Source organism: Triplophysa dalaica, chromosome 22, assembly GCF_015846415.1.
Source record: "Triplophysa dalaica isolate WHDGS20190420 chromosome 22, ASM1584641v1, whole genome shotgun sequence".
Taxonomy (NCBI): Eukaryota; Metazoa; Chordata; class Actinopteri; order Cypriniformes; family Nemacheilidae; genus Triplophysa; species Triplophysa dalaica.
The window spans coordinates 2,996,873-3,117,967 of NC_079563.1; the positions used below are offsets into that span (position 1 = coordinate 2,996,873).

Sequence of the window (121,095 nt, forward strand, 5' to 3'; positions counted from 1 at the left end):
TTTCCTATACTGTAGTCAGTTTTAAATGGATATTTAATGCTTTTTTTCCTCTTTAGTTTTTATACAAAAATAATACCATGGCATGTGTCATTCAAATAGCTTCATGAAATTAACTTATTTTATATTAAAAACTCAATACACAGTATGGTTCAGTAAAGCACTGTTATATATCCATTTTTTCTAATCCCCGAAACTCAAACCATTATTTGATGACTTAAGATGGTGCTAATCAATAGCACGATTTATGTTTGTATGTGGCAAGCTAGAAATTTGCGTGCATTTGATACGCAGGTGTAATTTACACACACTATCTTAACCAATATTGTTTTGCTCCTGTATGACATATCGCTTAATTGCTCCCTGAACTCTTTTTAAGTTAATTTGGATAAAAATGCTAAATGCTGCTAAATTACTTAATGTTAATGTATCATATGCACGTAAAAAGTAATGAATACATATAAATATCAAGCCAAATACAAACATAAACTTGTACTCTAGATAGACAGTGCAAGGAGATCGGGTAGAATATAAAAATAATTAAATTAATATTTTAAATGTATGACTCCATTGATTCCAGGCCACCTAGAATTGTCCCCGTGCTCCATGTCCTTTCCAGGGCTGACAGTGGTGAGCTAAGCTGCCAGTACAAAGTCAATATTTTTTTTCTTGATGATGCATAAGAAGCTATCTATGAGAACAACTAAATTCACTTTATCGAGCAGATGAGTGGACTATGTGGCAAACATATAAAGAGTATCTGCATTTCTTGATTTGATCTACGTCAGAACCGACTTACACCACCTGCTGGTGAAGCAGTCAGGCAGCAGGAATCATGCATTTGTAGAATCGGCGCTTTATTGCTTTTCCTGGGATTCCTGGATGTGAAACTTAGAATTTCAAGCCGAATTTGAACCCCTGAATTTGTGGAAGCGAATTTTTAAATCGAAATAATATGGACTGAAAATTATCTGTCGAATATTAAAGGTTGAATTAAAAAACAAGTTGAATTTTTTTAATGAAATTTAAAAGGTGAATTTTGATTTTTTAATTTTTAGACAGTGATACCGAGTGTGAAATGTTTCAATTTGAAATATTCACAGCTTAAATGTACAACCATATTGAATTGCAGAACCTTAAAATGCTAGGACTGTTAATACAATGCATTTTTTTTCAGTTAGTGCTATTCAACACGTCTCTTTGCTTCAAACACATTTGTCACTATTTTACTTCCATAAAATTGAATGCTACCGGATGCCTATGGGTTGGTGAACTAGCGGACTTCCACTTCAAAATCCGCTACCGGCCAGGGAGGGAGAATGTAGATGCAGACTCATTGTCTAGAATGCCGTTGGACATGGAGGCTGTGATGAAGGTATATACAGAGGAGCTTCCATCACATTGTATCGGAGCGATGATACAAGCAGTTGAAATTCAGGATGAGCTGGGTCCCACCATGGCTGTCAGATGTGGTGATGAAATGGCATGGAGACAAACAGATGAAGTATCACCAGAGTCATTGTCAAAAGAGGAGATTCGACAGGCACGGAGTGACGATAGGGAGATCAAAGGGATCATTGAACACTTACAGTCTGGGTCCAGGCCAGGGTCAAAACAGTGGCGGCCAGTCAACCCAAAGTTCAGAAGCTTCCTCTGGGACTGGACAAGTTACAGTTAGACGAACATGGCATACTCTACCGTAAGACATCACAGCGGCCTCAGCTTGTGTTACCGGCCAAGTTTAGGCACATCGTCCTAAGGGAACTGCAGGACAAGATGGGCCATCAAGGACTGGATCGGACTACAAGCCTTATCAGGGACCGTTTTTTCTGGCCACAGATGCAGAGGGATGTTGAGGAATATGTCCTGAAGACGTGTCCATGCATCAAGCAGAACAAACCATGTCTAGAGACACAAGCACCATTAAAGAACATCAAGACAACTTACCCATTTGAGCTAGTATCGATTGACTTTCTCCACCTGGACAAGTGCAAGGGATGTTATAAGTATATCCTTGTTGTTATTGACCATTTTACTAGATTTGTACAAGCCTATGTAATCACTTGCAAATCAGGCAAAACGGTGGCTGACCGACTGTTCAACGATTTTGCCCTGAAATTCGGATTCCCTTCAAGGATCCACTACGACCAAGGTGGGGAATTTGAGAACCTGTTGTTTGACCAGCTAAGGAATTACAGTGGTATCTTAGCGTCAAGAACAACTCCTTACCATCCACAAGGAAATGGCCAGGTGGAAAGGTTCAATCGAACAATACTGCAGATGCTCAAGACGCTGACGGAGAGAGAGAAATCCAATTGGAAGACGTCACTTAACAAACTAGTCTTCGCATACAACGGTACCAAATGTGATGTTACGGGTTTCTCGCCGTTCAGTCGCTCCCCAAGGCTCCCTGTTGATGCGTTATTTGGACTTGACTAGGACCGTGGTTCTATCAGTCAGCGAGAGTATGTAAAACCCTGGACTAAGGGGATGCAAGAAGCTTATGAAATTGCTCAAGAACATGCAAACAAGTCTGCCGAAAGGAACAAGCGAAACTATGACCAAAAAGAAAGATCTGTTGACCTGTACCCTGGAAGCCGAATCTTTGTGAAAAACCTCACTCGCGAGGGGGTCCTGGAAAACGAAGGAACTACTGGGAGGACGAAGTTCATGTTGTAGTTCGCAAAGCCATGGAAGACGCCTCTATTTACGAGGTGAAACCTGAGCAGGGGAAGGGAAGATCTACAGTTTAACACAGAAACCTACTTCTACCCTGCGATTACTTACCATCAGCCACTGCAGAGAAAAATAAATCCACATACAGTCAACATAGGAAAAAGAGTGGTGAACTGGGAAGGATAAGCAGAGAGTATGTGCAGGAGACCAGCAGTGAAAGTGACGAAGATGAATACAGCTTCAGAGTGGAACTCCAACAAATGGACCAAAGGACAAATAGACAACGTGAGACAAAGAGGGACATGTTATCAGAGTCAGACTTACCTGAATCATCAGTATGTATTCATGGGCAAGCATGTGAACCACATCCCCAGCCAACCCAAGTCGAATTGGAAACCGAGTCTAGAGAAAAGAGACAAATAGACATACTAGAAGCCGGGCAGGGAGCTCAGGAAAACGGATCAACTGCTGGGTCAAAAGAACTGGAGTTAATTAAGAGAGGAGCACCTGTAACACAAGAACAGAGAGACATGCACTTAGGGGAACAAGATAGTTTCAGGTTAATAACGAGGGCCAGACGTCCTTCAAAAACGTTCACGTACGACACCTTTGGGACACCAGTATGTCGCAATGTGCAGAACATGAGTGGTGACTATAATCAGGACTTTAGAGTTCCTATCACTTGGGCAACAATGCCACTTTCTTACCACCAAGCCCCAGGTTTTTCCTATTAACTGTGCACTGCCATATCTTTAACTTGATCAGCTAGTTTGATTATACTTCCAAGTGCCTTTGAGGAGAAAATTCCTTTCATATTTCAGAAAAACATATTCCTTTCTAATATGTATACTGAGAGCCTGGAAACATATATGAACAGTAGAAGAACGATAGTGATGTAAACAGCAAAGCAGAAGCTGCTGTTGGATTTAGGGAACAAGGACTGTTTTAGGGCTCTGAAGCTTCAAATGGACTGTTGTTGTTGAACTTAAAGACTCATCAATAGGGCATTTGCCAATTGATATGTCCTTTTGTTGTCCTTTCCTGACAATAATTCAGCCAAATAGACTGTTGTGGCTGGACTTTTAGACGCTTGTCAATATATGGCATTTGCCAATTCATTGATATGGACTGAAAAAAAAGAAGAAGAGGACCATTGGTCTCAGTACCATTGTGAATGGAAAAAAAGTACAAAATGTATTCGGAATCCAAGTAATTGCTTATTGACACTACTAATTAGTATTGCATAATTATCTATGGAAATGGAGACTGTTGAATGTGTTTATTGGCTCATAAGTGTTTACATGTCGGGACCACATCTTAATAGGAGGAGAGTGTAATATGCTGAATTAGATTTACTATTAACTAGATTTATTTATGTGTTTGCATAAGGTTTAATGAAGTAATCAGTTTAATTAATTATTAAATATTCATGTTGATAACGAAGTTGAAATGTTATGTTTTGCATTAATTAAAACGTTAGTAAATTAGTATGAGGTTAAAAAATAACTGTTAATATCTTTGGGATGGGTGCATCTGATTGGTCGCGTGTGTGTTTTGTGTGTGTGCGTTTGCTCATAGCTGGGGAGTTATCGCGAGAGGCTTCATTCGCATTAAAAAAACCTGAATGAGAACCATCGCGTCTGACTGTTTATTAACAAACGTGCTCCCTTACAGGTATATGAAACGTACATTTGCACACATTCGAATATAAGTGTTTCTAAATGTATTTTTACTAGGTATTGTGTTGTATTATTGCGTGAAGTGTGATAGTGGCTGAGTACAATGTAAAGTTGTAGAGTTATCGGCTGGGGAGCACGCGGTTCGCGCGCAAATCGTTCATGTGTGTCTGTAGTGCGATTAAATGTATACAGCCGAGTTTGTTCTATAAACTGTATGATTTGAATTGTGTGTGTTTTGCATGATAGTTGGGCTCGTGAATATAAAGAGTGTGGATGTTTTGGTGTGGGATGTGCACTACTTTGAGTGTATACTCATTTATTCACTGTGAACTTGGGGGGGGGGGGGGCATGTTTAAAGGGGAAGTACATTAGGAGAGCCCAGGCATTTATTGTGTATACCATTATATAAATAAGAGAGTTCATGCATTTTTGTAGTTAATAATTGTCATTTATTGCCACAAATGATTCGCAGTAAAAAACCTGAATGAGAAGCATCGCGTCTGACTGTTCATTAACAAACGTGCTCCCTTACAGGAGTACTACATTAAAACCATAACAAAAATGTCACATGTTGACATTGATGCGAGTGCGTAATGTTCAGGTTGTTTGCTATATCTCAGGGTTCTAACGAGTGCTGAAAATCCTGAAAAATGAATTTTTAATGCAGCGTTTTCAAGGTTTAGAAAAATGCTTGGACTCGGGATTAAGGGCTTGAAGGTGCTTGAAATTTTTAATTGCTTAATTTCTTATCAAATCAGTATGTGAACTTCACTTTTTAGATAAAGTAACTGAAAAGTTCTTATTGCATTTGCCGTTCGCGTTAAAAACATTCAACTCGAGCTTCGCTTGACGCTCTGATTCTGCGCAAGTGGCGGGCGGGTATATGATACAAAAACGGATACAAAACCCTCTAAAAGCTCCGTCAAAAATAGATTATGATGCCAAGTGAATGGTATTCACACATCCTTGCTCTTGAAAATTCCGCCATGTAAATAGCAAATCCACCATGCCACGAGCGCACCTGGCTCTTAAAGTAGGTATGATGACATCGTAACCACTCGCGGCGAACATTCTGACTCAAAAATGTGTTCCAACCCGCGTGGTACTAAAATGTGTGTGTCATTCCATATATCTTCTCCTGGCCGCCTGGTGGGAGTATGTTTTTCCAGAATACGACGATAACTACATCGAGTGCAAGCCCCTGAAGCGTTGGACACTTCGGGATTTCAGCCCTAATGTGATTTCAGGTCACCGCGGCTTTCAGAAAATTTGCGTTGCGTTCAACCGGTCGGTGGGCTTCATCTAAGCTTTGGACACTAATGAAAGGTAGTTGGACCTAAATACATAGGTCTTATCTTGTTACTTACGAAATTCCATCGAAATCCATCGAGGAGAAAGTATTTAACTAAATCGCGGAAATTGTGAAGTCACATTTGTGGCGGGTAGATTAGCGAATGTAATGCAGGCGCCGTTCTAAAAAAAACATCGTCGGTATTCAACTCATTCTGACTGTGTTTTTCTTGAAATTTCTCTCAATTAGTCATGCTATGTAGTTTAATATGCACATCATATGTGTTGTATGAATATGAATTAGCAATTAATTTTGATGTGTATTGTTTTTTTTCTCTTGTATTCTCAAAATAAATGTTTATGAATATGAATGAACGCTTATTAATTTTATTTGTTTTGAGTGAGGTACCATGGGTCTGATGCCCATTCCAGCTAAAACAGTATATTTTCATGATTTCATTCGAAAGAACTAACAAAATCCTACCTTCTATTCAAATTTCATGCAACTATCTGATAAAATAAGGAAGTTACAAGCAAAAATGTGTGAATAATAAGCATTTTCGGTCACACGACTTCTATCTGAGTTAATATTAATTATTTTACTATATTCCTCGGTACTATAAACATCATAACTTTCGCAATCCTCAACTGATTTTCACAATTCAGGTGTCGTCGGAAAGGGAAATTTCAGCTCTGTCTAATCATGTGATCCATTTTGAGATTAGGGGTGTTTGAAAATTTTGTCATCATACCTATTTAAAGGGGATGAGACATGAGAGTTAGATTGGTTTAATGCACATTTTGCCCAAAAAACACCCATGAGTCATTAAGATAATTGGTACATTCCTTTTAGATCATGTGCCTCTCGCTGACTGTTTTCTGTCCTTTAAACTAGCAAAAGTGGATTTAGACACACCTGAAGTGCACTTGCACCCTATGATTTAGAAGATGCACATAGAATTACATAACGTCCATGGATCATTAAAATAGACCCCCTCGTTTTCAGACCAACACCCCAAGGGGCGGAAATGCATTTTCTAGTTAAACGTTACGTGAAAATGATAACTGTGAAAGACTGAAACTATCAAAAACACTTGTAATATTCAGCCCCTGCAAGCTTTTGCAAATGGTAGTCAATTTTTATGTAAAATGTAGGCCTATTTAATTTACCATACAGTCAAGAATTTAAGAAGAATTTTTAGCACAAAATCATCACTTTTTGTGATGATGTATGTATACTGGAAAAGCATGAAAACCGATTGAAATATACTGGGAAAGTGTTTTGTAATAGGTGTAAGAACTCCGTATATGGCTGACAAATGTACTATTTTCTAACCAAAAGGTAGCGCTGAACAACTAACACAGTTCAAACTGTGCCATGAATAACGTTCAAAATATTCAGATGCGGTTTAAATATGCAAGTAAACTTTAATCTGCTTGTTTTGTGTATCTATCTGAAAGAGTGGCGTTGTGGTTGTTTGTACTGCACATGTGATGCAAGTCGTGGACCTTTCAGCGCATTCACCTGAACTGCATCAGTCTGCAATTCAAACGGGATGTTTTGCCCTTCGGAAGGGGACGCCATAAAAAACGTCACTCGAAATAAACATATGATGTTTTTATTGCCTCTTTTTGACAAATACATTTTAAACGGATACATTAAAAGATTCAATAGCGTTCCCCCCCCCCAAGGGGTAAATAATTAATAGTTATTTGTTACATTTATAGCTATATGTAAATATACTTATAGCTGCAAGGGTGAATCTCCTTAACTGCCACATGTTCAGCATCCACCTGGTTACACATTTCATTGAAATTAGTCTATAGCCCTGGAACATGACTCTTTTGGAATGTGTTTTTGACAGAACTTCAATTTCCTTACAGCTTCATCCAACAGTTTGTAAAGGAGATATATTTATAAATCCTATATTTTTAAGGTGCAACCTACAAATGCCAGTTCTGCAGCAAAGTGGGAGAGAGTGCATATATTTGTATGCAAAGCCACGAGAAGACAGCTGTTAAGCATGGAAGTATTTGTCAGTTTAAAATGTTGAGATGCAAATTCTACACTAGTTATCTTAAGCATTTTATTCCAATGTTAATTTTTGTACAGTTTTGATGTTGAACATTGCCAAACGAATTAAGTATATTTCACAAACTTATGTTTGCCTGTATTTACTGTACGCCTGGGATGTTGTCATGGAAGCTCCATTTGATTTCACGATTTTATAAATTCAATGCTCACACACTCTCAAAAAAAAGGTACACTTTTCAATAAATGTACCTTTAATGGTACAAGAAAGACCTCTGATACCGTTCGGTATCTTTTAAGGTACAATTTAAATTAAGGTACATATTTGTTCTCAAATTAAGGGTACAGCAACCTTTATTGATAAATAACTAATTTTATTAACGCAAGCAAATGACATACGACATGGACATTTTTTAAAATAAGTTTTGAGTTATTCCCTTATAAAAATATGATGCAACATTTGTTTTTACTCAATTGACTTAAAAGTTAGTAATAATGTCAGTTGTTTTAGTTTTATATTTTATCTCAGCACATTTTAAGTACGGCGGCACATACTGTTGATTTGAATAGTTTTACATGAATGTCTATTGAGGTGCAGTTCTGGTTTAAAGTACGCTGTCTTCACGTGATATCAGAATTCAGTTAAAACCTACATAACACGAGATCATTAAAATTACATTTCATACTGTGTAAAATTTATATTTTAGTAAGGTATTAGTACATTTCTATACTTATTAAATGTCTTTTGAGATCTGGATTTCCGAGCTGCTCTGGTTTTACTTCCTGTGATATTTCAGGAGAAAGTGGACAATTATTTCAAAATTGGAATCGGACGGGTATTGCCATGTTTCCTATACATTTACAAAAAATGTGGTTAGTAAATTTATGAAAGATTGCTAGAATGACTTAATGGGTAATTGCAATAATGTGCCATCTCTTTACTGGTAAGACAGCATTCACACATCCTTACTAAAAACCAGTGAACTCCGTGATGTCAATCATTAATTATTATTATGAGTTTTTGCCTATTTAAATTTACTTCAGACTTTTCTTAAACTGATTTTTTTTTCTTGTTGTTCAGGATGAACCAGCTAGACCATATCCCACTTGACAGATTTTTGGAACGTATGACTGGAAACAGGTCTTCATTGAGAAGAGAATCTTCAGCACTGTGAAAATGGAGGGATCTGAAAATTTGCCAAGCAGTTGGGGTCGAGGATGGAGTTCTTCCTGCTTTTTGTGCGTATTTTGTGCACAACAGGAATACCCTGCTCTTTCTCCAGAGGCACGTGTTGGAGGTAACGACACTTGGTGACAAGGCATTGCCAACTGCTGTTGTCAGGATTATTCATCTTTTGTCCTAGACTCCGAGCATGCCACGGCCCTATGCTTGTCCAAAGTCTTAACATCGACATTTTACTGCAGTAAAACTAATTAAACGTATAGGCTTGAATCATGCCAATTAGCCAAATTTTTCTATCTGCTGCAGACTTGATGAGTGTCAGCGTTTCTTTTGCAAAAACGAGTCTGTTTTGCATACAGAGGAAGTTCCAATATTCTTTCAGGTTAACTATGTTTTCAACATAGACACATTGTTGATACTGTGTGGAAAACTGTTGCTTCCACATTTGTTTGATTCTCATTTACATTTCAAGTGTTTCGTATGACAAGGACTGGTTTTGTATGATGCTAGGAGATGAACTGGACTACTAATGATGTTTTGTATGTAGGACCTAGATATTTGTAGTCACTTAACAGGTTTATATAGAATTGTTACAATTTTTTTTGGATGTTTTTGCGTTATACATTGCATTTGTTTGTATTAGGAATAATTTATGCTTTAAAATGTTACTGTTACAATTGTGGTATAGTTCAGGCAGTAATGACAATTGTGTCATCATTCACTTACCCTCAAGTTGATCCAAACCAGTATACATTTCTTTGTTCTGCTGTACTCAAAGGAAGGTATTTGAAAGAATGTCAGTAACCAAACAGATCTCGCCCACAGTGATAGTATTTTTTTCTGCTATATAGTCCATGGGGGTCGAGACCTGTTTGGTTATTAACATTCTTCCAAATATCTTACTTTGAGTATAGCAGAACAGTTTTTGACAAGTATTATATTGTTGATGGGAAATTGTATTTTACATTATATATACATTTTAGTAAAATAGTTTGCATCCAAAAGAGAAATGTTTTTCAAAGTGATTTAATTTTTTTACATTTTATTGTAAAGTAGATTCTACTGTAAGCTAAATAACAGTGTTGGTTCAAACACCTATGTATTTGATGGAATGTATCTACATTTATTTATATTAAAATGATGGCTTCTCAGTTTAGTTGTTTAATGTGTGTCATTAAAAAGATAAATGACCTGTACTAGTGCTTAAAGGAACACATTTGCCATAGTTAAGGTACAAAATTGCTTGTCACTGGGGAGGTACCTTCAAGGCCAATATTTGTACCTTTGTTGCAGGTACAATATTATACCATCAAGGTTCAAAATACAAAAGGTACATTTTGGTCAGGAGTTCGGTGAAGCCATGGAGAAAGACTATCGGTCGGCCTCGAAGAGATTCTGGCAAATCGGTCGGCCTCGAAGAGATTCTGGCAAACCGTCCGGCGCCTCAGGAGGGGGAAGCAGTGCCCTACCAACGCTGTTTACAGTGGAGGGGGGCAGCTGTTGACCTCGCCTGGGGATATCATCGGGCGGTGGAAGGAATACTTCGAGGATCTCCTCAATCCCGACGTCACGTCTTCCATTGAGGAAGCAGAGGCCGAGGGCTCGTAGGCGGACTCGCCCATCACCCGGGATGAAGTCACGAAACTCCTCGGTGGCAGGGCACCGGGGATGGATGAGATACGCCCTGAGTACCTCAAGTCTCTGGATGTTGTTGGGCTGTCTTGGCTGACACGCCTCTGCAGCATCGCGTGGCGGTCGGGGACAGTGCCCTTGGACTGGCCGACCGGGGTGGTGGTCCCTCTTTTTAAGAAGGGGGTGCTCCAACTATCGGGGATCACACTTCTCAGCCTCCCCGGGAAAGTTTATGCCAGGGTACTGGAGAGGAGAATCCTGCCGATGGTAGAACCCCGGATTCAGGAGGAACAGTGTGGTTTCCGTCCCGGTCGTGGAACACTGGACCAGCTCTATACCCTCTCCAGGGTGCTGGAGGATTCATGGGAGTTTGCCCAACCAATCCACATGTGTTTTGTGGATTTGGAGAAGGCATTCGACTGTGTCCCTCCCGGGATCTTGTGGAGGGTGCTCCGGGAATATGGGATTCGGGACCCTTTGCTAAGGGCCATCCAGTCCCTGTACGAACGGAGCAGGAGCTTGGTTCGCATTGCCGGCAGTAAGTCAGACTTGTTCCCGGTGCATGTTGGACTCCGGCAGGGCTGCCCTTTGTCGCCGGTTCTGTTCATAATTTTTATGGACAGATTTTATAGGCGCAACCAGGGGCCGGAGGGCGTCGGGTTTGGGGACCACACGATTTCATCTCTGCTCTTTGCGGATGATGTCATCGTGCTGGCCCCATCAGACCAGGACCTCCAGCATGCACTAGGACGGTTTGCAGCCGAGTGTGAAGCGGCTGGGATGAGAATCAGCACCTCCAAATCTGAGGCCATGGTTCTCAGTCGGAAAAGGGTGGCTTGCTCAATTCAGGTAGGTGGAGAGTTCCTGCCTCAAGTGGAGGAGTTCAAGTATCTGGGGGTCTTGTTCACGAGTGAGGGAAGGATGGAACCCTACTCTCACCTATGGTCATGAGCTGTGGGTCATGACCGAAAGGACAAGATCCCGGATACAGGCGGCCGAAATGAGCTTTCTCCGCAGGGTGGCCGGGCGATCCCTTAGAGATAGGGTGAGAAGCTCTGTCACTCGGGAGGAGCTCAGAGTAGATCCGCTGCTCCTCCACATCGAGAGGGGCCAGCTGAGGTGGCTTGGGCATCTTTTCCGGACGCCCCCAGGACGCCTTCCCGGGAAGGTGTTACGGGCATGTCCCACCGGGAGAAGACCCTGGTGAAGACCTAGGACACGCTGGAGGGACTATGTCTCCCGGCTGGCCTGGGAACGCCTCGGTGTCCCCCCGGAAGAGCTGGAGGAAGTGTCTAGGGAGAGGGAAGTCTGGGCATCCCTGCTTAGACTGCTGCCCCCGCGACCCGGCCCCGGATAAGCAGCAGCAGAAGAAGATGGATGGATGGATGGACATTTTGGTCACTCATGGTACAAATCATGTCCTTAAAGGTACAAACTGGAATGGTACAAATTTGTTTCTCTATATTAAGGTACTGTGAGAATCTGGATTTCGTCCTGTCCTCTACAAATATTGCATCTGTGTTTAATACAAAGTTCATATATCATATGTATTCATTCATATTCATTCCTATTAATATTAGCTTCTATTCATATAACATGTGCCTTACTTTCTTGTTGTTTTACCTCGTTGAAAGTTGTATCGTATCTTATGCTGTCTTATGTTGATATATGCATCTGTTGTTCTCCATCTCAAGGTTCCTAATGATATCTAGGGACAATTGTTTTGTTATTGTAATATTAAATATGTGATCATATCTGATTGTTCAGGAGGAATAAGACTAAACAGAAAGTCTGGTGATTTTCCACCCTGGTGGTTTTATATGACACCTCCTGTTTCAAGCATATAAATATAAGTCCTTAATACAATAAACTTTGGACTCTGATTGAACAAGCACTTGTGTCTGTGTCAAACTTTGTCTCCAGGCCTGAAACTCTGTGTTTTCCGTCAACTAGACTCTTCAACCGTAGAATATTGTTTAGACAAGGGGACGTAAGAAGTTTACATTCTTACAGATTGGGGGCTCGTCTGCGAAAGAGGGAAGCCTCTTCTTCTCTCTTAGAACCAAAGAGAACAAAGACCTGTGGGGCGCACTGACGATCAGTCACAGACCTACATTTAAAAGGGGTAAGTGTTTTTTCTATACAGTTCTTTATGACTTACAGAAATCTAACGCTTACCCTGTAGGATTCTTGTGTGTTTAAATTCATGTTAGTGGGAGTTGATTCTCCCATTGTTGTAACAGTGAGGCTGGAGACAGTAATTAACAAAATAATTATTAACGAATATGAATAGTTTCAATTCATGTTAGTGGGATTTCACTTCCCATTGTTGTGACAGCGAGGCTGGCGACAGTAATTAATAAAATAATTATTAACGCACGAATATGAAAGGTCATATTGATCACACTGTAATTTGGGATCGAAGTGTTAGCTTTGAGGAGGTTTTGTTACTCATGAAAAAATAAGTCTGTTTAATGGTTATTCTAAAAGATAACATTCTTACAGTTAAAATTGAAAATATTATTGATATAACTGCTACTGCATGTATTGAAATATTGTTGTCAGAAAAAGACAGTGAATTTAATATCCACCTCTGATCACAATATAATACATGCAGCATTGTTGAAACTGTTGGTCGTGCCGTACTGTACTGTTTTATCACTGCCGGGTTTGAAAGTGTTAGGGAAATTCTGTTTCAAGGCCACTGCCGGGCGAAACGCCAGGGGCATTTATGTACAGAAATAATCAAGGATTTTATATAGATCCATATGTTCGCAATCTCGCAGGATGGTCGGAGGGAATTAAACCGAAAAATTGATATTCCCTATCCGAGGGAAGGGTCCTTTACTGATGAGTGTATGTTATTTGCAAAGGGAAAATCATTGGCATGTCACATGAAGGCTGGGGAGACCCAATATGGGATTATCCATACATGAATAAAGCTTATGCAGTATGGAAAGACATGAAAAAGGTTTGGGACCAGGGTCCGGAAAAAACAAAAATTGTTGCGTATGCAAAACAAAACCGTTGGCCATTAGAAAAGCAGCCGGGATACACTGCCCCTTGCCAAACACAGACTTCTCCCTCTGCACCATCACTGTCGTTAAAACCAAAAGAGATGAAACCGGAAAAATTAATTGATAAACCTAATGTAACTACAAACCCTCAAAATTCAATGGTTTGGGTACGCACTGGAAACACGCTAAATGATAGACCGTTAAGAAAAGTTTGCCTTCCCCACAATTATCAATTGAAAATGATAATATCACAAACAGCGATACGTGGCCAAACCCACATGCATTGTTTGGGAAACTTTTACTGATGTTGAAATATTTTTTTAGACAGATAAGAGTGTTTCTTGATAAATTTCTAGGGAGTCAACAGGTCTTATCTTTTGAAACAGGCAGCAAGAGCTGCTCAATTTTTTGTGCGTTTTAAGAAATCATGGATTGAAGATTCTATATTGCCATTAAATAATGACATAAAGCCTTTTTTAGCACTCTGTTAAATAACATGAATCATAAACAAGCGCAATTGATCAGAATAACGACTTCAAACTTGCATGATATGACTTTAGAGAATGCCATGTTTATAGGCTATCCAGGAAAAGGGGAACACTGAACAAAAGTCTGAAAATCCTTGCCAAAGGAAGAAGTCTGAGTTTAAATGCTATCACTGCGGAAGGAGGGGCCATTACAAACGAGAGTGCAGACAGTTGCACAAGTTTCGCACACACACACTACAGAGCAGACATGGGAACACGGGTGCTTCATATCCTACTGAGTGGCATTCAAATCAAGCATAGGGACACCACAGAGTGATGTCTGTTCAGTTTTATGTATGATGACCCTAATATTCTCGAATAATGGGGAGGATCTGCCTTATTTTTTCCATATGATAAATGGGCAGCCTCAAACCTTTCTGCTTGATACAGGCGCAGATGCTTCGTCTATGACTTCTAACAGTAATGAGGGTCCCATAACTAATCAAATTATTCACTCTGTGGGAATTTCCGGAACTGACATTGCTTGTACTGTAACACCTCCTTTACAGGTTGCAGCCAATGGTCTAAAACCATTTTTCCACAAATTCACAATTATTCCAGTTTACAGGCATCCGTGGATCCTCTGCCTACAAGTAGACTGATAGACGGCTCAAGGGCAATCTGTTTCCGGTGGCAGCGTGCCTACAGGAGTGGACACCATGATTAACCCTTTGTTATGGTCTCAGTTCAGGGATGAAACTGGTTTCATTGACATGGAACCTTATAGGGCTAAACTTAAAACAAACAAACCTGTCTTCATTAAACAATACCTTTTGTCTAAAGATAAGGAAAAAGGCATTCAACATTTGATTGAAAATTTTGTCAAGCAGGGTGTCCTCGAACAAACACACTCACCATATAAGACACCAATTAATCCTGTTATGAAAGCTGATGGGAAAACTTGGAGATTAACTCAAGATTTAAGAGCAGTTAACCAGTTAATCATACCACTCGCACAAATTGTGCCTGATGTTTTGACTGTTATGAATTCAGTGCCACATTCGCACAAGTATTTCACAGTTATTGATTTGTGTGCAGCCTTTTTCTCTGTACCTGTACACCCAGATACTCAGCCTTTGTTAGCATTTACATTTAAGGGGCAGCAATATTCGTGGAAATGCCTTGCACAGGGCTATGTAGACTCACCTATCTTTTCTGCAGCAGTGCACAGAACTTTGGCCAAAATGACTGATCTGCCTTCATCAGTTTGTGTTCTTCAGTTTGCAGATGACATCCTCGTGTCAGGGGAGACGGAGGTGGACTGTGAAAAAACATCTATAATTGTTTGCAATGTACTGGCTGAAACAGGTTTTAAAGCCTCGAAAGAAAAACTGCAATGGGTCCAAACTAAGGTTACCTATTTGGGACATGTGCTGATGCAGGGTCTCAGAGCAATATCCACAGATAGGGTCCAGCTGATCAGAAAGGATAAGTCCCCACGAACAGTGCAGCAGCTACAAAGCTTTCTGGGACTAATTAACTATTGTAGACAGTGGATACCTGACTGCGCGATTTACGATAGGCACCCGAGGGGTCTGATAGATCACAAAGCTCTGCCAAACACAGCATTGGAGTGGACTGCGGAAGCTGATGAACATTTCAATGCTTTGAAAGCAGCCATCACGACAGCACCAGCATTGGGCCTGCCGGACTACACCAAGCCTTTTCACTTGCATGTTAGGGAGACAGTGGGTGCAGCTCTAGGGGTCCTGTTGCAACTTCACGGCTCAACATATAGGCCAGTTGCATATCTGTCTAAGAAGTTAGATAACATAGTCACAGGTATGCCAGCATGTCTTCGTGCTGTGGCTGCAGCTGCTCTGATTGTACAGATGGCTGAGAAAACTGTGCTGTCACACCCTTTAATATTATATGCATCCCATCAGGTAGGTGTAATTTTACACAACATGCAAACACAACACATGACAGCGCAACGACGCTCAGGTTACGAGGCTACTCTGCTGGCAACGAAAAATCTTAGCATTCAAACTACAGCAAACATTAATCCTGCTTTGCTGGGTATTTTGGGTATGGTAGACATGGCAGATTTAATGTTGGACATGATTGCATCTTTGAACTGACCACCTCTTACTCTTCTAGGTTCGATCTGTTGGATACGCCCCTAGAGGGGGAGAACACATTTATGTTGATGGGTCTTGTTCAAAGCCCTCTGACGGTGTCTACCTCTGTGGCTATGCTGTGATTTCCGAGTCAGGAGAGGTAAAAGAAGCTTTTGCTCTAGATTACAATTCGGCTCAAGCAGCGGAGTTGATAGCATTAATACGGGCCTGTGAGCTGATGACAGGAAAGAGAGTAACAATTTACACAGACTAAGTATGCGTGGAGTGTTCTTCACCATTATGCCAAAATGTGGGAAGCAAGACGTTTTAAAACTGCTGGTGGAAAGCCAATAGCACATGCAAATCTGATAGGACAGTTAACTGAAGCAGTTCAGCTTCCGCTCGAAGTGGCCATAGTAAGGGTCAAGGGTCACGCTTCGGGGGAGGATAAACAGACTATAGGCAACAGAAGGGCTGATGAAGCCGCAAGGCAGCAGCCCAAACTCAGATTAAATCAACATTTCATCCAAAGGATGAAACACATGTAGCAATGACAGTGCACATAACGAATGTACCTGACATTGATATCAAATTCCTGCAAAGTCAAACAACACAGGGAGACTTAGAGCATTGGAGCAAAAGTGATTGCACTCCTGACAAAGAAGGGATTATTAGAGATGAACAGGGTAGGATAGCACTACCAAAATTAGGGTTAATTATACTAATTAGACACTACCATGGGTTATCTCACACAGGTTGTGCAAAAGTAGTTCAAGCAATTAATTAATTGTATTATATAGCCGATGTTCATAAAACAGCAAATCTTGTTTTGGATGCATGCTTAGCGTGTGCTCAGCCGCACAAATTAGCTAAGCACGATGCATTGACACATCCGGAAGCTCCTTTTCAACATTTACAAATTGATTTTACGCACATGCCGCCAATAGGTAACTTGAAGTATCTTTTGGTTATTGTTGATCGATTCTCAAAGTGGCCTGAAGCATTTCCATGCCCAAGGGAAGATGCTAAAACAGTGGTAAAAATCTTGACGAAGGAGATTGTGCCCAGGTGGGGAGTACCGGCCAGATTGGAATCAGACAACGGGACGGGTTTTACGTCAAAGGTAACACAGCTCTTAGCAAAAGCGTTGTCTATTGATTGGCATTTTAATATTCCTTATCATCCGCAAAGTGCAGCAGTCGTGGAGAGGTACAATCGAACACTGAAAACACGACTAACAAAAGCTGTACTTGAAACAGGAAGAAAGTGGGTTGATTTATAGTCGTGGCACAAATAAGAATGACTCCATCTTCCACGACAAAATTGTAACCGTTTGAGGTACTAATGGGTAGACCTTTCCCGACCCCGTGGGTCAAAGGCCGGTCTGGTATTTCTTCTCTAGGTGATCTTCAGGTGATCTAGGAGGACTATGTGACTTCCCTAGTCGAAAAGTTAAATTCTATATGTGCTGATGTTTCTTTGTGCCTTGCTCTTCCCTCAGAGCAGCCTACTCATAACTTTTTTCCAGGACAAGTCTTTTTGAGGAATCTGAAGCCAACAAAGGTTGGAGAACCAAAGTACCACGGACCAGCGACTGTGATTGCCGTAACACGGACAGGAGTTCTGACGTACTACCAGCCACAGTGGATACACGATTCCAGACTGAAGTTGTGTTCTTCAGGAGAGCAGGCAAGCTCCAATTTAACATAGAATCTCAACAGGGGATTCACCTTACTACACCTCAGGGTGTAGAAAGCGCTGACTAAGCTGAGGAAAGAACTACCTTTCGTGAGGTGGGGGCCACCCAAAGCAAGAAGATAGGAGGCCCATTAAGCCAACAGCTTCTTCAACCGTAGAATATTGTTTAGACAAGGGGACGTAAGAAGTTTACATTCTTACAGGTACCAATGTGTACCATTAAAAGGTACTGCCCCAGTGACAATGGTTTGTACCTTCTTTGTTACAAAAATGTTTCCGAGAGTGTAGATATGGTTAAAATATGTGCAGTTTGGTTTTTGATTTGGTCCAGCCAAGAAAGGGCCTCCTTTGTAGTCCTTCCTGAGATGTATTTGCTTTTTACCTTTAGTTTTGGGGGAGATTTATTTTATGTACTTATGAGGTTTTAAGTTGCTCGTTTGCTTGATATAAATGCGTGGGCCTGTTAAAGTAAAAAAATTCTGTCATTTATTCACCCTCTTGTCATTTCAAACCTGTATTTTTGGATGAACTATCCCTTTAAGCCCTTTCAGAGTCAGAATTAATTTGCAATTTAAACAGTAAATTCTTCTTTAGCATGATATGCCTTCTTTAAGGAGGTGGTGGTGCACAATGTTGGTGGAGAATCTTGAGATTTAATGGTACCGGTTTATATAGAGGAAAAATTCAAGATATTATTAGCACTTATCTAGGGCAGCAAGATTTGGATTTATTTTATGTACTACTACAGCCATGGCCAGAGGTTTGCCCACTTTACAAAGCAGGGAATACTGATGGCCAGGGGATATCTGGACCCAATTTTCCGCATCCCTAAGAAAAGGAAATATAAGGTCACCAGGGTAAGAATTATGGCTAAATTTAGGACCAAAATTTGGACCAAAGAAGTAAGTGTCATTTTTGTGCTTGACCTGTACTAAGCTGTTAAGTCATATGGATCTTACTCCCTTGATGTAAAGGAACATTTCCTCTCAAACCCACTCAATAAGAAGCCATGTGGAGACGAGTCTTCTTCAGAGGGACTTTCCAGGCATGTATCTACATTTGATTTCCTTCATTTTTTTAGATATGAATCACCTCTATGAGCTGTAGGTTAAACTCACTCACCGGTTCACAGCTTTCCACTTCTTAAATACTGCATCTTAATCAAGAAAAAATAACAACTGCATATACTCTATTTGCAGGACACCGATGTAAAGGCTACTAAACATGCAAAGTAAGTGTTCACTTCTGACACTGTTTGCTGTTCCAAGGTAATGATGATTGAGACCTGATATTGAGCTTACTGATTTTGTAGTTACTCATGTTCTCAGCTGCCTGAGAAAAAGTTAGCAGAAATGTTTGTTTTTTATTCCGATGCCCAATTACAGGTAATTGCTTGCGGTCATTCATTAGAAAATAACTTTAAATGGTTGAAAGTTATACAACATCTTGGAGAAGTTGATTGTCCTAGTTTAAGTTTGCATTTGTTATTTGGCAATTAAATACAAAAATTAAACATTTTTGCTTGCATGCATGTATAAACTTGGATCTTTACGTAACCAGGTGCAGCAGCCAACCATCGTAAAAGACAAACTGGGACCGGGTGCGGAGTCACAGAGACCTGTTCCGTGTTGAGGTGACAAACTTGCCTTTTTGGGCATGAAGAGTGATTACCAACAAAAAGCACCCAGGAAGGACCTCGGAGGTCAATTCTCACCAGATGTTACGACCTTCCTATGACTCGTACCCGTCTAGGATTTTTAGGAGGGGAACATATGTAACCACCTCCGACACACATCAACATGTAACACGGAGTGAAGTGAGAAAACACGAGGGAGCACTGAATAAAGTGAATAGGAGTTTAATAAATATAATGAAAATATATAACAAAACCCAACCAAAGGAATGAAAGGGGAAAAACGGATTATGCCAAACAAACAAAAGTAATAAGCAAAGAAAGTTATCTAACACATTTAAAAATTAAACATTTCTTAAACTAAAAAGAAAAGATCAAAGGAAAAGACTTTGTGACGTCGTAACTAAACTATACTATACCAACTAAAAAACAAATACAGCGGGTGGCACAAATCCCTAACTAGTGTTTTAATACAACAAATTTACTACGTGTACAATGTACGTCACGTGACATCTTACCTATCCCCTTCTCCTTTGTTGACCGCAACATTCACAAGTCAAAAGGGTTTGGACACAGCCAAAGCAAGGAACGATGAACACACATGAGAACAACGCAATAAAACATACAAGCAGTTTTCTCTCCCTAAACAAGCAAAGGTTCTCAATACAAAGCTCTCTACCAAAGGTTCTCCCTCAAACTGGCAGCAGCACGGTCTTTAAGTATACGCTTCACCAGGTGTCACTCATCATGCTGAAGCCGCTCCCGCCTCCCAAGGCGCGGCCACTCATCTCATTAGTCTTAACTGACAAGCAAGATAGCCAATCAGCAACAACCTAAGAAAGTAAAAGTAAGAGAAACAGGCTGGATGGAAAAACAATACAACACACACAATACTATAAACGTCCTTATGGACGTAACAGCGGAGAAGGATGAATTTGTTTGTTTCACTTTCAAAAAGACATGGAAACACTTTTGTCTTACTGTGTTGATGAACATGGCCTAAAAGTCAATGCAATGTTCAACAATGTTAATAATTTCACACTTCAAATGAAGTAGTATATGACTGAGGTAGTGAATGAGTGAATGACTGAGGTAATAAAGTAGTGTATACACGATTTAACGTTCAAAAACGCTGTATTTTCCATGCATGTTTGTATCTCCTCTTTGCCCCCCTCTCTGATACACACAGATTTTTTACAAGGCTCATCACTCTTAAAGCGACGTGTGCTGTGATTGGCCAGTTAACCAGTGCGTAGTAAATGGTTGAATTATGCAAGCGTCTGACAGAAATGTAAGCCTCTTACCATATATGGAACATCAGGTTTCAAAGCAATTGTACTGACAGGTACGCCAACCTTACCTGCGAATACATTTTGGCATCTTAGTCAAATCATACCACGAACTAACGTAGATTTGTGGGGGTGTGGTTAAACGAGGCGTTTCAGACAAGTCTGGGTGAGCATTCGCTTTTAGATAGAATGCATCTTGTGTTCCGACACTTTCATTTTTGCAATTTTACGTGTCTAATACATACATGGGCAACTTATAACACACCAAAGACACAGATTAACATGTATTGGCATCATATGACCCCTTTAACAGATTTTATTAAAAATTATACCAATCTCTGTTTAAAAATTAAATAATGATGCTGGTATATTCTCATGTCATTTTTCTTCCCCCTCATAAGTCTCCAAATTTCAGCTGAAAATTGTGATTTTTGCCTCCTACTACAAATAAGTGGATTTCTCAGATGCTATTCATTGGTGGCATTTAATACTTTTGCTTTCATCACTACTGATGTTGGTCTTACTTCTATACAAATATTTACAAGAAAAAGAATTAGGTGTGAACACTTGGTTGCTATTGTAGCATCTAAACTATGTTAAATAACACTGTGATGTTATTCAATGACATTTGGAAGGTGTCCGCAAGTATCATTAACAAAGAAACCGATCAAATCACCTGTAGGCGACCAATGGATGAAGAGGCAGGAAGTGAGTGGGACCAAACTTAATGTAGCATCCATTTGTGGGCAGACAAGATAAAGGCCTTCTGGTGTCCAGCTAACACAGCTCACCAAGTATGATCTGCAAAACATTCAGCCATATTAGTAGGTGCAAACTTCCCTATTTGTTTGGCCTGTGGACGAATTGTGAATAATGTGTAGATAAACCCTTTATAGTTGAGACTTTAAAACACTTACCTCACATACTTGGCTGAAAAATTGATCACCTTTAAGCCAAATCCTCCTAACAGACTAGAACCTGTGACAAACATCTGGGTGGTGACGAACAACACCTGAGTTACATGTCAAACCACACAAATATCTTCACATACAGCATGTTCATGATGTGGTGAAAATAATGTACTGTACATGAAATATAGTGACTGTACCAATATTGCCAGTAAATGACCATCTGGTCTTCACCTGCTACGTGAAGGCAAAAGCTGATTGAAGAAGTAAGACTTGAAAACCTTTTCATTTGCTTTACTTTATCATCTTACGAAAGATAATGATCAACTGTTCTTCGGTACTGAAGAAAAACACACTTAAGCACACGTCGCCAACAGCCAATAAAAGACCACATTACAGGGATAGTTAAGCTCAAAAATGGAAAATGGAAAAATGGCTCAACTTATTGTCATTTTAAACCTGTACGACTTTCTTCCTTCTGCAGAAAACAAACAAAGATATTTATAGGAAAGGGCGGCAGTCATTGACTTTCACTGGTTTTGTGTCCTTACAATGGAAGTCAATGTGACCCGCCATTGTTCTGTTACCAGCATTCTTCAAAATATTGTCTTTTGTGTTATGCGAAAGAAAGAAAGTCATATAGGTTTGAAATGACAAAAGGATGATTAAGTGATGACAGAATTTCAGTTTTGAGTGTTCTATTAGCACAAAACATAAGTGAGATCCCTTAAGAAAATTTACAATGAATTTTACTACAGTGGCTAAAGTTAAATGTGGGATTTGTAATAAAACCTTTGTCACTTCACATTTACTTTATCTCACAACAGGAAACCTATTAACAAAAAACTATCACAATACCAATGGTAATCAGGCCAAAGGAAATGGTTACTATACTTTTTTCTATTAAAGCGTGCTTAACACAAGGCATTTCTTCTAATATCATATTGATCTTGAGTACCTATAGAGTAATGTATACTTTGTATCTTCGAAGAGTATTTAGTTTGATCACATTTATAAACGATAAAGGGGGGAGGGGTTGGCTGAACTAAAGCTTTACGCAAGCACGTGCGCACCCATTGTCAACAAAACACAGACATCAGTTTCACTCACTGCATGTGGTTCATGTCTGAACGCGCTCTTATAAATTTTTTGCACTGCTAAACCTCTGTCTTATGTTGCTTTCTCGTCTTTGACGAAGCAAACTCTAAAAGACATTTCACAAACAATCCCCTCAGTTGCTTTTCTCTGTGTTATGTTCGTTTGATAATGAGAAGATCAATCTTCTTTCCTGTCTGACTAAACTTTTATTTTTCCCACATGAGTAGGCAGGTTTGGGTGACGCAGTGTTGGGGAGTAGCTAAGACCTAACTTACTTCATTTCATTTTTCAGTAGCTTGACGTTATTTTTGAAACAGTGTAGCTTTTGCAGTGGTTAATTACTTTAAGAAGCGGCGTAATGCGCCCAAAAACTACATATCATTCTGCCTATATACCAAATCTAAGTAGTATCAAAGAAGCTAGCTAGTTTTTATAGTATGATAAATGGCATAACAAAGTAAAACACACTGAGAAGACATCAGAAGGACAAAAGAGAGGAGCTAGATGAGCGGGATAAGGTAATAAAGAAAAAGGCTTCTGACAAATATGATGTACTTATTTGAGATGTATCGGTTTTGATTCATTGTATTCATTGTATTGATTTGAGTAAAATTGGGACATATCTTAAATGTATGTTAAAGCTGTTTGTTCTACTGTATAATTCTTTTTTCTTTGTTCAGGTCTAAAACAGGACTTAAACAGTGTTTCTCTCTCCCTTATCTTAAATGTGTGCTTTAAACGTTTTGCTTATGGTCAATGTTTTTTATGTACAGCTGCTTTGTAACAATGAATTCGTAAAAAGCGTAATATAAATAAAGTTGACTTGACTTAACTTTAATAAAAAAGTCTTGAATTAGATTTTACAAAGTGTGCTGCAACTCCGCGCTTACTGTATATATATATTGGCTTTTGTTTAAAAATCAGAACTTATGTCAATTTTCTTAACCAATTAACAACAATCTGATTTGATGGGAGGACAGGTATGGTCAAACTTTTCTTTATGTTAAAAAAATGGCTTCCTTAAAATCTTGGATTTAGATCTCAACAGTCGGTTATTGGGCTCTAACCTTGATCTCTTTTAGAAAAATACAGAAAATATACATTAATTTAAAATTAGTTGGTGTGGTATACTAAAAGAACATGTCAGCCGCTAACATGGAAATATTCTGATTGGAATATCCAGCATGCAAGGAACTTGTTTTATTTCAAATGAATGGCAACAAGAACAAAAGACGTGATGATTAAATGGCCAAAGGAGGGAAAATTGAAAAAGCATTAAATGAGCAATGAAAATGTAGATGAAAAACGATAGATGAAAAAAAAATAGCAACCAAAAGGAAAAAAATACACTTGGAAACTTGAAAATATAAGTTATAAATATTACATTTTTGGGAAAATAGCAACAAAGAGGAGTTTTGGAACCATGTGGTTCATGCAGAGGAACTATATTAAAGAATGTGGGCCTGGATAGATACCACTTTTTGAGGCTCTATTTTCTTAAACAATTTTCTGTTCCGGTCTACTGTTGTAAGGCTAGGCCTTCAACATAGAATCTTAATTTATCGGTTTATTGATATCTGTCCAGGTCTGATAAACCATTTATCTGTTCAATTACTATCCAAATTAAGGCCCTCTTAGTAATAAAACATTACTGCATAAACGTAGTTCATACGAAGCGGAATCCTTTAATTCTTTTTAATCTTTTTATTCTTAAATTTGGAAGAGCACTGTGAAAATTCTTACCACCCTAAGCCTCTCTTTGATAAACAACACAAATTAAGTAAATAAGCAAAGGTGTATACCTCTGTTAGGTGGATTGGCTTGGCCTTTCTTTGCCTCTCTAAACCACGTCACCTTATGATCAGCTTTGACTTCACTCGCTGAATTTATTAACCAACCATATGGGACAATTTGTGTCACATGTCACACAAACAATGTTTTTCCCTATGCATCACAATCCCCTATTAACAGGATGAGTTGCAAACTTAAATGTTAGTCTGTACTTGTTTATACTCTATATAAATTACTACATATAGGATAGTTGAATGTTTCAGATACCTTTATTTGCTAAAAAATGCTTATATGTAATAAGCATTTTCCCCAAGTTATCATCCAAATTATGTTTCTGTTAGTCATTTGTTCTGTTGTGTGAGGGTTATGTTTTAGGCAATATAAAATGTATGTCATGAACATTATATCAATGTAAAATAAACCTAAGCAAGCCACTTAGACTTTTTCTTAATTGATTCTGTTTATGGCATTTTAAGAAATTATAGTAAGCAATCAATGTCAAAGCCATAAATGTGTTCTTAAGGAAAGCATTAATGGATTATTTTATCAGGTCAGGACTGAGTGGCTTATTGTATATTATGGTGTATTTCTATGGAAACTGATTCTGGTGTAGACAGTAATAGACAGTATTTAGAGTGAGTGACAACAATGAAGAACATTGTGGAAAACTATAGAAAGTATTGTTAAAATATTACGTTGTTTAAATAAGTCAAGTAAGTGGCATTCAAACGTAGTGGCAATGTGGCTCTGCAGAATGAATGTTCCCACCACTTACTACCTTGGGTGCTGCTTACTCACTTCTCCTGAAAAGGTTAAATCTACTCAGATGTAGATGGCACTATTTCTCCTTTTCCCTTATCATAACTGTTTTAAATTTAAATCCACTTGGCAAGGATATGCACAGAAAATTTCAGTTGGGCTTTAGACCACATCGTAGCACTGAAACTGAGCTTGTTAAAATTACAAACGACCCGCTTATAGCATCAGTGGCTGCCCGAAACTTCGGTGGAACGGCGACCTTTGCTGCCGCGCCCCTGGGTCGAGTTGGGGTGGCTTTCGTCCAAGCGGGCTCGGGGGGGTTGCCGCCGTCCGCCAGAGGCCGGAGCCTGCCTCCGTCCCCCGAGGGGGAGGAGCAGGGGGCAGGGAACCCGCCCCGACTCCCAGATAAAGGAGGAGCCAGCGCCGGCCGCCAGGGGGCAGACGGTCGAGCCGTCCACCGAAGTCCCAGAGCCACCACAAGGCACCGCGAAGGAGAGTAGCCTACTCCGGCTGGTTGAGGAACGAGCGGCAGCATGTCGGGGAACCGGACTATAATTTTTTTTTCCTCTCTCCCCTCTCTCTTTCCGGTCGCTCCGAGGGCTCCCGTCTCCGTTGTCTCGTCTCGTCGCTGCATACCCCCCGCCCCGCCCCCCCCCGAGGGAGGGGGAGGGTGCTTGCACAGTCGCGGGGGTACCCCCGGCCTGTGAGGGGTGATGGGGGTATGTAGTGGAGTAGGCGGGGTGAGACCGTGGTTCGAGTCCGGTGAGTAATTGTGAATTAGCGCTAGCTGTGCGCACACCGGGCTCGAATCACGTAGGAGACTGGGAGCATATAAAAGGAACGAGCGACCGGACCGTCGGAGAGAGAGGACCGGGCCCGAACTTGTGTTATGTTTGTATTTATATTTATGTTAATGTTTTGTTCGCAGGCGGTCGTCCGTGAGGGGCCGCCGGCTGTTATATTTCTGTTATTAAATGTTTGAATGTTTGCCGGTTCCAGCCTCCTTCCTTCCATTTTATGGAGATTTGTTACATGGTTTTTGTATCAAAACTCGAGACTCCAGAATAATTCTTCAGAACACGCAAAGAAAATTCACAACATTGGCTGAAGGTATTTAACGCTCACAGTAATCCTCATATAACCCTCGCTGCTCGCCTCAGCGGACAGCAGGAATGGGGCCACTGCTGTCATGGAACGGGAAGCAGACGAGGTGGTGGCTGAGTTCCGTGGGAACATAGCCGCCCATGACGCAACGTTTGAATCATTAATCGTCCGCAGTGCAGTCAGAACATATCCACAATGGCTGCCCCAGCGTGCTGGTAACCCAACACTTGAGGCAGCCATTGTGTCCATCCCCCCTCCTCGATGAGTGTATTGCTCTCATGAGAACAGCGGGACATGCCACGCTGGAGAAATTTGCTCTTTTATAGAGAAAAAACTTAAACACTTCTGGAACTGCCGAGATGCCCAGGTTAAGTTGCCGCAGGAACGGACGTTGTAAGATTCCAGCAGTAATTCGGCGTAGAGTTTGAAGTCTTAAAAGTCGATCATGTGTGAAGGCTCCAAAGAACAAAAGGTGCACCTAACTGGCCACTTCGGTGCACATCAGTTTTAAGAAATTATTTATGACTTTTGACATTTTCCTGTTTTTATATTTCTTGTTCTTAAAAAAATGGAGGATGGAGGTGGAGAACATCAAGAGACTAAAAGATAACAAGATATGTCATTGAATAATTTTTGCTAAATATGATCTGATCTGCAACACTGAATGATATTCTAGCACCAAGCAAAGACAGTGGAACATTGCTCCATTACATTTATTGTTTAGTGACATTATTGAAAACCTTTAAACTTTTTTACATCCATGAACGACAAGTAAAAAAATTTAAATGTATATAAAAAGGGGGCAAATAAGAAAATCATAAAACACACAAATTTCTGTATTTCCATTGAAAATTAACAGACTATATGGTTGCTTTTCAGAAATTCAGTTTCTTGGCTGTCTTTGTTTAATTCCAGCAAATTCCAACCGCAGGATATTTGTAGGACAAATACTCAATCTACTTCTGACCCACATGCATCTGGGCTTTTCTCAGGAACCGGTTCCTCTGTTTTACCTTTAAATGCAAAAGAGAAACAATGTTATAATTGGTATTAAACCTGACAAACATTATTAAATGTTTAATATCACCCATGTGTATTTTTCCAGTAATGCTACAAAAGACAGACCCCCTTTCAACCAGTATAGATTACTAGTATCTAAAAATAATATAATTAGAATTTCATACTGAGTAACCATTTCAACAATATCATGTAAAGCTTGAAAACAGTCATTTTTTATTCTATTCCATTTATACATATAGACATCGTACTATGCAGAATGTTTTCCTCTCTTCTGTCTTCTGTCTTTCCGGCTGCTTCATTTCTGAATGTCTCAGGTCCTGCTGATTTGTTATCTTCAGCTTTAAAAATGGATGTAAACCGATTCCACATCCCACTGATCACATTTTCACTGTCTAGTCTATAAGAGGGAATTGAAAGAAACATTATTAATAAACACGAAAACTATGCATTCTTCAGCAGAAAGAGTAATGTCCACCCACCTTAGGGTACAGCCTGATCCATTTAGCATTTCAGAGAGCTTCTTCTTTGAGTCTCCTATATTATTGTTACTTAGATCAAGTTCCTTTAAACTGAACACTGCATTCATCTTAACCAAAGAGCCAACATCTGTAATGTTACATTTATTTAGACTAGAAAGAGAGAGACACAGAGCAGATTATAGAAATCTGATTATTTCAAATCTTCATTATTTGTATTATTGTATTTTAAAGTTACTCACCCCAGCTTCTCCAGTTTGCATTTTGAATCATTTAGTAGATAACACAATTGCTCCAGTCCTTTGTTTTTTACATCATTGCCACTGAGATACAGCTCTCTCAGGTATGAAGGGTTTGAACACAGAGCTGATGCCAGCATGAAACACTGTTTCTCTGTAATACTGCATCCACACAGCCTGCAGACAAAGATTCAAATTTTTTCATACTTTCCCTTACTTTTGAACGAACACTTTTTTTATTTAAAAAAATTCACCGTTAAACCTTAAAGCAAACTGCAAGTGGTATAGTTTACTAACTCAAGTGTTTGCAGCTTGGTTTGTGAATTTTTTATTTGAGCACAAAGGTTTTCAACTCCTTTGCCTCCAAGTGTATTTCCAGTCAGGTACAGCCGTCTCAGAAGTGATGAATTCCAAGCTGAACTCAGAGCAGCAAAATCCTCATCTGTAAAACCACAGCCTCTTAACCTACGTTAAGACAAAGAAAGGGAAGGAAGGAAATAAGAAGTGGAAGACCAAATTAATTCTGTCCATTTACAGCGTAACGCATTATCTACACGCATGGGCATCAAAACCATTGTGTACAAAACATTGATATTGGACCCACTCACTATTAGTTAAATGTTAAAATGTAGAACAGCGAGTTCAGCAAAATGGCAGATTAAAACTTCCATCTATAGTACAATTTATACATTTAGTCATTTAGCAGATGCTAATTTTTATATTATAAAAACGATGGTAGCTTTTCTCAATTTGAAATGGAAAAATATTACATTTTAAATAACATATGTGCACATTATGAATTTTGGGGTTAAGCGAAGCTGGAAAACGTTTTGAGACGGTATAGTGTTTTATGAACAATCCAACACCCCGTTGTTTCTGGTTTACATGACGTATGCAAATAGCCTTTGCACACGTGGCCACACAAACAACAAAGATGTCTGCAACTCAACAGTCAAAAGCATTCATGCTGCCCAAATGTTATGAGTTTTTTTTTAAATGTATACCTTATCTGACCTCAACTCAGCTTAATAAAATATTTTCCACAGACCGGGTGGCGCTACATAACACACCCATATATTACGTGATGGCCATGGACCAATGCAGGCTCGAGGGTGTTTATTGGCCAACAAAAACGTTCTGTTTGGTTTGCGAATTGTTGTTTGGACTAGATTTTGTAAGAAATCAGTATCGATTTCAAATGTAGTATGCTGAGCCCTTCACACTGCCACCAGCACGAAAGTAGCACAGTAAAGACAGGTGTTTTATCACATGGATGGATCAATTTCTGATTGTACAGTTACTGAAGGGGATCTCACAAAATTACAATTTCTGAACTATGTTTGGGAAGATATTGTGACAAACAAGACAATAATCAAAATACTGAATGTGTTCTTGGTGAAAACACGTATGAGTAAGTCAATTTATAATGAGTATGACATTCAACAGGCGAGCTCACCGCTTGATAAGGCAGAAAATTCTCTACGAGATGTTCTAGCAATGTACATTTACATTTATGCAATTAGCAGACGCTTTTATCCAAAGCGACTTACATTGTATTATCCTATGCATGTATACATATGTATTTGCAATCCCCACATTGATGCTGTATCGGGGAGGGGGCGTGGCCAGCTCGAAATGCATTTTCAAGTTCACATTAAATTTTGCAACACCCAACGCGCTGTGTGTAAACAAATGCAATCCCAAATGTTCAACCTGTTAATGGTAATGCATTTAGGTAAAATAACATTTGAATTTTGCTTAAGGTTTGGTTGACTATCTTAAACATATATAATAAATCCACGGAATTCATTTTCATTTTGCAAAAAGAGCGTTTAAAAAAATCAATTTAAATAACATATTAAAACTAGTGTAGGCACTGAGAAATGTAATTGACATAATTGAATATTTATTTTCTTTTTGCACATAATGAATGACATATGTTATTTAAAATGTATATTTAAATACACAATTGCATTGTCATTTTGCGTATTGCATTTCAAATTTAAAATAGCAACCGATATGCTTCCATTAAAAAAAATCTTTGTCATAGGTCTTTTTCACTCCACCACTGAAGCTGCTGATAAAGCGGCAGCACCGACCCACATTGTTTTTGTGCTCCCGACACCCATGTCTACATGACAGGCAGGCGCATAGAGAGATGAGCTACATACTATGCATTTTGCTTACCATAGGTTTTCAATTTTGCAGCGCGGATCCCCTAGTACATCACATAAGTGCATTACTCCCTTTTTTATGTCATTGCCACTGAGGTCCAGCTCTCTCAGGTATGAAAGGTTTGAATGAAGAGCTGATGTCAGGATCCCACACCATTTTTCTTTAATATTGCATTTACACAGCCTGCGGTGAAAGAGGGAGCAAAATGAGTCCATATCTTTAGCTACAAGCGTGAAAACATGTCAGAAAGTGAATCAGTGATTAATTTGTTTTCTGTCAGTCAAAATCTATTACCCCAGATACACCAAATTGCAAAAGTAAATAGATATTTTATACACCGCTGGCATTCTTTTCTTTGCAAATCAGAGTGAAGACCCTTTAAGGAAAACCCTTGAAACCGTCTTGGTTACGTATGTAACCTCAGTTCCCTGATGGAGGGAACGAGACGTTGTGTCGAGAACGACAGATGGGGTTCGCCCTTGAGAACCAATCAACTCTGACTACTATAGAAAAGGCCAATGAAATTTGGCGAATGCAATTTGCATGCCGGGCTCCGCCCCCGGAAATCCGGTATAAAAGGAGGCCGGCGTGCAGCATTCACTTACCTTTGTTCTGAAGAGCCTGAGACCTCTCAAACTGCAGCAGAATACGATACGTGTTCGTGGCATAAGGGACACAACGTCTCGTTCCCTCCATCAGGGAACTGAGGTTACATACGTAACCAAGACGTTCCCTTTCTGTCGGTCTCTCGACGTTGTGTCGAGAACGACAGATGGGGTTGCCTATGGAAAACGCCACAACGCTGTATCGCGTCACAATCTCTAGCGAAGCGACGGTAACAAGCCTGGGCGTGTCATCTCGAAGCTTTCGTGAGACTGTAACCTTCCAGTGTGGTGGTCGGGGGGTTCCAGAGCTTTCTTGGAGAAAGATGGGTACAGCCCTGACCGGTAACTTTCACGGACGGGGCCTTAGCTCTCTATAGGCGAGAGGCCATCCAGATCAGTTTACACCGGGTAAGCGCGACTCTTAATCAGAGAAGCGCTACAGAGGCCACCTCCTACCCGTGGGGAGGAATATGGTGGATATAGGTATGGTCTCGTCCTTGGAGGAGAACGCATGGAACGTGCGGACTGAGTAGTTAACCGCGAGGTGGAGGCCCACCTGGGGAAGCTCATGGGTTACCAGGAGTGGGAACCATTCTCATGAGGATACATCAGACGGAACAGCCCACGGAGGGGGTGTTACAGACGTCCGGTAGCACTAGGTCCGGTTAGAGCTATCTGTGATAGCTCACATGGTATCCCGGCCTAAGGGGGAAGGCTGCTCTGCCCAGCCAGCCCCCAGGGGGTGCTTGTTTGGTGATGGATGGAATGCCTATTCTTAACCAGTGTCTGGGTAAGAAGGGAGGCTGGTGAGGTACCAGTTTCTTAGCGATGTGTTCGGGTAAGAAGAAAAGGTAAATAGCACACTGACCCAACCTGTTAGAGGGTGGAAAGGTGCTTTCGCAGGCATACGCCCCCCCGGATGCCAGTCCTACATGTCGCCACGCAGGACGTGGGCTGACACCGGGTTTACGCGAAGGTTGTTAACCCTTGCGAAGGTGTTTGGGCATAGCCCAACCCGCAGCTCTACAGATGTCTGCTAGAGAGGCGCTTCTGCCAGTGTCCAGGAGGTGGCTAAACTCCGTGTGGAGTGAGCCCTCACTGCCAATGGGCATGGGAGATTCTGAGATCGGAATGCCGTCGTAACGGCGTCCACGACCCAGTGCGCCAGCCTCTGTTTGGAGACAGCCTTCCCCTTCTGCTGTCCTCCAACAGACACGGAGCTGGTCAGAGCTTCAGAGCTCTGCGTGCGGTCCAGTACGTACTGGACACAACACTAATCGGGTTGGGTCTTCCTCCCCTATGGGGAGCGCCTGCAAGTTCACCACTTGGCCCCGGAGGGAGTAGTGGGAACTTCTTGGGCACGCATCCGGGCCTGGGTCTCAAGATAACGTGAGAGTTTCCAGGGCCGAGTTTAAGGCAATCCAGGGACACGGAGGATGCTCGGTGGTCCCCTACCCTCTTGAAAGAAGTGAGCGCCGTCAGGAGGGCCGTCTTACTCTATGAGGAAGATCGGAACCTCCGAGGGGCTCTTTGGGGGGCCCTGAGGCTCCCCAGGACCACTTAGGGTCCCAAGAGGGTATGGAGCGGAGATGAGGCGGATTCCGCCCTCTCGCTGCTTAGGAACCTGGTGACCAGGTCGTGTTGCCCTAGAAACTTTCCACCGACTGAGTCGTGATGAGTGGCAATAGCGACTACATACACTTTCAGTGTGGAAGGGAGATGTTAGTCTCCAGTCTCGTGAGGAGGGGAACACAATCCTGATCAAGCACCTCAGTGGGTCTTTCTCGTTGAGAAAGACACCAGGACGAGAAGAGGCACCGTCTAGAGGCGTGTAACCGCCTAGTAGATGGGGCCCTAGCCTGGGTGATGGTCTCAGCCGTATAGGGGGAGTAGCCATCTTAGGATCTTCTCGTCCCGTCTAGAGACCAGACATGGGTGTTCCAGAGGTCTGATCTGGGATGCCAGAACGTGTCCTTCCCCTGAGAGAGCAGGTCCTCTGTCAGGGGAATGGTTCAGGGGGAGTCGCTGTCCAGAGCATCGGCTCTGAGGCCAAGTGCGGTTAGACCGGTGTGGTGTAACCAATAACACTTGGTGCTCCTGCTCCCTGACCTTGCACAGAGTCTGTACAAGAAGGCTCCTGGGGGGGGGAAGGTGTGCTTCCGCCCATCCCGCGGCCAGCTGTGCGCAAGGATATCCGTGCCGAGGGCAGGGACTATCAAGCGGGCAAATGGTGGTGTTACGGGAGGTGAACAGGTTTTACCTGGGCCTACCCGAACAGCCTCCAAATGAGCTGGACTGCACGGGGGTGGAGTCGCCACTCTCCACGAGGCATAAACTGGCGAGAAAGCACGTCGGCTGTCTAGTTCAGTTTGCCCGGGGTGTGTGGCCTGCAGGGAACGAGTCACCTGTTGACTCCACCGGAGGAGGCGTCGAGCAAGTTGTGTTTAGCTGCTGTGTGCGAACGCCACCCTGACGATCTGTATTCGCTACAGCTATAGTGCTGTCCTCGGAACAGCACGTGCATGTCTCGCACGAGAGGCCGTAGCCTGCTCAGTGCAAGTAGCATAGCCCACAACTCTTGGCAATTGATATGCCAGCGCAGGCGGGGGTTCGTCCAACACCCCACCTGCGTGCCCGTTGCACACTACACCGCACCCCTGCAGGGAGACTTCAGTCGTCACCACGACCTGCCTCATAACCTGCTCAGAGGGACCTGAGTCCGTCGAAAAAGTCATAAAGACTAGGGGTTATGGTGCGTCGGCAGCAGGGCGGCATCACCATGCGCCTGCTGCCGGTGTGCCACGCTCTCCTCGGAACTCGACTCTGAAACCAGTGTTGGAGCGGTGTCATGTGCATCAACTCGAGGGGTATTAGCCCGCGAGGACGCCATGTGTCCCAGGAGCCTCTGAATTGTTTCAGGGGGACCGCTGTCTGCCTAAAAATGTTCATTTCAGACAGTTCAACACTGGTTGGGCACAACTGCGGACAGGTGTGCCGACATGGTGACAGAGCTGAGTTCCATACCGAGAAAGAGGATGCTCTGCACTGGGGAGAGCTTGCCCCTCTCTTGGTTGACCTGGAGTCCCAATCGACCTAGGTGCCGGAGCACCAGGTCCCTTTGTGTACATAACAGATCTCGCGAGTGTGCCAAGATAGGCCAGTCGCTGAGATAGTTTAGTACCCGCTCGCCTTCCTCCTCTCAGGGAGAAAGGGCGGTCAGGGACAGACCGAAAGGGAGGACTCTGTACTGATATGCCCGCCTCTCGCACGCGAACCGTGGGAACGGCCGGTGTCGAGGAGGATCGAGACATGAAAGTAAGCGTCCTTCAGGTCGATTGCCACGAACCAATCCTGACACCTCATAGATGTCGGGACGCGCCTCTGTGTGAGCACCCTGAATGGCAGCTTGTGAAGGTGCTCTGTTCAGGGTACGCAGCCTTTGGGGGCAACCCGCCGTCTTTCTTGGGAACGATGAAGTGCGGGTGGTGACCCACTGAACATCTTGGTTTTGAGGGACGAACTCGATGCCTGTTTTGCCAGAAGGGTGGGGACCTCTACCCGAAGTACGGAGGCGTCCCTGCCTCTGACAGAGGGAGAGATGATGCCCCGAAACTTGGGTGAGTCTCTGGCGAACTGGATCGAGTAACCAAGACGGACCGCCCTCATTAGCCAGCGAGACAGTGTGGGCAGCTCTCGAGCTCCCAGGGACTGTGACAGGGTGACCAAGGGGACGGTCTGCTTCATCATTCCCACGGGGGGTGGTTCGTCGGCTGGCGGAGCTAACCATGTCGCGGGGAGTCCCCGGAGGGAAGGTTTTTGCTCCGCCTGCTTACCTGCCTGGCGGGACAACGGCACGCACTGTCGGTTTGAGAGTGGTGACGGCTGTCGTATATGTGTACGACCTCACGCCTCGCCAGGGTGTGAGGTCGGTTCGCCGAGCACAGTCCAGTGGAGTGTGCGATCGGCTGCAAGTAAACCCGGGGAGAACAAAAAACTCAGTGAGTAAGTGGGCGCCAAGCCCTAACAAGGGCCCGGCTTTGGTGACGAGGCAGGAGTCGTCCCGTACCGACCGATCAGAGCCGTGGCTGTGAAGGTTCGGGCCCGATGTTGTTCTCCCTGGGGTCTTCCCGTCAGTGTCCCTTCTCGCGAGGAGGTTGCTGACGGGGTGGAGGTTTCCCCCTCGACCTCTGCTTCCGGGGTGCCGCCTGTGGGGGCACAGGAACCGGAGCCGATGTCGAAAGGGTCCTGGGTTGCAGGGAAGCAGACGTCACGTGAGATCTCGGAGGCCTGTAGGCGGCCGAGTCGCGGCGTGAAAAAAATGTGGTTAATTGCCACTGTCTGCTTCGCCGTCAAAAAACTGCTGAGCGCAGTCCTCGACGGTGTTACCAACAACCCACCCTGCGAGATGAGTGCATCAAGAAAGCGGACTTCCTTGCTGTCACTCTTCTGCACAAGGTATAGCCGGGGGTGTCTCTCCTGGACCACTACCGTGGACATCGTCCGACCCAGGGCCCGTGCCGCCGCCTTAGTCGCCCGTAGAGCGCTGTCAGCGGTGGCACGGAGATCCTGCATTATACCCGGGTCGGCCTTACCCTCGTGGAGCCCTCTCAACGCCCTGGCCTGGCGGACCTGCAGGATGGCCAAGGCATAGAGAGAGGAGGCAGCCTGGCCCGCAACATCGCAAGCTTTCGACACCAGTGATGCCGAAGTCTTACGTGCTTTGGACGGTAGGAGTGGTCGATCCCCCCCCAGGTGGTAGCCGTCCGCGGCACAGGTGCACCGCAGGCGGACGTTCCACCCGGGGGATCTCGACGCAGTCCTTGGCTGCCTCACCATCGAGGGAAGTAAGGGAGCCGGAGCTGGTTTCACTGGAACGGTCCGTGAGAGGAGCGTTCCAAGTTTTACACAGCTCCTCATGCACCTCCGGGAAAAACATGGCACCCGGGGTGGGCGCGGTTTGCACCGCTCACCGACCTCGGGAACCACGTATCCCCGGGTTAGCACGGATGACATCACTTCTGCTTCCTCCTGAACTCGACCGCTGGGGGTGGAGTTTGGATTCGGCAGAGTCGGATGCCAGTCTCCCTCCGATGCTGCGAGCGACATCTCATCTACGTCACACATCGTTTCCGAGTGTGTGCGTGAGGATCCGGACGGTATGCCACCGCCGGTTGGGGAACGTTCAGAAGAGCGAATCGGGGTGCGATCGGCCCGTGAGCACTTGGCTGGCGGGTTTACGTTCGCAGAGTTCCCCGTATCACTAACGCTGCTAACGTGGGTGGTCATCGGGGCCGTAGCCACAGATGTCACAGCCCGGGTAGCAGACGAAATGGTGGCTGGTTCCCGTAGGAAGACAGCCACCCGTGACCGCAACTTCTGAATGACAATCTGCCCGCAGTGCAGGCAGATGTGTCAACGAACGCTGCTTCAGTGTGCTGGACGCCCAGACACCTAATGCAGCGATCGTGTCCATCCCCCTCCTCGATGAGGGTGCCGCACCCAAGAGAACAGCGGGACATGCCGCGCTGGAGAATGCTCAGTCAGTCCTGAAAAGGACTTTTAGAAAAAATCTCTAACACCTCCGGAACCGCCGAGACGCCCAGGGGAAGGTCGCTGCAGAAAGGGACGATCCGCTGTAACACGTCGTAGCACCAGCGTGTAGTTGTAGAGGATTGAATCCTGAGTTGTACTCATGAGCGATGGCTCTGAAGAACAAAAGGTAAGTGAATGCTGCACGCCGGCCTCCTTTTATACCGGATTTCCGGGGGCGGAGCCCGGCATGCAAATTGCATTCGCCAAATTTCATTGGCCTTTTCTATAGTAGTCAGAGTTGATTGGTTCTCAAGGGCGAACCCCATCTGTCGTTCTCGACACAACGTCGAGAGACCGACAGAAAGGGAACCCATTTGAATTTGACACAGATTTCTGTTGTGTGCTCAAAGAACATGAATATGTACAGTACCATACAAAAAAGAAGGGTCACTTCACTGATATTTTTCTCATGATGTAAACATGTATGCTTAAATACTAAGAATTATTTTTGAAGATAAAACAAACAATGTACACATTCATTTGTTTCAAAACATTTTCTATGATTTTTTTTAAATGGATGTCTTGGAGCAAATAATGAAGGAAGGCAATGAGAGTGCAAAATAGATGGGAATTCCTTTAGTACTCTAAAGAAGTAAGATCATCTCAAAAAGAGACTGCTAAAAGCTGCTTGGTAAAATGCCTGAAGAACATATTTTGTGAATTTGAAGTGATTACGCTAAAAAAAGCTAAAACATATTAGAATCTTATTTATGGATGCAAGAGCCAATAAAATTCAAAGTGAATGACTTGCAGATTATTTAAATATATATAATTATTTCAATTATTTTATTATATAATTAAAACGCTGACCTCAACATTTACATGATGTATCAATTGCTAAATATTGCTCTTACACAATTTCGCTTCAGAATACATTAATTAACTCACTGGAGTCAAGTACTTTTATGTATGTGTTTTCAAAGATTCGCCATTTTAGATGCCATATCAGAATATAAAATGATGCCATTTTAGTATAGAGTAATTTGTGTTCAACTAAAGAAAGTCATATACATCTGGTATGGCATAAGAGTGAATAAAAGCTTATTAAGTTTAATATTGTCTATCACATTATTGTGGCCTAAAAATAAATATGTAAAACAGATAGTAACAATGTGGTGAAACCAAAAAACTCACTGGAGTGTTTTTACTTTACAGTGTTTATCTTCCAGAAGAGCAGCCAGCTTTTTCACTGTTGTGTCATCTAGGTTTCGATCAACAAGTTTCAGCTCTCCCAGGAGTAAAGGATCAGAATTTTTCTTCACATAGTTAAAGCCCTCCTCTGCTAGACCACTCAAAAAACTGTAGAAAAAGAAATTTGCAGCATTATTAACTACATTTGGTGTAATGAAAACATGGAAAATATGGGCCATCGGGGGGGCTTGGGTGTGGAGGGCGGCCTTAGGGGTGACCACCCAAACAATTCAACGAAACCCCCCTCCCTGTCACACCTACTTAACGAGCTTGCAGGTTAAATACTGTAACGTAACTGGCAGTAGGCTGTTTAGCTTAGAGGAACATAATCTATTCAACTGCAACTTTAAATAGCACAGTAACACTAACCAAATATTACCAACACGCAAAACGGTCTTCCAGAATAGTATTGCACAATCAGTGCTGGACTGGCCCTCTCTGTCTTTTGTTGAGACCTGAAGAGCATGAGTTGTATGCGATGTGGCGTGCCGCTTTTTGTCCAATGTTTATCTTCAATGTTAAAATTCAGTTTTAAGGTATGTATTCATAGTCCACAGACGTTCAATGCACCACACAAGTAAGACCCAGTTACTCAGCTCACGTTTGAGAAGGACCTTTATGCGCTAATGTCTACATGAGTGGAATGATAAAGTTCTATTTCTATTTCGTGCTACCTATTATGTTGCATTAATGCGATGCACATATTTATTTTTGTTATATAAATAATATATTTTGGTAACGTTATATAGGCCTATTAATTGTATTAATTATTATGTTGTCGGTAGAATTGAAATCGCATGTTTACAAAGGTATAAAGCAAATGTAGTTGTGGTGTAGTTAGCTAGACTGTCCATCTGTTTTTTGGGGGAGTTGTAATATATTGTGGTTAATGTTTCTAAGAGCATTAAAAGTGTGCCCCCCATGAAAATGAAATGCCCCAACGTTCTGTACATTCTGGTGACGGCCCTGGTGATTTGCCATGATTTTTTCTAAATCTTGAATTCACTTTGTCAATTTTGATTTGAATTTACATATACGCATTTGGCAGACGCTTTTATCCAAAGCAACTTTCATTGCATTATCCTATACATTTTACATAGTTATTTGCAATCCCCTGGGATCGAACCCAAAACCTTGCGTTGTTAATAACGGATTATGCATGTATGGTACGGAAACAAAATTTCAATAATTAATTAGCTCAAATATGATTTACCTCAGTGTTTTAAGTTTAAATGATGGATTTTTTAGTATGCCATTGAGCAGCTTCACTCCTGATTCTCCAGGATCATTTCCAGTGAGATCCAGCTCCTTCAGGTGTGACGGGTTTGATTCCAGAGCTGAAGCCAAACTTTTATAACCTTCTTCAGTAATATCGCATACTGACATTCTAAAAGAGCGAAAACATGATTAAAAACACAGTACAGTACGGAAGGGATAATGTACAAGCATCCGGTGGTTACGCAGAAATGACCCCCGACAGTGTGATCAGGAGCCAATGCGAACTGTATGGTCTTGTATCATACTGAAGGGGCTTATTTCATGATAACAGCTGGTTTAACAGCCTGTTTGTACATTATCCCTCTTATTACACGACTACTTGCCACATGAGAAAAAACTGGGCATGTAAAAATGAAATATTTTATTAGCTCATTTTTGCCGAATGCAGACCTTCCTAGGCGTAAATATATTTATTTTAAATATAATGTTGAAAAAAGACATATTTATATTTAATTACAAAATGATTAGATGCATCCGGGACACCGTGTATTATTAGTTTTGAGCAGTTGTTCTCTGTGAATGATGACCTTCAAATGTCGCAACTGGCCAATCAGAATCAAGCATTCCAACAAGCTGTATATTTATAGTATTATTATACTAATATTAGATTTTCCTAGAATATTCTTTACATTATGTAGGATGATTTTATGTAAAACAGTGACAAAAAGTCATAAGCAGGGTTGTACAGACTTGGTGACATTTGGTTCCTGAAAAAAAATCTGAGCTATGCACAAATATCACTCTAAACTTAACAAAAAAGTTTTTTTAATCAAAACAAATGATAGGCAACCTAACCAAGTTACCTTAGTTTTTCCAGTTTGCAGTTTACATTTCCTAATCCACTCTGTATTTTCTTCACTCCTGAATCAAACAGACGGTTGTTGCTTATGTCCAGCTCTTTTAGACTGGACATTGAGCTCAAAATGTTAGCTAGAGCTGAGCAGTTTTTCTCTGTTAGACCACAGTCACTCAACCTAAAACATTTCAAACGAGAGGTATCATTTGCAAACACAGCATTATATGCCAAGGTTGTTGTTAAGTGTTTACTGTAACCTTTGTCAATGGCTTTAATATATGCATTAAATAATACTCACTGAAGTATATTTAGTTTACAGTGTTTATCCTTCAGCAGAGCAGCCAGCTGCATCACTTTTGTGTCGTCTAGGGTATGGTCACTCAGATTCAGCTCTTTTTGAAGTAAAGGGTCTTTTCTTTGAACTTTATTCACATACTGATAGGCTTTCTCAGCATGACCTTTTAAAAACCTGAAAAAAAGGGAAAATTATGTTACATTTCTGTCAGCAATAATGAAGATAATGTTAAATAGGTGAATTACTAGGGATGTAACAATAATAAAATCTCACTGTACGATAATACCTCGGTATAATGTCTATTGTATGATATTTATTGCTATATTTAATATGACAAACGATGAATTTGAAACGTGCCATAAGCATCCTGTGGTCTTGATCCTCTAATCATTACTGTTGCTTAGAGGTGTGAGTTATAGTATGAGATTGGTCAAATGATCTAAAAATCCCTTTTATAAACTAAAATGACTGTACCAGATGGACCTTGACAAAGGTAACGTCTATAATATTTTTAACGTTCTCTATGTAAGGCCTGGAAGACTTATCGTTTCATACAGTCATGTGACAACGATAATATTGAGACAATTTGCTAATGCGATAACACAATACAGATAACATTGTAACATCCCTATAAATTACAGAAAGTCATGTTGATGCTTTCATTTTATTGCCATTTTCAGAGGAAAGTTTTAGCGAAACAGCTGAAACAACTCTACTGCTTGTTATTGTCAAAAATAGCCACCTCAGTGTACAGTTTGATTTCTGTCGAGCATCAGTGAGCAGCTTCACTCCTGATTCTCCAGGATCATTTCCAGTGAGATCCAGTTCGATCAGGTGTGCAGGATTTGACTTTAAAGCAGAAGCTAAAGTTTTATAACCTCCTTCTGTTATACTGCAGTTTGAAAGTCTACAAAAAGTACAAAACAGTTAAGAAAGTGAAGAATTTTTCAACTACATATAAAGTTCTGCCTTATGTGTGAATCCAACATAAAGAACCATCATAAGGAAAAATACTCAACTGATCTGGGTTTTACCTTACATGTATACATTGCAAAAACTTATAATCCAAAGATTAATGTTTACGTATTCCAAAGAGGTCTATAAGTGTATTCATGTATTCTAGACATACAATATATTCTTTAATACATTTAATACATTTAATAATTTCCTGGATTTATCTAGAGTATGTAATCATTGTAAAGAAGTTTTGCAACAATGCAAAAAAAACATCATTTGAATTAAATTGAATCTACAGAAAAGATTTTCCTGCAAAATCTACACTAATTACAAAAGGCAAGTGCATAAGCAAATGTAGTATTCTTGCATTATAAAACAGATGATGTGATAAATTCCCTCACTTCAGTATCTGCAACTTAGACTTCTTCAGTTTGTCACAGAGCTGTTTCACTCCTGAGTCATACAGACGGCTGTTGTTCAGGTCCATCTCTTTCAGAATGGTGTTTGAAGAGAGAACCGCTGCAAGAGCTGAATAATTCTTCTCTGTCAGGTCACAATAATTCAGCCTACAGAGAAGTAACATTATTTTATATTCATGATAGACATATTCGACCCCATCATCACACAAAAAACACACCATGTGACTGGCAGTACAAGACATGTTACACTGCTCATAAACATTTTACTCACTTAATTTTCTCCACTCTGCTATGCGAGTCAGTCAAGAGAGCAGAAAGCTTCTCTACATGCAGATCTCCTAGTTTGTTGCGACTCAGATCCAGTTCTTTGAGCAGTAAGGGGTTTCTACCCAGAACTTTAGCCAGATAATCACGGGCCTCCTCCGCTGCAGGACTCAAATATCTAAAGAAAGTGTGAAAAATTTAAAGGAAACCAAAATTATTGTCATTTGAATAATTTTGTTCATTGGAACAATGGAACAATGGTTTCGGGAAACACTCATCTCAACAGAACTTGCGACTATAGTTGTCTAACGATTGCTTTTGGTAAAAGCACACTGACCATCATTTGACAAAAACAGGAATAGATGGCAAGAAGGGTGTATGAAGATATCATCAGTTGTGAACCACAGCCTCATTGGGTATTTCGGCCCTTTGTCACAAGATACCCTCAGCCTAGGTAGGCCCACCACATGCTCATCAGACCCCGGTGTTGTTGCAATTAGTTTTGTTTGTTTTTTCGAAAAATGTTTTTTTTACTCGAGTGACTGGGTTCAATTTATTTGAACTGATATTCAAGAAATTCCAGTCATCTTTCCATTAGCCCCTTAGCTAAATTCTGCACTTTCAAAAAAGATGTGTTACTTAATAACTTATTCTTTGTGAAGGAGTAGTTCACTTTCAAAATCAATTTTCATGATAATTTACTGATCCAGACATACGTAATTACGTTGAAAAGGTCATGCTTGATGTATGAGGAAGTATCGAGTCAGTGTTTATAAGTTGAACGTGCAAGTTTTAAAAGTAATTATGTATTTCATGAAGTCATGAACGCACATTGCAGAACAGAGCAAGACGAACATTTTTGTTTATAAAGCGTTTATATAAAAAATTTTTTTGAAAATGACTGATCGTTTCGCTAGATAAGACCCTTATTCATCGTCTGGTATCAGTTAAAGCCCTTTGAAGCTGCACTGAAACTGTCATTTTGACCTTCAACCGTTTGGAGGCCATTGAAGTCCACTATATGGAGAAAAATCCTTTAATGTTTTAATAAAAAACCTTAATTTGTTTTCGACTAAAGAAAAAATACATAAACATCTTGGATGAAATGAGGTTGAGTAAATTATCATGAAAATTTATTTTGAAAGTAAACTACTCCTTTAAGTTAAGTACAGATTGTGTTGTTTTTAATACAGCGTAAAAAAAGTGATACTTGTAAATGAGTCAGCAGCTCCACTCTTATGTTTTGTTTATTTCTTCATGGCTTACCTGAGTGTTTTCAGTGTACATTTTTCATGCTCCAGTAAACCAATGAGCAAATTCACTCCTGATTCTCCAGGGTTATTTCCTGTAAGATCCAGCTCGATCACATGTGAAGGGCTTGATTTCAGAGTTGAAACCAAAGTGTCATAACCTTTTTCAGTAATACAGCAATCTGAAATTCTGTGGAGAAAAGCACATTTTCATTGATTCCCAGTTAGACAGACTATCATGCAAGCCTTAAAACGGCCCTGCAACTGTGTTTTATGGATTCTGACTTCTTTACAATGTTAAACAAGCTGTCTTCTCATGCTTAACATGGTCAACTTGCAAAAAAAGAGTTGGGCGTATTACGTAGTATTTCTGTGCTCAAAACATTTAAACAGACTTCGCACTCCGCTTCGCGTCAGATATTTTCTTGGGTAGCCGTGCATTATCCTTACACAGAACATACAGTGAAAAATAGTTTTTAAACCGGCAATATAAGTCTTCATCTAAAACAATATTAACACGCAAAATGTACATCAATGAAAATACAAACTTCAGTTTTTCCAGTATGCATAGTGGATTTTTCAACAGGGTGGAGATTTCTATTATTCCTGTGTCTCCTAAGTGATTTCCACTCAGATCCAACTCCTTTAAATTTGAAGGATTTAAATGTAATGCTGACACCAGAGCAGCACATCCTCCTTCTGAAATATTGCTGTAGTTCAACCTGCAGAAATGAAAGCAAATATGGAAAATGTTCATTTTATTTAATCCACAATACAAATTTAAAATAACAAAATGAATCAATGATGTTAGTCCCCAAAGGCTTCATCAAACATCAGGGTCCGGTTGCACCGACTGGACATACACCCGGCCGCAAGACTGGTCTGAACGTAAACTGTGCTGTGCATTAAATTCTGTATTGACTTTATACCTGTGGCACCATAAAGGCTTGCAAAAGTCTAATACTAAATCTTACGCCTAGTCAAGAGGAAAACGTAAGTAAAAATACTTGACTTGTTTCAAGGGGGGATAAAGTTTAATACACATCAGTGGGATAACCTTCTAACGTTATTACAGTTAACCATAACCCTTTTCAAGCCCTTTTTATATCAGAAACCTACTAGTAATACTCACTGAAGTGTGTTTAGTTTACAGTGTTTATCCTCCAGTAGGGCAGCCAGATGCTTCACTTTTGTGTCGTCTAGTTTATGTTTACTCAGATTCAGCTCTCTCACGAGTAATGGGTTCTTACCAAGAACATTTTTAACATTATTAAAAGCTTTTTCTGCATCAGGACTTTGCAAAAACCTGCAAAGAAGGGACACAGTAATACTTAAAGCAAATCCAAACTTAATTTCCTGAAAAGAATATAGATCTGGAATTTCCTTTGTTAACTGTAACTGAAAGCAACACATTAATATAACTTATTATATTTTTTATTACAAACAGGCTGCTTGGGATTTATTTTGCTGTATTAATGGCTCACCTCAGTGTTGTCAGTTTACAGTTGGATTGCTGTTGTACATCAGTGAGCAGTTTCACTCCTGATTCTCCAGGATCATTTCCAGTGAGATCCAGCTCCTTCAGGTGTGACGGGTTTGATTCCAGAGCTGAAGCCAAACTTTTATAACCTTCTTCAGTAATACTGCAGTTTGAAAGTCTAGAACATATATTTAACAATTTAATTTATAACAACAGAACAATCTTTTGCCATAAGCACAACAGATTTATTGTTTGTCATAGATACCACTTTATAATACCACTTTAAATACAATTTAAATACCACTTTAAATACAATTTTAATTTAAAAAAGTTAATAAAGGTAAAAAGACAATTATGCGATATGAACTCACTTGAGTATCTCCAGTGTAGAGTTCTTATGTAGTCCAGCAGAGAGCAGATTTACTCCTGAATCCTGTAGTTTATTATTGCTCAGGTCAAGTTCTCTAAGACCGCTCGAGTCTGAACCCAGAACTGAAGCTAGAGCTGAACAACTTTCCTCTGTTAGCTCACACTTGTTCAGTCTTGTTAAAAGAAACAATGATAAAACAACAATAAAGATGTATGAGTTTCATGTAAAACAGAAGATAATTGTTGTTGATGCTGATATATGTAAAAAAATGATGTATTAACGTATTAATACTTTTTAACACGCAGGGTAACACTTTGGCGTCATTTTTAAACGTGCAGGGCACACAAATTTTACCATCGTTATGAAATTGTATATTGGATATAGTTAGCATGGTGTTTCGGGGTTTGATTTAAGATTAACGGACAGGATAACTGCGTTTACATGACGCTATTCAGGTGAAGCTACACAGTTTATTTATCGCAATATAATACACAAGATACAAGCAGTTGTCATGTTGTTAAAAAATACAGATATCATCGAGGCTCTACTAGACCGTTCCACTTCATCTACATACAATGTCTATGTGTGTGTAAGACTAAATGCAGATTGTTAAAACAAAGGCTGTTTTGTGTTCATTTGTCTTGTATTTTTATGTGATGTTAATCACATCAGCTAATTATTCTACAGTAGTAACTGAATTTTAAATTATGATGCTCGAATAATAAACGTAGGTTTAAATTACATCAAACACATGGTATCAATGCTTAACTTTAGTTGACGGAATTTGCTGTACAATATATATAACTATAAAACTAGCTGAGAAAACATCATTTTTAATGCCCCAGTCTGGGCCAACTAAAAAATAATGATCAATTTATGAACATAACGTCTTTGTGGAACTAGTTAATAATAATTAGTTGAAACAACTTCACATGTTTACAGTGTACTACATTAGATAAAGTACATTCTATATAGTGTTTCTTGGTACAGCATGGATAGATTCCAGTCATTCACACAGTCTTCCATGTTATATTGTCATGTGACTGTATTCTCATTGACCGATGAGATATTAACAACCGTCACGACAATAATACACTTAGGTGTTGTTAAACAAGCACAACTTAACCATGAGGAATGTACTTCTTGGTACCTATCTCATACTGTATACACAAGTTTTCCTCTATTTTTATTTGATTAACTTTTAAACTTGGCCATTGTTCAGCTCCTGTGTTATCATGGGATAGAAAAGCTTCCATCCAATAAACACTTTCAAACTTGGCAGAGACCTTCAAAGTATTGTTTTTCCTACAGAGGATTCAGACATTCTGATTTTCACCTCTTATATAGGACACTATATAACAATAGTGCTATATAGCACTAAAAGTGGTTCTTTGCTCGTAATCATAGGGGAACCACTTTTAGTGCTATATTGCACCATATCTTGGTGCTTTAGTGGTTCTTCAGAGGTTCTTTGGGGTGACCGAGGTGCTATATAGCACTGTTTCCATATAAAAACCTGTTCATATAGCACCTCAGTCATCCCAAAGAACCGCTGAAGAACCACTGAAGCACCAAAATATGGTTCTATATAGAAGCCAAGAACCACTGTTAGTGCTTTATAGCATTATTTTGTTTAGAGTGTATATGGAAGTGCGCAATTTCGTGAGGGGTCTCCAACCCTTCTCCTGGAGGGCTACCGTCCACCAGAGTTTGACCTCAATCAAACACACCGGAAGCAGCGAATTAAAGGTGTTTGGGATCGGCATTAGGCCGCAACTTCACAAGAGAGTTTTCTAAAAGCTCACAATGAAAAAAACACTACAGTATGTAGATTATCTGGAAACTTGCAGTCACATTGCCTATTTTGACATTCTAATAAATTCTCAAGGTGAACAGATCCAAACATTTCTGATATCTCCATCATTGCTGTGGCAGAGAGTGTAGATGAATGACTCACTTCAGTCTTTGCAGCTTAGACTTCTTTAGCTCCACACAAAGCTGTTTCACTCCTGAGTCCAGCAGACGGCTGTTGTTCAGGTCCATCTCTTTCAGAATGGTGTTGCAAGAGAGAACAGCAGCTAGAGCTGAATAATTATTCTCCGTCGGGTCACAATCATTCAGCCTAAATAGAATAATCAACAGTATTTCCTTTTTATAATTCACCCTATATTCATCACACATCCACAAAAGGAACAATGTGGTTGAAAGTATTTCTATATGTGGTATACCGTTCAAAAAGACCATTTACATTGTATATAAGTATTTTACTAACTTAATTTTCTCCAGTCTGCTATGTGAATCCATCAAAAGAGCTGAGAGCTTCTGTCCGTTCAGATCTCCTAGTTTGTTGTGGCTCAAATCCAGTTCTGTTAGCAGTAAGGGGTTTTTACCCAGAACTTCTGTCAGATAATCACATGCCTCCTCTGCATCAGCGCTTTTCAAAAATCTATGGGAAGTTAAAAAAAATACTTTAGATTCAATTTTAGGTTTTTTCCTATTGTAATTGTATGCCTTTTGAAGCTCTTATGTTCAGTATAGTATTTGTTTCATTTATGCACTTTTGCACCTTTCTACATAATTTATGATACTCTCTTTCTGATGAATTACTTACGTTTCATTCGCTTTTCGACAAAAATGCTAAATGTTGCATATTTACCACACACTTCACACACTTGACTTGGTATCAACCTTACTAGCAGGAGACTTGATGTACATTTTCTTGTGCACAAAATGTTCTTCAAGTGGTTTATTTTTTATTTTCCTAGGCTAAAGATTTTTCATCTATAAGAATGCAACTATTTGCATGTCTGTGGTGAATGTTGTGAATTGTTTTGTCACCTGATGGTCTTCAATTTACAGCATGATGGGCTAGCATGTAGTAAATCAGTGAGCTGCAGTACTCCTGATTCTCCAGGATTATTTTCTGTGAGATCCAACTCTATCAGGTGTGACGGGTTTGATCTCAGAGTTGAAGCCAAAGTCTTGTAACCATCTTCAGTAATACAGCAGTTTGAAAGTCTGTTACAAAACAAAAAAAAATGTAACGTCCTTGGAACACATTTATACCAGTAAATACACAGTTTCTAAAATGGTTTTAAATCAATGCATGTAGTAAGTCTGATTAAAATATCATTAATAAAGCTTTAAGATAATGAACCAATAACCAATTAGAGCAAAATAAAAATCATGTCTACACCAATGCTTTAGGGATAGTGCACAATATTAATTTGACTTGCTGAATAAAGTCACAATAAGCTCCAGTATTTGGTCCAATATTTTAAAATAATGATGCCAGTAGTCAAACTGTCAAAAAAATCAAATATCACAAGGCTGAAAAAGCAAGCTGAAATGAACATGCCGTTTCATATTTTACTACAAAAAATGTAGTCAAATTGACATTTACACATTCATATTAACATGCAGAAATCTTTTTGAATGAAAATACAAACTTCAGTTTTTCCAGTATGCATAGTGGATTTTTCAACAGAGACGAGATTTCTATTATTCCTGTGTCTTTCAGTTGATTTCCACTCAGATCCAACTCTTTCAAATTTAAAGGATTTAAAGGTAATGCTGATAACAGAGCAGCACATCCTCTTTCTGAAATATTATCATAATTCAACCTGCAGAAATGAAAACACAGAGTGAAAACATTAATCAGTTAATTTCAGACACAATATAAATCTATATGATGATTTACTGATGTTAGTCCTAAAACCTTTATCAAATAAAATTCATCAAACATTTTAAACACCTGGAAAGTAACATCAAACAATGCTTTCAAAACAGTATAACATAAAGTGACACATAAAAATCAATTAGTGATACTCACTGAAGTATATTTAGTTTACAGTGTTTATCCTCCAGTAGAGCAGCCAGCTGCTTCACTTTTGTGTCGTCTAGTTTATGGTTACTCAGATTCAGCTCTCTCAGGAGTAAAGGGTTTGTCCCAACAACTCCAGTCACATACTGACAGGCTTTCTCTGCTTCAGGACTTTTCAAAAGCCTGTGAAGAAGGAAAGTTGTAGCTATAATCAAGTCAATCCAGTTCGCAAATATTTTTATTGGAAAAAATACTGAAGATATTGCGGTATATCAAACAATTTTGTTTCCTTATTTTAAAACAGATTTTGTTAATATTAATGATATTTTATTTCACGGCTCACCTCAGTGTTTTCAGGGCACAGTTTGGAACATCAGTGAGCAGCTTCACTCCTGATTCTCCAGGATCATTTCCAGTGAGATCCAGCTTGATCAGGTATGACGGGTTTGATTCCAGAGCTGAAGCCAAACTTGTATAACCTTCTTCTGTAATACTGCAGTTTGAAAGTCTAGAAAAGAAAACCAAAATAACAATATATTTATGATTCCAAGCCTTCACCCACTTTGAAACTGCCCATTTGCTGGGTTTTATTTAAATGAGTTCAATATAAGTGTAATCATTCCATTATATAGTCCATAAAAGCCACAATGAAGGTTTGGTCAAAGCACCTCGGGTTGAGATTCATACATAGATTAACAAAAATGCAAACCTCAGTTTCTCCAGTCTGCATTCAGAATTCTGCAGAAGTTTGGAGATTTCCGTAACTCCAAAATCTTCTATTTTATTCCCACTCAGATCTAGCTCTCTCAGGTGTGAGGGATTTGAAATAAAAGCTGAAGCCAAGGGAACACAGCCTTCTTTTGTAATATAAATGTGACTTAACCTGTAGAGAAAAAATACATTTAACGAAATGTATAGATTGACATGCATGAATCTGGCATTCAAGAGTTGTAACAATGACTTCAAAAATGTATTGTATTACAAATTATTAATTTAATCGAAAGACTAGGCTATACATACAAGCATTGTGAGAAAAGTGGTCAAGGCGAACATAGGCTTGGTTTGTTGTTTAAAAAGTGAATAAAAACGCATAACAATATTAGTTATTTTTGGCTACTTTTACCCAGCTACAATATGAGATAAGTTTTTGCAGTAGTTGTATTTTGAAACAAATAGCCTATATTTGCCAAACTTACTTAAGTATGATCAGTCTACAAAGTAAATTCTCAAACAGAGTGGATATACTCCTCATTCCTGAATCTCTAAGTGTGCTTCTACTCAGACCCAACTCTTCCAGGTTCGTGGGGTTTGAAATAAAAGCAGTAGCCAGAGCAGCACAATCTTCTTCTGTGAAATGGTTTCTGTCATTGAGGCTGCAGAAAGAGAGCACAGAACAATACAATTGATCAACATGTGTTACATTTATAAAGAAAACAGCAAAAAATTAAATAAAAAATAGCAAAAAGTACTTAACTTAAACGGGTTGAAATTACAAAGGTAAGTTTGTACTAAATGTAATTTTTGTTTTTTTCTATGCAGTGTGATTTATAAACAGTTCTGTTTTGTATTCTTTTTTAATGCATTTTAAAACATTTTTGGCAATTGAGACGATATAATTATTAATAATTATGATGTTGTCGATCACAGATGACCTAGAAATCGCATAAAGAAAACAACCTCTTTCTAAAAGTTGTTTTCTTTATGTGACTTCTAGGTCATCTGCAATCGACAACACCATAATCATAAGTATTCACAAGATTGATTATTTTACCAAATGGAACATTGATTCAAAATAACAAAACTAATGTCTCTAGGAATCATAACCACTATAGACATTGGTCCTTGTCAATAATTCAGCCCTCTCCTTCCTCCCCAAAAACACATTTGTTTTTTATGTCTTTAAGTTAATACGCTTGCCTGAAAAGTATTCTCACATGACAACACAGATTTACATTAACTACTTACATGAGTGTCTGTAGTTTACAGTGCTTATCCTGCAGTACAGCAGCAAGCTCCGTCATTCCTGGGGGTATTAGTTTATGTTTGCTCAAATCCAGCTTTCTCAGAAATAAGAGGTTTTCACCAAGAACTTCTGTCAGATACTCAAGTGCTTTCTCTGCAGCAGGACTTAAAAATCTTAAAATAAATTAAGCAAAAGTATATGAAACATTATTAAAATGGATGTCTACAGTGACATGCACAAAGGTTATATATGTTAGCATCAAATTGTTCAGTCTTACACAAACTAACAATCAATATCATATACGTGATCCTTATGGCTTATGCATTGTATTTCAAATCCCGTTTTAAAGACACTAAAAACACTTAAAATGCTGTTGCATTGTATTGTGGATGAGAAGAATAAAGATGTTCCGAAACAATTCTGTTTTTCTTTTTGTTTAGTTTAGCTAACTCCGTGTCGCTTTATTATATCTCCTAGAGGTAGCATGTATAATGTGAAGAGCAGAGGCCCTATGACTGAGCCCTGTAGTACACAGTATTGGACAGGCGATTTGCGTGACACCTCATTGTTTATTGCTACAAATTGAAAACGGTCGGACAGATAAGACTTAAACCATTTCAATGCTATTCCGTTAATGCAAAGGTAATTTTCGAGTCTATGTAGTAATGTACTGTGGTCAATGTTGCCGAATGCAGCACTAAGGTCTAGCAGCACCTATAACGAAAAACAACCTCGCTCAAACGCAAAAAGCAGATCATTTGTAACTCTTATCAAAGCAGTCTCTGTACTGTGACATGCTCTAAATCCAGACTGGAATTCTTCCTTGATGTCATTCCTTTGGAGGAAGGAGCATAGTTGAGTTGAAACTACTTTTTCCAGAACTTTAGATATGATATAATCTTGCATACACTTCACTTCCATAATATAAATACTCTGAGGGTTTAGGTTGCATTAGTAAGATCAACCGGAACCAGAAATATTTCCAACAACAACGGATCTACTACTATTTCCTTCATTCAAACTCTAACAAAACAGAAATATTATTATCGCACCAAAAACATGTAAACAGAATATCTCAGGTTATAACCTGCAAATTGAAGGCTGCACTTCAATTTTAAAGGCAGCACTGTTACCACAACAAACACAGACCTAGGCGTTATATTAGACGGCAACCTGTCATTTAAAAATCACATCTCAAATATCACATAAACAGCCTTCTTCCACCTTAGAAATGTTGCCAAATTACAAAATATTTTATCTGTTGCTGACGCAGAAAAGCTTATTTCATGCATTTGTGACCTCAAGACTTGACTATTGTAATGCTCTACTTATTGGTTGTCCTGCATCATCAATAAAAAAACTACAGTTAGTTCAGAATGCAGCTGCCAGAGTTCTAACCAGGTCAAGAAAATACGATCACATAACCCCAATTTTATCATCGCTTCACTGGCTACCCATTAGATATCGTATTGATTTTAAAGTTCTTTTAATTGCTTACAAAGCTTTAAACGGTTTAATAATAAACTAATTAACAGAGCTTCTATCACATTTACAACCCATTACGCTTTCTAAGATCTCAAAACTCAGGACTTTTGATAACACCTAGAATAACTAAATCCAGCAAAGGAGTTAGAGACTAAAGATTACGCCAGCTACATCTGAAATCCTGTGCATTCCTCCTGCGAGAGTTTGCGGACTGACTGACCATCCCAGCTCAATCTCAGACAATTTAAATCTATAATTTACCTTATTAGTACATTTATTTATTTATTTATTATTTAATCATTTTATTTAGCCTTGTTGTGCAAGAATTGTCAGGCTTGTGCAGAGGCAGCAGCTTTTGCCAGAGGGGAACTGGAATCCCCTGGTTGGGCCTGGGTTCTTCTGATGTTTTTTTTGTCGATTGGAGTTTCGGGTTCCTAGCCACCGTTTGCATACTGTTTTGCACTATTTGCCTGGCTGGGGGGGCTGCTTTAGGATTTGAAAAGTTTTACATAATTAATATTGCATATACGATTTTATAGTCTGTTTAATATTTTACCTTTCTCTCCTTTATCTTTAATGTGTGCTAACACTGTGTGTGCGTGTCTGTGTGTGTTTGCTTGTCTGTGTGTCGGTGTGTGTGTCTATGTCTATGTGTGTAAGTATGTGTGCATATTGTGTGTGTGGAGCGTTTGTAAGTGGGTATATCTGTCTTCTGTGTTTTCACCTTTTTCTTGTTTTTACAGGTATATCACTTATATTGATTTGCTTATAGTCAATATGTCTCATGTACAGCTGCCTTGCAACAATGAAAATTGTTAAAAGTGATATTTAAATAAAGTTGAGTTGACTAACTGCGCCATTTGCTGAAACACCAACCTCTCGTGTATGAGTGGCGGACAGATAACAGAAGTTAAACGTCATCGTTAATAAACTTGTAAATATGGATATTTCTCTTAAACAAATGAACGGGGAAATTTAGTTTTTCTGGTGAATTATCCCTTTACATAATTTCTGAAGTCCTCCTTCTCCTTCTTGAATTTACCTCAGTGTTGTCAGTTTACAGTTGGATTGCTGTTGTACATCAGTGAGCAGCTTCACTCCTGATTCTCCAGGATCATTTCCAGTGAGATCCAGCTCCTTCAGGTGTGACAGGTTTGATTCCAGAGCTGAAGCCAAACTTTTATAACCTTCTTCAGTAATACTGCAATTTGAAAGTCTGGGACAAAATAGTTTTTTACTATTACAACAGCAGATTTTTACTTAAACCACGCAACACAGTTATTTAAAACATTATTCAAAGTGATTTAAAACCAGCCAAACCCTTGTAAGTGAATATAAAGGCAAAAGCAGGCCTGAGAGTCAATTATTATGTAAAATAAACTCACTTGAGTATCTCCAGTGTAGAGTTCTTATGTAGTCCAGCAGAGAGCAGATTTACTCCTGAATCCAGTAGCTTATTATTGCTCAGGTCAAGTTCTCTCAGACCGCTCGAGTCTGAACCCAGAACTGAAGCTAGAGCTGAACAACTTTCCTCTGTTAGCTCACACTTGTTCAGTCTTGTTAAAAGAAACAATGATAAAACAACAATAAAGATGTATGAGTTTCATGTAAAACAGAACCTAATTGTTGTTGATGCTGATATATGTATAAAAATTATGTATTAACGTATTAACACTTTTTAACACGCAGGGTAACACTTTGGCGTCATTTTTCAAGGTGCAGTGCACACAAATTTTACCATCGTTATGAAATTGTATATTGAATATAGTTAGCATGGTGTTTCAGGTTTGATTTAAGATTAACTTTTCTCCTTCACATCACAACTACTGAGCCTAAAACAAGTCATTTTAAAACATTTAAACATATAAAAATTAAATTGCTGCTACATTAGCAAAATTTACTTGGTGACATAAACCTGTCTTTTACTTTAATTAAACATGGTTTAATATTACGAACTACTGAAATGCATTTTTCTCTTGTTTATGTAGTAACACAAGACTTTGTGCTTCATCTAATTTGATTAATATTTATTTGGACACGGCAAACAAAAAAGATTAAAATTTTTGTTGTTGAGAAAAATCTAGTGGTTTTGTGTCCATAAAAGGAAGTCAAAGGGGTGTAAGGTTACCAATATTGTTTGATATATTTTATTTTATGTTCTGCATAAGTCATACAGGTTTGGAATGACATGATGATGAGTACTGTATATGATGAAGGAATTTTCATTTTTAGTTCAACTGTTCCATAATTTTATAAAATAAAAACTACCTCAGTATTTCCAGTTTACTTTTCTTTGCATTCTCCAGTCCAGTGCAGAGAAGCTCCACTCCTGAATCCATCAGATGATTATTTTCTATGTTGAGCTCCTGCAGACAGGTATCTGATCCAAGAACTCTCGCCAGAGTTAAACAGCTTTTCTCTGTTAGGTTACAATCATTTAATCTGCAAAAAAAAAACAATTTTTTATATAATATGAAACAATAAATTTGCCAAATTTAAATAAAAATAAATTTGATATCTATTTACAAGTGTATATGGACACTAAATAATCATATATAAGAATATTGATATATTCAGTGTCACATCAGGTAAAAAGTCTACCAGTCACTTTAAGTATTTCAAGTCGGCATGATCGTTCTAATTGTTTTACACAGTGGTAAAGTATTGATTATAAATTATTTTTTCCGTGCACATCATAATTTGTTTAATTCATATGTACTTGTTGGACTTCTGGCCATGAGGAATGGCACGAGGATTGCAAACTGGCGTTCAAATCTTCACCTTTATGTGATCCAATCAGTTTAAAAACTACAAAAGAGTTTTTTAACTGGATGAACTTTTTTACTGGATTAATCAAGTCCCGCCCTACACTTTTTTTCTCATTTCAGATGTTGTTTTACTTTTGCTACTTACGTTAGATGATTATTTCTAAATATGAATTTGTTGATATCTGGGTAAAAGTGACTAAATATTGTCCATTATTTTTATTAAATTTCTATACATTACTTACAGAGCTCTTTTGGAGTTTTTTACAACCAGCTCTAGTCTACAAAGACATTCATCTGATTTCTTGAATTTTTGAAGCTCAAAGTCCTCCCGCTCCTCATTTGATGTAACCAACACAAAGGCCAGAGCGGACCACTGAGCGGGTGAGAGCTCGACAGATGAGAGACTCCCTTTGTTAAGTTGTTCTTGAATGTCATTCACCAAGGATCGGTCATTCAGTTCATTCAGGCAGTAGAACAGGTTGATGGATCTCTCTGGAGACAGATTAGAATCTAATTTCTTTTTGATGTACTTGACTATTTCCTCTTGGATCTGCTCATTGTTGTCCTGCTGTGTCAACAGACCTCGTAGAAGTGGGCGATTGGACTTAAGAGACAGGCCGAGAAGGAAGCGAAGAAAAAGGTCTAGGTGACCGTTATCACTCTCAAGTGCCTTGTCCACTGCAGTCTTGAGCAAACCATACATTGTTTCATCTTCCTGTTCCATTGGCTGTCCAGCAAATGCATTTTTCTCGCTGTCGTCTAGAAACAGATGTGCATAAACAGATGCGGTGTACTCTTGAATGCTCATGTGAACGAAGCAGTATGTGGTACCAAGTCTGATCCCTGTTTCCTCCTTAAATATTTGGGTACACATCCCAGAGTATGCAGATGCATTAGAGAGGTCTATGCCACAGCTTTCCAGGTCAGTGTCATAGAAGATCAGGTTGTTTTTTTGAAGTTGGTGAAATGCCAGTTTTCCCAGTGATGAGATAGCCCCTCTATTCCAGGAAATATCTGGTCCGTATTGTCCATCGTACTTTCTACTGCTCTGCTGGATCTGAAAGCGGAAAAAGTGTGTGTACATTTGTGTCAGAGTCTTAGGTGTGTCATCGGAATCTGACACCTGTTGTATATCCTCCAAAATGTTCTGGAGCACAGTGGCTGAAATCCAGCAGAAGACTGGGATGTGGCACATGATAAAGAGGCTTTTGTTTTCCACAACATGCTTAATGATTCTGTCAGCCAGAGCCGTGTCTGGGAATCTTTTTCTGAAGTACTCCTTCTTCAGCGCATCGTCGAACCCACGTACTTCTGTCACCCTGTGAATACACTCATTAGGTATCTTACTGGCTGCTGCCGGTCTGGTGGTTATCCAGATGAGAGCCGAAGAAAATAGATTTCCATTAATGAGGTTTGTTAGGAGAACATCCAGAGGGACTTTAAAAGTGACGTCACAACAAATCTTATTTAACGTAAACTTAAGAGGAAGTCGACATTCATCCAATCCATCAAGGACAAAAAGGATTTTAAATTTCTCATTTCTTGTAAGGTTCAATCCTTTTGTTTCTGGGAAAAACTGCCTTACAAGGTCCATCAAGCTCAGACTTTCATTCTCCTGTAAATTTAACTCTCGGAAAGGAAGTGGAAATATGAAGGTGATGTCTTGATTTGCAGTGCCTTCAGCCCAGTCGAGAATGAACTTTTGGACAGAGACGGATTTCCCAATGCCAGCAACACCTTTCGTCAGCACAGTTCTGATAGGCTTGTCTGTCTCAGTCTGTTCGAACAAATTAGTGTATTTCACCTGTTCTTCTGGTAATTCACGACGCCTGGAAGCTGACTCAATCTGCATGACCTCATGATCAGTATTGACTTGTTCACTACAACCCTGAGTGATGTAGAGATCGGTGTAGATTTTATTCAGGCTTGTTGATTCACCTTGCTTTGCAATTCCTTCAGATAAACATTGATACCTCTTCTTCAGGTTTGATTTGATTTGTCGTTGATGTATGAAGACGAGCTCATCTAAAAACACAAACAAAGGAAAAAAACTGAAGACAATAATCTTAGGCATCTTTTCTACAATTTATAAGTAAGCAATAACTAATAAGCAATATTGTAAAGATGAAGGGCACTGTCAGGCATGATGTAAAAAAAGTACATTACATTAATTATAATATTAAACATGAAATGTTTGTCATTTGCAGCGTACCTTCTAAAGTCCCAGCTAGTTCATCTTGTTTCATATTTCTTAGGAAGTAGAGTGTGATATCCAGAGCTGCTTCTCTGACAATGCATCTAGCCTCCTTAAATTCCTTCACAAAGTATTTTGTGTTTTCTTTTTTTAATATTTTCTTAAATCTGTTCAGCTCTGTCTTCAAGAATGTGGTAATCTTGTTCTCAAGATCCTAAACAAAGCAAGACAAGATGAGTAAAACATCAAAATGTAAACCCACAGATTAAACATTTGGTTAAATTGGACGATTTACTGTACAAATTATACATAAGCAACAATGAATTCTCACAAATCTGTGGAAATGATATTTATTGTCTGATTATTACTCAGATGTCCTCAATCAATGTCTGGTGTTTATGGGTAATTCTAAACCCACAGCTTTCAGCTTCAAATCTTTACTGAAAAAATATGCCTAATGCATTGTTCAATCTCAGTGTACTATTGAACTATTATTTAAATGAGTCACCATTTTTATAATAGAGGCAATTATCAAGGTCTAAGGTCCGTGTACGTTTTATTCATTTGATATCCTATGTGAAATAAATTATAGGAAAGTGAAAGATGACTCGTTTTTTGTTTTTTCGTTTAGTTCACCAAACGAAAAATTACATTTCGGCCCGATTTTTCATTTTTTGTTTGCCGTTTAAAAAACGGATTTTGGATTCAATATGGGATTCGTATATGTGGGCGGTGCATTAACGCCCCTTTCTCCCGATTGGTCAAATTGCTCACCATTCAGTACGGATTTAATTCTACCCAGCAGATTAAGAGTCTGTACGAGTGCGATACTGACAAGTGTTTGCACTTTAAAATATGTTTACTTGAACCACCAGACAGCCTCGCATATCTTAGACCCGCTAGGTTAAGAGGGACGTGCTCACTGGACTTTCTCTTGTTTGCTGTGAACCCGTCACACAGCAGTTTTAGTCATTGTTCTGTTTTTTTGCTATAGATCAGAAATGTCAAGGTGGTATTTTCCCGCAATAGAAAGGCGGTTGGATTGTACCCCGGTGTGGGCGTGGCCTAAATGCGCTCTCTCTTAATGCGCTATAAGTTCAAAGTCTACTCCTGATGCAAGTTTGGCCAAGTTTCACTTATATTAATGTTTATTGTTATAAAACAATTTGATGAATAGGCTCTGTATCACGAACTTGGATACAGATCATTTAGATCAAACTCCAAAAATTCCATGATGATCATAATTCTTAATTCTGTCCACAAGAGGGAGTGTCAGTCTCTCTCAATCTACTTGATCCACTCTCCGTACAGATGAAGTAACAAATATATCTATGCATTTAATCTGTACTGCCATGAATATGTCGTAGCTGTATGCCTGAGAACAAACATCACACATAAGGAACATCAATGAATCTGCACAGTTGGGAGCCTGCATGCAGATGTGTATGTCAGTTTGTAAAACACAAAATTTAATTCTGCAAAAACGTTTATTTTATTCTAACAACATCACATGGAATCAAACGAAATGTGACCTGAAATGTTTTAGAAATTTGAGTCAATTTATCACAAATAATTTTCTTTCAACAGCAACAATTTTATAGTGCAAGTTTATGAACATTGCTGAACTTAAAACAGCATTGTGTACTGATGATTGGGAACATTCTTTAAGGAGAAATAGTTCATGCCATCTATAAAAAACAACTGAAGGGGGGGGGATTCCTTTGCTCCAACTAGATAACTACACCAAAGGATGTAATTGAAGCTATTATAAATAAAACAATTATTGATCAGTTACAGTATATTCCAATAATAAATAATTCAATCAATATTCTTCTGCCCAATAATTATTGTGATCTGAGTAAATGATATGTACAGTATGCATGTATGTAAGTACAGTGAGGGAAATAATTATTAGATCCCCACACTGATTTTGTAAGTTTGCCTGCTTACAAATAAATGCAGGACCTATAATGTTTAGGTTTATTTTAACTGATAGAACCTGAAAATCAACCAAAATATCAGTGGAAATAAATTGATTTGCATTTCAGTCAGTGAAAAAAATATTTGATCCCCTACCAACAAGCAAGAATTCTGGCCCCAAAGATTGGTTATGGGCCTACATGGCCCACAGATTAGTCCTGTCACTTTAAGACAGAACTCCTAAATCATCTTGTTATGTATATAAAGGATGCCTTCCAACAGAATCTGTATCTCCCATTTCAACCTCTCCACCACTATGGTCAACCAAAGAGTGGCTTAAGGAGAAGAACATTAAATGTCAGAGCCAGTCTCTAGACCCTTGTCCTATAGAAAATCTGTGAAGGAGGCTAAAACTCCAATTTACTGAGCGACAGCCAAGAAACCTTAAAGATTGACAGAGGAGTGGACTCAAATATATCCTGACACATGTGCAAACCTGGTGACCAACTATCAGAAATGTCTGACCTCTGTGCTTGCCAACAAGGGTTTCTCAACAAAGTTATGTTTTGCTTGGGGATCAAATTCTTATTTCACTGACTGAAATGCAAATCAATTTATAACCTTTATATAAAATTTTCCCCAGATTTTTTGTTGTTAATATTCTGTCACTATCAGTTAAAATAAACCTACCATAAAAATGATGGACCCTTCATTTCTTTGTAAGCAGGCAAACTTAAATCATCAGGGGATCTAATAATTATTTCCCTCACTGTATGTATGATTAACAATAGTTTAGCATTTGTCTTTGTTTTAGTTTTTAGTTTAGACATTGACTCTTTGACTCTTACCAGTATAAAATAACAGCTTTATCCGGTTGTGAGATATCACTATGTTTTGGAAATGTTTGAGATTAAGCTTGAGGGAGCAGTGTGTGTGTATGTGTTTGGTGGTGGAATGACTATCTGTAGGTGACCAGATTTATAGATATGCTAACCGTGTTGTGCCTAAACTAGGGCTTCTGTTGTCATACAGTTTTGAAGATATGCTGTGAACTGGACATCCATGTGTACTGTAGATAGTATCCAAATTATCTTTGTCTTATTTGTATCAGTACCTTTTGTATGATTGCTCCCTGAACTCTCTGTAAATCTCTTTGAATAAAAGCGTCTGCTAAATGACTAAATGTTAATGTAAATATATAGTTCTATCATTCTGGTTTTGTAACAATTTCTGAATAAGCTCATGCAGACCGAATGAGAAACCCTTTTATAAAGCAGAGTTATATACACTGCCTGTTCAAAAACAGTCAACAACTGCATGGATTCAACAAAGAAAATAGGTAAGAGCCTCCCATTGGATTTGAGGTTTAGGTTCAGCAACGTTATGTGCCCAGAGAATGAGGTCAGTTGACTGAATGATCAAGTTATGCCATCAATGGGTTCTTTCCTCCCTGATGGCATCGGCATATTTCAACTTGACAATGCCAGGATTCATCTGGCTCAAATTGTGAAAGAGTGGTTCAGGAAACATATTCATCATTTTCACTCATTGGCCACCACAGAGCCCACACCTTGACCCTATTGAGAATCTTTGGAATGTGCTGAAGAAGACTTTCCGTAGCGGGTAGACTCTCCCATCATCAATATAATATTAGTTTTATTGTTTCGATTTTGTAACAATTTCTGAATAAACAAAATGAAAAACCCATTAATAAAGCAGATTAGTTTTTCTTGAGAAAAACAAGCACATCTAAATTTTCTGTTGAAAGTCGAGTCTGTACAGTAGCCTAGGTGTGGACAGAGACTCTTACATACAGATGTCACGGTTTGTGAAGCAAACACTCAAGACAAGCAGATTCTCCAGACTGGTATAATTTAATCGACAGAGACACAGGAAAAAGCACAACACCATAAACACATTTAACACCGGACAAATAACAAAACCAAAGGAAGAATTTAAATAAAACAGATAAAAAGGGGTAGACAGGTGATGGGAATAGTGTCCAGATGATGGGGATCAGGTGAGAGTGGTGCAAAGGATTTTGGGGAGTGTTGTCCGGTGATGGAAGCAGGCAGACTTTTAGCCTCAGACAAAGTTAATCTCCTATTTTTTTAAATAATTGAGGAACATAAATTGCTCGCTTGTCTTTATAGCCACTTTACTTGTCATCACTATACAGACCCCTTATGGCATTGTTCCTGCCTTTTGTTTACACAGGGAGCTTTCTGATGCAGGGAACTTTATTAAAACTTCTACTACTACTACAACAAATAGGTACCCTTCTAGATCAATCCCACTGACAGCAGCACTCATGTGACTCATACAACACTTTTCTGCGATCAACGTCTATGAAAGGGGTGTTAGATGTCGAAGTAATAGCATACAGCACACTGCATGGCTTGTAATCTCTTAAATGTCGTACAGTACAACACGATTTACGATTTCTGCGTAAATATCACGCACAGTTGACAATAAGTAGTGGTTCGCGTTGCGACAATACACCAAAAAACGAACAACTGGAAGTGAATTCTTCTGTCGGGCAGAATTAAGGTATAGAATGGTACGATTTGACCAATCGGGTGAAAGGGGCGTTATGGCGCCGCCCACATGTACGAATCCCAAATTGATTTCGAAATCCGTTTTTTAAACGGCAAACGAAAAATGAAAGAACGAGTCATTTTTCATTTTCCATTAATTTATTTCAAATAGAATATCAAATGAATAAAACGTACACGGACCGTCTAAGCAGTACAATTTAAAGAACCGTTCCTGTGGATAGTGTGGAATCAGTTGCTAACATACGAATACAACTATGTGTGAGATGTTATGTCAAAACTCTTTAGGAGTGTTTGCCTGTAGAACTACAACCTGAACTGAATCACAGATCACTTAATCTGATATAACAAATAAAGCTGGTCTCATGTTTAAAGTTTCAATGACACTAATTGAGCAGCAACACATTTCAGAACATGTATACGGTCTACATACTATATACACTGAATACAAATGATGTAACTAGTTAAAACTAATTAAAAATCATTTCTATGCATTTAAACTCTGATAACAGAATAAATCGTTTCTTATCATGTTATTTTCGAGTCTACCATCTAGTGAACAAAATAGGGAACAACAGCCTTTATTCGGCAGTTGAAATGATTGATCATAAAAAAATGCTGATGGCCCCCTTTCATAATATATGGCTGAAAGTTTACTTGTTAGGATAGAATGTTCTGTTGTCCACATAGAAAAAGTTTTGTAAACATAAACTTTTTTTTACCCAGGGCCACACCTGACAAATATAAAAAAGTCATATCTGCTAAATAGTTGAAAGGAGAGGTTGTTCGAATGGTTTCACTAGATATTAAATAAGTCTCTGGTGTCCCCAGAGTGTGTTTGTGAAGCTTCAGCTCAAAAAACATCACAGATCTTTTAATATTCCATGCACGATATGCCCATTTTTGCATGTGAGGAGAAACGTGCTGTTTTGTTGTGTGTTTCTCTTTAAGTGTAAAGGAGCTGCTGGTCTCCGCCCCCTTTTCAGCGTGTTGTGAGCCTGTGCTTCCAGCGACAAAACATTAAAGTATGGTCACATAAAACGAACCAGAAACAAGTTCTCGTCTTTGAACACCAAACACATTGTTTGCGATGAGGTCACCGGTTTCACCCGGGGCCATTCTCGAAGCCCCTCCGGTCCCTGTTGGTCCGGTCACGACCACATTAGGGAGAGAGAACCGCGTCGTGTGTTTACAAATTAAACACACAGTTTTCTGAAGTGAAGATACTCGCGACAAACGCATCGTTATTTCTCCAAGTCAAATGAACGTTACACAGGACAATCCCATCGCATGTTTACAAGCTACACACATTGCTTTCTGAATGGACAAACGTGTCACAGTGACATTTTATCTACGTTTAAGTTGCCGCAGGTCCCTGGGGTCTTTCTTCAAAAATACCAGTACTTACAAAGTCTTTGTTTGTAGCTTTGCCTTACTCAGTGTGGATGATTTCCATTGAAAACTAAATAAATCCATCGCTCTATTGTCTCCCGCAGATGCACAAGTGACCCGATTTCAGCATTTAAACAGGGAAAAGTCTGTTTTTCATGAAATGACTCCTTTAACAACTTTTCATCATGAGGGCCTTAGGATTGCATGCCATGTTTGGTGAATTATAGATGAGCAGTCTGGGACAAGATATCGAAAAAGATGTTTTCAACAACAACAAAAAAACCTTTAAAAAATGATATATACAGTTGAAAGAAAAAGTATGTGAACCCTTTGGGCTTACTTGGATTTCTTCATAAATTGGTCATAAAATGTGTTCTGATCTTCATCTAAGTCACAACAATAGAGAAACACAGTCTGCTTAAACTAATACCGCACAAACATTATACGTTTTCATGTTTTTATTGAACACAACATGTAAACATTCATAGTGCAGGGTGGAAAAAGTATGTGAACCTTTGGGTTTAATAACTGGTTGACCCTCCTTTGGCAGCAATAACCTCAACCAAACGTTTCCTATAGTTGCAGATCAGACCTGCACAACGGTCAGGAGAAATTTTGGACCATTCCTCTTTACAAAAGTGTTTCAGTTCAGCAATATTCTTAGGATGTCTGGTGTGAATCGCTCTCTTGAGGTCTTGCCACAGCATCTCAATCAGGTTGAGGTCAGGACTCTGACTGAGCCACTCCAGAAGGCGTATTTTCTTCTGTTGAATCCATTCTGTTGTTGATTTACTTCTATGCTTTGGGTCGTTGTCCTGTTGCATCGTCCATCCTCTGTTAAGCTTCAGTTGGCAGACAGATGGTCTTATGTTTTCCTGCAAAATGTCTTGATAAACTTTGGAATTCATTTTTCCATCGATGACAGTAATCCATCCAGGGCCTGAGGCAGCAAAGCAGCCCCAAACCATGATGCCCCCTCCACCATATTTCACAGTTGGGATGAGGTTTTGATGTTGGTATGCTGTGCCTTTTGTTCTCCACACATAGCGTTGTGTGTTCTTTCCAAACAACTCAATTTTGGTTTCATCTGTCCACAGAATGTTTTGCCAGTAGTGCTGTGGAACATCCAGGTGCTCTTTTGCAAACTTCAAACGTGCTGCAATGTTTTTTTTGGACAGCAGTGGCTTCCTCCGTGGTGTCTTCCCATGAAGTCCATTCTTGTTTAATGTTTTCCTTATTGTAGATTTGTCAACAACAATGTTAGCATGTGCCAGAGATTTCTGTAAGTGTTTAGCTGAAACTCTAGGATTCTTCTTCACCTCATTGAGCATTCTGCGCTGTGCTCTTGCAGTCATCTTTACAGGACGACCACCCCTAGGGAGTGTAGCAACAGTGCTGAACTTTCTCCATTTGTAGACAATCTGTCTTACCGTGGACACATGGACATCAAGGCTTTTAGATATACTTTTGTAGCCCTTTCCAGCCTTATGTAAGTCAACAATTCTTGATCGTAGGTCTTCTGAAAGCTCTTTTGTGCGAGGCATGGTTCACATCAGACAACGCTTCTACATAACAGCAAACTCAAAACTGGTGTGTGTTTTTTATTTGACAGGCCAGCTTTAATCAACACATCCAATCTCATCACATTGATTGGACCCCAGGTTGGCTGACTCCTGGCTTCAATTAGCTCTTGGAGAAGTCATTAGCCTAGGGTTTCACATACTTTTTCCACCCTGCACTATGAATTTTTACATGTTGTGTTCAATAAAAACATGAAAACGTATTATGTTAATGGTATTAGTTTAAGCAGACTGTGTTTCTCTATTGTTGTGACTTAGATCAGGGTTTCCCAAACTTTTTAGACCACGACCCCAATATAAGACCGCTGACGACCCGCGACCCCCCCCCCCTCCTCCCCCTCCTTTCTTTTCTTTGTGTTTTCCAGCGACAGCTTGTAAGGATTTGCGATTTGGTTACATACTGACAGAGCTAAAACAAAAAGGAACACAATCTCTAAGCCAGGCTATTTTATTAACAAGTTATGGACAAAAACAAATACATCCCATAACTGTGAAATACTTAAAGACAGAATACGAACAAGCTGCCTGTGACACGCATACAACAATAACTTTTTATTCAGAAAAAAACGCCTAATGTGATGGATGGGCGCTGTGCGCGGAGCAAAGCAGATCGCCACCCGCAGATCATCTTCCACGTTAAGCCGTGAACTGTGTTTATTCTTAATGTAAGTCAGCGCGGAGAATGTCTTTTCGCATAAATACGTTGAGCCAATTTGCATGAGTACATCCAACGCGGCTTTCGACAACTGTGGATATTCCAGCGCAACAGAAACCCAGAACTCATCCAGCGTCTTGCTGTCAAATGCCGTCCTCAGGATTCGATCCGATGAAAGTTCTATCAGCGCATCTTCCATATCTGACGCCAGATTATTTTACATTTACATTACATTTAGTCATTTGGCAGACGCTTTTATCCAAAGCGACTTACAGTGCACTTATTACAGGGACAATCCCCCTGGAGCAACATGGAGTAAAGTGTCTTGCTCAAGGACACACTGGTGGTGGCTGCTGGGATCGAACCAGCAACCTTTGATTTACCAGTTCAGTGGTTTAACCCACTAGACCACCATCTCCATTTTCCGTGGTTACATTAAATGGTGAGCTTATCCAGTCATATTGGTCGGGAAGTTTTATTTATTTATACTCGCATCATTACAACCTTTTTTAAATTAAGTTTCTGTAAATCATCTCGCGCCCCCCTGCCCCCCACTACCCCCACTTTGGGAACCACTGACTTAGATGAAGATCAGAACACATTTTATGACCAATTTATGAAGAAATCCAAGTAAGCCCAAAGGGTTCACATACTTTTTCTTTCAACTGTAGATATAGGATATAGTAACAAATCAGGACTGAAACGGTCGCTGCTGTTTTAGATCTGCTTATGCAACACGAGCATGCACTGTTCAGATGTTGAATGAGGCATCTAGCAGACGCGATTTCTTTAAGACTGCAAGGGAAGCTCAGCTTCCCCTATAATTGTCAAAAAATGAATGGTCAAATATATGTACTATTATGTTAACATTTTATTGACAAAAAATGCGTTAAACACGTTCATCTCGAACGAAAACAATTTCGTTCAGAATCAGCTAATTAGGTCGGCTGACTCGATTTCCTTCTCATTCATTCCCGTAGAATACAGTGCATTACTATGTTGAAGCCCAGCGTCCATTGACTTCAATGGGGCTGCTTTAAAAAGTTTTTTTCAGTGCTTAGAAACAAGACGGTCATTGGATAATGCTGCGATTATGTCCCGCCCACGGACGCTCAGCGTCTCTGGGATGAATGGAGGAGTGGGCTGGCCCGGACTCCGAGCGTCTGCGTGATGATTGGAGGGTCTGTCATCTCTTTTTAATCCACTTTTATTTCCTAAAACGCTCGTTTTTTGGGGTCGACAGCTTATAAAAACGTATTTCTTTTTTTTTTTTTTGCTTTTTTGCTATACACATTGTCACATATCAGCTTTTAGACATTTTTTTTTTTTTTATAAATCATAAATGACAAGGAGGCGGCAGCTTCTCGCAATGCAAAGACAAGGTTGGTGTGGGCGTGGGCGTGGTCTTCAGATTATGACGCGTATCACTCTGTGTCTCCATTTCCAACTCAGTCCCATCGCGGATTTTGCATGTGTAGTCGAAAGACAAACTGCTGCAACCTTCATCGTATATTTCACACAATTTCACACCACATTCATTGTTTCAGTTAAACATAATTCCCACATTTCCTCCTGTTGAGTTAAATATATATATATATATTAGATCGTTTGTTCATTAATTCATATAGTCTGAACTAGCCAGCTAGCAAACTGCACACGATGGCAGACAATGCTAATATTGTCGACCTGATTTTGGCAAAGCCATTAGAAAGTCTTCCTTACGAGGAGAAACTTAGAATTAAACAGCAGGGCAGATCAACACCTAAGATTGATTTAGTGCAAAAGATAGGGAAAAGTAACAGGTCTTTTCAGCTCTCCTGGTATGACAAAGTTAGCTGGCTGACTGGAAGTGCTGTGAAAAAGAAAATGTACTGCTGGCCATGTCTCTGATGAAAACATCTCATGGATGTGTTGTTTGGTCAAAATTGGGGTTTGGAGATCTGTCAAACTTTGACAGGGCATATAAAAGGCATGAAAATAGCAATGAACAGTGCATGTGCAAGATTAAGTTGCATGGGCAGGATCAGGGTTGAGCATGCAATCAATGAAGGTGCTCGCATTCAAGTGGCTAAACATAATGAAACTGTTAAACAAAACAGGGCCTTCCTAAACCGCCTTATTGATGTGACATCCTTGCTTGGCCGGCAGGAGCTGTCATTTAGGGGACATGATGAGAGTAGTGAATCATCCACCAAGGGGAATTACAGAGAGTTCACAGAAACATTAGCTAAATATGACTCTGTCCTGTCGACACAATTCGAGTCCTCAACTGTGTTTTCTGGTATGTCACACACTATTCAAAATGACTTGATCTCTGCTCTTGCAGCCACCATTTCTGATCAGATATGAAATTCAGGATGCTCCCTTTTTTGGATGGCAGGTGGATGAAACCACTGATATATCCTGCCGTGCACAACTCTCTGTCATTATTCGCTATGTGGATAGTGCAGGTAAAATTCAGGAGCGCTTCATTGGATTTTTTGATGTTTCTGGGGGGCGAGATGCTCAGTCCGTTTTTGATGTTTTAAATGAGAACATGCAGGGCTACAATTTTAAGGATAAGCTTGTGGCACAGACCTATGATGGGGCTGCTGTCATGGCTTCAGCTCTCAATGGTCTGCAGGCCAAAGTGAAAGCAATAGCCCCCATTGCAATGTTTGTGCATTGCTATGCACACAGACTGAATCTGGTGCTGTCACAGGGGGCCAAATGCTTGCCTGAGTGCAGAATTTTTTTTGCATCACTCTCTGGGTTTGCCACATTTTTCTCAAAATCCACAAAGAGGACGTCTTTTCTGGAGTCTGCAGGCTGCTCAAGGTTGCCAGAAACGCTCCTACTCGATGGAATTTCACATCACATAGATAGTGAGCACTGTGGCAAACAATTATGATGGCCTCTCGCAGACATTTGATAACATCATTGCAGATACGACAATGGATGATGGTACACTGGATTGTGCCAAAGGCTTCGTGAGGAAACTGGAGGATTTTGAGTTTGTGTTCATGTTGTACACATATGAACAAATCTTCTCTGAGACTGATGTGGTCTTTGATATTGTCCAGCAGAAGAGCGATGGATGTTCTTTACTGCAAGAAAAGAATTGAGTCTCTTCTTGCATTTGTCAAAGAGAAGAGGTCAGAGGGGGCTTTCCAAGCTGTTTATGCCAAAGCAGCAGATCTCACATCAGACCCAAGAGATGAGCCCATGAGAAAGCGCCGTCTGACCCAATTGCAGGATCCCCAAGAGCACTACAGAAATCTGTAAATGGCCATCCTTGATAACATCTTGGAGCAGATTCCTCGACGTTTTTCAAATTTGGAAAGTATGCTTTTCTTAGTATTCCAGGGAAATTTGATGACATGAGACAAGCATTTCCAGAGGAGGCCTTCCAAAGTGTCCTGAAAAGTTATGGCCATCACTTTGATTCAGGGAGACTGAGGTCTGAACTTCAAGTCCTGTATTCAGATGAGGACTTGCAGAGTAACAGGGGAAAGCTGTGTGATTACTTGGTGTTCCTTAAAAACATGGAGTTGGACAGTGCAATGCCTCAGCTTTACAAACTGTTCTCATTAGTGGCAACAATTGGAGCTACATCTGCAGGTGTAGAAAGGAACTTCTCCTGTTTAAAGCGGCCCAAGTCCTACACCCGTAACACAATGGGCCAAGGCCGTTTAAGCAGCCTAGCTCTGCTGGCCTTTGAGAGGACACTGGTCAAGTCACTGGAAAAGACGCCTAGTTGGTACGACAGGGTTACAGAGCATTTTCTTGAAAAGGAACGTAGGGCAGAATTTACATATAAATAAATGGACAATTTTTATGATTTAGGCCGAAAATGAGCTTCCCCTCTTTAAAAGATCTTTTAAAGAGGGGAAGCTCTAGGTACCTGTAATCAATGGCCCAAACTAAACTGGAGGTGGCAGTTTGAATATAAATGAATCCATGTATACTTAATGAGGCAAGGGTTTAGACTTTCATTCAAATAATTTTAAGGCATGAAAAATATGATCACTGGATAAAAACGTTTACACATGCTATTTTAATGCTTAAAGTTTTAATTGCTAAAATTAACAAATGCAGTGCGAATTTAATTATTTTGCAGTTCAACTTTTCTTCTTTTGCTGTTTCTCTCTGACTGCTGATGCATTGAGCATTTTGCTGCCCATTGGACACGCCTTAATTTAGCTATTTCTAGTAATGTATTCTTATAATACGGTTTTCCTATTTTATATTTTTTACTTTTCAGTGTAATTATAATTATTTTTACTCATTATAACTGTAAAATAAATCCTTATTAATAATTATGGATGCATGAATGTAAAGTATTTTTCACTTCAAGCCTTTGTTGGCCAATATATCACTTATAAATGATTATATACGGACTGCAATATAAATAAGTTTAAAAATTGTCGTGGTGTCTTTGACACGTCAACGTATTCCACTGTTGTCTTCAAATAAATCTTGCTTTACCCTTAAAAGCCATTTTGTCAGAATATCTACATCATGAGCTAAAAACAATTTTTTATAGTTTTCAATAAAACTTAACAAAAAAAATTGTAGTGAAATTAAAAGAATCAATTAAGAAATGTTTGTCCTACCTGGAAGATCCAGAAGAGGTAGTCTCTGAATTTCTTGCGGTGCCTTTGTATATCTAGGTGTGATGTGTCTGATGTCTCATCCTGAACACTGTTGTGGCTGAAATGTTTAGACAATATTATAATAATTCCAAATATTTTGGGAAAAGAGAAAAAAAGGTGCAACATTTGACGTGTGGTATGTTATAGAAATGCACAGACACAACTGTTTTTGCGACTGACCTAATTGCATATGTATTTTTAGGACGCCTCAGACACAAACTTTATGGGAGGAGAGTATTTAAATTAATCACGTAATGTGATTTACTGAGGTTTGCCCTAGTCATTGTACTGGTATTTGCGGTTTATTAACCGCCCCAAAAGAGCATGTCTTAAACCCTGCGCTAATTTGAGCTGCTCTTGGTAGATTGCATTGGTCATTACAGGAATGAGATATTGTACCTTTTTATGTGCCCCTTGTTAGTATATCACCCACAAATATTTCCATACTTTTTTTTAATTGCTCTCTCACGCTATTTTCCCCTGTTTAGGTAATCTGGCCCTTGATGAGCTTTCTGACTCCCCCGTCGACAGCAACGTAACCGACATAATTAAGAATCGAGGATACTTTTGTGCACCCAAAAAAACGATGCTATTCAACAGATGCTATTTTTTAGAGGCAGCTTGCATCGTCACCAAGTTGACGATGCACAAGGTAGTAGTAGAAGTAGTAGTAGCCCTCGTCTGGCTTATTCAAAACATAGCTCGTTCTTTGTTGTAAATTTTGATCAAATGGAGGACCATGCGTATTGTACATAAGAGCCGACGGAGCGTGAATCTCTGTCGGCAAAGAAGAAAAAACTTGATGCTGCCAGACGAAGTAGGGACAGACGATGGCAGAAATCCAGTATAAACATGGGTGTATCTATTACCAAATGTAAGGCGCTGATGAAAGACCAATGTTTTCAAAGCGATGCCAAGGTTGCTTGTTTTATTCCGGACTGGGAAAACTAATCCAACTTTAGCAATCTAAATTAAAACTTTTGTTTGATAGCTTTAGATACAAATGGGCATTACCTCCAAGATAAGTTTTTTTTCCCTTCTAATTGTATAAAAAAACTTTTTGATTGTGGCAGCCACCGTCTTGCTTCGAAATGGAGTGGTGAGTGAAGGACTGAAAGGTTGGTTGCAATTCTCAAACTCACCACTAGCTACACTAAAAATCCCACTGAGCAGCTATAACTTCGTACTGGAGCTCTGCCTGTAGTTTTAAGTAAATTATTTGCTTGTATATTTCATATTGTAGAAATGTCTTATTCTTCATAACAAAGGGTTGTGTTTTATATCATATCTTATTTAATTATAAAAATAATTTAGCAGGTGATACTTGGAGAGGTATGAATGAAGAGGGTGTGGTCCACCGTATAAAAGTTCTAGGTAGGAACGGGTTCTTTAATTTGTTTTTTCGGGGGCAGAAATAGTTTGACACAAATGCTGGTTCAACGGAGGATTTGTATGTGATGGTTGGATGTTGAGAGCAGGTAATTAGTTCATTTATTAGCGAAGTGGATTGATATGCGCAGGTTATTTTAATATATAATAATTTTAACTTTCTAATTTCAGCTCTGTGGAGCTTGAAACAGATGAACATATACGCGGGAGTTTGAAGTGATTGTTATACCTGTTTTTATGCTAAAGTGTTGACATGTGGGTCTGTTTAGGATCATTGAGACAGGTATGACATACGTATTAATAAAATGTTTAATGGGTGATGTTTTGATCCAATTATTAAAGGTGACTTTTAAATGATTACATTGCAGGGCTGCAGAATTTAGGGTGACACAATAGGGCCTATATGTTGCTCTTAATATTTATTTGATTTGTTTGGGTCTATTTTTGGTACAGATCACTATTGAGGGATTGGTTCATTGCTAGTCCACCTTGAGGGCTTTTTTGTTTGTTTGTTCGTAAGTAATCTGTTTCTCCCACTGTGTTACTATGCCGAGGACAGAAGGTATGGTATTAGCCAGAGCTGAGCCATTAAATGCATGTCCAGTGAGATGTGTCATGGTGTTATAATTTGCTGTGCTGTGAATCTGATTGTATTTCTTTTCATGTGCGTTTAGTTTCTGTTTGTTTTGTTCAACGCTCATGCTCTGCTGAGGTAACATTTGGACGTCCTCTTGCATAGTCTCTTTTGTATAGTGCCACCAATACATCTTTGTAAGTTTTACTTAAGCCTGTGTTCATGGTATGTGTTTACTGATGGCCTCTGGTAACAATAAGAACAGTTAGGATAATCAGAGCAGGCACTTGTTGCACGAATCAAATAATACTCTTTTTCTTAATGAAAATTGTCACGATCCTGCTTCCTTGTTCAGGTTTCCTAGTCTTGTGTCAGTACCCACGAGTTTATTGTGGAGAGAGTCACGGCTTGTTTGTTTTGGCATGTCACATGCTCTTTCCTGTTTTGTCTTTGTCCCCGCCCCCTCTCGTTTCCTCATTATTTATGATGTAATGTTTTTAAGCCCTGTACCTTTTCCCCAACTGATATTGTGCCCTATTTAATCTCCCCGTGTTTGCCGTTCTATGCTAGTTTGTTTCGGATTTAACCGCTTGTACGACATTGCGTCATTTTCTAGCCTTGTGTAAGGTTTGCATCAAAGTCTTGTCAAATCAGTCTTAGTTTATTTCTAGTGTTGTTAGTCGAGTCCAGTCAGTTTATTGTTTCTTGTCAAGTCTGTTATAATATTTAGCTCATGTTTATAGTTGTTTACCACTTCATGCCTGTGTTTATTAGTCTGTTTTCCACCACTTGTTATGTGTCTCCCATTCTTGACAAAATGCCAGGAAGCACTGTTTTATTTATATCTTTTTACTTTACTTTGTTTACTTTACTTTGTAAAGCTCCATTTATTTTTTAAATGAACAAGGGTGCATGTGTTTGATTTTGCGTTTAAGTGACACCATGTACTCTGCTGTTCCATTTGTTATAACTCAGTCTGAACTTGCCAAGTATTCTTGGTATTGAGAAATAGGCATTGGTGTAACTTTTTAATTAAATTTATTTACGAAGTACACTTCTGTTTAGTTAGTATACTGTTACTTATTTTACCCTTAGGCTTTTTCTTTTACTTGTTATCAGAAATAATCTACCAAAATGTAAATTTGAGCCAAATAAGCGCACTTGCGCAGTAACATTTACATTGCTGATGGTGAAACCGTCCATAGTATAACAAATCATTTGTTGTTTAATTGGAAATAAGGTCTCCACCTTTGATAACAGAAACAAAACAGCTAATCTTTTCATAAGAAAACCTAATATACAGTTGAAAGAAAAAGTATGTGAACCCTTTGGGCTTACTTGGATTTCTTCATAAATTGGTCATAAAATGTGTTCTTATCTTCATCTAAGTCACAACAATAGAGAAACACAGTCTGCTTAAACTAATACCGCACAAACATTATACGTTTTCATGTTTTAATTGAACACAACATGTAAACATTCATAGTGCAGGGTGGAAAAAGTATGTGAAACCCTAGGCTAATGACTTCTCCAAGAGCTAATTGGAGCCAGGAGTCAGCCAACCTGGGGTCCAACCAATGTGATGAGATTGGATGTGTTGATTAAAGCTGGCCTGTCCAATAAAAAACACACACCAGTTTTGAGTTTGCTGTTCTAAAGTAGCGTTGTCTGATGTGAACCATGCCTCGCACAAAAGAGCTCTTAGAAGACCTACGATCAAGAATTGTTGACTTACATGAAGCTGGAAAGGGCTACAAAAGTATATCTTAAAGCCTTGATGTCCATGTGTCCACGGTAAGACAGATTGTCTACAAATGGAGAAAGTTCACCACTGTTGCTACACTCCCTAGGGGTGGTCGTCCTGTAAAGATGACTGCAAGAGCACAGCGCAGAATGCTCAATGAGGTGAAGAAGAATCCTAGAGTGTCAGCTAAACACTTACAGAAATCTCTGGCACATGCTAACATTTTTGTTGACAAATCTACAATAAGAAAAACATTAAACAAGAATGGACTTCATGGGAGGACACCACGGAGGAAGCCACTGCTGTCCAAAAAAACCATTGCAGCACGTTTGAAGTTTGCAAAAGAGCACCTGGATGTTCCACAGCACTACTGGCAATACATTCTGTGGACAGATGAAACCAAAATTGAGTTGTTTGGAAAGAACACACAACGCTATGTGTGGAGAACAAAAGGCACAGCACACCAACATCAAACCTCATCCCAACTGTGAAATATGGTGGCGGGGGCATCATGATTTGGGGCTGCTTTGCTGACTCAGGCCCTGGACGGATTACTGTCATCGATGGAAAAATGAATTCCAAAGTTTATCAAGACATTTTGCAGGAAAACTTAAGACCATCTGTCCGCCAACTGAAGCTTAACAGAAGATGGACGATGCAACAGGACAACGACCCAAAGCATCGAAGTAAATCAACAACAGAATGGCTTCAACAGAAGAAAATACGCCTTCTGGAGTGGCCCAGTCAGAGTCCTGACCTCAACCCGTTTGAGACGCTGTGGCATGACCTCAAGTGAGTGATTCACACCAGACATCCCAAGAATATTGCTGAACTGAAACACTTTTGTAAAGAGGAATGGTCCAAAATTTGAAGGTCTGATCTGCAACTATAGGAAATGTTTGGTTGAGGTTATTGCTGCCAAAGGAGGGTCAACCAGTTATTAAACCCAAAGGTTCACATTCTTTTTCCACCCTGCACTATGAATGTTTACATGTTGTGTTCAATAAAAACATGAAAACGTATAATGTTTGTGCGGTATTAGTTCAAGCAGACTATTCTCTATTGTTGTGATCAGAACACATTTTATGACCAATTTATGAAGAAATCCAAGTAAGCCCAAAGGATTCACATACTTTTTCTTTCAACTGTAATTATGCCAAGCCTGTATCTAATTCCACCTCTTTCACATTTTTCATCATTTGAACTCGATTGACTGATCTATTCTTACTATCCATTAGTATGTTAAAACTATTGATTTTTATAGTTATTTATTACATTTTTTTGTTAAATAAATTATTTTTGATAACTGTCGGTTTTGGAAGAGGATCGAAAATTTTGCAATAGTCTCACACAAATCTTTCAGTAATAAACTACATGGTAATAGGTACGTTTGCATCATAATTCTACAGTCAAATTGAAATTCCTTGGCTGTTGCCACTTCAGGCAATGTGTGACTAAAACTCAAAACATATCTACATGACTGGTGAACAGTGAGAAAAATCCTACAGTACATAAAATATCTAAAAAAAAGTGTTTGTGTACACACCTGTTCAAAAGAAAAGTTGCCAGTTCTACATCACTCTTCATTCCCTTTTGTGATTTTAAATCTCTCCATCGTGTAATCTCTGCACCAATGTGTACTGTTCCTTTCTGCCTTTGACCACTAGAACAAAAAAGGAGCCATTCACCGACAGAAATGTCCTAAATATTAAACTCGGCTCATTTTTGATTTTCATTTAAAAACAAAAAAATACCTCTTGGTAGCTGATGGTGTTTCTTCATTGAAGTTTGGTACTTCACCTTTGGAATGGTGACTTTTCACATCGCTGTATACATTTGAGGCTGGTCTCTCACTAGCAACATAAAGAACGTAGAAAAAAAACATTTTAGTGCAAAAAGTTTCCCAATCTCATTTAGAGATTTTAGTTTTTCAAACAATAACAGTGTACTGTTGTACAAAAACAAACTGCATTATTATTGTCACATTTTTGCCATTGGAAATGAACTAAAACGTTTGCTCATGGACCTTTATTGTCTTTTGATACATTTGGTTTGTTTATAAAACATCTTTCAAATTTCATTTTATTGCTGAGGCTCTTGGATTTTTTATTGTCTTAGTCAAGGAATTGTATGTATATACAATGTTAAATATTTCACAAACCAACTGTCTTTCAAAATTGCTTTTTCAAGATAACACATGTGCCTCGTTTTTTAGTAATTATTTTAGTTTAAATTAAAATGTACTTTTGATATAAATTTATTTCCTTTTTGTGATTTGTGTTTTCATATTGTGCCCTTAAATGACAAAGATATTCGGCAGAGAGTATTTGGTCCAAATGGCACAGACAAATGAGAACAATTGAGAAGAAGTGTTTTGATATGGCACATGGTAGAAAACATCGACTTGTGGTTGTATTGGATATTGTTTTTGGGGTGTACAACCCTAGTGAAAAATAAATATACTAAAATGTACTTGAAATACATTTATTTCACGCTAAGTATACTGCAAACCCATTTAAATATATATGTACTTAATCAAAATGCCATGTGATTGAACTTTTGCTATACTAAACCAGTATCCTTAAAGTCTGCTACTCAACTCAACTTTATTTATATAGCGCTTTTTACAATTTTCATTGTTACAAAGCAGCTGTACATGAGACACATTGTTTACAAGAAAAACAACTAAAGAAATATACCTGAAAAAACAAGAAAAAGGTGAAAACAACAAAAGACAGACATACAAATGCTCAACACACACAATGAGCATACATACTTACACACATTGACATAGACGCACACACGGAAACACAGGTGCACACACGCACAGTGAAAGCACATATTTGAGATAAAGGAGAGAGAAACACGGTTCAAATATTAAACTGACTATAAATTCTTATATGCAATATTAATTATGTCTAACTTCTAAATTCTAAAGCAGCCCCCCGGCCAGGCAAATAGTGCGAAACAATATGCAAACGGTGGCAAGGAACCCAAAACTCCAACCGAAAAAAAAAACTCAGGAGAACCCAGGCCCAACCGGGGGATTCCAGTTCCCCTCTGGCAAAAGCTGCTGCCTCTGCACAAGCTCAACAGTGCTTGCACACAAGGCTAAATAAAAAATAAATAAACTTACTAATAAGGTAAATTATAGATTTAAGATTATCATTAACAATCTAATAGCATTTGAAGTGTTGTAATGAAGTTGTGTCAAGTGGTTGCGTCCTTTATCCAGCTCTATCATCTCAGCTCTTGTCAGGTCACCGCTTCCCATTCTCAGCTCTGCCATCAGGTCTGGGCATGAACTGCATCCTGCGGTTACCTTGGAACAAAGAGACAAGACTGGCGAGAGTAGAGTACTGTTCTGCACTCTTTGATGCAACAAGTACATCATTTGTTGTTGGATGTGTTCCTGGTTCTGGTTGATCTAGGGAAGAATATTCCAAAGTTTAGGCGCTCCATAAGAAAAGGATCTACCACCTGCACTTGATTTTGAAATGCTACACTCTAAAAATGGCTGGGTTATTTTTTAACCCATACAGCTGGGTTGAGTCCGTTGGGTTGTTTTGTTGGGTTATTTTTCCACATGTTGAACACTTTTTGGGTAGTTTTAGTTTTCAAGGTGTTGGGTTAAAACCGCTGGGTTAATGTAATGGGTTGTTTCTGCCGCTGGGTTATTTGAAGAGTCTAAGGCGCTTACCGCCCTGAAGACGTTGAGTGTACTTCGCAAATTTCATTTTTATAAAGAAAAAAGGGGTAAAGTCACTGGCTGGAGCAATTTATAGCTAAGTTTTTTACGTTTTAATTGAATATTTATTGAAATAAGCATAATTTGTAACGTTTTGCAAGGCAACAGTGTCTTAACTAACATTAGTGATATAATTTAGACGACCAGCAACTGTTACCTCAGATCACCATTACAGATAAATTGACCTCGCATAGTCCTGTGAAGATGCGCGAAAATGCGAATTAATAAAATTTTAGTGAACCCCATCACATGTAAGCTAAGTTTATGAACTTTAGTGAGAATTTAACAAAATTTGAGTCAAACCGGGGCACTCGCCGGTCAAGCATTCACGGTTCAGGAACGCCTCTCTCGGTGTCCACTCTCGATAGTAAGCGACCAGTCAATTATGTTGCTCCCTCTGTTTTAAACCAAATATTTCAATGTTTGTGCATATATTAAAGAAAGACGAGTGTGGTAGCCTGTGTTTAATGAGTTGATTTGCTGCATGTGTGGTTTCTTAGTGTATTAAGTGGTGTAATTAATAATGTATTATACATAATTTATATGTCTTTAGTTAGTTTTATTAATTGACATTTGTTGCTACATATTGTGGAGTATGTTTATTAGTTATTTATAATGTTATTTATAATGCTTGTTAATGTTTGATATGAAAAATTCTTATTTATTATAATAAACTGTTTTCTTTTAATCATGCAAATCTAAAAATATTGCTGTTACTGGGTGTAAAAGTTTACATTTTTATTAACAATTATTTTTACAGTCAAATAAAAATTATTTTTTTAAAAACAAATGTCAATTGTCTTGATTGACAATGAAGTACAGAATAAATTAAGAATAACCCAGCAAGAATAAGCCAGAATTAAACACATGAATAGTTAAAATGACTACTTTTAGGGTTTTTTATCATGTGTAACCCAGTGTGCTGGGTTACTTTAACCCAGCATGTGTTCTGTCCAATATTTACCCAGCGCTGGGTTGCCAATTGGGTTGTTTTTAACCCAGCCATTTTAAGAGTGTAGGTATTACCAACTGACAGGACGCCTGAGAGCGTAATGCACGTGGAGGATTGTAATCAAATAGAAGTTCATTCTAATACTGCGGCGCTAGACCATGTAAGGCTTTATAGGTAATAAGCAAGATCTTAAAGTTAATGCAATGCTTTATAGGTAACCAGTGCAAGGTTGACAGAACCGGGGTTATATCCTCATACTTTTTTGTACGTGTAAGACTCGAGCTGCCGTGTTTTGAACTAGTTGCAGTTATTGTAATAGGCCTGCAGGCAACCACCTAAAAGTGCATTACAGTAATCTAGTCTTGATGTCATGAATGCATTAATTAATGTCTCTGCATCTGACAGTGACAGCATATGACATAGTTTGGATATATTCTTAAAATGGAAAAATGCAATTTTACAGGTGTTGGCGAAATGGCTGATAAATGACAGATTACTATGGAATACAACGCCAAGATTCTTAGCTGACGACGAGGATTTTATGGAGCATCCGTCAATAGTTAAGCAGTATTCTAGGTTGTTACGTATGGCGGTTTTCAGTCCAGTAAGTAACAATTCTGTTTTGTCTGAGTTCAGCGGTAAACATTTGTTACTGCATAACAGTGAAAGCTAATTCCGTGTCACTTTATTATATCTCCTAGAGATATAATATATATATATAATGCGAAGAGCAGAGGCCCTAAGACGGAGCCCTGTGGTACGCTGTACTGGACTTGCGATTTGCGGGACACCTCATTATTTATTGCTACATATTGAAAACGGTCAGATAAATAAGACTTAAACCATTTCAATGCCATTCCGTTAATGCCGACGTAATTTTCGCGTCTATGCAGGTGTATGCTGTGGTCAATGGTGTCAAATGCAGCACTAAGGTCTAGTAGAACCAATAACGAAATACAGCCACGGTCAGAAGCTAAAAGCAGATAATTTGTAACTCAGATCAAAGCAGTCTCTGTACTGTGACATGCTCGAAATCCAGACTGGAATTCTTCAGTAATGTCATTTGTAGAAAGATTCAAGATATGGAAGGAAGGAGGCGGGAACCAGCAGACATTAAACACAAAATTTTAATATAAATAATAACCCCTCACGGCCAACCGCCGGCAAACAAAACATAAATACAAAACACAAGAACATAAATATAAATATAAACTTAACATATGTTCGGACCAGGTCCTCTCTCTTCGACGGTCCGGTCGCTCGTTCCTTTTATTTGCTCCCAATCTCCTACGTGATTCGAGCCCGGTGTGCGCACAGCTGGCGCTAATTCACAATTACTCACCGGACTCGAACCACGGTCTCGCCCCGCCTACTCTACTACATCATTCCTTTGGAGGAAGGAGCATAACTGTGTTTAAACAACTTTTCCAGAACTTTAGAAATAAAAGGTAAAATCGATATAGGCCTGTAATTCCCTAGTTCTCTTGGGTAGAGTTTGGGTTTTTTGACAAGGGGCCTTATAACAGCCACCTTAAATGCTTTAGGCACAAGTCCTAATGTCAGAGATGAGTTAATAATACTAAGAAGTGGATCTATATATTTCTGGGAGCATTTCTTTCAGTAGTTTTGTAGGTATAGGGTCTAGCACGCATGTTGTTGATTTGGATGATCTAATGATTTTAGAGAGTTCAACGTGATCTACTGTAGAAAATAATTGCAATGTCTCCTTAGGGGTGCTGTAGTTAGTTTGTTCAGCGGGTTTCACTTCTGGTTGCATTGTTATAATTTTTTCTCTAATATCTTGGATTTTACTAGTGAAGTAGTTCATAAATCCATCACTGTTATGCTGATAATCAGAATCTGAAGTCGCTGACGACTTAATTTAGCCACGGTGTTAAATAAAAACCTTGGGTTGTGATGGTTTTCTTCTATTAGTGGTGAAAAGTAGGCGGATCTAGACGTTTTTATGGCATTCCTCTATTTTCGAGTACTATCCTTCCATGCTATACGAAATACCTCTAAATCAGTTTTCTTAAAGTTCCGCTCCATTTTCCGGGACGCTTTCTTTATAGCCTTAGTGTGTTCATTATACCACTGTGTTGGGCTGCCATTTTTAATCTTTTTTAAACTCAGAGGAGCAACTGTGTCTAATGTTTCCGAGAAGGTAGAGTTCAATTTTTCAATAGTAATGTCAAGATCGTCAACGTTTTTACTCATGCTAGATATTTGAGACAATTCAGGCAGATTATTGAAAAACGCATCTTTGGTAGTGAAGTAATCGTTCTACCATATTTGTAACAAGGAGTTTGATTTGCAGCCGCAGGCCAGTGAAGCAAACATAATATCAGATAATGATCCCAAATATCTTCACTCTGCTGAACAATTTTAACATCGTCCACATTTATACCGTAATATAGTATTAAATATAAAATATGATTACGAAGGTGAGTGGGTCCTGACACGTGTTGAGTAACGCCCATGGAGTTAAGAGTGTCTTTGAAAGCCATTCCCAAGGCATCTGTATCATTATTTGTATCTAGAATTGTATTTAAAATTAGACTTCTGAGAGGTGATAAAATAATTAATGTGAAGTGCAGCGACACCTCCCCCTCTACCCTTTAGACGAGGCTCGTGTTTATAGTAATAATCTTGGGGAACGGATTCATTTAGAGTAATATAATCATCTGGCTTGGCTTTAGTTGTTCCATACATTGGTTCCATACAACACTTTAACTGTTGTTCTAAAGGTTCTGATAAAGGACCTGAACACTGAGAGATTGATTAACCCCTGAAACAAATGAAATACAGGCATAATAGGAACTGTTGTTTCAATTTGGTTTCATTATTAATGTTCCGTTAAAACCGGTTTAGTCCCTGTCCCTTACAACTGTTTATTATTACACTGAAGAACTGATTTTGTGCATGGAAATTTTATTATCATATTTGACCAATGATTCGATCTAATAGCACCTAATATCATATACAAGGTTTGGTATTAAGACAGGATACGCTTCCCAGTTGATGTTACGCCATACGGGACCGGGGGCACTGAGTTTGAATTAACGGAGCCAGTGGGGCAATAACAGCCTTAGCCAACTGTGTTGGCACGTATGGTTGTGTTGACTTTGGTAATGTGTTGTAATGGTATGCATACGGAACAGGGGCACTGAGCAGGCATTAAGGCTTTGGGTAGTCATGACCAGAAGGTTGCCGGTTTGATTCTCAGGGCCGCCGGATAATGACTGAGGTGCCCTTAAGCTGCAGTGATAGCTGCCAACTGCTTCTGGTGTATACGGTGAGGGAAATAAGTATTTGATCCCCTGCTGATTTTGTAAGCTTGCCTGCTTACAAAGAAATGCAGGGTCTGTAATTTTATGGTGGCTTTATTTCTAATGATATAGACAGAATATTAATATAAACATCTGGGAAAAAATGTTTTATAAATAAATTTGTATCTCAGTCGGTGAAATAAGTATTTGATCCTCAAGCAAAACATAACTCTGTACTTGGTGGAGAAACCCTTGTTGGCAGTTGGTCACCAAGTTTGCACATGTGTCAGGAAACATTTAAGTCCACTCCTCTGTAAATGTTCAAGGTTTCTTGGTTCTAGCTCTGCAAATTGGAGTTTTAGCCTCCTTCTCAGATGTTCTATAGGACTTGGGTCTAGAGACTGGCTAGGAAATTTAATGTGCTTCTCCTTAAGCCACTCTTTGGTTGTCTTGGCAATATGTTTTTGGTCTTTGTCATGTTAAAGGTACATCCACAAGATCTTCAGTGATCTAGTTAATGGGAGTGTAAAGATTGTAACCATGTAATTCTATGTCAGTATCAGACTTAATCATAATTGGTTCAAGGTTATGTTAAGGTGTTTTATTGGAGCCATTATGGGATGTTCCGCCCCTCTGTACAACCGTAAATAGAAAATAGTCTGGTATAGCACGTGGGTGGTAGAGTGTTAGAGAGTATGGCCACACGTGTTAAACTGCTGGTGTAAAATAAATATCTTTCTGCTGAATATATTGTTTCCGGCCATGTTCTATCCTGTAATCATTCCAGAGGGACTGTTCCCCAAGACACAACAGATTTGGTGACGAGGATGGGATTGTTACGGAAAGGACAGAGTTATGAGTAACTCCGATGAGGTCTGCACGTTAGAGGAGGACTACGGACAGTCGGTAAAAATGGCTTTTGGTAAGCCCCAGGATTTCCACTTTGATGAAAGTGAGGAACAGTTTGACGCCTATTTAGAAAGGCCACAGAACAGTACTTCGCAGCTAATGGTTTGAACCTGGCACTTGCAATAGAAATGGGCCTGTCCTATGAAGTTACGTGCCGGAGCTCGCAACAGTTGGCACCAAGGACGAACAAGACACATGTCGTGGAAAAGAAGGGATCCGTGTGTGGCAAGGGGGGCGTGGTTTAGCACGGTCTGCGGAGAGAGGGCGTGTCGGGAGAATGACGGTGAGTAAGCAGATCAACGCTATAGTGAAAACACCTGCTTCTCGTTCTAGTAATTGGCGAGGAGACGCATTTAAGGCACAAAGGAGGAAGCGAGAGGAGAGAGAGAAGCCGGCTGGGAAACCACGATACTCGGGAGACATAGAGACGGTGCGTACAGGATATCCCCAAGCAGAGAGACTTGAGAACCGAGGAGTTCGAAAAAGGACCGAGAGAACGAGTCCCTGAACCCGGAAGCTAAACCCGGAAGTGTTATCATTTGTTTTGAATAAAGTTACGTGTTTCCCAGCCACGCCGACCCCGCCTCCTTTCTTCCTTCCTAGCGAACTTGTTACACCGTGAAACAAAAGGACGTGGCAAAACCGTGCTACAGGTGCAACGGAAACGGGCACCAGCCAGTCACCGGTCACCGAGTGTGGTAAAAGGGGACACAAAGCGCGAGCCTGTCGATTGCGTCGGGAAGGGAAGCTCGACAACAAGCTTGCCAGATGGAATAACCACTTTGATGTGACCGTGTTACGAGACAGCAGTGCACCATCGGTAAGAAGGCCTTCGCGGGACACGAGAAGCAACGATCCGTGTGCATCGGATAGCATCACACCCGAGCCCGAGAAATATTGCATCGTACCCCAGCAACAAAGAGAGAGATTCGACAACGCTGCGGAGTCACAAGCCAGCGATGTTCGCCGAGGAGGCGATATGCAAGGGACAGAACTGTTTGCTATAGAGACTAAGGGGGACAAAGTAAACAAACCTAATTATGTCTATGTTCGAATCAATGATGTGCGTGTGAAAATGATGGTAGACACCGGTGCCGCTGTTTCTGTTATTTCAGAAAAGTTGTACAACCGCAGATTTCGTACGGTAAAGCTGTCGCCTGCTAACTGTATTTTGAAAACGTACAGTAAAGAGTCACTTGAGCTTAAAGGTAAAATCACAATCCGAGTAAAGAGTAATGAGCAAGAAAACTTACTAGATTTGATGATTGTAAAAGGTGATGGGCCTTCTCTATTGGGTAGAGACTGGATTAGTCTCTTGTATTTAAACTGGTCCAAGGTTAGCAAACTAACCAGTGAGACAATAGTGGAGTTGTGTGACAGATACTCTGTGGTTTTTCAACCCGATTTGGGAATGCTTAACGGAATCCGTGCTAAACTTCATGTAAGGAAAGAGGCTGTGCCAAAATTTTGCAAACCTCGTACTGTACCGTATGCTTTGAGAGAAAGTGTCGAAAAGAAGCTGAGCAAGTTAGAAGAAGAAGGTGTGATCTCTCCTGTCAGTAACAGCGAATGGGCAGCTTCCATTGTGTGTATTCCAAAAAAGGATGACAGTGTACGGATATGTGGAGATTACAAAGTTACCATTAACCCTTGGTTGGAGGTAAAGCAGTATCCCTAACCTAGAACACAGGACCTTTTTGCTAAATTGTCAGGAGGTCAGAAATTCACAAAATTGGATTTGTCTCAAGTGTACCAACAGGTTCCTCTAGAGGAAAGCTCTAAGAGCTATCTTACTATCAATACGCAAAAAGGGCTGTATGCTTGTAATAGGCTACCTTGTGGTGTTGCTAATGCACCTGCAATTTTCCAAAAGATAGTCGATCAGATATTGCAGGGGATGGATGGTGTCATTTGTTATCTGGATGATATTTTAATTACAGGACTTGACACACAAGAGCACATGGAAGTTTTGGAAGAAGTGCTAAAATGGTTACAGGCGTATAACCTTAGAGTCCGAAATGATAAATGTGTGTTTTTTCAAAGCAGTGTCTCTTATTTTGGACATATCATTGATGCAGAGGGGATTCACCCTATGAAAGAAAAAACAGACACAATAAAAAATCGGATGTTCCAAAAAATGTGACCAAACTCAGATCTTTCTTAGCTCTGTTAAATTACTATGGCAAATTCATTGCTAATAATTCCGCCCTCATTCAGCCAATGACAGAGCTTTTGCATAAAGATGGCCCTGTGTGTGGTCGGAGAAATGTCAGGCAGCGTTTCTGAGTACAAAACGGCACTTGATGTCAAATACGGTACTAGTTCATTTCGCTGCTGAGCTAACATTAGTTTTAGCATGTGATGCGTCTCCTGTAGGAGTCGGTGCAGTAATCTCACACCGAATGAGAGACGGTAGTGTAAGACCTATCGACCAAAAGCCACTGCTTAAAACTTTAGGACCCAAAACAAGGGTGCCTACACTTGCAGCTGCTAGGATGCAGAGATGGTCATTAATTTTGTCTGCGTACAGATACGAAATTCCAAAAGTTTAGAACAGCATTGGAATGCTGATGCGCTATCGAGACTTCCCATACAAGTTGTTGATTCGGTCAGATCCAGTGGAGTGTTTAGAGTGTCATACCTTGATAACTTACCGGTCACAGCAACAGAAATTGCACGAGAAACAGAAATTGACTCTGTGCTTACACAGGTCAAGGAACATGTGATGTGTGGTTGGCCAGAACATTGTCCTGACGACATGTTCAAACCATATTTTTCTAAGAGATTTGAGCTTTCTGTTGAAGAGGGATGTATTCTTTGGTGGTATCGGGTAGTTATACCTAAATCATTACAGGGTACATTGTTGGCAGAACTTCATGATAATCACTGGGGTATGGTTAAGATGAAATCACTGGCCCGAAGTTTTGTTTGGTGGCCCTCACTTGATAAACATTGAGGAGTTAGTGAGTTAATGTGATGTGTTTCAGCAACAGAGAAGTATGCCCACCCCTGTCCCCGTACACTCATGGAAATGGTCTTCAGCACCATGGGAGAGAATTCACTTAGATTTTGCTAAATATCAACAGCAAATGCTTTTAGTGGTAATGGTTGTGTACGCTAGATGGGCTGAAATTTTTCAATTCAATTCAATTCAAGTTTATTTATATAGCGCTTTTCACAATGTGTATTGTTTCAAAGCAGCTTTACAGGGGCAAACAGGAAAAACAGAAAAGTTAAAACACAGCACAGTGCATGGTATTTATACAACGAGTATGTTCATTCTAATAAATAACATCTAATTTCTAAATAAATAAATAAATGAATGAATGCAGTCTCCCTATGCAAACCTGTACTTCTGCAAAAACAATAGATGTGTTATGGAATCTGTTTGCTACATACGGTCTTGCAGGGAAATCCTAACGGACAATGGGCCCCAATTTACTTCCGTATAATTTGAGGAATTCTTATTGCTTTATGGGGTAAAACACACTAAATCGCCTACTTACCATCCTGCCTCTAATGGCATAGCTGAGAGGTTGGTGCAGAACCTTAAACGAGCACTTGCAAAGAACAAAGCAGGAGGTGGTAAATCATTGCAGCACTGCGTAGCTAATTTTCTGTACGACTACCGAAATTCGCCTCATACTGCTACTCACAAAACACCTGCAGAATTATTTCTAAAAAGGTCAGTTTGAACCAGATTGTCTCTGGTCATGCCACAGTTCTCTCAGGATATACAGTGTGATCCATATAAAAACACTTACAAGCCCGGTAAAGTCCGAACCTTGAAGTTTGGTCAAACGGTTTTGGTGAAAAAATTACAGGGGAGAGGAGAAATGGCTAAAGGGCACAGTTTCAAAAGTATTGGGTCTAGTAACTTATATGGTGGATGTAAATGGAAACTGTGTAAAACGACATGTTAATCAGATGTTGAGTAGCACATTTATGTGTAACAGTGAGGTTGTTGAACCACGCCTGGTTCCGGACAGAGGACACTGGAACCCTGAGGAAATTGACATGGACATTGCAAAGGACAATGAAACTGTTAATTCAACAAGAACAGAGACGGCATTGTTGAGCGATAAGGCAAAAGGATCATCGTCTACTTCAGTAGAAGTCAGGCCTGCATAGCAGGCGTGCTCCACAGAGGTTGAATTTATAAAAAATTAAAAAAACCTGTTTTGAAATTGTATATAACATACATAAAAGTAATCTGTGTTTGTAATACAATGTGGTTAAAGTGTTAAGGATATGTATTATGTTTAGGTGAAGAAATAAGCTTACAAGGGAGTAGCTGTGGTGTTGTGCACTAAGAGTAAAATAAGATTGTAACCATGTAATTGTATGTCAGTATCAGACTTGGTTCAAGGTTATGTTAATTTTGTCTTATTGGAGCCATTATGGGATGTTCCGTCCCTCTGTACAACCAGAAATAGAAAAGAGTCTGGTATAGCATGTGGGTGATCCGGTGGTAGAGAGTATGGCCACACGTGTTTAACTGCTGGTGTAAAATTAATATCTTTCTGCTGAATATATTGTTTCTCGCAGTGTTCTATCCTGTAATCATTCCCGAGGGACTGTTCCCCGAGACACAACAGGGAGGAAGTACTCGTCCAAGATTTAACGGTACACTAGCCCGTTCCTCAGCCCCTCAAGTCTTCCTGTACCCGTAGCAGAGAGAAAAAGCCCTAAAGCATAATGTTTCCAACACTGTGTTTCTCTGTAGGTATGGTGTTCTTGGGGTCATAATCAAAATTTCTCTCCCTACAAACACAGGAGTCAGTTTTGGTCTCAAAGCAGTGCCAGTACTTTCGCCAAAGCCTTTTCTGAATCACCTTGATGTTCATTGTCAAACTTCAGATGAGCCAGACTTATTTCCCTCACTGTATGTGACTACTTGCTGTGCGTGAGTTCACTACTCACTGGAAGGGATAAATGCAGGGGTCACCATAGCTGACAAATAGGTCACTCTCAGTGGAGAGGTCCAGTGGAGGATTATCAGGAACTGGCCAGTGGTGCAGAAAGAAGAAGCCAATGGCTGTGGTTTAGATGGATGGACACAGCATGGGCTGCCAGATGACCTTGTAACAATGCAACACAAACCCAGGTCTGATCAACCTGCATTGGGCCTCCCTTGGCTGAGGGTGTCTTGTGATAAATCGACGCATAGCACGCCTTTTTTTGCAGCGGTTAATTATGGCAACAAAATAATTCATATTGCCATTTACAGGGTGGTTAAGGTACTATATCTTGTGGATTTTGCCCTTACTTACTATAACTTGTCAACATGCCTTCTTTATGTGAATACGAGTGCTGTTGTCCATCGCTGGCAGTTTTAATGTGAAATGAGGACATGACTCCAGCTGGCGATGAGTCCAAAACGAGCATGTCCAGTGCAAAAAGGCTTTGACTTTTTAATTTGACTTAACATTATTTTATTTGTCCGTTATATTCAAGAGACCTTTTTGAAGGATTTTGATTTACTGAAGAGCACTTGAGCTTAAATGAGACTTGGGTGTTTGTCACAGACTTAGGTTATGGTGTCGACCATAATTTGTTGCAATTTTGAGGTGTTCAGTCTTATAATGATTTAAGAAAATAAATGCGATTACTCTCCTCACGAATGAACTATTTCTTGTATTTCACTGACATGTCTCTTAAGTGTTGAGGACTAGTGCTTCTTTGAGCCTTCATACAGTATGAGTGAAATACTAAGTACTGTTCAAATCATATACTCCAAGACTTTTACTGAAGTCGTTTTGGAATTGGTGACTTTTAACTTGTAATGGACTGTTTATCGCTGCAAGGTATATGTACCTTCCCTTACAGTAAGTATGGTTTTCAGGTACTCTTTACACCTCTGGTAACTCTGCATTGTTATTCTCATGATTATGACAATAACACAATGCCATCCTGTTAATGTTTACTCAGGAGCCCTTCACATCACCTGACAAGAGAGTCGTTTTATTGCTGAGGCTTTTGGCTTGATCAGGGTATTTTGTGATCTCAGTGAATCTCTTTGAAATTATACAAATGCTAAATGATCTGCTGTAAACTATGAATGATTTGAATCACTGTTGACTGCAAGACTGAGAACAAAATCATTTATTTATGCATATTTTGATAAATACTCATTCTGGTGAATTGTATTACATATGGACTGTGCATTCAACAATGAAAAACATGAAATACCTTTCGGTAGCTGATGGTGTCTCCTCACTGAAGTTTGGTACTTCACCTTTGGACTGATGACTTTTCACAGACACAGAGCTGTTTACATGTGAGCCTGGACTTACACTGTTGAAGAATGGAGAGAAAAAAACATTACCCACAGGAAGTACCTCAGTGGAAATTAAAGTAAATGTTAATGATGTTATAATGTTTATGTTTGCATCTAAGAAACATCATTTTATACCCATTGTTGAACTCAAAACCCAAAAATGAAAATTCTCTCATGAATTACTCACCCTCTAGATGTTCCAAACCTGTATAATTTTTTTCTGTTGAACACAAAGAAAGGTATTTGGAAAATGTAAGCAACTGAGATTTCTAGGGCATCATTGACTTCCATAGTATAAAGGTGCACCAGAAGTGTTTTCCTAAATAACTCAAAACATCTGCTTTGTGTTAAACAGAACAAAAAAATACAAAACCCAGAAATGTCCGTTGCTGACATTTTTTCCCAAATATTGTTTTTTGTGTTTAACAGAACAAAGACATTTATACAGGTTTGGAACAACTTGAGGGTGAGTAAATAATAACATAATTTATTTTTTGGTGAACTATTCCTTTAAATACATTAAAAAGAAATTGACTGACACAAGGGCCGCTTTACATGTCATATATTTTGCTTTATATCCGTAATTAAAGCACTTTGATTTTTATGCGATTCTTCCATAGTTTCATATTTTTAGGGTAATGATTAACAGGGCAATTCCATGAAAATGTCAACGATACCGCGAAAAAAATATGTTCCCTATCGATACTTCACTCGTACTGCGTAGCAGGACGCTATGGGGAAAACTTCTTTTTCTCAGATGACTGAAGCTTTACAATAACGCAGTGAATACTGCACGGCCATTGGTGCATGTAAAGTAAAACTTTACGCCAATGGCAGCGAAGCTGCACGGACCTATGGCGATTGTGCCCGCCAAAAGGGGTGGGCTAATGGCTATATAAGCAGACACATCGCCGTAGGATCTTCAGATCTCTCCTCCTTCAGCGACAACTTCTACCTCGCTACCCGGACTGATAGCTTCGCCGTCGAAAGAGCCTTGCAGCGGATTGGACCTCTCTGCTCAGCGATTCCACTTGTTTCAGCAGCGCTGTATCTTTTTCCCTGCCGCTATCCGGCAAAGAGCTTTAAAAGGTTCATTTTCCAAGCAAATTTCCTGCTGCGTTGTTGCAAATGTCGCGCCGTCCCTGTCACTCGTGTGGGGTCCACCTCCACGCTGCTGACGGTCACGGCGAGTGCGTCTCATGCTTGGGACTTTCAAGACGCTCAAGACGCACTCAGAGAGACGGATGGCCCTCACTGTGAGAGCATGAGTCTCTCCTCTCTGTGCTCGCGGAAAGCATTCTTTTCAGAGAGCGATTCCGCTCCTCGATCCCTCCCGCTTCATCCTGTGGGGACGACATCCTGTTCGTTTCTCTCAGGCGGAGCTGCCTCCACCGGTGACGTGGTCTCATTTGGCGGAAGCGAATTCGGGGAAGATGACCACATGTCATTAGTGGCTTCAGACGGGGAGGAGCTATCAGGCTCAGTTTTTGACCCCGCCCCCTCTCTAAGTCCTCGCTAAGGCTGTGGAAGAGCTGGGTTTAGAGTGGTCCTCTCCGGAGGAACCTACTCGCAGCCGCTTAGGTGTTCTTCGGATCCGTCCACTGCAGTACTGCCTGAAACCAAGAGTTCCGCCACACGCTTGGCATCTTGGACGCCTACGCATCTGGGTGGATCAAGGCTGCGTATCTGCTCTAGCCCCATGGAAGGATCTTCCTTGATTGGAGAAGGGTGTGCCCCTGGGCACCACATGCAGACGAAAGGTGATCACGACAGATGCCTCCAACATGGGTTGGGGGGCTCTGTGCGATGGCGCACCGGCCTTTGGCCACTGGTCGATTCAGGAAAAAGGACTGCACATCAACTACCTGGAATTGCAGGTAGGTGGGCTGGCCCTTCGCTACTTCCTGTCGGTCTTACGTGAACACCACGTCTTAGTCCGATCGGACAGCATGACAGTGGTGTCCTACATAAATCACAAGGGAGGCCTCTCCTTAAGACGCCTTTTTTTCCCTGGTGCTACGCCTCTTGGAATGGGCCCAGTGCAATCTGTGCTCACTGAGGGCAACTCATGTGCCGGGCAGACTGAACCAGGGAGCAGATATGCTATCTCGGAGAACCGTCCCTTCAGAGGAATGGACGCTCCACCCCAGGTCGGTTCAGAAAATCTGGGAAGTCTTCGGCAAGGCAGAAGTCAACCTTTTTGCCTCAGAAGACAACACTCATTGCCCAACCTATTTTTCGAAGTACAAGGACGCCTTGGCCCACAGCTGGCCCAACCGGCTCCTCTATGCCTTCCCCCCGATCGCTCTTATACCACAGACGATTGGGAGAATCAAAGAACAGGCACACACAGTGCTGTTCGAAGCCCCACTCTGGAAGAACCAGCCTTGGGTTGCGGAACTGTCTCAGCTACTTGTAGCAGCCCCGTGGCCTATTCCCCTGAGACGGGACCTCCTCTCTCAGGCAGGCGACACGATTTGGCACCCCCAGCCAGAGCTGTGGGCTCTGCACCTTTGGCCTCTCAACAGGAGCCTACGATCCTCCCCGAGAGTGTCATGAACACGATATCACAGGCTAGAGCTCCGTCTACGAGACGACTCTATACCCTTAAGTGGTCTGTCTTCTCCGCCTGGTGTGCAACTCGCGGCACAGACCCAGAATCCTGTGACATATCACTAATTCTGTCCTTCTTGCAAGAGCTGTTGGATAAGGGCCGCTCCCCTTCCACACTCAAGGTTTATGTGGCAGCAATCGCAGCCTCCCATGCCCCCAAAGCGGGCCAAGGAGTGGGAAAGAACGACTTGATTGTTCGTTTCTTGAGGGGTTCCAGCCGGCTATGCCCTCCTCGCCCCCTCACCGTTCCCATATGGGATCTACCTACTGTGTTTAGAGCTCTGAAGGGTTCTTCCTTTGAGCCTCTGCAGTCCGTGGACCTCCGTCCCCTAACGCTTAAAACCGCACTGCTTCTAGCATTAACATCGGTTAAACGTGTGGGTGATCTGCAGGCGCTCTCTGTGAGCCCCTCATGTCTTGAATTTGGGCCTGATGACTCTAGGGTAGTCCTCAAACCAAGACATGGTTACGTACCTAAGGTGCTCTCTACTCCGTTTAGAGCACAGGTAGTGACATTATCTGCGCTCCCCGTCTCTGAGCAGGACCTGGAGCTTAAATACAGTCAAATACAGATTCAAATACTGCGGTAGTTTTTTGTAGTGAGTATACTCTGATTCCCCCCAGCCTACTCAACAGTACCAGGTCGACAACCCATGAGTACCACCACACTCACGAATGCATGGTGTAGTGTATGGATCAAGCCATTCAACCTCTCACTCCCTTTTGTCTAGGTATTAAGATCACATCTTCAAAGACCATAGGAAACCTAGCTCCATGGGGTCTGGTTTTAGGTTGAACTCTCACAGAGAGTGTTATAACCATTTGGTTCCTCTGTTGGATATTTACGACTCCTTCGCTTCAAAGCATTGTTGATAAGTCTCTGTCTCATCTCTTACTTAAGACATGAGACCAAGCAGAGAAACTTCTCTGACAAATAGGAACTTATTTGATTTAAACTATTCTTCTCTGTAAATGTATCTAAATGTCTAGGTTGTGTGTTGTCGCTCGTGCTATGTATTTGTTAGATATGCAAGTTTTGATTCAGGGTTCATTTGACGTATTCATACGTTCACAGTTCAATGCCTTGCATGTTTCATATGTAACTACACATCTTTGAATTCCCTATATGATGAGCTATGTTATAAAAAAACATAGCACACATCATACTATGCCCATAACTAAGTTTAGGTATTAAACGCAAACTGACCAAACTGTCAGAGCTATGCAAATGAGGTGCCATGAGAAACAAAGGATCTTTCTTAGGCCCCCTTTTCACTTTCATGGCATTGGCCCGCAGACCATCTGGGGGCAGGGCAGGTATGCATTTAAAACACCATCACCGAACCATGTTTTCAGTGGACTTTTGGAATCACAAAAGGAAAAGAAAGAGGACGAGAAGACACTCCAAGGGACTCCCCTCTGGGGAGTCCGTTTAGGCCATGGAACTTTGGACTCAGAACCCAAACTCAGCGTTTCAACAGGACTGCATTCTGAAACCATTCAAGATTTCCATCAACGCGCATACAGATATTGGTCCAACAACAATATTGCAAGTATCCGTTTCTAAATATAGATTAGCTGCGTTAAGATCGTGCCTCTTTGTTAAAGATGATTTTAATGGTTTTCAGACATGTTTTACCGGCCTCGCGGCCATGCCCTCTCACTCTCTCTCTCTCTCTCTCTCTGCGCATCCTAGCGCATTTGTGTTTCATGTATTTGTTTGTCTTCATTTTGTTTACCATGTAGAGTAGAGTTTAATAAAAACCCATAAAGGCATTTGTGATGGGTTCTCTTTGTTCACGCTCACAAACTTGGTCACTTAAACTGTGTTTCGATCTATGCTACCTCTGCTCTTAAATTTTGTTTGGTAAAGTCACGTTACTTATGGTCATGAGATAACGTTAGTGTATAAATCATTGATGCATTTGCTGGACGAATACATATAGGATTTGTATCACTATACTGCTAATCAGAATTGTAAAATATGTATGTGTAATGACGATTATTATACATATTTGCCTTTGAGCTAAACTAATTCCTTGACTGAATTTGACGTTTTAACAACTCACTTCATATATGTTTGATCTTGATAGATCTGGTGGAGAATCTTATTTGATGAGTAAACTCATCCGTAATTTAACAAGCAGCTAAAAACGCTACATAAATTGGTGGAGAGAATGCGGGCGCAGTTTTAAACCTTGTTTTGTGAGCAGAACTCAGTGATTATTCATGTGTGTTTTTATGTGTGTTTATTGAAACCAGATACTCTGTTAAATTGCACTTTGATATGTATGAATGAAGGTGGGGACCCGCCCACCTATCCTTAGCAGACTCTTGAGCTTCTCGCAAAGAAAACCTCAAACTCTGTTAAAGATTTAGTGACAGCATAAAGACGAAGAAATCTCTTTATAGCGCACTGTATTATTATTTTACCGCCTAAATTGAGCGAAGAAATCCTCTTTTAGAGCGAAGAAGACAGAGCGAGCGATGTTCCTCCCTCATCTTACCAAAGGCCTTATTTTTAATGCATAGCTTTAGGTGTTACTGATGTGAATTCCAGTGCTAATGAACTAAGCTACTGCGCTCCCTGGGGTGAACAATCAGTGTAGCTAGCTGATAATGTTTCTCCCATTCGCTTAACCCAGCGGATTTTATTAGTAAATAACTCCGGGTCAGTTTTACTGTTTAACGGGGGGTTTAACAAGAATCCCGACCAAGTACACAAATAACTTTCAGGACGGCGAAGAAATCCCGTTAGTCAGTTAAAGTGTAGTATTGTGTGTTTTTTGTTTTATGTTACGGTCGACGAAGAATCCCGACCAAGTACACAAATAACTTTCAGGACGGCGAAGAAATCCCGTTAGTCAGTTAAAGTGTAGTATTGTGTGTTTTTGTTTTATGTAACGGTCGACGAAGAATCCCGACCAAGTACACAAATAACTTTCAGGACGGCGAAGAAATCCCGTTAGTCAGTTAAAGTGTAGTATTGTGTGTTTATTGTTTGTGTAGGTTGAAAAGCCATGTACCCGTGTTCAGTAAACTGACACGAGCCATTAGACACGCGATTAAATTACACTCGTCGCCATAGAAACTGTGCGTAAACGCAAGTGTAATTCCACACAGAGTTGTGGAACCGGAAGTCCGGCAGAAGACGTTTAACCTTCTACTAACACTAGAGGTCAGTTTGTCTTAAAGTGTCTTAACACTTCTCCCTTTTGTTTGGGCAACGCTAGGTGTGAAGTCTCAGCCAGTCTCTCCTTTTGTTTGATTTTATGATTTCATTATTCTGCTATTTTACGGTTCACTGTATTTGAGAATATTTATTATTTGTTGTTATATACAAACTATAATAGTAATTAATATTATTCCACTTTGTTTTGACGATTTGATTTTTCTTTATTTGAATCAGGGTTGCTAACATTCTCTTCCTTGCAGTTAGAATTGTATTTGATAATACTTGAATTTTAATTAAACCAACTTAATTGAATTTAAACTTTGATCAAAACAATCAGATTGCACTCTTTAAAGTGTTTGGGATTAACTCCCAAGTGAAGAAGAAACCCTCTTTCTCTATTCTAACCTCTATTTCTCTGGATTTATGTGGTTTTGTTTTTCTTCTTATCAGAGACTGAACCTGTCTGAACATCAGTTAAATTTTTGGTAATTATGTTGATGAATCGAATAGCCTAAGTCACAGAATGACCTCATAGGTAAAACTCTTCAGCAACGTTTTTCATAATTTTCCTGTGTTCACCCACACAATTATCCGTCCCCGCCTTCACGGCTAGGATAATAAGCGTTTAGTTTGCGTCACTAACTGACCAACTCAGTTAAGCATTCAACACATAGCCCACATATTTAGCTCAGTAGATCTGTACGGACTTGCATCTTGCTGTTTGTGCCTTTCTCTCTCCCCTGTGTCTCAATTTGTCCAGACCATCCAATCCTGTCACCTGCCAGTCCAGCTAGAGACCAGGCAAAGCGCTGCGATGGACTCCTGCCTGGGACCAACATCGGCACACGGCAACTGCACTGAGAGCAGTTGGTCGGACGACCTAATCCGGCGAATGGACCACGATCTGAACCAGAGCTACAACTACAGAGAGCCAAGAACTCATCTGAAGTGCACAGCCAGGATCATCGGTGACCACGCCCCCGACCAGATCGTCCTACTAGAGCCAGAAGCACCTGCAGAACCGCCCAGACCAGCTGGACCTGCAAACGACAGAGGATGAAGAGGACCAGGAGCTACAGGAGGAGATGAAAAGCTACAAGAGTCCTGAGCAACACAGACTGAGCAAAGAGAGCTATTGGAGCAGACGCCAGAGAGGAGCTGGTAGGAAAACTCCAAGATGCAGAAGCTCTCTATAATGGCCCCGGCAGACAGCAACCCAATGCCACGGCCAAGGCCTATAAAGGCCCTCTGCAAGCAGTCCATGCTGAAGTCCAAGCCATGACTCAGCAACGGAATCAAAATGAACTGAACTTAGCTTGCAGACTACAGTGTGAACAGACAGGTGAATGCAACAGATTCTCCCCTGTCGTGTCCCCCAGCTAAAAGCCCAAAGCTGCGAAAAGGGGGGTGGGTGAAACCCCACTATTCACACCTTTCTAGCCAGCAAACACAGAGAGGTGGGGCAGGAACAATCCAGAAGAACCTGCAGACACATACGCTGCATGGCCCCACAGACCCCAGCAAGCTGGCCAGAAACATGACAGCTGTCACCACTAAATGCTGTCACCATGAACACTGCAGGAGGCCACAACAAATGCCTACCTGCAAAACATTGACTCTCAGTCATTAACACTGCCCATTGTGATCACAAGAGACAGATCACCTGCTTAGGATCACCTCCAGCCAAGAGGACCACAGCATCCTATGCCAGCAGTCAGATACTGTCAAAGCGGATTTCAGCAGCTACAACACATCTGCTACAGCCAGCATGTGAGCCTATGTCAGACGACAGAACGGGCCAAAAGGAAAGAAGACTTCAAAGCAAAACTCTTCTCCCTCAGAAATCCGCATCACACTTTGAGTCATAACCTAAGCGCTACAGCCTTCTTCCGCCACGATCACTTGATATCTGCGGAACTACAGAGAACATAGCGCCGCCTCCATAAAGACTGTGTAAATCCTGCCTATCTCTGCACATCACAAAGAACTGACTATGGAGAGTCCACCACAGTAGCAGATCTTCAGCAGAGACTCAGCAGATGTTACAGCCTGCCGGGAACAGCCAAGCACCAGACAGGATGCCCTGAGACAACACAGTGTCACCACTTTCTTCGAACTCGTAAGACGGCGCCCTGTGGAAACCCAGCTGGCAACCTAGGAGCCACTGACTCGTTCCGGCCCAACAGTCATCGAGGAATTCATCTCAACACCATGGATGACACCTCCCCAGAGAGCAAAAGAACAGTGCAACTACGTCTGAGACAGCAGAGATCCTGGGGACATCAAAGGAGCTGATTCCACAAGAAACCTCAACAGGAGGATTTAAAGTCCAAATCAGACTCTTTTTGACCACAAGTGGCATGTGAAACAAACAACCCTTTTGAATGCCCTCCGTCTGAGGAAAATGTCCAGATCTCTGTAACCTGCTGGTCGACCACAGAGACAGTCATCCTATTACAAGATGAACATGTCACCCTACAGGAACCATGGGCAGATATCTCAGACATCAGCTTTACACTGTTCACACTCTCTCTCCAACAACACCAGTTTCAGACATTTCCTCTTCTGTCAAGTGCGCGCAGTTTCCATTGGACTCATGCCTGTCAACCACAAAAACGGCCAAGGACACCTGTGCCTTGAACTTGAAAGGGAATAACCAATGCTGAACCTGCTACTTCCTGGTTCTCGCTAATCTCACAGCCCCATGGGGGGCCCTCTCAACTGCGAGAACATTCTACGATCTACTAGAACAGCCCAGAGTTTTGCACTCTGGTGAATAAATTAGACTGTTGTACCTGCATTCACCAAAAGGGGTCACTGTTCAGCTCAACACACAGTGTGACCAAGCCTTCAACCACACATATTCAAGGGAATACGTGGAGCATGGCCCACTCTGGAAGCCACACCCCCTATTTACTGAATAAGTCAGCTTTTTGCAGCATGCATACTGTACAAGTGAGTACAGTTACCAAAGATTTTGAACAATGTCTTTATGAAGAGCATGACAGCGGATTACCAGTCCAAGGAGATGGACCACGCCCTGCACCTGCCATCAACGGCCAGTGCTACAGCTGCTCGTCACAAAGACAATGATGCAGAACTAATGTCAACTATGTGGCCCCACTCACAGAACCACATGACATTACATCCCAAGCTAGCTGCATCCTGGGCTACACAGGACACCACCTACAAGGTTCGTGAAATGTTAAAAGAACTGCCCACTCATGTAAACGAGCGCTCAAGACGGTGCCATGTACACACCAAATGGCACCTGCGCTTCACCACATGCCTGATTTACCCTTGCTGGACGTAGTTCCATCTGAAAGCTGGACTTGCCAAACACTGCCTTAACACTGGTCTAAACTGACAGCGTGACCAGAACGAAAGGAGGGTAACCAAGCACCAGCAGAACATGGCTCTTACCACAGAATGAGGTCAGACGGCACCACCACAACATCGCCAGGGCCAGCAATGAGACCCCAACCTTGTCCTACACCGCTCACCAGTACTTCAATGAAAGACCCCGGAGTGTGACACCAGCCTTTGCCCAGCAATCACTGCAGAACATGTGAAGGCCAGAGAGCATGCTGCACCCGGCAAGATTCACAACAGGAAAGTGAAGTGAGTAACAAGATTTGGTATCATAACTTTGCCCAGCTACTTGAGACGGTTGGGGATATGTAGACAACACCCCTCCCCATGACACAGGACTACAGGCATTTGTGTGGAAGCCAACATTCCATCCCACCTGTTGTTTCATCCATGACTGCTGCTGTGCATCTCTGTGGAGACAGGACACACCCTAACCAACCTGTTGCCAGAACCAGCAAACAGGTGCAGGGGTGCTCTCCCTTGATGTCTAAGCAGGATCGAAAAGATGAAAGGTACCCAATAAAAAGACAATGCCTGACCACTCGGGAGCATTCTCTGCCTGTATGTCGAGATCCTGTGGACCAATAGGAACCTCCAGTGATCCCGCCATCATGATCCAACTATCCATCGTCAGCTGAAGTTTACATTCGCACTTCCTCTTCTGAAAGGGGGGATACGTAGTGTATGGATCAAGCCATTCAACCTCTCACTCCCTTTTGTCTAGGTATTAAGATCACATCTTCAAAGACCAAAGGAAACCTAGCTCCATGGGGTCTGGTTTTAGGTTGAACTCTCACAGAGAGTGTTATAACCATTTGGTTCCTCTGTTGGATATTTACGACTCCTTCGCTTCAAAGCATTGTTGATAAGTCTCTGTCTCATCTCTTACTTAAGACATGAGACCAAGCAGAGAAACTTCTCTGACAAATAGGAACTTATTTGATTTAAACTATTCTTCTCTGTAAATGTATCTAAATGTCTAGGTTGTGTGTTGTCGCTCGTGCTATGTATTTGTTAGATATGCAAGTTTTGATTCAGGGTTCATTTGACGTATTCATACGTTCACAGTTCAATGCCTTGCATGTTTCATATGTAACTACACATCTTTGAATTCCCTATATGATGAGCTATGTTATAAAAAAACATAGCACACATCATACTATGCCCATAACTAAGTTTAGGTATTAAACGCAAACTGACCAAACTGTCAGAGCTATGCAAATGAGGTGCCATGAGAAACAAAGGATCTTTCTTAGGCCCCCTTTTCACTTTCATGGCATTGGCCCGCAGACCATCTGGGGGCAGGGCAGGTATGCATTTAAAACACCATCACCGAACCATGTTTTCAGTGGACTTTTGGAATCACAAAAGGAAAAGAAAGAGGACGAGAAGACACTCCAAGGGACTCCCCTCTGGGGAGTCCGTTTAGGCCATGGAACTTTGGACTCAGAACCCAAACTCAGCGTTTCAACAGGACTGCACTCTGAAACCATTCAAGATTTCCATCAACGCGCATACAGATATTGGTCCAACAACAATATTGCAAGTATCCGTTTCTAAATATAGATTAGCTGCGTTAAGATCGTGCCTCTTTGTTAAAGATGATTTTAATGGTTTTCAGACATGTTTTACCGGCCTCGAGGCCATGCCCTCTCACTCTCTCTCTCTCTCTCTCTCTGCGCATCCTAGCGCATTTGTGTTTCATGTATTTGTTTGTCTTCATTTTGTTTACCATGTAGAGTAGAGTTTAATAAAAACCCATAAAGGCATTTGTGATGGGTTCTCTTTGTTCACGCTCACAAACTTGGTCACTTAAACTGTGTTTCGATCTATGCTACCTCTGCTCTTAAATTTTGTTTGGTAAAGTCACGTTACTTATGGTCATGAGATAACGTTAGTGTATAAATCATTGATGCATTTGCTGGACGAATACATATAGGATTTGTATCACTATACTGCTAATCAGAATTGTAAAATATGTATGTGTAATGACGATTATTATACATATTTGCCTTTGAGCTAAACTAATTCCTTGACTGAATTTGACGTTTTAACAACTCACTTCATATATGTTTGATCTTGATAGATCTGGTGGAGAATCTTATTTGATGAGTAAACTCATCCGTAATTTAACAAGCAGCTAAAAACGCTACAATGGATAGAATATACCAGCAAGATTTCAATAGCCAATGACAGCTGGGGGGACATGCTGGTTTTAAATCAGTCAGTTAAGAGTTTTATTTATGTATACAGTCACTAAAGCACAGCTTTTATCAGCTGGCAATTTTCAATGCACATTAGTGATACACGTGAAAAGCTATTAAGTCATTATTTGTAATATACTATTTCTACATAAACCCATCCTGCTAAAAATAGTATTACATACATTCTAGTGGTTTCCATTTAAATACCCTTATGAACCACATTTCTTTGTTATTTTTTTGAATTTATGCCTTTTCTATTGATTCCCATCTGCATATCTTGTGTTTTGGGCAGGGTTCTATTGTTTTTTTAAGCAGGGCAACTACATAATGTGAAGAATATCTTGTGAAAGTATAAACATAAAATTTTGATTAAGTTTGAATAAGGCCAAGTCAAAGACTTACAATAAATCATATTGAAAAAAAATGGTTAAAATCAAACTCTGATCCTCGTCACTAATAACTCGATTTTTCACACACTTATGTAAGTTGCATCTATAATTGACATTGATAGTGAACTATAATAATTAACAATGAACATTTGTGCAGTTTTATCAAGCACCTGTTGCACCTATAGATTGCTTGCAGTGTCTCTAGCTTGACATTCATAAGGCTTGTAAGGAGTTCTCATCTCTTATCATCTAAAACAATTATAAACATTGTAGTATAAGTTATCTCTCCCTTTCTCCCTCGTGTATTGATTCAACACACAAATTAACATTTGTGAAGTTGGCTAGTTAGATACAATTTAATATGCCAACGGTCAAAATATGACTTGCAGTAATGTTAATGATAACAAATATGCTCGTTTTTATTAAAGACTACACAGTGGTTTTAAAAGTGGGGTGATTTAAAGGCAGAAAGTATAATACACGGGCGAACAGTGTGCACATTGAGACCCCGGAACACTAACGCGAGGAGTGAGGACCCCGCGTATAGCATCGCATGAGCCTCGTCGGGCTCATTATGTGTAACACCTGCTGCAGCTGCACGAAGCGCTAGTAGCTTTGAGGGCAGGCTTACGATAACACTAATAGTTTAAATGATGCCTTTCATGATCCCCTTCGGTTTCATATCTCCTTGTTGCACCAAAAGTCAGTGCGTCGCGCTTTTCTGACACAAACGATGTTGTTACGTATCCTTGCGCATTTTTAAGTGGGTATACGGAAATTCTTGATCTTTTCTAGTGGGTATACGGGGTATACCTGTGTATCACGTAGACTACACCACTGTTTATTTCCGCAGTATTTGAGCAAACTTCTATTGTATTACAGTCCATCTCTCACAACATGAAAAAAACGACTTAAAACCCATCTCTTCTGTGAATACTTGACAGACAAATGAAAAAAGCCTCTCTCTTTCTCTCAACAGGTATTAATAAGGGATTTTAGCGTGATAACTAATCACCAGTGGCGTGAAGTAGTGGAGCAAATGTAATCAGTTACTGTAGTTAAGTATCTTTTGGCTACTTTGCAGTTATACTGAGTAATAAAGATAGTAGCAACTTTTACTCTCTACTTGACTACATTTTTGAACAAGTATATCTTACTCCACAACATTTGTAATGTCTAATGCAATTACACATTACATTTTAACTGGCACCTAACTATTTTAGCAGCAGTTTATTTTTGCAACAAAATAATTAATATAGCCATTTACAGGGTGGTGAAGGTACTATATCTTGTGGATTTTGCCTTTACTTACTATGACTTTTCAACTTTATGTGAATACGAGTGCTGTTGTCCATCGCTGGCGGGACCGGTGTGCGCACAGCTGTTTCCAACTATCAGTCACTCTACCGGCCCCGCCCCACGGCTCTCGTCCCACCTTCCTCACCACACCGTGGTATAAGCAGAGGCCAAAACCAGCATGTCCAGTGCAAAAAGGCTTTGACTTTTTAATTTTCCTGAACAATATTTTATTTGTCCGTTATATTCAAGAGACCTTTTTGAAGGATTTTGGTTTACTGATGAAACTCTTGGTAATAATCCAAATGCTAAATGATCTGCTGTAAACTATGAATGCTTTGACTCACTGTTGCATGCAAGACTGAGGTCCACAACTTTCATTTATGCATATTTTGATAATAAATACTCATTCTGATGAATTGTATTACACACGGACTGTGCATTCAATAATGAAAAACGCATGGATACCTTTTGGTAGCCGATGATGTCTTCTCACCGAAGTTTGGTACTTCCCCTTTGGATTGATGACTTTTCACAGACACAGAGCTGTTTACATGTGAGCCTTGACTTTCACTAACAACATAAAGAGCAGAGAGAATGAAACCTTTCAGTGCTGACCGTTCCTCAATCTTTATTAGGGATTTTAGTGTGCTAACTATCTGAGCATTATTATTCTCATGATTGTGACAATCACACAATGCCATCCTGTTAATGTTTACTCAGGAGCCCTTCACATCACCTGACAAGAGTCGTTTTATTGCTGAGGCTTTTGGCTTGATCAGGGTATTTTGTGATCTCAGTGAATCTCTTTGAAATAATCCAAATGCTTAATGATCTGCTGTAAACTATGAATGCTTTGAATCACTGTTGACTGCAAGACTGAGATCCACAACTTTCATCTATGCATATTTTGATAATAAATACTCATTCTGGTGAAGTGTATTACACATTCAACAATGAAAAACATGAAATACCTTTTGGTAGCTGATGGTGTCTCCTCGCTGAAGTTTGGTACTTCACCTTTGGACTGATGACTTTCCACAGACGCAGAGCTGAATACACATGAGCCTGGACTTTCACTGTTGAAGAACATAAAAACATTACCCACAGGAAGTACCTCAGTGGAAATTAAAGTAAATGTTAATGCTGTTATAATGTTTATGTTTGCATCAAAGAAACTTCTTCATTTTATACCCATTGTTGAACTTAGATAGTTCACCCAAAAATGAAAATTCTCTGATGAATTACTCACCCTCTAGATTTTCCAAACCAGTATACATTTTGTCTGTTGAATACAAAGAAAGGTATTTGGAAAAATGTTAGCAACTAAGATTTCTAGGGCATCATTGACTTCGATAGTATAAAGGTGCACCAGAAGTGTTTTCCTAAATAACTCAAAACAGCTCCTTTGTGTTAAACAGAACAAAAAAATACAAAACCCAGAAATGTCCGTTGCTGACATTTTTTCCCAAATATTGTTTTTTGTGTTTAACAGAACAAAGACATTTATACAGGTTTGGAGCAACTTGAGAGTGAGTAAATAATAACATAATTTATTTTTTGGTGAACTATTCCTTTAAATACATTAAAAAGAAATTGACTGACACAAGGGCCGCTTTACATGTCATATATTTTGCTTTATATCCGTAATTAAAGCACTTTCATTTTTATGCGATTCTTCCATAGTTTCATATTTTTAGGGTAATCATTAATAGGGCAATTCCATGAAAATTTCAACCATACCACGAAAAAAATATGTTCCCTATCGATACTTCACTCGTACTGCGTAGCAGGACGCTATGGGGAAAACTCCTTTTTCTCAGATGACTGAAGCTTTACAATAACGCAGTGAATGGCCATTGGTGCATGTAATGTAAAACTTTACGCCAATGGCAGCGAAGCTGCACGCACCTATGGCGATGGTGCCTGCCAAAAGGGGTGGGCTAATGGCTATATAAGCAGACACATCGCCGTAGGGTCTTCAGATCTCTTCTCCTTCAGCGACGACTTCTACCTCGCTACCCAGACTGATAGCTTCGCCGTCGAAAGAGCCTTGCAGCGGATTGGACCTCTCTGCTCAGCGATTCCACTTGTTTCAGCAGCGCTGTATCTTTTTCCCTGCCGCTATCCGGCAAAGAGCTCTAAAAGGCAAATTTTCCAAGCAAATTTCCTGCTGCGTTGTTGCAAATGTCGCGCCGTCCCTGTCACTCGTGTGGGGTCCACCTCCAGGCTGCTGACGGTCACGGCGAGTGCGTCTCATGCTTGGGAGTTTCCCACGCTCAAGACGCACTCAGAGAGACGGATGGCCCTCACTGTGTGAGCATGAGTCTCTCCTCTCTGCGCTTGCGGAAAGCATTCTTTTCAGAGAGCGATTCCGCTCCTCGATCACTCCCGCTTCATTCTGTGGGGACGAAGCAGCAGGGTAGAGGAACTAAGCGCTCTGGGAAGTGCGGGCTCACGTCCCCTCAGTGTGACTCGCCTTCTCCACAGAGAGAAATTTCACCTGTTCGTTTCTCTCAGGCGGAGCTGCCTCCACCGGTGACGTGGTCTCGTTTGGCGGAAGCGAATTCGAGGAAGACGACCACATGTCATTAGTGGCTTCAGACGGGGAGGAGCTATCGGGCTCAGTTTTTGACCCCGCCCCCTCTCTAAGTCCTCGCTAAGGCTGTGGAAGAGCTGGGTTTAGAGTGGTCCTCTCTGGAGGAACCTACTCGCAGCCGCTTAGGTGTTCTTCGGATCCGTCTACTGCAGTACTGCCTGAAACCAAGAGTTCCACAACACGCTTGGCATCTTGGATGCCTACGCATCTGGGTGGATCAAGTCTGTGTATCTGCTCTAGCCCCATGGAAGGATATTCCTTGGTTGGAGAAGGGTGTGCCCATGGGCATCACATGCAGTCGAAAGGTGATCAAGACAGATGCCTCCAACATGGGTTGGGGGGCTCTGTGCGATGGCGCACCGGCCTTCGGCCACTGGTCGATTCAGGAAAAGGGACTGCACATCAACTACCTGGATTTGCAGGCAGTAGGGCTGGCCCTTCGCTACTTCCTGCCGGTCTTACGGGAACGCCACGTCTTAGTCCGATCGGACAGCATGGCATTGGTGTCCTACATAAATCACCAGGGAGGCCCCTCCTTAAGACGCCTTTTTTTTCCCTGGTACTACGCCTCTTGGAATAGGCCCAGTGCAATCTGTGCTCACTGAGGGCAACTCATGTGCCGGGCAGACTGAACCAGCGAGCAGATATGCAATCTCTGAGCACCGTCCCTTCAGAGGAATGGACGCTCCACCCCAGGTCGGTTCAGAAAATCTTGGAAGTCTTCGGCAAGGCAGAAGTCAACCTTTTTGCCTCAGAAGACAACACTCATTGCCCAACCTATTTTTGGAAGTACAAGGACGCCTTGGCCCACAGCTGGCCCAACCGGCTCCTCTATGCCTTCCCCCCGATCGCTCTTATACCACAGACGATTGGGAGAATAAAAAGAACAGGCACACACAGTGCTGTTCGAAGCCCCACTCTGGAAGAACCAGCCTTGGGTTGCGGAACTGTCTCAGCTACTTGTAGCAGCCCCGTGGCCTATTCTCCTGAGACGGGACCTCCTCTCTCAGGCAGGCGACACGATTTGGCACCCCCAGCCAGAGCTGTGGGCTCTGCACCTTTGGCCTCTCGACGGGAGCCTACGATCCTCCCCGAGAGTGTCATGAACACGATATCACAGGCTAGAGCTCCATCTACGAGACGACTCTATACCCTTAAGTGGTCTGTCTTCTCCGCCTGGTGTGCAACTCGCGGCACAGACCCAGAATCCTGTGACATATCACTAATTCTGTCCTTCTTGCAAGAGCTGTTGGATAAGGGCCGCTCCCCTTCCACACTCAAGGTTTATGTGGCAGCAATCGCAGCCTCCCATGCCCCCAAAGCGGGCCAAGGAGTGGGAAAGAACGACTTGATTGTTCGTTTCTTGAGGGGTTCCAGCCGGCTATGCCCTCCTCGCCCCCTCACCGTTCCCATATGGGATCTACCTACTGTGTTTAGAGCTCTGAAGGGTTCTTCCTTCGAGCCTCTGCAGTCCGTGGACCTCCGTCCCCTAACGCATAAAACCGCACTGCTTCTAGCATTAACATCGGTAAAACGTGTGGGTGATCTGCAGGCGCTCTCTGTGAGCCCCTCATGTCTTGAATTTGGGCCTGATGACTCTAGGGTAGTCCTCAAACCAAGACATGGTTACGTACCTAAGGTGCTCTCTACTCCGTTTAGAGCACAGGTAGTGACATTATCTGCGCTCCCCGTCTCTGAGCAGGACCTGGAGCTTAATCTGCTCTGTCCAGTCAGAGCGCTTAAAATTTACATTGAGCGTTCCGCCACCTTCAGGCGGTCGGAACAGCTTTTTGTCTGCTTCGGTGACCGCACCAAAGGGTCCCCGGTCACGAAGCATATACTATCTAAATGGATAGTTGAGGCTATCGCGCTGGCATATTCTTCTTTGGGCCTTCAATGCCCCACGGGAGTAAGGGCCCATTCTACCAGAGGTGTCGCCTCTTCATGGGCATGGTCTAGCGGAGTCTCTATAGCAGATATTTGTGCGGCGGCCTGCTGGGCTTCGCCTTCCACATTTACCAGATTCTACAGTCTGGACATTCCGGGTTTACAGGCATAGGTCCTTTCTGCTTAAGACTAGACTTCCGGACCGTGGTTGCCCTCAACCACACCGGCACCTAGCACATTTTTGGGACAATTAACCGGATTTTCCGTTTTCTGCAGGGCTTCCCTGCTTTATACCTATCCTCGAGCCACGGCTCCTGGATTATATGATGTTTTTTGTTGCACTTGTAGCACGGCGAGATTATACTGGTTCCCCATAGCGTCCTGCTACGCAGTATGAGTGAAGCATCGCTAGGGAACGTACTTGGTTACTAACGTAACCTCGGTTCCCTGAGATACGGGAACAAGTACTGCGTTCCTGGCCGTGCTTACAAGCTGCCTATGGTCGTCGCTTCAGTCGAAGTAACCTGAGGACCTTACGGCGTTGTGTCTGCTTATATAGCCATTAGCCCCGCCCCTTTTGGCGGGCCCCATCGCCATAGGTCTGTGCAGCTTCGCTGCCATTGGCGTAAAGTTTTACTTTACATGCACCAATGGCCGTGCAGTATTCACTGCGTTATCGTAAAGCTTCAGTGATCGGAGAAAAAGGAGTTTTCCCCATAGCGTCCTGCTAAGCAGTACTGGTTCCCGTATCTCAGGGAACTGGGGTTACGTTAGTAACCGAGTACGTTTTTACCAGCGGTTCAGACAGTTCGATATCACTGCGCCAAGTTTAATCGTTAGAACAGATTTAAACTGTGGATTCAACAGAATCAAATACAGATTCAAATACTGCGGTAGTTTTTTGTAGTGAGTATACTCTGATTCCCCCCAGCCTACTCAACAGTACCAGGTCGACAACCCATGAGCACCACCACACTCACGCATGCATGGATAGAATATGCCAGCAAGATTTCAATAGCCAATGACAGCTGGGGGGACATGCTGGTTTTAAATCAGTCAGTTAAGAGTTTTATTTATGTATACAGTCACTAAAGCACAGCTTTTATCAGCTGGCAATTTTCAATGCACATTAGTGATACACGTGAAAAGCTATTAAGTCATTATTTGTAATATACTATTTCTACATAAACCCATCCTGCTAAAAATAGTATTACATACATTCTAGTGGTTTCCATTTAAATACCCTTATGAACCACATTTCTTTGTAATTTTTTTCTATTGATTCCCATCTGCATATCTTGTGTTTTGGGCAGGGTTCTATTGTTTTTTTAAGCAGGGCAACTACATAATGTGAAGAATATCTTGTGAAAGTATAAACATAAAATTTTGATTAAGTTTGAATAAGGCCAAGTCAAAGACTTACAATAAATCATATTGAAAAAAAATGGTTAAAATCAAACTCTGATCCTCGTCACTAATAACTCGATTTTTCACACACTTATGTAAGTTGCATCTATAATTGACATTGATAGTGAACTATAATAATTAACAATGAACATTTGTGCAGTTTTATCAAGCACCTGTTGCACCTATAGATTGCTTGCAGTGTCTCTAGCTTGACATTCATAAGGCTTGTAAGGAGTTCTCATCTCTTATCATCTAAAACAATTATAAACATTGTAGTATAAGTTATCTCTCCCTTTCTCCCTCGTGTATTGATTCAACACACAAATTAACATTTGTGAAGTTGGCTAGTTAGATACAATTTAATATGCCAACGGTCAAAATATGACTTGCAGTAATGTTAATGATAACAAATATGCTCGTTTTATTAAAGACTACACAGTGGTTTTAAAAGTGGGGTGATTTAAAGGCAGAAAGTATAATACACGGGCGAACAGTGTGCACATTGAGACCCCGGAACACTAACGCGAGGAGTGAGGACCCCGCGTATAGCATCGCATGAGCCTCGTCGGGCTCATTATGTGTAACACCTGCTGCAGCTGCACGAAGCGCTAGTAGCTTTGAGGGCAGGCTTACGATAACACTAATAGTTTAAATGATGCCTTTCATGATCCCCTTCGGTTTCATATCTCCTTGTTGCACCAAAAGTCAGTGCGTCGCGCTTTTCTGACACAAACGATGTTGTTACGTATCCTTGCGCATTTTTAAGTGGGTATACGGAAATTCTTGATCTTTTCTAGTGGGTATACGGGGTATACCTGCGTATCACGTAGACTACACCACTGTTTATTTCCGCAGTATTTGAGCAAACTTCTATTGTATTACAGTCCATCTCTCACAACATGAAAAAAACGACTTAAAACCCATCTCTTCTGTGAATACTTGACAGACAAATGAAAAAAACCTCTCTCTTTCTCTCAACAGGTATTAATAAGGGATTTTAGCGTGATAACTAATCACCAGTGGCGTGAAGTAGTGGAGCAAATGTAATCAGTTACTGTAGTTAAGTATCTTTTGGCTACTTTGCAGTTATACTGAGTAATAAAGATAGTAGCAACTTTTACTCTCTACTTGACTACATTTTTTAACATAGTTTTTACTATGGTAACAGCACAGATTTTAACATTTGGTGGTTCAAATACCCATGTGAGATCTCTCTTCAAATTTGTACAGCATTTGTTTTATTTTTAGTGCATGGATTTTTTATAGTCAGGTAAGAGCCATTTTCAGGATTGTCACATCCATAATGCCACATATTCCTCATAAATGGACACATTAAAATGAATATAAAGTAACTATTTCATGTTGTATAAAGGTGCATCCCTTCTCCATTCATTGGGTATTATTGCTTCAGGATAGTGTATTTTATTTTATAGTTATACCACAGGAATGTGGAATGCTTGATTCTGATTGGCTGATGAAGGTTCTACAGGTGTTCAATATTTTTCAGTTAAGCGCACACCTTTGAAGTAGTTCCAGATCTGTCGACCGAATTACAGTTCGATATCACTGCGCGTTGTTTAAGGTTATAGCGGATTTAAACTGTAGCTACTCCACCACAAACAACATTGAAGACGATTTAAATTTCCAGAAATATCTTTTAATATTCATGGAAAGTACGAAAATTTCGTCAATTGGCAGTACTCGACAGTTCAGAAGATGAAAAAAGGATAGCCAACATCAAAGGCAGCCGGCATTAGCAAACGTCCTAAAACGGTCACTGAAGAACAACTAGACAAAATTAAAGGTGAAAAACACAATAAAAAAACACCAAACAGACAACAGCTTGGGCAGTAAATGTGTTCAACGATTTGCTTAAAACAAAAAATACGTCTGCTGAAGAGGTAAAAAGAGAGGGCGGCTTTAATAACCACCTGCAAGCTTTCTATGCAACTTCGAGAACTTTAGCTGGGACTAAATGAATAAATAAACATCGATTGAATACTTGTTCTGTTTTTTTATATCATGCTTATTACTATAAAATACCAACAAAGTAATTTGCTCTGCTTCACGTCGTGGCCGCATGACCACCTCGAGGTGTGCATTTACTTTCGATAAATGAACGGCCCGTCGTCAATTATTTCTCACATATCCTACAAAGTTTATCGTCTCCCAAAAAACGCTTCCTTTTTTTGTTTATTTCCCTTTAATAAAAAAAGGAATGAACATATTAGCCCGGTTCTGTCAACATTGCACTGGTTACACTGTAAAAAATGCCTGTGAAATTAATAGTAAAATTCTGTTGTTTTCCAATAAAAAACCTGTTATCAGAAAGTGTCCGTAAAAAATACAGAAAAACACTGTAAAATTGTCTGTAAAACGAACAGCAAAAATTCCATTGTTTTTATGGAAAAACCCTGTAAAAAATGCTGTAAAATTAACAGTGAAATTCTGTAGTTTTAACAAGGAGTTCTTTTTCAACTCCACAAACACTATTATCACCTACACTTACAGACACCACAGTCACTTTATTTCTGTTGCACGTCTACAAAAGTTCTAATTGAGAATTAACACAAGTTTACATGTTGATGGTTTTGTTGAGTCACCATTATGGTGAAGAGTGTTTGCTTTAGTTGTGGTCTTGACCCTCTGATTTCCATGTGAAGAAGTCTTTCCCCAGTATTGACATCTATGATTTGAAACACACTGACTCAAGTGGGTGGAAAGCTCAGATAAAGCTAACGCATTAAATTATTTGTGTTGGTGAGTAAGTACATGTTCAAGAGTTTAGGAAGTGCTTTAAAGTTCCTTGTTGTCCTCATTTATGATATTGAATGAAATTAATTAATATACTGAATGTCTTTAACAGCACATCTAACACATGATAAATGTTCTAGCAGATATCTAGAATATAACAGTTTGTCTCAACAATGGTGACAACAGAAAAAAACCTCTAAAGATAAACGCAATGCATTCTGGGTATCATCAAAGCACAAAACTCATCAATGACTCCCAGCATGCATTGCGGCTGTAAGCTTTTCATTTGTTAGTCACCACTGTTGAGATTCATACACTGATTCTTGATGTCTGAGTCAAAGACATAATGCAAGCTTTTTAACGGCTCAAATACTTTTTATATTGACAATTGCAGGAAATGTGAACTTTAAAAGTAGATTCATTGAGGCGTTTGTAACAAAAAATACAATAAGTATTTAATGAACATCCCAGATAAAGAGTAAAAACCTTAGTAAATAACTTATCACACTTTCATTTGATGTGATTTGCTACAAAACTATGTTTTATATAAAACAATGTCATAGCAGCACAAAGATAACTGGAAACTTATTTATGACGGCTGAAAGATCGCAACTAAAGCAAACACTGATCACAAAAACGGTGACTTTAAATAAACCAATAAAGCATCAAGTCATGGCTGTTATGCTGCAGTCCCTGTGAAGCAGAAGTGATGATCGTCTTCAGTATTCTGACGTGTTTCCAAAATGAATAGTGGGTGTGGCTCATGTTTTCCACTGTATATTGATTGGATGAATAAAAACAGGATGTTCCCCTAATTTTACGGTAGTTTGCTGGTAACCACAGCTGCTGGTATTTTTCCGTAAAAACTACGGAATTTGTATTTTTTCTTTTCTTTTCTGAAATAAAATATTTTGTGGGTCACCACTAAGCTGAAGAGTGGAGTCTGTGTTCAACTCACGGTCAGGCAAAGATATTCTGATGTCATGCTGCATGTTGCTTTGTTTAAAAGTGACTTTAATAATGAATTACAAAGAAATAAATTAAGTAAATGTAATGTTATCATTTTTATGCATTTGGACCAAGTTTTCATTTTCTATAAAGAAATGTTGTTAATATAAAAGACTCAAATGTATTAAGTTCATTCACAGTTTGAAGTTTGTGCCCTGAAGTTTTAAACTGCAAAGCTGTTTACATTCTTTTCCTGTATTTTTTACGGAATTTTACTGGTAACCACAGCTGCCGGTATTTTTCCGTAAAAATTACGGAACATTTTTTACAGTGTACCTATAAAGCATCACACTAACTTAAAGATCTTGCTTATTACCTATAAAGCCCTACATGGTTTAGCTCCGCAGTATTTGAGCGAACTTCTATTGTATTACAGTCCATCTCTCACAACATGAAAAAAACGACTTAAAACCCATCTCTTCTGTGAATACTTGACAGACAAATGAAAAAAACCTCTCTCTTTCTCTCAACAGGTATTAATAAGGGATTTTAGCGTGATAACTAATCACCAGTGGCGTGAAGTAGTGGAGCAAATGTAATCAGTTACTGTAGTTAAGTATCTTTTGGCTACTTTGCAGTTATACTGAGTAATAAAGATAGTAGCAACTTTTACTCTCTACTTGACTACATTTTTTAACATAGTTTTTACTATGGTAACAGCACAGATTTTAACATTTGGTGGTTCAAATACCCATGTGAGATCTCTCTTCAAATTTGTACAGCATTTGTTTTATTTTTAGTGCATGGATTTTTTATAGTCAGGTAAGAGCCATTTTCAGGATTGTCACATCCATAATGCCACATATTCCTCATAAATGGACACAATAAAATGAATATAAAGTAACTATTTCATGTTGTATAAAGGTGCATCCCTTCTCCATTCATTGGGTATTATTGCTTCAGGATAGTGTATTTTATTTTATAGTTATACCACAGGAATGTGGAATGCTTGATTCTGATTGGCTGATGAAGGTTCTACAGGTGTTCAATATTTTTCAGTTAAGCGCACACCTTTGAAGTAGTTCCAGATCTGTCGATCTCTACGCTGTACGCTCTATGCTCTACGCTCTATGCTCTGTTCATCGTTACCTTGTCCTTCGAAGTTCCTGTTACCCCCCGTGTCGTAGTAAGTGTAGTCAGTGTTTATATCAAGTGTTTGTTCTTTTTCATAGTCTAGTCAGTCCGTGTTCTTGTTTTCTGTAAAAGGTATCCTGTCTTGTTTTCCCCATTGTGGGTTTTGTTTTTTCCGTTTTGTCTTATCTGTATAATAAATACCCGTGTTAACCCCTCAACCATCTGTTTGCCTGCGTTTGGGTTCTCTACCTTGAGTCATACCATGACATACACATTACATTTTACCTGGTACCTAACTATTTTAGCAGTTTATTTCTGCAACAAAATAATTCATATTGCCATTTACAGGGTGGTGAAGGTACTATATCTTGTGGATTTTGCCTTTACCTACTATGACTTGTCAACATGGCTTCTTTATGTGAATACGAGTGCTGTTGTCCATCGCTGGTGGTTTTTATGTGAAATGAGGACATGACTCCAGCTGGCGATGAGGCCAAAACGAGCATGTCCAGTGCAAAAAGGCTTTGACTTTTTAATTTGACTTAACATTATTTTATTTGTCCGTTATATTCAAGAGACCTTTTTGAAGGATTTTGGTTTACTGAGGAGCACTTGAGCTTAAATGAGACTTGGGTGTTTGTCACAGACTTAGGGTTTGGTGTCGACCATAATTTGTTGCAATTTTGAGGTGTTCAGTCGTATGATTTAAGAAAATAAATGCGATTACTCTCCTCACGAATGAACTATTTCTTGTATTTCACTGACATGTCTCTTAAGTGTTGAGGACTAGTGCTTCTTTGAGCCTTCATACAGTATGAGTGAAATACTAAGTACTGTTCAAATCATATACTCCAAGACTTTTACTGAAGTCGTTTTGGAATTGGTGACTTTTAACTTGTAATGGACTGTTTATCGCTGCAAGGTATATGTACCTTCCCTTACAGTAAGTATGGTTTTCAGGTACTCTTTACACCTCTGGTAACTCTGCATTGTTATTCTCATGATTATGACAATAACACAATGCCATCCTGTTAATGTTTACTCAGGAGCCCTTCACATCACCTGACAAGAGAGTCGTTTTATTGCTGAGGCTTTTGGCTTGATCAGGGTATTTTGTGATCTCAGTGAATCTCTTTGAAATTATACAAATGCTAAATGATCTGCTGTAAACTATGAATGATTTGAATCACTGTTGACTGCAAGACTGAGAACAAAATCATTTATTTATGCATATTTTGATAAATACTCATTCTGGTGAATTGTATTACATATGGACTGTGCATTCAACAATGAAAAACATGAAATACCTTTCGGTAGCTGATGGTGTCTCCTCACTGAAGTTTGGTACTTCACCTTTGGACTGATGACTTTTCACAGACACAGAGCTGTTTACATGTGAGCCTGGACTTACACTGTTGAAGAATGGAGAGAAAAAAACATTACCCACAGGAAGTACCTCAGTGGAAATTAAAGTAAATGTTAATGATGTTATAATGTTTATGTTTGCATCTAAGAAACTTCTTCCTTTTATACCCATTGTTGAACTTAGACGGATAGTTCACCCAAAAATGAAAATTCTCTGATGAATTACTCACCCTCTAGATTTTCCAAACCTGTGTACATTTTTTCTGTTGAACACAAAGAAAGGTATTTGGAAAAATGTTAGCAACATAGATTTCTAGGGTATCATTGACTTCCAGAAGTGTTTTCCTAAATAACTCAAAACATCTGCTTTGTGTTAAACAGACCAAAAAAAAAATACAAAACCCAGAAATGTCCGTTGCTGACATTTTTTCCCAAATATCGTTTTTTGTGTTTAACAGAACAAAGACATTTATACAGGTTTGGAACAACTTGAGGGTGAGTAAATAATGACAGAATTTATTTTTTGCTGAACTATTCCTTAAATGCATTAAAAAGAAATGTCATATATTTTGCTTTATATCCGTAATTAAAGCACTTTCATTTTTATGCGATTCTTCCATAGTTTCATTTTTTTAGGGTAATGATTAACAGGGCAATTCTGTCAAAATGTCAACGATACCGCGAAAAAAATATGTTTTTACCAGCGGTTCTTACTATGGTAACAGCACAGATTTTTATATTTGGTGGTTTAAATACCCATGTGGGATCTCTCTTCAAATTTGTAAAGCATTTGTTTTATTTTTAGTGCATGATTTTTTCATAGTCAGGTTAGAGCCATTTTCAGGATTGTCACATTCATAATGCCACATATTCCTCATAAATGGACACATTAAAATGAATATAAAGTAACTATTTCATGTTGTATAAAGGGGCATCCCTTCTCCATTCATTGGGTATTATTGCTTCAGGATTCTGTATTTCATTTTATAGAAATCCTCCCAAGTTTATCTTCTCCCAAAAAAAGCGTCCTTTTATTGTTTATTTCCCTTTTTTTTAAATATAATTTTAATAGACTTTTTGATATTTAGACTCTATCAACAAGGGTTTAGTAAAATGTAGACAGATGGTTTAATATAATCGTAACAAATTCATTCTCTGAGGATTTTATGTTACATCCATAACGCAAACTGTCACGTCCATAACGCTGGAATTGCCCAACGTACACTTTGACCAGATCCATGAAGCTATTACATAATATATATTTAATCCGTTTTGGCAAACAAGACAAAAAAATCTACATACTCCAGGTATCAAAGCAATTGTTTAGAATTTTCTGTCTTCAGAGTTGGATCACATTCTGTTCTCCTATTTCTTCTGCTCTTTTGACTCTTAAAGCTTTTCAGTGGATGTGTCATTGTCTTTGGAGCGACTAGTCCCAGGTTCCAGTCCCGGAACTGCATTTTAAAAAATCTGTGCATTCTCATTACTTGTTGGAGATGTTCACCGTATTAAATCAGTTACAGTTGAACACACATCAATGTATTGCCCTGGACCCCCCTAGAAAGTACTCTTTCATCAATGATATTGCATTGATGACTGCATTTGTGTGCACATTTCTTTTCCCTTCCAAAAAATAGGCACATGTCCATATTGGAACATATATTCTATCTGGCCAATTTCGGTGGAAAATGTACTTTACTGTAATGTACTAATAGTAATTGCTTGTTGATAGCACTGTATAACTTGTATAACTTGTATGAGCAATATCCAATTGTGCAGTAATAGTGTGTAATAGATGGTCGAACGTGCTAATTATACATAAAGTCTAGCAGCAGTCATGACAAAATATTCCTTTAAATTTTGGTTTAAAATTGGATTACATGTACATGCTTAAGCCACAGTTACCAGAAATCCACAAGCTCTCCTAAATAAACAGAATAATTTCAGCTATCATTACGTTTACATTTATTCATTTAGCAGACACTAAAAGCAAAATTACTTACAAAATGAGGAACATCATAAGGTCTTTTAATAAGAATCAATAAAATCTGTGGTATACAATGTCAAATTTACACAACATGAGCAAGATTAGTACATAAGATAAAGCTATGTAAACTGAAGTAAAATGTTTATTATGGTTAAAACAGCCACAAACATGTTGTCAAAACGGGGTGATACATCCCACATGCCTGTCAGGAGAAATTGAGTGTCCCATAAATTAAATAAGAATCTAAATAATACTAAGTATATGTGAAATACCTATTGCGGGGAAAAAAACAATTCAACGAAAATAAATGAAAAAGTTAATTATTATTAAATAAAAAAACAGCAAGTAAAATTAGCATTCACACAAACGGTGGTTATGCTGCCTCTATGCAAATTAAAATGCCTTGAAAGTGACGCAAATGAAAGTAACACCCGTTTCATGCCTTCCTATAAAATGACAGCCTGAGAAAAGAATATCCAATTCTAAGGAACAACCATATAAAAACAATCTCTTCTACTTCCAACTGAACTCCTCTAACTGTTGTTATATACTGTAGAATATGTCCTTTACTTTCACTGGCCCATTGCTTTTGGCACATCTCATTAACTGCTCTCCTGTTTTCCTTTTCTTATTTTTCTTCTTTAGTGTTCCTATATCTCCCATTTTGTCTATTGCCCTTCATTTTGTAGTGCAGTCAGTGAACCCGCCCTGTTTGTGTCCTGTTTTTCGGGATTAGTTTCCATATTTATGCCCCTGTGTTTCTTGTGTTGGTGGTCATTGTTGTTAATGCTCCAACTGGTCCAAAACACGGCAGCTCGAGTTCTTACTCGTAAAAAAGGATGAGCATATTACCCCAGTTCTGTCAACCTTCCACTGTTTACCTATAAAGCATCACAATAACTTCATGATGTTGCTTATTAACTAAAAAGCACTACATTGTTAAGCTACGCAGTATTTGAGCGAACTTCTATTGTATTACAGTCCTTCAAGTTCATTACGCTTTCAGGCATCCTGTCAGTTGGTAATACCTAGAATTTCAAAAATCAAGTGCAGGTGGTAGATCTTTTTCCTATCTACTGCCTAAACTTTGGAGTAGTATTCCCTGCACTGTCCGGGAGGCAGACACACGCTGTCAGTTTAAATCTAGACTAAAGACGCATCTTTTTAATCTTACGTACACTACACTTCCATAATATTAATCCTCTGAGGTTTAGGCTGCATTAGTTAGATCAACCGGAAATAGGAACACTTCCAAAAACAACTGATGTACTTCTTGCATCAAAGAGTGCAAAACAGTACTCTACTCTCAGCAAGTCTTCTCTCGTTGTTCCAAGTTTACCGCAGGATATAGTTCATGCCCAGACCTGATGGCAGTGCGGAGAATGGAAAGCGGTGACCTGACAAGAGCTGAGATGATAGAGCTGGATAAAGGACGCAACGACTTGACACAACTTCATTACAAAATGCATTTCTAATGCTATAAGATTAGAAAACAGGCATTCCATCCAGCACTAAGCAAGCACTTCCTTCGGGTGGACTGGGCAGAGCAGCCCTGCCCTGGCCCTTAGGCTGGGTACCTTCTGAGTTATCCACACATAGCTCTTACCAGACCTAGTGATACTGGATGTTGTAACTCCCCCACTCGGGTGGTTCTGTCCGATGTATCCTCATGATTGGTTCCCACCTTGGTAACCCATGACCTCTCCAGGTGGACCTTCACCTCGCGGCTAACTACCTCAGTCCTCAGACCAGTTGGTTACGGATGTAACCTCAAGAAGGCTCGTCAGAACTAAAGACGAATGAATGTAGCACGCGGTCACCCTTTTATACCCGGAAATCCGGGGGCCGAGTCCGGCATGCAAATTTCAAAATCAGTGGATAGGTTCTCAAGGGCGAACCCCATCTGTCGGCTCGACGCGATGTCTCATTCCCTCCATCAGGGAACTGAGGTTATATCCGTAACCCAGACGTATTTGCTATTGAAAATTGTAGTGCCCTTGTAGTACATTGATAAACAATGTAGTCTATAGTGTAGTTCAAAACACAATAGTATCTAAGAACTTTACTGCACTTTACTATAGTTACCGCAGTTTAATTAAATGGCCCCAATTTATCCATCTGTAAGTTACCTGCCTTTTCATGATGAACTGCACTTGTATATTTGTTTTTAATGATGGCATCCGACAATTTATAATTGTGCTCATACTGTTTGGCCTGTGCTAACAAACTTGAAATCTTTCTAGCTCCAGTGCTATATGCAAAAAAAGTCTGCATTCATGGTTTTGGCTAAAATAAATTTTTGGTTTCATCTACACTACTAGTTACTTATACGATACTGACTAGGTTAAATAGAATTGCATTACTAAAGAGAGTGTAAAATACAATTTTCATTGATCAAAACTAGACAAAAATGTCAGCACTTTACGTCAACTAAATATAGACGAAAGTAGTCATGGATAATTCTGACTAAAATAAGAAAAAAATCATGAGGTTTTTTTTCTCGATTGGAGTTTTGGGTTCCTCGCCGCCGTTTGCATATTGTTTTGCACTATTTGCCTGGCTGGGGGGGCTGCTCTAGAATTCAGAAGTTTTACATAATTATTATTGCATATAGAAATTTATAGTCCGTTTAAAATTTGACCTGTGGTTCTCTCTCCATTATCTTTAATGTGTGCTTTAACTGTGCTTGTCTGTGTGTTCATCCGTGTGTGTGTGTGTGTCTATGTCGATGTGTGTAAATATGTGTGCTTATAGTGTGTGTGGAGCGTTTGTATGTCGGTCTTCTGTGTTTTCACCTTTTTCTTGTTTTTACAGGTATAACTTTTGTTGATTTGCTTATAGTCAATATGTCTCATGTACAGCTGCTTTGTAACAATTAAAAAAAATTAAGTTGAGTTACTATTTATGAATGGTTTTCGTGTCTGGTTCTTTGTTCGTTGGATTTATGCTCTTTTGGATTTGATAAGTTTGGTCACACTTTATTTTAAGGTCCAGTTCTCGGATTTAGTAAACTATTAAATACTTTTGCTAAATTAACTCTTTATTTTTTGCATATTAATAGTTAGTGAGCTAGTTGTTTCGTTTAGGTACTGGGTTGGATTAGGGATTTAGAATATGGTCGTGTAGATGTGTTTTATAAGTGCTTATAAACAGCCTAAATGCTAATAATAGGCCTGCTAGTAAGCAACTAGTTAATAGAATTGGTCCTTATACTAAAGTGTCACTATAAGTTTGGCTGCATTTCCACCTTTTCATTCCTGAGAAACAGGTCTTTATCTACCTGTCATAATTCATGATTTATAAGCTGAACTTTGCACCAATATCTCAGTTTGTTATGCAACAGGGTGACACAAAGAAAACTGCCAGTTGCATACTGTAATCTTTTTCAGCAGCTGGATACATGGACCAAACCACCGTAGCAGCCTAACTGAAGCTGTAGAAGTGTAATCTTTCCAAATATTTCTGTAATGGTGGCCAAAGTCCAGCCCTTTAACCTCCCCCAGACCCCCTTTTCCATTTTTTGTTAGTTATTACATGAATATTTAATACATCTTATCTCAATGAACTAATTACATTTTTATGTAATAAATATTACAGGTGTTTTTCTTCTCAGAAACAAAAAGAAAGAAACCACAGGAAATGTTACAGACACAGTCTTACCTCTTCTCCTCAGAGAGACTCATCTCAGAGGTACAGTCCTTTTCTCTCTCTTCAGACATTACTTTATCACATGCATTTCCTCTCTGGAGACGTGTTCATCAGTTGCTTGTGAAAACTCTGTCATGTAAACAGCGAATCCGCCATGGCGCTTTTAGTAAATTTTACATTTTTTTGTTCTCTTTATTAAAAACTAATACAATAAACCACAAATCATGTAAAAATTTACTTAAAATTTACATTATACAAATCAATGCAAAAAGCCACAAGCGTTATGTCTGCGACAGTATTGTCAGACACAGGATATATTACGTTAGTGGAATGCACAATAAAAACATGATTTTACAAAAAAAAACTTAGTTATATCTTTTTGGAAATAAACTCTTTACATTTTCTGTTTGCTTTCTTATTAATGGCATTGGAAGGCAAAAAGTGGCTGCTACCCCAAGTTGTCTCTCATGCTTTTGCTCCATTGGTTATAAGGCCATTCTTTTTAGGCAGCTCTGGTCATATTATATCGTCTAAACTCGAAATTATTATTTAGATTAGCTTTAATAAAAAATTAAAAAAGAATTAAGTTTCATTGTCCTATTTAATAACATCCAGGTTTTATATTCACAAAAATATTTTAAATGATCTTATAGTAGCCCTATGGCTCTACTTACATGATTTGGTGTTTGCACTCGAATTGTGAGCCTCCAAAATGCTACAGCACAGATTCGAGCAGTTTTTCTCAGTTTAGCAGTTGATGAAGGAACCGCGTGTGTAGTTTGGCACAGCTTCTGTGACCGTTGACTCCTGCATGTAGTATAAACAGGCAAGCCCGCACACGTCATGCGAAGGGAAACCAAAGCAATTCTATCATCCCCTGATGGTTGGCTGTAGTATACAGTTGAAAGAAAAAGTATGTGAACCCTTTGGGCTCACTTGGATTTCTTCAGAAATTGGTCATAAAATGTGTTCTGATCTTCATCGAAGTCACAACAATAGAGAAACACAGTCTGCTTAAACTAATACCGCACAAACATTATACGTTTTCATGTTTTTATTGAACACAACATGTAAACATTCATAGTGCAGGGTGGAAAAAGAATGTGAACCTTTGGGTTTAATAACTGGTTGACCCTCCTTTGGGAGCAATAACCTCAACCAAACGTTTCCTATAGTTGCAGATCAGACCTGCACAACGGTCAGGAGAAATTTTGGACCATTCCTCTTTACAAAAGTGTTTCAGTTCAGCAATATTCTTGGGATGTCTGGTGTGAATCGCTCTCTTGAGGTCTTGCCACAGCATCTCAATCGGGTTGAGGTCAGGACTCTGACTGGGCCACTCCAGAAGGCGTATTTTCTTCTGTTGAAGCCATTCTGTTGTTGATTTACTTCTATGCTTTGGGTCGTTGTCGTGGCGAGAAAGGCGTGGCGAGAGCCGTCAGACAAAGGGGCGAGGCCGGAGGCCTGAGTGATAATGGCTATCAGCTGTGCGCACACCGGCTCCGCATTTCTGACGGTGGAGATCGGAAGCATAAAAGAACGAGCTGACAGAAGGTACGAGGAGAGAGGACCGGGCCCGAACATGTTTGTATTTGTGTTATGTTCGCCGGCGGTCGGCCGTGAGGGGCCGCCGGCTACTATTACTTTAATAAATGTTTGTTTAAATGTTTGCCGGTTCCCGCCTCCTTCCTTCCATGTCTTGA

General features: G+C 40.1%; 1 protein-coding gene across 2 annotated transcripts; it reads right to left on the reverse strand.

Moving 5' to 3' along the window:
• Positions 1-27,008: 27,008 nt before the first annotated feature.
• On the reverse strand, positions 27,009-120,202 carry LOC130411709 (protein NLRC5-like). 2 transcript variants are annotated; one of them, XM_056736531.1, is made up of 42 exons: positions 120,067-120,202; positions 119,405-119,521; positions 113,700-113,804; positions 102,638-102,742; positions 102,132-102,236; positions 88,527-88,631; positions 75,211-75,309; positions 75,003-75,119; positions 69,711-69,807; positions 57,032-57,227; positions 55,402-56,844; positions 55,062-55,311; positions 54,320-54,493; positions 53,437-53,607; positions 53,094-53,267; positions 50,569-50,739; positions 49,800-49,976; positions 49,313-49,486; positions 48,947-49,111; positions 48,613-48,786; positions 48,230-48,403; positions 47,619-47,798; positions 47,053-47,226; positions 46,738-46,902; positions 44,782-44,952; positions 44,415-44,588; positions 44,063-44,236; positions 43,479-43,652; positions 42,947-43,120; positions 41,688-41,858; positions 41,399-41,563; positions 40,783-40,947; positions 40,044-40,214; positions 39,753-39,923; positions 38,885-39,058; positions 37,615-37,779; positions 30,296-30,466; positions 28,406-28,573; positions 28,112-28,285; positions 27,873-28,022; positions 27,642-27,790; positions 27,009-27,386 (listed from the first exon to the last, which is right to left on the reverse strand). In XM_056736531.1, the coding sequence occupies exons 2-42, from the start codon at positions 119,461-119,463 to the stop codon at positions 27,325-27,327; spliced, it is 7,677 nt and encodes a 2,558-aa protein (XP_056592509.1). In that variant the 5' UTR covers positions 119,464-119,521; positions 120,067-120,202; the 3' UTR covers positions 27,009-27,324. The 2 variants fall into 2 exon arrangements, with proteins under 2 accessions (XP_056592509.1, XP_056592508.1); XM_056736530.1 differs by having other exon boundaries at positions 55,062-56,844.
• Positions 120,203-121,095: the final 893 nt, after the last annotated feature.

Coding starts and splice junctions, on each gene's coding strand:
- LOC130411709 (XM_056736530.1), bottom strand. CDS start 119,463: ATGTCTGAAGAGAGAGAAAAGGACTGTACCTCTGAGATGAGTCTCTCT. Junction 75,310..88,526: donor ACACCATCAGCTACCGAAAG/GTATTTCATGTT, acceptor TTATGTTGCTAG/TGAGAGACCAGCCTCAAATG. Junction 56,845..57,031: donor ACTAGCTGGGACTTTAGAAG/GTACGCTGCAAA, acceptor TTGTGTTTTTAG/ATGAGCTCGTCTTCATACAT.